The 144,179-nt window shown below is 30.8% G+C and overlaps 4 protein-coding genes and 1 long non-coding RNA gene across 10 annotated transcripts; 2 read left to right on the top strand and 3 right to left on the bottom strand.

Annotated features, from left to right (window-relative positions):
* Positions 1-11,296: 11,296 nt before the first annotated feature.
* LOC116772340 (protein cueball) lies at positions 11,297-27,692 on the top strand. Of its 2 annotated transcripts, XM_032664493.2 has the most exons (7): positions 11,298-11,530; positions 21,788-22,184; positions 22,255-22,905; positions 23,056-23,250; positions 23,656-23,820; positions 24,534-24,642; positions 25,735-27,692. In XM_032664493.2, the coding sequence occupies exons 1-7, from the start codon at positions 11,467-11,469 to the stop codon at positions 25,843-25,845; spliced, it is 1,692 nt and encodes a 563-aa protein (XP_032520384.1). In that variant the 5' UTR covers positions 11,298-11,466; the 3' UTR covers positions 25,846-27,692. The 2 variants fall into 2 exon arrangements, with proteins under 2 accessions (XP_032520385.1, XP_032520384.1); XM_032664494.2 differs by lacking the exon at positions 24,534-24,642 and having other exon boundaries at positions 11,297-11,530.
* LOC133319140 (uncharacterized) lies at positions 22,641-24,537 on the bottom strand. The gene is made up of 2 exons (XR_009752831.1): positions 24,138-24,537; positions 22,641-23,931 (listed from the first exon to the last, which is right to left on the bottom strand). It is a non-coding gene; the product is annotated as an uncharacterized LOC133319140 (long non-coding RNA).
* Positions 27,693-27,716: 24 nt separating the features above from the next.
* LOC116772359 (85/88 kDa calcium-independent phospholipase A2) lies at positions 27,717-35,771 on the bottom strand. 2 transcript variants are annotated; one of them, XM_061522429.1, is made up of 16 exons: positions 35,613-35,771; positions 35,336-35,546; positions 35,158-35,248; positions 34,758-34,925; positions 33,865-33,996; positions 33,538-33,712; positions 32,634-32,669; positions 31,503-31,944; positions 31,046-31,219; positions 30,433-30,701; positions 30,220-30,363; positions 30,013-30,145; positions 29,661-29,806; positions 29,278-29,393; positions 28,606-28,822; positions 27,717-28,334 (listed from the first exon to the last, which is right to left on the bottom strand). In XM_061522429.1, exons 1-16 carry the CDS (start codon positions 35,623-35,625, stop codon positions 28,315-28,317), a joined length of 2,487 nt encoding a protein of 828 aa, XP_061378413.1. In that variant the 5' UTR covers positions 35,626-35,771; the 3' UTR covers positions 27,717-28,314. The 2 variants fall into 2 exon arrangements, with proteins under 2 accessions (XP_061378413.1, XP_061378414.1); XM_061522430.1 differs by lacking the exon at positions 32,634-32,669.
* Positions 35,772-36,931: 1,160 nt separating this feature from the next.
* On the bottom strand, positions 36,932-39,745 carry LOC116772568 (islet cell autoantigen 1). The gene is made up of 4 exons (XM_032664798.2): positions 39,093-39,745; positions 38,754-38,984; positions 38,414-38,638; positions 36,932-38,046 (listed from the first exon to the last, which is right to left on the bottom strand). The coding sequence occupies exons 1-4, from the start codon at positions 39,660-39,662 to the stop codon at positions 37,837-37,839; spliced, it is 1,236 nt and encodes a 411-aa protein (XP_032520689.2). The 5' UTR covers positions 39,663-39,745; the 3' UTR covers positions 36,932-37,836.
* Positions 39,746-39,951: 206 nt separating this feature from the next.
* On the top strand, positions 39,952-91,472 carry LOC116772252 (cyclin-dependent kinase 14). Of its 4 annotated transcripts, none has more exons than XM_032664351.2 (11): positions 39,952-40,169; positions 62,525-62,611; positions 76,680-76,838; positions 82,085-82,287; positions 83,937-84,028; positions 85,484-85,658; positions 85,904-86,028; positions 86,377-86,513; positions 87,772-87,911; positions 88,608-88,869; positions 89,024-91,472. In XM_032664351.2, exons 1-11 carry the CDS (start codon positions 40,100-40,102, stop codon positions 89,071-89,073), a joined length of 1,500 nt encoding a protein of 499 aa, XP_032520242.1. In that variant the 5' UTR covers positions 39,952-40,099; the 3' UTR covers positions 89,074-91,472. The 4 variants fall into 4 exon arrangements, with proteins under 4 accessions (XP_032520242.1, XP_032520245.1, XP_032520244.1 ...); XM_032664353.2 differs by lacking the exon at positions 39,952-40,169 and adding an exon at positions 45,176-45,386; XM_032664352.2 differs by lacking the exon at positions 39,952-40,169 and adding an exon at positions 49,938-50,336.
* Positions 91,473-144,179: the final 52,707 nt, after the last annotated feature.

Here is a 144,179-nt window from a genome sequence, read left to right on the forward strand (position 1 = left end):
ATTATTGCTGCACTTTGTATATGCTAACAATATTTAACAGAAATTTGTTGAATTTCTATTAGTTTAATTGGATTTGGTTAATAGAATAACACATTATTTTCGGCGCTGCAAGTGAAAACTAAAACTGTATTCGTTATTTTTATCACACAAGTATTGTTAGCGCCTGTCGAGAAAAGAAAGCAAGGGAGGTTTCACGAGAATAAACGAACGCAAAAGTCGTATCGGCGTAAATATTTTAAGTTTTCCGCGTCGATGCGCGTTTCGGGACTCTAATACTCAGAATATTTGAAAACCCACTCACCTGGATGCAAATAAAAACTGAATAAAGTCCCTTCCTTAATGCCGATCTGCTAGGAAGATGTTTTTTATTTATTCAGTACTCTGAATGTGCTGTTAAGGATATCTTCTTGTATATTTAAACAGCGTAGATGACGGTCACCACTCCAATATTGAGGTTCTTTGAGGTAAAATATATTAGGATATAAATTAGGTTACAGCTATGAAAGGCCGCAGACAGACATACACACAGATAAACACAATTACTTCGGAATTAATATTGTTATTATATATATTTTTATTCACTGTCAGCGCCTCTTTCTACCTTTGTAAAAAACATCACATATAATTTCAGATCAAAGCAATTTCATTTCTTCGATCATTACGAAAGAAAACAGAACTGAAACAAGTGCTTGTGTCATATGTAGAATAAAATGTGTGTTCTTTTTGTACACATGCGGAAATTGAATCAGCAAGACCAAATATTGCTCGTTTAAATTCAACAGGCGCAGTTCACCGTTCACCGTATTGTATGGGACATACGTTACGATATCTAGTGGTGTCTTGCGTACAATGTTAATGTCACGGTTAAAATTAAATTATATCAAACAAGAACTATAAATAGCGATCGCTCGATAATATACTTTCTTAAAAAGATCACGAAATTTAAATATGCCTGTATTTTTACAGTAACTTTACACATACACCTGGCTAATTAGCTGAACTATGTAAATATTAAAAACAAAATCATTTTAATATTAAAGTACAAAGTACAATGTACATCTTTCTTATCAGCCATAATTTGTACGTATTAAGAGATTCTGGATCTAAAGACGTCTAAAACATCGTTACTTTTGGAAACTCAAAGAAGAAAGCGCATATCAATACAATGTAGTTTATTTCATGTTAGGTGTACCGAAGGACATTTCTAGAATACACATTTCAATTTTATGAACAATTTTTTTCGCTTAGATGTTAAAAATGCGAAGTAACGACACACATACAATAGCATCATATTCTTCTCTAAATAAGATTTTATATTTTTGTAATGAGCCTGCGGCTTTGTCAGCGTCACCGGGAGAAAGGCTAAGTATGATGATACCTTCCTTGTTACGTATTCTACTATGAGCTTACTAGGATTCCAGCGTCATCTAAAGCAAAATAAAAACAAAACCTTGCGTTTAACTTACTAACTCAGTTTCCATCGGAAAGTTCAGTCGTTGCGAACAACTTTCGACATAAAATCTGACGGTTTTGCTGAACAGGGACTTAACTTATTTCATATTCATGACGCTCCGGTAACTGCTTTTTAAATGTACACAATATGTATTATCATTAAATACATTAATTGCAATCAGAAAGTCTATTTAACTCGATTTTCTGTAATTCAAAATAAAAAAAATATTTAGACTAGTTCCAATGTATATTCAGTGAAGGGTTAAATAAATATAATATATAACTAACGCCTCCAAAGTTATTTTGTATTAATACATACAAAAATATTTAAAAAAAAATATCTGAATATTTTTATCAACAATAGTTCTAACATTGAAATATAAAAGACAACAGTCATACTTTCTTAATATCATTTAAATTTATTATATTATTGAATTGTAACTAACGACTTCTATATGGCAACACACAAATACACACAATGGGAACTGCAACTGTCGTCAAAGCGTTTGTTTTCAAACGGCTTTCAGAATAACCCCTATTTTGATCCAATAACAAACAAGTGCAACTAAAGCAACAATATAGAAAATAGTAATCCATTTACCGCGCCCTCGCAGATTATGAATACTCGCTCTGATGCTTTTAGAGATCAACCCTATATAGTCAGTTGGTTCACACGAGACATCACTATTGTCTCAATACCATTTTATACAGAAGATAAGTATGACTTATTCAATGATTCGCTATTAAAATAAAATAAAAAAAATTAATAGGGTTATTACTGTGTATATTAATCCAGGTTTGAGTTTACATCTCCATGTTTTTCATTGATAAATCTTCACACATTTTAGTATTACTGTAGATTATTGAGAAAGGAAAAAGACAATTAGTGAACTCTGAAAAACATAATAGAAAAATTTGTACGAACCACACAGTAGATAGTCACAGTTATTATACTGGCTCGATTTTGTAGGTATATAGTGAACATTATAAAATATTAAAAATGATAATAATATAAATATAATATTACATTTATTAGTTATATATAATTTGTAATTAAGTTACCCTTTTTTAACGATGTACGTATTTGTAAAGGGTAATCATAAGGGGCAAAAGATATAAATATAATGGATTTTTTTATTGCGTGCTTTCATTATATTTGATTGTGAACTTCTAACATTTTTTCTTTACATGGAATTTAATAGTTTTTCTAATTACCAAAACGCATTTGACAAAAAACAGGATTTTATTAAAAGCCCAGGCTCTGTGTTTTAATTTTCATGATAATTCTTTAGACCATTTTTTTTAAATCCCAAATTAAAAAGGGCTGAACATACACCGTAAAATATATACTTTAAAACTTATAACATGTTAAAAGTTTTTTGCTTTACTACAAATAAAGCCTAAAAATCTAATCTTTTTTTACCTTGCCTTACCTTATTAATTACAATAGAATTTAACATTTATTAAACCTTATACTTACATGTTACCTTTTGTAGTGGCTAGACTACAACCTGTGAGATGAGCATTTCATATAAAATATTTACATTTGTCTTTTTGCATGTAACATTTTTTATTCAGATATAAATACCACACCAGGTTTATAGAAAATATATTAGAAGAAAAGGGCAAGTAGCGCACTCTATAACATGTGACCCAATATTTAATAACGAAGTTGTACATAGTCGACCATAGATGTCAGTGTCTTAAGTTACTTACCCAAAGTAAATAATTCATAATATGTACATATTTTATGAAATAGTATAAATGCGCCACTTTAATATAAAAGTAATTATTAATACAAGACTACCAATTATACATGTTGTGCTTCTCCAATCTTGTCTCCTTAAAATGCCCATAGGTGGCGTTTTTAATAATTTTTAATCTGTAAATTTTTGTTTTCATATGGGTGTTCTATAGTTGTATAACATCCATAGTATTTTTAATATTTATTAAAACAAAACCATAGAAAACACAATTAATTGAATACATTTTAATGTATGTAAATTATTTATCGCTTAAATTTTATACAATATTTATTCGCTCCGATTGTTATTTGCTCATACATATCATATATTTTTTTATTTTAAATATATGATATGTAATTTTTTAAATTATTGATTTAATAGTAATATTACAAATTAATACCAAAATGTCCAACCCCTCTTGAGTTTTACTGTCAATAACAAACTTTCACTAAATAAACTTGTCCACGGACATTGCCATTTAATGAAAAAAACTTGATGTAAGTACATACCGTATGTAGGAAGAATAATATAAAGGAGAACATCTCTTTAAATTGTAATCTTAAGAAATTAAATAAATTCCAAGCATAGGTGTGTGTGAACAAACGATATGACTCTTAATATACGTACGTATATTATTATTTTTCTGACTTATTTTCACATTTATACTACTTTATATTATACAGAATATAGATGAATTCTTTGATTGTTCGTATTGAAAACTAAGAAGGCTCATAAACTAGGTACTTACAAACTTTAGTTCAGGTTTGTTCCTTAATTTTAGCTTTGATTTATAAATTTACGTAATCAATACAATAACACACATATCAATATTACAACCAAAGTAGCGTTTCGTTTTAAATGATTCCAAAATATTAAAATTCAAATTCGCAGGTAGAAACAAAAAACAGAAACGAAATCCGTCTGGTGATGTTTTAAATTAACTTTTTTGCAACCAGCCTGGTTCCAAATAGCAAGCCTGGTAATATCACAGGTATCCGTAAATAAAAACAAGACAACAAGGTATCCGTAAAAAAACAAAGCGTAGAAAAAAAAATACAATAACTGGAGGATAAGAAGCGCACGCACGCATGAACGTTTTCTGAAGAGCAAGGAATTTAAAAATGGCGACATTGAGAAGGAAATTTTAAACATTGCCATCTATCGTTTATATTGGACAACATAATGATAAATTAACGGACCATCAATTATAGATGGTGCCACTATTGAGGTTTTTCTTATGTAAAAGAGTTTCGTAGCTCTGACATCTACACAAGTACGCAATTTTTTAATTTCTCGTTCCTCGGAAAATGATCAGTCACGCCACGCGCTTCTCTTAAATTTAAAAATTGTTTATTAGTACTTGGCTAGTTAACGGATGTCTTTATCTTGTGTTCTGTTTTATTTAATTCAAACATGGTACTTGGAACATAGGCTGATGACAAAACTGATAATTAAACACATCTCCACACGGACTCCGGTTTATACGTACTTGTGAGCCTGGCTCTTAAAAAAGCAAGAATCATCTAAAATTAAATAAATTAATTTAATTTTAGATGATTCTGTGAAATATATATAATATAGTTTTATCCGAAAACCTTAGTTTCATTTAAATAATATATATTGACAGATACATCGTTTACACACCCATTGGTATTTATTTAATGTGTCAAGATAGGTTATATTTTGTTATTTTCTTATAACAAATTTATTTATTTTTTGCAGGATCTGTGCACATCTCAGATTTGTAATATCTTCATTTAGTTTTGAGGTGGTAGAGTCCGAAGAGTGAGAGAGCTGGTTGCCCTTTCCCTGCTCCCACCCTTTCCTGCTATCTCCTTATTCCCTTATTGCCACCCTTCCCTTTTCCTCAATAACCAAGGTTGGCAACGCATCCGCAACATAAGGTATGTTGCGGATGTCCATGGGCGACGCGACGGTGACTACTGCCCATCAAGTAGGCCGTCGGCTAGTTTGCCACCTTTCTCGTTAAAAAAAAATTTAGAAACGTTTAATCAGTGGGAATCTGTACTCGACGCTTAAATTCTTAGGTGGTTGTAGGATTCGATTGATTTTATTTGTAATCTTTCTATTGAACTACGTACAATTGTACACAGTTTCTATTGCTTTTTGTGGTATGAACTTTAGAAGGTAAAATTAATCTTTATTATAAAAATTACCAATAAAAAATCGAAAGAGTATAGCTTTTTTTTTGTATCTACTCTATAAAAAGTTTTTTTACTACTAATTAATTATGACATAGTAATTAATATTACAGAAATATTAATCATTTATATATGTATATAAAAAAATACTAAGGATACAACAGTATTGGCATTAAACAAACAAAAAGCACCATCTTTTAGTTTTTTAAGATAATCGCATAAGATAATAAATTTTAATCTTAGAGTGTCGCTTCTATACAAGTAGTTTATGATGTACCTATCTAATTGTGACAAAATAATACAACATCATTAAGATATTATAAGAAGAATGGATTTAATTAATACATATTACTTGATTGATGTCTATTTAAGGTCATAGATGTCGCTTTTCATAATATAAAATTATTTCAAAAATACTTGTCCTTATATTGTAATGTTTAGAACAGTAATAGATATTATTTGTCTAATATTATGAAGCAATTCTCAAAACTTTTTTATCAAGTGACAGAAAAAATGTATAATGTTGCTATATTTAATTAAATTCTTTAATGTAAATATAATTTGTATTTATTTTATGTAACAAAAATTTAAGTACAATCATTTTGAATGTGGTCCAAATCATCAATTAAATACAAAGCAAAATAGCGAACTTTGAAGCCTTAGAATCTCTTTTTTGTATAGTCAGTTGTAATTGTAGCACTTCTCAGAGAGAGGTTTGCTACAATTACAGTAAGAGAGAGTTAAAAATGTACGAAATATTTATTTTAGTAGAACGTACATTTAAAATTTACAAATAAATCGTGCGACACTACAATAATATAAAGTTAGTACCGGGACATAAATCTCCCTAAATTTATTCTAACGTAATTGATATTATTTATATATTGAATACACTAAACAGAGACTGATTTAGTTTATCTCATGAAAGAGCGCTTTGAGCTATGTCAATGGTTATCAAAAATTGCAAGTTTTTGTAATTCTACCTCAAACCGACTTTTATATTTTTCGTTTTTAATAATTCACGTCGAAACTATTCGTGTTCAGTTCACGGACACCGTGATTACAGTTTTTCATTCATAATTCTCCTTACATTATATAATATAGTATTAACGTAGATTATTGAATGGGAAACGGGAAGCGCTTCGTAAATCGTATGTAGTGACGACACAAATTTGTGTTAAGCATAATGTTCGACAGAAAAAAGTTAAACCAATGTTACTGCTATTAAAGAAACAATTCCTTTAACTATTTATTTATTTTATATGAACATACACAAATGTAACAAACGGCAAGGTTGACGTTATTCATTTTATACTTGTTAACTTTTAAGAATGTAGAATAAGAAAGATATGGAGCTAAAAAAAGCTAAAGGAATACAAAATAAATAGAAACACAAAGAATATTTGATAAAATTAATATAAATAATTATGAAATATATATAACAAGATACAATTTAAGATTATATCAGTAGTATCAATGATCTTTCACTTAATTTGCGATCTGAAATAAACATAACTCATTTGTTATGTGATAGACAATTACGAAATACGACTTATTTACGAAAATAATCAATAATTGTGCCATATCTACACCGGTTAATATTGATTAACCTTATGTTTCAAACACATCACGCGGGACGAGATCGCGAAAAATATATATCGGCGCAAGCAGGTTCAATGACGGATGCAACATGAAAATAACTGGCATCAATTATTATAACACCTTATTGGTCGTCGTTACTATTGTTAAAAGTAAAACGAAATCAAAGAGAATAGAACTATGTTTGAATTCTGGTTTAAATATGACGTCTGGACGCACGACAGCGGACTGCAGAGTTCAGCGAGTGCGGATCATAAAGAGTGTGATTATGAAGAATCTTCGAGAAATACAAGAACATTTAGAAGAATTGAAGTTTCATTTTAAAATATCTGGAACGTACTGAAACAAGTGACATTAGTGACGTCAGCGAGGCTGGCGTCCTCTCTTTAAAACAATGAATTTGTAATAAAATCCGACATATACATTTTAAACAGATTTATGTTTGTACTTGGAAGTATTAAATGGTAAATTAATGTTATGTAGCATTAAAAAGATGTAACAAGTATAAAAAATCACGGTAAAATTGTTAATCATATTTACATATAAATTTAATTCACATAAACTGTATGTTATATATTTTACACTAATTTATGGCCTCCATGTCGCAGTGAACTCATTCGCAAGTAATTGCCAGTTGTATCGCGATAAAAAATATATAAAATTTTAAATTTTATATATATTTCTTAATATCATGAATGTTGTTAAATTTTAATAAAATTGACATAATTTTTTTTTTATCTCATTTGAGCATTATTGATATAAATAGGTTTCTAATTAAATGAATTTTCAATGATTTTGTGAAGACAATTTACTGTACGGGATCATATAGAGTTCCTTAATTACAGAAGCCTTATATTCACACAGCGACGAGTTAGGCTTTTTTTATTTTCAGGGGTTAAATGAGGACATTTTTCGAAAACGTGGATGTAAAAAATTATTGAAAAATGAAATATTGTTAAGAGAATAAATTCTGGCTCTAGACATTGTGCCAACATAAAAAAACCTAGTGTAAAGCATATTGAGATCAAAGATAACATAATTTCTAATATTAAGGTTAAAAATCATACTTTAATTAGTCGTAAATCTTAAGGGACTGCTATAAAAAATATGCTTTAAATATCAATGTTAACTTTTATTAAATAGTAATAACGATTTAAATCTAAATTAATATTTGTGGATTTTCCAACCGCAATCAAAAAGCTGTCAATCTAATATCCGTAATCTGATTAGTTGTGTCTGTAATTCTATTTCACCTACAAAACAACGAAAGAAGCTGAACCAAAACACAACTGCGTGTTTAGAAACAGATAATAATTAATATAAATCTAAAATCACTGTTTTTTATGTTCATGACACCACTGCATAGTAAAAGGATACGATGCGAATAAAAGTTCGCATACGGACGTAATCACTTTTGAAGAGCTAAATACCAATAAACGAATAAGTGAATAAATTAATCATATTTTATAGTCTTGATAGAAATAAACATTCGGAATGTCTACAGAGATTTGTTTTTAAACATATTTATCAATACATGTATTGTTAGCCAATTTGACACAGGTGACATGTGACTGAAATACACACGGCCACGTTTGTTATTGTATTCAGTTAGACTGCTTTAAAGATATACTCAAGTATGTGTATGAAAAAAAAAACATTTTACATGAAACTTTACTATTACAAATAAGAAGCATATAGAACGCAAATTATGTTTACGTCACAAAATATTTGATTTGTCAACAGTTCATTCTTGAACGAATTGTCTTTTAAATTGTCTCTAGAATGCGACACCAATTCGTATTAATTTGGGAACTTCCGTACATTATTTCTTAGCACTTAAACTCTAATTTAAGTACCAATATACATATATAATGGAAACCTTCAGCATTTTTATGTGTATTCATATTTACTATAGCGGTTTATTGTAGAAAAAATATAAAAGAGCATTTCACTTGATTTTGTTAAAACGAGCGAACTTGTGAGGGAAGAGCTCGGAAGTAGCTATTTTCTACCATAGTCACGAGTACAATGACTTCATTCACCTCAATTTAGTATGCTTTACACGAAAATAAATCATTTTTTTGACCATTTCACGTAGATACGACAGATTTTTTCAATATTATAAAGGGAAATATCATGAAACGATCGAGAACATACATAAACCGATGGAACTGTTTTTCCTAGAAAATATAATACCTACCTTAAACCTATCTTAATTATAATCTCTTTAAAAAGTTCCTAATTTGATGTATCGGACATTCCTATTTCTTTAACATTGTACTTGATTTTAATTAAAATAAAATAAAAATATCATAATCTTATAAATAAAAATAACGGAATTATTTGGTTACCTAACTATATGTGTCTTAATTGTGTACTCTATTTTCAAATATAAGGAAATATAAAAAAAAGGACATTAATTACTTTATCAGTACAATATTGCAAATAAAATAATTATTGTGACAAACTTTTATTAATATTTTCAAACGAACCTACATATGTATTTTAACAATAAAAATGTAGATTTTATAAATTTCTTTATGGGTTTTCTGTAACCAAAATTATATTTACCTCTAAATATTACGCAGAAATAATTTTAATTTACTAGCTTACCAATTTAATACTATTTTGAATGGTAATCATATCCTAAAAATATGCCTGATAAATCCAATCTTAGCCAAAAAAAAAAATACGTAGAGAAGAATAATTTTAATCTTTTTTTTATATTCTAGATCCTTAAAAAAATATCCGGTGAAATAAGGAAAGCGAAGTCACGAGATACATTCGGTTTTACAAACCCTATGATATATTAAATATATTTTTTATTCTAATTACAATCTAAATATATTTAACCAAAAGCATGTTTCGCGGTTCTTTAGGACCTTCAAGAAACTGCTTTCGTTTGCGGATATCCGCCTCTAATTACAACTAACAAGGAACGTATTTTACGACATAGACATGACAAATGAACTTTGTAAGCCTGTATCCTGTTACGTTTATTATAAAACTTTTTATTAATCAGTGTTTCTTTATATATAATCAACTTAAGCAAATATTTTTAAACCACTATTAATGTACCTTATTTTTATTATTTGATAAACTGTTATAAATTATCAATCTTAATTAAAACGTAGAATTTTTTTCGAGAACTACAAAATTTTTAAGCATTGCATGCTTGCTTGAACTTCATCATAAAATATGGACGGTAGTTTTAATATAGCTATGTTTTAATTACACGAAATGAGGTTCACCGGATATTATAATGTAATAATATTTAAGCAAAACCTCTTTTCTGACATTGGTCCACTTTAATTTCCTACATACAGGCAACAAGCCTAAAATTAGCTTAATAAAATTAACTAAAAATAAATTATTTCTTATACGAAATTAACAGCTACATTTTAAAATAACTTAAAATGAGTTTATAAATTCATTAAGATTTTTTTTTATATTTATAAATGATATTTTATTACGAATAAAATTAAAAAAAATATGACACAAATTTACTTAAACTTTTAATTTTTACATTGTTCAACCATAATAGATCTTGTGTGTTTAGAGAACAAAATTGTTTACTAAAGTTTCTTGACTGGAATTTAATTTTATTATGGAAATATAAGGCTTTTTCTTGTTGTGAACGGTGTACAACTTACCCTGTGGAAAAAGTCTTATAAATTCTGATACAAAACAGCTAACTGGGTATCAGAATTTATCAGTTAAAAAATATTTATAAGATTGAAAAAAATTTTCTGATACAGATTTCTATAAGAATCTATCAGTTATTAGAATTAATGAGACCGTTTCCACAGGGTAGTGTCACGGCCAAACTAGACGATGGTATTATAAAAAAGGTCCTCAGAAGAATTCCCTAAATTTAACTTCGAAGCAATTTCTTTTACAGCCAAAATGTGGTTATGTGGTCCATAGTTGAAGGATTCGACCAATAAAATAATGTTTTCGAATCATTGAAATTATTTTTACTATTTATTGAATAGACGTCAACGAGCGACTACCGTTTATACTTTAAACTTTAATCTAATGGATAGTTTATACTGTCGTTGAATAAAATGCGTGAACTAATAAATAATAAAATTATTTTATTTGGATGCCACAATCATATCTCATTGAATAAGCAAATAGTACCTTTAAAGATTTAATATGTTCAGTTTATAAAAAGTAAATAATTCATCGAATCACCTTTTTAATTACGTAACAATTAATTACCTGCTGATCGCGAGATAATAATATCTCAAGGCTGTGCAATTTCCGAATTTTACAATTAGTGATAAGATATCGTCTGCGTAGTATAAGCTCGTTGCCTCTGTGCATTTAGAATTCAACTTCGCGTCAAAACGGCCGGCCTATTTGGTATAGAAGTGAAACGCAGAACGCTACGTTCATATTTAGTTTCGGTTCACCACGCGTCCGACGCGGTCGTATTTATCCGCCGGCTGAAACTCGCTCATAACCGTCAATAAATGTACAATATTCAATATTTCTGAGACAAAATGTGCAAAATTAAGTGTTTGATCGCATTCCTCATGCTATCTATCAAGTTAGTTTATTCATGGGGTAAGTATCTGATCAGCTGACACACTACTATATACCACGTGCGATTTTTTTTAGTGTTACGCAACTTCAATTGTCGAGTTCGCGTAATTGAGGAAAGACACGGGATATGTTTATAGAATTTTACTTATTAAGTGATGTTACACAAAATGTCAATAAGGCGGTTAATCGTTTGGCGCCACGGCTCCATTGCGAGGGGGCCACGAGTCACGTAGGCCACTTCGAGCGGTTCGTATAAGGCGACCGAATTTAGAATGCCTATAAATTTTCCAACGCATTAACAAAATATGTTCTTTACAATGCGATCGTATTATATTCCTGAAGAATGAAAATATGAAAAGCGCTTTGCGGTTTTTTGTATCTAATGTTTGTTGTTTCATTTAAATAATTCTGTTTTATAACAAATATTGATAGCACAGAACCATTGTATTCATAATCGTCGGAATTTTATAACCTACGTAGGTATTTTTATTAGCGTTGTTAATGCCGTAATTACTTGTTAAAAAAACTTACTTTAGTCTTTATTACATAAAAATATATTAATTCAATTGCAATTTTATTATACAAAATTTTATATTATTATTTACATTAATAGCATCTTTAATTTATTTCGGTTATAATAATTTAATTGATGATTTCTAGAATGTGTGTCAGTGGAAATTTAATGCTAGACCGTTGTTGACGAAAATGCACGTTAACGTAGGTATATTTGAAGATATCTATATATAAAAAAAAAATTAGTAAATAAATTGTTTAAATAATAAGTAATTATTTGCTTTGCATTCCAAAGATAATCTTATATCAATAATAAGACAATCTTTAGGTGATAAAAAACCATTTCGGATATTATGAAGATTATAAACTAAAGTTGTTTTTTATTCTTACAAGGCACAATTACTCAGGTCTATAATCTATATATGTTTATCATAAAAAAACATAGATTAAGTCAAAAAAAAATTACACGCAGGCAAATCTGCGGGCGGTGCCTAGTCATATATTGGTATATACTCAATTTATAACAATATTCTTATTATAAGTTCCTATTTAATATATGTATATTTTAATAAACAATTTTTTTATTGAAAATAACTAACAATTCTACTATACAAGCATTTAATATACTAAGTAAATATAAAGTATATTTATTCTAATTACATGCAAAACACTTTAAACTAAATAGTAAAATAATAAAATTTACTCTAATGAGAAAAGGTCGTATAACTTCTAAAATAAATGATAACGAATACCTCCAAAGAAATGTTTATCTTGTTCTTGAAATTAAGATTATAACGCGTCTTTATATATATAATTAATCTTTTACTATTTCAGAGGGACAGGTTTCAGCTCTGTACCCACTTATACATGTTAATTATAGCTCTCAATACTCGAGAACTCTTGTAATTAGCACATATTACTGAAGTGGTCATAAACAGGGAAACAAGTACTTTAACGTAGTGCGTCTACGATTAACGCTCGGTCTAGATTACACGATAAGTCTGAGGCAAAGATTGTGTGCAGCCCTAAGTCTGGACTCGCTTCTGGACTCATCATCTATTATATTGGTTACTTTTAATGTTGTTTTTCAGTAGATTTGTTTATCTTTTATTTGGCAACGATTACAAATATATAGTAAAAGTGCCAGACTTTTTATTTTGCATTATCTGTTCTAACTGATGTCATGTTACAATTTGTTTAAAGTCGAATTCCAGCAAGCACAGACTAAAAAAGATATAATTAATAACAATAATTTAAGCTTACATGACATAAAGCCGCAAAGAAATATGCTCAGTACTTGCAAATTGACAAAATGAAGAATATATATGTTTTTCTATTAAAAAAAAAATTATAACTTATTTAAGTTTATTTAATGAACACGATATATTCTTACATGTATATATTTTCTGTAGGCTACCCTCATAATGAGTTTTGCATGTTCAAGCTAAAGGTTAAATTTCTTCATTAAGGTATATGAATGATGTAACTGGAAACTGGCCGTGTTGAGTTTAACTCACTAACTCGTGAATTACCACTGATAAAAATCTTCGTTATATATCCTGCAAATATTATATATGCGAAACTTTGTAAGAATGTATGGATTGTATGTTTGTCACTATGTCATGCAAAAACTACTTTACGTATTTTGAATAAACGTTACAGTACTATAGCTTATACATCGGATTAAGACAGACTATAATTTAAACAGAGTTCCTATGTAGTTCTCGATGGACCATTGCATAACAGTTGTATATACATGACAATAGATGTCGCTGCCGGTTGCCAACCATATCTATCGTTTTAACCGGCTCTAACCACTACTGAATATGATGCGCACGGAGTCCCGGGAGAACACTAGTTTTATATCAATCAAATAAGCATCAATAATAAATATAATACTTTGTTGTTATTTGATTTACGCTCATCGCTATCGGAGTTCAGAGTTTAAATAATCAAGTGAAGAAAGTCCCTGTTGTATATTATAACATATAAATATAAATTTAAACATTATCTTATACATAGTTTTCCTGCGTATATATTATCACGGCAAGTTTTAATCCTATTATACTTAATTTTGTGTAAGTTCCATTATTTAAAATGAATTCCTGCAATTCTAGTACGAAAATAAAAATATATTTTTCTTTGAAGATATTTTTTTTTTAAATAACTACACCCTGGTTAATTGAAGGAAAAAAATATGAATAATTATTGCTATTGAAAGTCAGTAATTCTCTGGATGTAACCTTGTGTTGGTTGTCAAGGAAATGTGCTCAATACTTGATTACATCCTATAGTCGGCCTGGTTTAAATTAACTTCACTGTAATAGTTTTCTTGAAATCACACTTAAGAAAAAAAAACGATTGTTCCCCCAGCTGTATTTAATGTGAAGATGATAATTTGAATTTGGAATAATTATTATTTTAATGTCACAGATATTTTGTTTTATGAAAAAAAAAAATTAATTTCTTTTTTTTATTTTAATTAATTAAAAGTTGTAACTCTCATCTCGTCTGCCTGTGATCACGGTTTCTCCAAAGGAACCGAAACGTCGGAATTATGTATAAAATAAAAAACCCATAATAATATCTGAAAATGTTAGTTTTATGTAAAATGTAAATGAATACACGCGAAAATCTTCGACAAAGTAATTTTAATTAATTCAGTAAACTCAAGAATTGATAAAAAAAAACTATATTCTAATAAATTAAGATCGATGAAACTATACACATTATTAATTAAAAAAACGGTTCTTCTTGCGGCTAATGTAATTTAATTTGAAATAAAATTAAAATCATTGAAACATAAACATCTATACCAGAAACTAGGTTATTTGCGTTACACTGGAAAATTCTATACAATTAAATTATAGAGAAATCCGAAGACAATCACAGTTGCTCAATACCGATGTCTTATTGTTGTCAACTACGTACGCGACCGGCTAAATCTAGTACACGGTCAGACATTTTGGGTTTGCCAAGTTTTTTTTTATTATATAAATAATACTTAACATTTTAATGATTTTATATCTTTAAAATTGGAATTAATTTGTTCTGTTTGCGTTTAACCATTGCATATAATCATTACGTATAGTTTTGTTTTTAAATAAAAAAACCAAAAAGGTTTTAATTCTGTTGACGCGAATATTGCACGCCTTTATAGGATGTATATCTTGGATTTTGTTTATGAATTCCTTTTTTGACTTGGACTTTATTTTTTTAAACACAAGCCTTAAAATTCTTTCATTAATAAACATTGTGTAATATATTTCTAGGAATACGAGTTTTTTTGTCCAACATTGGTATCATAATGTTATCAAAACACATGTTCATTTATATTTTAATCTGATACATAAGCAGTAGCAGCAGCAGTAGCATACATGTATATAGATAGATAAATGTATAATTTATATATTATATGTATAATATAAATTATAATCTCTGGTGATGGTGATATTACTTATATAATCTATTTCATTAAAAATTTACACAATGGAAATTTGTAAATAAATATCTGTATTATATTTCTAGGAGCAAATTTTTTAATTATAAATATCTAAATTCGTGAAAAAATATGATGTATCCGACAAAAACAACATTACCTACAAACTTTAATTTGACCTACATGAAGTTCTTATCGTTAATTATACTCAATTTTTGAGATAAATATCTTTAAAGGTAACATATTATTATATATAATGTTACCATTGAAATAGGTTTTGTTATAATGTTTGTTTAGTTCTTTTTTCTTGACTGACAACAAAGTCGGTGTCTCTGTTTAAAGAAATTAAAAAATAATAATAATATTTTGCAATGAGCAAAATACCGGCTATTCCATTGGGAATGAAGCTATAGCATAAAAAATAACGTCTGAATTAAATAAAAATTAATGCAATAATAATAATATTCTTATTAAAATATTCAAAGTTAAATTATACTTAAAACGTAATAGCTACTATTATCTTGAAAAAAAATCCGGTTTCGAAATGTTAATTCTTTAAAATATAATTAAGTCTGTTTTTGTGTAATGGTGTTCAAAAGTGTAATCTCGTTAATCTTGTTAACTGTTTTATTATTTTTTGTTACTTGATAAACCAAGTCGTCTCACGGGTCACGGTAGTTACTAAGACACATAATAAACTAAAATTTCACAATCGAATATAAAATTAAAATGTTATTTGATGAAATAAACCTAAACTGTAAAGTGAAGTCACGATAACAGAATGCTTAACACAAGTTTTCATAGTAACATAATACTAAGCGTTTCCCGGTCTACTTTCAATAACTACGTCAATACTACATGCGGAGTTTTGTGAATGAAAAACTGTGAATGTTCCGTATGTAATGTGATTATACAGACTTATGTTAAGCATGAATTGGATTTATTTATTAATTATTATTTTTTTTATCTTAAACTAATCTGTTTAACAAGTAATCCGTCAAAGTCATGTTACATAAAATCAGTGGAAATTTTCCCATACATAGATAGCTGTCCATAGGATTTTTACGAGCTCTTAGAATGACTTTCAATGACTACTTTCAAATGACTTTTCCGTCCTTTCTAATGAGTTATCAAGATAAGTCTAGAAACACAATATTGTTATAAGCGAAAGTTTGTAAGAATGTTTGTATGTATATAATAAATCCTAGGAAATCCAACACCATATATATTTACAGGCAAAGCTGGGATATGAGTCCTCCTATTTTTTTTAATATGAAAGTTTTTAGTTATGTATGTATGTAATTGTATAGATTTTTTGCTTTTGTGCAGTCAAAATTACTGTACAGATTTTGATAAAACTTTGAAATGAAACAAATAACATATCGTTAATACATAGCTATATGAATTTTTGAGATCATCAATCAAAAATATTATAATTAACGAGGCAGCAGAAGCCGAAGGAAAGTATTATAGAGTTAGATAAAGCTGAATGCTATGAACACGATCTTAATAAAGGTCAAACCGAGAAACAATGAAATCAAAGGCAATAAAACAATGACTTTATTAAAGGTATTCTATTTACGTTTAATTCCGTCTAAATTAATTTAGGACCAGGAAAAAGGTTATTTATAACAAAATAAATAGGTAAAAGAATAAGGAAATGGAAGAAAAAAAAATTATAATACCTACAAAAAAATAATATCTGGGGTTTTCATTAGTGCAGGAAATAATTAATGCATTTAATCGATATATATAAATAAGTATATACAATATATGTCTCTCTTGGACGTATTCAAAGTTGAGGTCAATAAATAAAACAGAGTCACGTTACAAACATCATTGATTTGTGTTCCAAGTGGCTTTTACTAATGTCTAATTACGTAACATATCTCGTAATAATCTTAACATATATTGAATTAAAGTACTAATGATGTGAAAATACGATTATTTATTCGTAAATCTGTCTTTAATTAGTATTATTAACAAACAAATTAATTACATATATATGTATATATATTTCATTAATGAGGAAAATATCTTCGTTAAAGTTTTGATTAGATTATCAAACACTATTCATATATATAATCCGGAAAGGAAACAACATTATACATATTATGTTTCCTTGTTTTTTGCTACAATTTACAGCCCTCATAATAATTTGCGTTTGTAACGGGCCGGTCTCAGTATTGGCCCGCTCTTCCGGTGACGCTGTAAAAGCCGCGGGGCTAACAGCTCACAGCAATACACATTACAAGAGAGAAAAAATAATTTTAGATTTTTAAATCAAAGAATTTCTTCGTGATATAATCAAAATGGTTTTTTCTAATTGTCATAAATTAGCCTTCAATAGATAAGATAGATCAACAAAATGTTTCTCATTCAGTAATATAATGTTTTTAAATCTTTAATATATGGAAAATGATAGTGTTTATAATGTGTAGTTCAATGATCTTAACGGTCCTGTCTCCGTGATATTTGTGAATCGACCCACTTACATACTATATTGTCACAGGGATCGGCTGATAAGAAATATCTCTGATTCGGTTTCTGCAAAAATTTTACTTCAAATTATAAAATATCTTGATTATTTTACATACAATTGAAGCACTTTGAGAATATTTATTATCTAAGGTATTTTTTCTGAATTAGTTTGTGTAATGGTGTAAAACTCTCCATTTTTTTTTATTGATTAAATACTTTTAATGAAAATAATTTTAACATACATAAGGACATATACATATAAGGGTATGTACTAATGGATAGTGTTACTACTTATCGTGAATAAGCCTGTGAAATTTGATCTCTAAAGTATTTGCTTATTCTACCTTCTCGACCACGTACGCCACTCGCTGGCCAAATACTAAACTAACAGCTCCTTTATGGTTTTGTTACACGCCTGGCTTTATTTGCTCACAAATCAAAATTACTTGCAATCTATGAATTATATTTAAAATAAGCGCAAACTAAAACGATCGGATCAATGCAATTTATACAATTATAATAATATGATTTATTAACGAATATTCAAGAAATAATGTATTCTTATTCACAAATATTTGGTAATGTTCTGCGAAGAATAATATATTTTTTCGTCCAGAAACTTAGAAACACTAAACCTTGTGCCGCGCATTAATGCTTCAAAATCGTGACTGTTATACATGATTGGAATAATTAAGCACAAACTGAACTAAATGTATTAAAAATTTCACAATTTTGCGAAAACCTTCCGCCGCTAGCCTTGGTCTTGATAGCCGTTGTAAGTAACCTCGCGAATGTCAGTGTTATATTTTTGGCACTATTTATTTTATAAACATAATAACAACTTTACTGTAAACTAATTGGACGCTGAGTTTACTTGGAACAAGAACAATAAATAGGAAAAGTACATTCATAAAACTGATTACATTGTATTTTTTAATATAAAGCAGTATTGTATTGTTTATGACTATTTATAAAAAAAAATTGTATTACAAGGAGATAAGATATTGATAGTAAATTAAGATCGACATTGGTTTTTGTTCAAATAATTTAAGTACGTGCTAAATTATCAATAGCACGGATTTATTTTATATATTTATATATTAATATATAAAATAATATAAATGCTTTTTCTGTACGTTTCTAAAATATGAAGAATTATAACTAATTGTTTTATATACTAATACTATTTAGATATTGATGGGCATAATCCTGAAAAATACATATATTTTTTTTAAGTTAAATCTCATCTCTAAATTAGTAATACTTATTTGTTAACTTGAAGTACGCGATTAAATCTATTAGTATATATATATATATATATATATATATATGCTTCAGTGAATTACTTTGACGTCTAAGAATTTCATAGCAATATTATTATTAATAATGCTTTTGCAATTAATGCTTATGCAGGTGTTTGAAATTGTTAAACCTTACTGTAAATCTTACGGGGCATAGTTATTACTGATTAAAGTAAATTTTTATTTATTATAAGATAACCGCTGCCTCATATCTTTACACATTTATATACTTTTACGAAAGGTTTTATCGTGATACTAAATACAGCCAGTTTCCAGTCATTGACATCGTTTGACGAATGTTTGAAATGATGACGTCATTATCCAAATTAAAATTCTTTAATATTATTTTCACCAAGACTTCCGCACCTTATATATTATTGGTTATGTTATTAGGTTAATAAATTAATCACTTGGGTAACCTTACTATAAGTAAACTTTGGCTCCAATTATATCCGCATACCAATCACATATGACAATAATATATATTTATATCAGTGGATATAAACAATATCTTATGTATAGATAAAAGATATAGATTTGATGATTGAACATAATGTATGTATGTATGTATTTTATTGATATAGTAAAGCCTTCTCATGTAATACATATTTTACGTTTTATAATAATTACTATCGTGTGTATTTTATCAATATGTATGAACCGGTTCCGTCTTTAAACTAATACGTATATACATGAGAAAATACACTTTTAAAGGAGATATATATTTCAGTTTCTATCATATTTTATAGTAAAAATGTCATTCTCTGTTAGCTTACGTTACGGTTACAGACAAATGATATTCTCATATATATATATATATATATATATATATATATATATATATTAATGTGTGTGCGCGCGTGTGTGTGTGTTTAATATATAGTTTTTTTGTAATATTAATTTTATTTTTGTATTATTTTTTTTTATACACCAAAAAGTCCATCCAATTCTACCCTATTTCAATTCGAACTTCATTAAAACACAATTCCTAAAGATTAAACAATGTTGCTATTCAAGAAAACAATAAAATAAATATAACCCAAGCTGATAAGGGATTATTATTATTATTATTATTATTATTTCCTCCACTTGTAATTTATGTCCGTTATTAATATATAATCATTAATATTTTTATCAAAGCCAATTAGCAGAGTCCCAATAAAACTTGAATGTTCATAAATGTAACATTGCAGCAAACATAACAGATTTATAATTTTCATTACAATAAACATCAATACATTACAAAAAAATTAATTTAAATATTTAATGTATGAATTGATTGTGTAAATCGTTTGGACATTAAATGTACGGATCATTAAACAATTGGGTCAAAGGAATGACACAATTCAATCGTAATTATAAGAAATCAAAACTATATATATATTTAAATTAAATATATATGTATAGGATATGTACATGTTTCAACAAGAGATCAGCTATCATATCTTTTATAATACTGTATGTGCTTAATGTTGTAGGGTACATAAAAAATTTATGCATTTCTCCTATAAATCGAATTTTAATGTTATCTGCGGGACAGATCCTAACACAATGTAATCATTTAAGTTATATTTATTCTACATATAAATTGTTGGTTTTATACAATGGAAATTTATATTCTTATGTCACACTCAAACTGTAAGAAAATATTCAAATGTGCAGACGACCCACGCGTCTGTGACGTCACTAAAACGTAAATAACGTTTTCAAAGACCACGTAGTAATATAACGCATACCAGTTATTTTATATAATCATGGTTTTGTATACCGGGATTTAAAATACGTCAAGATTGTTTATATTTTTTATTTGACACATAAAAACAAATAGATAATTATTTATAATCTATACTTATACATTAATATAATATATTAATGTAGGCAAAATTATATGTACAAAAAAAAATCTTGTTAACCACGAAGGATACATTGTTTTGTATTTATTTTGATATAAACCTTCTTCTTAGAACGTAAATTGATAAATTCTTATTCCTCCACCTAAAGTTGTTTTAGTTTTGTTAAATTTTTGTAACGAATATAAAAAATAAAGTTGAATTTACAGTGAATCGGTACGTTACATTACAAATTAGTCGCTCGTACCTACAACGTATAGCAAATAAATTAAAATACTTGACCCCAGTTAGGATGCCTTTTGATTAACGATCACCATGCCACTGTTCTGTACTGTTGCTATACAAGCATGAAGCAACCTCATTCCTCACAGACGCTAATAAATCATCTTAACAATTTCTTATATCTATTCGTCTTACATTCGTACTACGTCAAATATTTACTCAATTATTTTGACGTCTGTAAAGCGTAATAGGTTGTATACAAGTATGTTTTAAGATAAAATATTTAACGCAAAACGTTGCGTAAGTGACTAAGAGATCACGGGACCTCTCTATGCATCTGCCAAACTATGTACAAATTATGTGTAATGCTATTACTGTTATATAACACTTAAAAATAGTATATAAATAGTTGGTTGGTGTTTATTGAGATTTTGTTCCCAACTCGAGTCTGACCTTGGAACTATTGTTGTAGATATCGCCATAACAACAGGGGACCAACTAGAATTTTACACTAATCAAACTAAAACTAACAATGAAGGCATAAGATTCAGAGATCTGACGGCATTGGCCTATGACGCCGTACATAATATGCTGTTGTTCGTCGACAAACAGAATGACAACGCTTCGATATTTAGTTACAATCTAATCACGAAGAAATATCTGCCGTTAGTCGGCAGAAGATCCTACGAGAACATACAAGGCCTAACATTTGACCCCGTCAGCGGAAAAATGTTCTGGACCGACACCAACGAGAGAAGCATTTACTGGGTTTCTCTGTGGCCGAGGTCAAAGGACAGTATCTATGGAAATCTTTTAATGAAGATGAACGACGAAATCCCAAGAGACATTGCTGTTGATAGTTGTAGAGGGTGAGTTTTGTAGTTACCGTATAAATAAAATATAGAGGGAATTAGTAATTAAAAAATATTGTTTTTACAGCTATATCTATTGGACGAACACCAATATTACTAAAGCAACAATAGAAAGAGCTCGCTTGGATGGCAGTGAGAGGCGTGTTATTGTTTCCACTGATATCCATATGCCGGTAAGCATTGCAGTCGACCAGCGAACCAAGAGACTTTACTGGGCTGATGATAAAGAAGGAATCCATTACTCCATAGAATCGTCTGACTTAGATGGCAAGGACAGGAGTACAATATACGCCGGAACTTACCACCAGCCGAACACGCTAACTGTCTCAAAGAATGATGTTTACTGGGTGGATTGGGGATACAAATCAGTATGGAGGATATCGAAAAATGCAACTAATACGGAACCCGAGGAACTGATAAAGTTCTCCACCGAAGTCCCTTTTGGGATTGTAGCTAACTATCAAGTAGCTGATCAAACAGAAGGAGTATCGGGATGCGAAGTTTTGGTTAAATTGCAGAAAAATCACAGCTCAGTGAACGATTCCATCAACATTCCTAGAGATGCCGGTCTATTTTGTCTTCATGGAGTCAAGACCGGGATATTTGATTGTAAATGTTCCCCGGGATACATCGGAGACAGGTGTGAAATATCTGTTTGTCAGAACTTCTGTTTGAACGGCGACTGCACCAGCAACAGTGAAGGAAAACCTCAATGCAAGTGAGTAACTTAAAATCTTAGTTAATTTCAGCAGGATCTATATAATGAAACATATACTATGACTGATCGAAACATCTTTCAAAGAGAATTATATATTGAATAAAACATTACACAAATATTATTATAATAATTTTCTTCATAACATAACAGGTGTCAAGCCGGTTTCACTGGACAAAGGTGTGAACTAAATGTATGCTATGGATATTGTTTGAATGACGGCGAGTGCTCGCTCATACAAAACAAGCCAAGCTGTAAATGTGCTAATAACTTCGAGGGCGTCCGCTGTGAAACTCTCAAACCTGAGCCAATTAAAACAACGGACACACCCTTTGTAGAACCCTGCAAGTATGTAATTACAAAGTTATTAGCGATTTCTAAGAAAATAGGCCAAATACAAGAAATATAAATAAAATTGACATACACAAAAAGAGGTCCTTTTAAATATGTATCTCGGCTAATTTGGTACGAGAAATTCACAAGTAAGATTAATATCAAGTCTGAACAAAATACTACTTAAAGGATTTTCCAATCACATTTTCCAACATTTATCATCTCTATGGATAGAGAAAATATGTGTCATATAAAGAATTAATACTAATAGTTGAAAGAGTTTTCAAAGACTTTAATACTGTAAGCTTAAATTGTTTGTATTTCTCTTTAAAATAAAACCAAAACTTTCCCTACCGATGATGGTAAATATTTTTGCAGTTGTACCCAATACCAATAAAGACAAAATTATTCCATTTGCAGCTGTACCCAAGTGAACTCTTCATCGTTACTGATGTTAGGGTGCGTGTCTGGGTGGGATACTGTACGTGATCCAGTGCTGTTAGCGCTGGGAGTGCTGGCTGGACTGCTGGCACTCACCAGCGCCGTACTGGCAGCTAATGTACTGTACCTTCGACGGAGGCCCAGGTGAGATCTACTATGTATACATATTATTTAATGTAACAGTGTATGTGTGTGTGTGTGTAATACATGCCACAATACATATGTACATTTTTTCATTCATCTGAAGGTCTCAACCTGAAACAATATTAACATACATTATCATTAATTTAATTTGTTTGTATTTATATTAGCTTATAAACAAGTAACATTGAAATGTGGATATAATCAAAATAAATCAAGTTATGGTCATTAATAATATAAACACTATCAAACCAAAATATTACTTGATATGTAATGATACTACTAGTAATGAAACTACTTGTAATGATACTACTACAAACCCGTCGCTATTTACTGACTTTAGTAAAAACTGCAATTACATATTAATTGTTGTACAGAATGTCTGCCTTTTTTAGTTATCAAACAATTCGGCGTTCCGCTTAGTTAGGACTGTTAACGAGTTGAAAATATTGAGACGTTTGCGAACATAATGTGCTTTTTTTTATAGAAACGCAGAAGAAAACAGTTAATCTTATACGACGAAAGAAAAACGATTAAAAAATCAACGAAATAAAGTGTCACTGTTGTCGACTGATATTTTGAATTGATCGTAAATGTCAAATAGTCTACTTGTTTACGGCACTTGTTTTTTTATATTCATTTCTATACACAAAAAATAAACGGATTTACTTAAAGATTTTGTCTTTGAAATAAGCAATGAAACATCGTTATTTCAGAATAAAGAAGCGTATAATAGTTAACAAGAGCGGCACTCCGCTGACGGCCCGACCAGACGCTTGTGAGATAACCATCGAGGACTGCTGCAATATGAACATTTGTGAAACGGTGAGATTAACTCAATTATATCGATATTATTACAAATTACAATAATATATACATTTATAAAAGTATTATGACGTATCACTGGTTACTGTCATTGTCAACTGTAGATTTTCGTTACATAGATAAACGTAATAGAATAAAAAATATTAGTAGGCCCCATTTAAAACAACCAACCGACCATAACGAATTACTATACCAGACGACATTTTGCACTGCAGTATTTTTTTTCTCGCGATAGTAAGAAATAAGTAGTTAGTGAAATAAATGTTCGTCGACACAGAATACTATTTTGAAATTTAAATGTACGTTCTATGGTTGTTTTTAAACTTTCAGAATGTCGTTTTGTTTTGACCTTATAATTAAAAATACCGCTCGATAAATAACAATACATATATAACTGAAATATTAACGATTTGTATGTTTTTATGGATTTTAAGATGTTGTTAATCAAATACTAATATAATTATTAACCTGTAATAGGGATTAAAAAAAGTGTTTAGTAAAAACAAACGGTATTTTGTTTGTAATATTTATTCAGACATCGTTGTAAAGCTAATGTCATTATTACAGATAACCTTGCCACAGATTAAATCAGCAGTGAATACACTAAGACCTCCTTCACTTCTTATCTCCTATCAATACGTTTATTATTCTCGTAAATCAGACGGTGTTTACAAGAAAAATATTAACAAATAATGTATAATTCATAGTGACGTATAATTTAAAGGTCAAGTCCAATCCAATCGAAATTATCTACATATTTACTTTTAAAAACTTATGTAATTTCGTTAATTTAGGTACACAATCAGTTAGCGAATTTGTTGTCATCGAGAAAAATGTGTTTTAAACCAAGCGTAACAATTGATTAAAACCAATTAAAATTTACCGTTTCACTGTCATAAAATATGTCATATAAATTACCATTAAACGATAAGAAAGAAATTATACGAGAATTTATTAACTTATAATGAGAATATTTATTTCAATCGAAAATATTATTTCGAAGGTCTTTTCTCAAGGCTAATATAAAGTCCTCTACTATGTAGCTTGATAATAAAATAATAATGATTGCTGAAATATTATTTTTTTCGACAGCCATGTTTCGAGCCTCGTAACTCCATTCGGCCGACGCTAGTCGACGCTAAACCCGGCAAGGAAGAGAAAAGGAATTTGATATCGAACATGGAGCAGGAAGATATATACTGAGACGTACTTATGTACTGTTTGGTGATGAGTCCAAAGGTTAATTGTGATATTCGATTTAGGGGCGCGGCAGCTATTTTAACTTTTGTTATAATTTGTCGTAGGGTTGTTGCTCGTTGGTTATTCGCGGTGTTGCCATTGGAAATATCGGTAGTGTATACACAGCCTTAGAACAATCCTAATATAGTAGACTGTTATTTGTTAATATTACATTCAAAGACTAAAGTTCCCATAGTTTTTTTTTTACTAATAATAAAAGTGTACACGAGTCCAAAACATTAGATTTAAGATCTTTGTAAGTTTTCAATAACTGCCTTTTCACTGAGACATATGATTGAGTTACTTTTTCCTCGTTTCCATTACATTTTATTTAAAGACAATAATAGCAATTGAATTGATAATTTTTTATTTATTTTGTGAACAGTTTATTTCTATAATAAGCTCAAAATTATTTTATTTCGTACTTAGTACATTGATTAAAATTAAATTTATTATTAATATTTTATCTAATTTATATACTTTTAATTTTTTTCGTGCCAAATATAATTTAATTGGCTCTGAAATCATGACTACGGTTGTACTAAATGATTCTTAATTTTTTTAGAAGCATTTATATATTATAAGAATAAACTAGAAAAAAAAATCATGTATAAAACGTAATTAAATATAAGAATTTGAAAATTGAAGAATTATTTTCACATATTGTATTTTTTTATCTTAGACAACGGCTTTAAAATTTTAATACAGAGGAACTATAGATAAAAAATATGAAAGTATGAAATATGTTTTCCTAACTACATAATTTACCAACTAATTTTACTTACTAGAATCATTTAAAAATCTTATTTATACAGCCCACAATTTAATACGTAAATTCATTAGTTTTCTGAACATGAACTACCGAATACTTCGGACACCTAATAATATTAAAGCGGATGATTAATATGTTTTTGGGGTCTTCTATTGGTTATCTCCGTCACACATCAAATAACAAATAAAAATCATTTCTAATACTTTTCGAAATCATTATAATTGTCTTTCCAACAGTTCCTGAACTTCGACAATAAAACAGCACCAGTAATATTGTTTTTAAAATGAGGTAAATAGCTCAAAAATACTACTTTCAGTTTGTTTAACAAGCTATTTATGTTTTAATTCTTCATGAAAGTCTTTAAAACTTCTTGATAATCTGATTTCTAATAACGCCAATAGAAGACCTATTATATTTTATCTTTTATTACAAATACTACTTTAATAACTTAAGTTACCGTTCCTATAATTATTTTTTAGAGTAATTTAAGTTTCTTTCAATTCATGTCGTTTAAGCGATTGTTTCCAAACGACACCTGTCACTAGTTTTGACACTTGACAGTAACCAACTATTGGGTGGAAGCGTGTAAGTCGTAATTTGTCATTTATTGATATGAAGAGGATTACGACGTGAACAACCTCGTCCGCGAAAACTGTCTGAAATTTATTTACTGCCCGCATACATATTTAGTTAAGTACTTTGTGTATTTTAAAATTAAAATGTTCGGGGTCTGTCCGTCGAGTACCATCATTAATAATAAGAATCTCGTTGTACTTATATTATTTCTATGTATTTATATATATATATTCTCTATAACATAACATTTTCAAAAATATAATATTCCATGTTTTTATTGTTAATGATGATTATTTCGGGTTCAGTACATGTGGTACTTAGTTAGGCAATATTAGAATAGACTATTTAGTACTAGATTAGGTCGTGGATTGATAATATCCACATGAGAAATGTGATATTATTGAGTCTTTGTATGAGCCTCTTAGTGAGAAACTTTTATAAAAATAAAGTGCTTTGTGAATAATGACATCTTTAAATTAAACTTCCATTCCTTTACACATTTATTAAGAATTACAATCAGTCAATACACATTTGCTTCTGCAATTCTAAGCACTCCGTTGATATAAACCTTGCGATAAAGCTTGTAATTTACTTATTCTTCTAAACATTTTAGTTTAATGTGCATTATTAATTATCCTAACATCCCGCTACTAAAACATCAAAACAAAATAAAGTATCAGAAGCAATTGTGCCAAAATTAATAATAAATCACAGAATCATGCCTAACTAATCAACAAATAAAATAGAGAGAAAATTAAATTAAAATTATTACTACTCTTAATGGAATTTTCGTAAGTAAAATACATATGACACAACATAAAAAGATAAAAAATAAAAACAATTCCATGGGAAGCTATTTCATCACATTGTTCTATAGAAAATATAACAATATTGACTAAGTAAATATTTAAATAATCTTTTTATTTAACAACAATATAAATAAATTATTTGAATACCAATTTTATTATGACAGTTTCACTAAAACAATCTTATTGTATCCCTTATATAGTTATAAAGTTACAGATGCTACGGATGACGCCTCTGAATACTTTACGGATCCTACTTGTAGCCTGCAACAGTTTCTATTAACCGGACATCGGTATATCTGAAATTCAGAAAACACATTAAACAAAGTATTTTGACAAATTATATATGTATAGGTGTGTATATAATAAAGTTCATACTATACTATGTGTAGGTACACATTCAACATGGACGATTTTAAATATATAATGTCAGTGTTGGTATAAGTAATAAGTATGTGTCGCTGATGAATATGTTATACATATGTATAAATAAAATTTTTCCAGCACTTATGTATGTATGTGTGAGTAAGACTATAATAATTTTATATTATGTATATATAAGATAATTACCATGGGATCTCAGTAGCGTGGCGAGTTCGACGAGTCTATCTCGTTGACTGCGCATGTACGCGTGGGCTTCCCACAGCATTGTGACGAGCCGCTCGTCGAGTCGTTCGTCCATTGCCACGTCCCACGACATCTGAGGAGCGAACCGATAGTAGGGGGCTCCGAGCGACCAGCACCAGGAACGAGCGCGCTCCACTACGCGGCCGTCCGACTGTGTCGCCTGAAAGATACGGGAGATTAGATATAATGACTAGATTTTATTGAACAACCTGTATATACTGTAAGTATATGGAGATCGTGCGACAGAAAATGCAATAAAACCATGAGTTTTTCGGTTTTTATTGTAAGAATGCAAAATCGTCTCATATTTATAAAAATGTTCTGGTTCGACGAAGGTTGGGTGTAAAAAATTATTAATATATCTGTGAAGATAAATTTTTACATCTGTTATTTGTATCACAATTTATTATGCGTAGACAAACAGACAGAAATTTATTTTCAAATTCAGAACGATCAAATCCACATCATGCTTAAAATTCAAAACATTCCTGTTCCGATGTGTGTATTATTGTAACAACTGTATATAAAGGCTGCTGCGATATTAACTGTATACAAACTATACAGGGTGCTGGGAAAAGCAACAGAAGTTATGTAAGTGTTGTCATATCTTAATACCTGATCCACCAACAACCCCCCAATGTTAGACAGTCCCCAGGCCACTCTAGCGGTGTCCCATAAACTTTCTGGCTTGAAAACATCTATGTCTTTCAATTTAGAAACGGGAATGAGACCTGAAATTAAATATATAAGAAATTGTACTTATTTATTAAAAAATTTAAATATATAAATTACATTCCAAATAGACTCAAACATCAGAAGTTAGAGCATGAAGCATCATGAATCAACCACCTTCGATGACAACGCTTCAGAAAAACAAGTTAAATCTTATTGAAGAATTTTTTTTTCCGTGCTATATATTGGTGTAACAAACTCGTCAGAAAACTTCTCACGGGTCACAATAACTCTGAGTCTCACAATGAGTGTTCTTCATCACTCACCAGTTCCACAGGAAACTACGACCTTGAGGTAAGTGTTTTTGGCTTTCTCGTGCTGGCCGGTGCCTTCCAGCGCTAGTCGTAGTTCCGCCAGCTCGGTCAACGCGTCTAGAGTTGGATTGTTACCCATCAGACCACCATCCAGAAACCTGGAAAAAAAACAAAATATTATATAACATAATTCTCAATAATTAAATTGAACATGGGACAAATCTATACATATAGACAAATCAATGTGCTTTTTCACTTACACTTTTGTCAGATATCCATAGTTAATTATTCTGAGGGCTTCAATTCACTTATATAAATATATATATACATGTATATCAAGTATACTTAAATAATTTGTTCTAACCTGCCCGAAGCCCTAAAGTAGGAAGGTGCAGCGCCGGTGGCTCGAGCCGCCTCCCATACCAGCTGTTGCGAAGGAGGCGGTGGCGGCGGGAGAGACACCACAGTAGATTGGTCTCCAGCTTCCGCATGAGGACCTGGAAACGACAGCTCAAGTAAGTGAAGACAGGTATTATTAAAAAATTAATTATGGTATAGATATGACACTTACTAGTAGTTCCGTTGTACTCGTTTAATATTTCTTGCGCGGACTGGTAGTTCCTGAATATATGCAGATCAACTGGTTTGCGATCTGCCAGAACGGCCAGTATCATTAAATTCGGTTTCTTTATATCTGCCATGACAGTTTGCGTTCCTATAAAATATAAATTTAGATTATCACATCGTACTTAGAGATACAATAGAAATGAAACTAAGGAAATACCTAAATTTTCTTTCAAAATTGTCTCCAAAGCCTCCGAAGGATACGGTCTCGATCCCACGAAGGCGTATTCCTTCATTCTGAAGTACAGCCTTTGGCAATCCCTCAAACTCTTCCCGGTGGCCAATGCTAAAGCTAGAATTCCCCCAGTACTGGTGCCAGCGACCCAGTCGAAGCACTCTATGATAGGTCTACCCACCGCAGCCTCGAGGTTTAGCAGCAGTTGGACCAACACTAAGCCACGGATCCCCCCTCCGTCTAAGCAAAGTAGTCTGCAAATACATACATGCATTTAAAATAACTATTTTTAATGCTTGAAGCAATTAAATCATTGGTCATATACTGACTACGTACTGTTATTTTGTAGGTTTACTATTTTACTTTGGGATTATAATTAATAATCCTACCTTTATGCCACCAAAAATCTATTTGTTTCATTGAAAGAGAGACAGAGATAGACAAAACTAATTGATCACCGAAAGAAAAACCTCCTTTGCTTTGAGACCTGATGAGAACTGATGATTAAAATATCCTCTCATCGAATAATCTACCGTTAACTCCTCATTATAATCGGAGTTTATTTCAAGAGCCGCCGAATCACTAATATCCAACGCACCGTCCAACCTTCTCGTCGGCGTTCATGGCCGCGGCGCGGGCCATGGTTGCAGCTGTGAGCATATCACTGACCATCTCCCTGGTGGCGGCGCGCGCGACTGCCTGAGGTGGTACCCCATTGTACTCACCGCGGGCAGCGCAGCCAGGACCGCAACCGGAAGTGCTGGACGAACATCTATCAAGTGCATTAAGGACAAAGATATTTAGAATGGTATAATTGTTTGAAACCATGTTCATACGTGTACTAAATAATAAATATGGCGATTAAGATTTCAAATAGTTGCATACGACAGTACCACTTTGGAGAATCTCTCCATTGAGTTAAACATTTTTAATGCGACTGTACCTTTATAAAATATTTGCTCTGTGCTTTTAATTTTCATGTCGTGGTCGGTGACTTTAAAGGGAAAACAGAATTTGTAATTGAACAAAAAGCTGTCACAATAATCGCAACTAACCGTTCGGCTCCAACAGAGTGCAGTATATAAAGGATCTTATCGTAGTTGTTGTTCGACATTTCTTTAGGGACGATGTGTCTCGCTGTGAACCCAGCTTTATTTTTCGCTTCCAGTTCCGCTCCAAAAACTACAAGCGCTTGGACAATGGCTATATTAGTCTGTTTCGCTGCTAGATGTAATGGTGTGTTCCCTTCGTTATCCCCTATGGAATGTTCAACGGCCCTCGACAGTAACGCAATAGCGCATTCCAATCTGCCCCTTAAAACCATAATATGAAGGGCGGTTCTCCCATCAAAGTTGACAGCGTTGATGTCACAGTTTTTGTTCGCAAGCGCCTCCACGACCTCTCTCGATATAGCCCAGTGTAAAGGAGTGCCGCCTCGTTTCATGTCCTGCTGATAAAGTTTCGGCTGGTTGTCTTGAAGCACATCACCCACGATACCTGCAATGTGAACACACTGTAATCTATTCATATTAAGTTCGCTACAACCGTTGCATACATTTTAATGAGCCCAAAACATCTTCCAAAAAACGTTCCTCCATTTTGACACTCCAAGATACACAGCCTCGATCAAATGAACTCAGAGACAACAATACCTTATAATAGATTTACATATTAATATCCCTCTAACGACTCTACTTATTAGTTGTTAATTGTAATATTATGCTTTATTAGCTATTGTTCAGAGTTATTAAGTTGTTGTCGTTCAGTGTTTGTGCTACGTTGTGGTAGAAAACCATTTCTAGAATTCAATCCGAGAATCATTTTTGAGTATTGGGAATTTCCAGTGACGTCATAAAGTGAATAAACAATTACACAACCTTCTGTACACAATATTGCAATACATTTCCAATTATAAAAATACACAAACTAGATCAGTAATCACTTAGGAGAGTCGTTCGTAACTTGGGTATTTTTATCAAATGAATGTCTTTATGATATTAATAAAAATTATATTTAGCAAAATATCTAATTAATGTTACCAAATTTTTTGCAACCAAAGTAAAACCATCTTTTAATAATCTTGTTACATAGACAAACCTCTGCATATTTTGTTATTGTACCAAAACACTAAAATTTTGTGTATGCATTTCAAGTTCATTCATGTGTTTATAGCGTTGCTTCATTACCTGGCAACACTGAACTCGTGGAACCTGTTGAAGTTGCTGGAACGACATCAACATCGGATAGAATCATCTTTATCTATTCACTTAAATAATTTAACATACAAATAAGATCATACTTATTCATAATGTTTTTTAGAGTTTCGTAGCCAAATGGCAAAATACGGAACCCTTATAGATTCGTCATGTCTGTCGGTCCGTCCGTGTGTCACAGCCATTTATTTCCGTTACTTATAATTGTTGAGCCTACATAGTTGAAACTTTGTAGGTTGATGTATTCTGGTAACCGCTATTTGATTTTTTAGTAAAAATTAATAAATTTAAAAATTAAAGGGGGGCAAACCAAACATGGAACTAATTAAAAAATATATTTTTTTTTTAGCTAACCTATACGTGATGGGTGTTTATGGATACGGCTTTAAAAAAGTTGTTTGAAAGATAGACAGACGCTTCCAATGTGGAAAAATGAGCGTGTCCCCCCCCTCTTTAACTTTTAAAATAAGAGAGTGAGAAAACTAAAAAAAATATATGTAATAGATTTCAATGGAAACTTTCAACGAAAATTGGTTTGAAAGAGATATCATTATTAGTTTTTAAGAAATAATACATTTTCAAAATACGCATATACAACTTTGTCGTTCATACAAACACTATGTAAAACCAAGTTATTTTTTTTAATAAAACATCGATCACAGTTAGAACGCACTACAATAACTTTTATATTATGTCATCTAGTTGCTGCTACGGAACCCTGCAAGTCCGACTCGTTTATCTTTTATTCAACACCTACATATATAAGAAATTTTTCGATAATAATTTATATAATTTGAAATAGAACGCATGTTATCAATATAGTATTTACATTATACATAGATAATATGTATTTTATGTTTTCTATCATATAACATACCGGGTATTGTACTAGTATTATAACTTCTGGGCGTTGCCGACAGATTAACATCCGCCCCCGCCAGTATAAGGGCGCGTACACAATCAGGTGCATCCGCGAGGCAGGCCATGTGCAACGGCGTATAGCCTTGCTTATTATACTTGTTCAGGAAAGATATTGTCTTTGCCGTCAAGGCCTATAAATTAAAATTATATAGACATATTAAAAAAATAACTCAATATTAGGAATGAAAAAAGAGCTTGATTTTAATCAGATATGTGTTAAATTATCAAAACGTTGATTACTTAGTATGGCTCACATCAAACGGATAAACAAAGTAAAACTCACATTAACAATTTCCTTGTTACTGGCCGCTGCATAGTGGAACACTGTGTTGCCCTCTGTATCAATTACATCCAATCTACAATTTAACGATAGTAGACTCTGCACCATTCTGATGTTGTTATTTTTAATTGCAACCTGAAATTAATATCATTATATAGAATATTTTAATTATATATAGTTTTAGCAAAACCATGTCACTTTGATAACATATTCGTCTGTATGTAATAACAATATTTTTTCTTACAAATGGTATATATTTGTGAATGTAGTAATTTTAATTTTGAACATTCATTTTGGTATTGCAAATTCTTAAAAAGCTCAAGTTTAATTTTTCAACAAAACTATTATCACTGAAATTTACTACAATATAGTAAGTGCAGTTATTTCTTTACTTTAAAATATATATATACAAAGTAGTGATTTTCACAACCTTTAAATTCCAATAAATATGTAGTACATTGTTTCATAGAAATATTAATTTGATATTTAATATCTCATTTTTGTAATCTGTGGTTGCATATTCAAACAAATTTTATTAATCTACGTCCACACCTTAGATTGATTTTCACAGGGTTAGCAGTATCTCATTCCGTTTGTACAATATCATATTAACATTATATAACCTAATTTTATATAGTTACCATTTGTTTTGTAATAATTTTTTTAAGTGTTGCCTTATCATAAAAAATATCATTCTACTGATAATATAGATTAATTTTGTTTGATTGATTAAAACTATTTACATTACTTTAGTTACATAATAAAACTTGTAACAAATTAAATTTGTTTTTCTCATTACTAGTACGCCATTTCAATAACACTTACTATGTGCAAAATTGGAGTATTTATATCCCACTTAAATACAGAAATGGTTTCTTAATTAAAAAAAAAATTACCATTAATGGCGTTATCCCCATGGTGGGATCGATATCATCAATTTGTTTCTGTATATCCGGATCATTGAATAGTTCACAAAGTCCATAGTGTGCAACCAAGTGAGCCAACGTCCAAGATCTATGTTCTGAGAGTGTGTCACATATCTTTTGAAGACTTGCCACATTACACTATAGAGAAATAAAATACAATTTTATGCTTAAAAATATACATCTGATTGATGTATTTAAATATTTTTTGTGTATAAATTAATAATACTGAAATCATGTAATACACAGTCATAGATCACTAAAATGATATCATCTATGATGACCTATTTTAGTCCAAAGTCGAACACTAAAGATAATGGGGTCTTTCAAAGTAATTAAGTTTAAAATATAATCGTTTTTATATTCTACTTACTTCCTTGGTTATTTTGACATAAAGTGGAATTCTTTCTTTAAATACAATAAATCTTTCTTCACATTCCTCGCGACTTTCAGATCTAAATAAGCTGTTGACACAAAGACAAATAGTTATACGAATATACGTTATGAGCCAGACCAGTGGTGAATCACATCTTAACTAATAAATTACATACCTATACATCTGATGTAAGCTCTCGGTAAAAGGTTTATGCAGCACGATTTCATAATATTTATCTTTAGAATTTCTTCCATCATTGGGTATTTTTGGTAAGTAAAGCAACATAGAATCTTCTCTACAATGAATTGGTCTTGAAATGTAATTGTCCGAACGAACTTCTATTACTTTATTTAGAGGTTCTTCAAAGTTAAGCAAACCCCGAAATACTAAAAAAAATATTTAAATATAAAACATATTCCTATGAATGTTACGCCTAATATTGTTAAACTTACTTGAATTCAACATTCTGAGTAGTGTATGTAAAGATCTTAAATGGCAAAGTTATAATATTCAAACAAATTTCATTTCAAAGTAATATTGATTCGATTAAGTAATTCAAAAGATGTAAAATCCAATCAAACCTTTAAAACCCTATGACAAACTAATGATTTGACATAAGATTTTTTTATTTTAACTGACGGATGACAGTAGTCGATCGTTGCCAAAACACAATAGGATATAGGTATAAATTATGTTTAAAAAAATAGATATAAGTAATTTAAAACCTCTAATAAAAATTAACCAATCTAAATTTATTGAATATTCTTATAACTGTTATTCTAATATCCTCTAAATAAATCACTTCATTTTGATATTATATTTATGAATAAATTTATTAAATTCAAACATTGGTATGAAAAACAATGCAACATTGACCTATCAGGAAATCTTGCTCGAGAGTACAAGGACTACTTGGTATCTAGACTCACGACATTTTCAGAATCTTAACTGATCGCTTTTATGTCTACTTATATCGAGATTTTTAAATAAAAATACTGTCCTCCAGGAAAAAACAGTGTTTTGATTTTGAACTTGATTATTAGGTACTTTTTAGAATCACTCATTGGAGTTGCCTTAATAACAATACACCTACAATGTGGAATTAACGATATATGAAGAAAATAAATTACTACGGGCCTTGACACTAAAATACAACTTTAATTTTTGTGTAACTTAGGATTGTTACTTTATTGTCGTAAATAAATCACAGAATTTCATAGTTCATAATATAGTCTTAGATATATATTTACTTAGAAATAACCCATACCAATATAATATAATATATATATATATGGCGCCTAAAATGAAATGACTAATATATCTAAATACTATATGACATACCAAAACAACTGTTATCAGGTTGAATGCCTTTTTATTTAAAAAAGAAAAGATTGTATTAGGCTTCACCCCTTTTTAGATCCCTTTTACTTACTAACCCTGTTATATTACTTATACATAATCTAGTGGCTAGATACCACTTCTCCAATAAAGCGAAGGAGTGTCTTGCTTGTTCACGGGTTAAACTAGCAATACAAATATTTTATTATGATATCATAGGGATTTTTTTTATTGATTTAATCCTTAAAACATCTTTTGCGTACAGGATGGCATTAAATTTAATTTTCGCAACAGTGACCATGGTCATTAATTTTATTTTATTTTGTGCAAAAAAAAAAAATTGCTTGTCACATAAAAAAAATATTAAAATGTGGTGTATAACCTGCACGTCAGATAGTAAATTATATAATACATAATATGTAGAAAAAAATAATACCATTTTAACATCAATTTTATTAAGGATATAATTTTAAAATATAAGGTTACAATAACATATTATGGAATGTAAATAAAACATTTTTACAATCTAAAGGCTTACATATAAAACTCTTTGGTGTCCAATACAAAACAACAGATCAAAGTGACTAGGTTTGATTAAATCATACATTATAAAGAATTAAAAGCTCAAAACTCTGGCATGAATATAAACTGTACAAATAATAAGTGTAAGACATTGTATGAATTTAGCCGATACTCTTATTGATGATGTCGGAAACAAAATATAATGAATGTGGTTATTTATTGTAGTTGTACTATATAAATCTAAAGGTATATATTAAAGTTGTACCACACAATATAACTATTATACAAACTCTAGATATTAATTTCATATTAACATTATATCTTGACACTAGTTGTTACATTATTATCAACCCTGTTTCAATATAAAATTAAATAATATTTGTTCATGATTATACATGTAAAACTCAATACAACAAAGACAAAGGTGTAAACAATAGTCAATATAATAATAGCAATAAAAAAAAAATCAATTAATTTTTGTACTTACAGCAAATAAAACAAGTTTGCTGAGCAATCTCTTCAATGATATATAAAAATCTAAGCATTACTTTATCTGTGTAATTCATAGATTTACATATTATTTTAAAAAGTATGATTGTCCATAATAAATATCAAAATCCTTATTTGTTTAGGGAAAAATATTCAAAATGTTGTTTTTCCAAATTATTCCAATGCATCTATATATGTGATCCAAGCTAGCAGTTGTGGACTGGCTTTTATTCATACTATAGAGTATAGACCATAGTTAGCACTGTCTTTTATTTGTACCATAGACAATGGTTTGAACTGAGTTTTATTTTTATCATACACCATAGTTTAAGCTGCATGACTCTGGTTTGGATTTGAGCCGGGAATATTGTCTGGATTGGCCAAGGGATCAAGTTCAGCAAACAGCTTAAACCAGGCCATTTTACTTTCCTTTGCTGAAAGGGGTTTCGCTGGGGGTTGTGCTTGCTCGGATGGTTTTATTTGATTGTTAATATGAACTGGCGCCAATGAACCTTCATGTAGATTCATATTTAAACTCTGTAATAATTAAACTTTCATCTTTATAACAATATTCAAACTTAAGTTATATCTATAATTAATCGAAACTTTGAGATTTTTTTTATTAAAGAACATATTTTTTAAGAGTTAAGGTAATTTAATAAAAATTCAATGACAACAATGAAATGAAAATGTAGAATGACAAATCTATGAACACGTGATGCAAGCTTCAAACCTCTAGAATATTGCACATCCATTTGCTTTGGGGATTTAAAATAACATGACTTGATTAGCTACATATTATTTAACTATCTATGGGTACAAAGGTGCTATATATTAGGTTTGCTTACAAAATTTCCAAACAATTTCTAAGTTTGTTGTATATTAAAAATAAGTTGTAAATTACCTGTAATAGTTGCGAGGGCATAAACGATCCAAAGTTAGCCGGTTGATCTCCACAGTTAAGGTTTAATCCAGCAAGATCTTCATTAATGTCATTATGTTCAATTTCAGTATTAATTAAATTGCCTGATGTCGATGGTTCGTCTTTTGTGTTGTTGGATGGTTGGTTATTATCAGTAATATTAGATTCAGGCTTAGAATTTTCTTGAGCATCATCTTTGAAATCATCCTGTAATCATGTTATGTTATAATAAATTATCTATGTTAAAAATATACACATTATATATATATATTATTAATATGACATTATTGTATGTATAAAAATATTTTTTTTAAGTATCAACCTGGAAGAATAACATTTGATCTTTATCAGGAACTCCATTTTCTTCCTGGTTGGAATCCACTTGTCCTAGACTTTTCAAAATACAGAACTCATATTGTGGGGCTTCACTCATAGTGTCGATGGTGGCTTGGAGTGTTTGGGCAACTTTGGTGGAGAAAGCCAAGAATGAACTTTGGTAGTTGGACAATACATGTGAAAACATGTTACATCTAGCTGCTGCTAACAAATCAATCTGTAACGACAATTAATCAACATTAAGCAGTTTTTTCGAAAGAGATATTTCTTAATATAAGAAAAACATAAAGTTCCACAAGTTTTTAGCATGGTCAAAATAACGTACCTTTTGTAAAACATCAAGAGTCAGCTTATCAAACATTTTCTTACTTTCGCGGACCTGGCCCTGGGCTTTACGAAAATTGTCAAGACCGCGACCAGTATCCGGATCTAATTGGGTACTTGCAGACTTCATCCAGCTAAGAGCAGCCCGATATTCAATACGCGCTTTTTCCATCGCTGATACAGTTGCACGCATATCTTTAACAGCACGACATCTAAACGTTTCCACTTCGTGATAAAGCCTTAATAATGGCGGTCTCACTGATACGCGTTGCTGCCCCGAATATGATATCGCTTTACCAGCAGATACCATATGTTTACCCGAAGCGTCTGTGTTTTTACCAGCATCTCGTAGAAATTTTCCCAAAGAATTTTCCTCTTGGGCTAAAATACACAGTCGTTCTTGATACTGGTCCAAATAACGTTGTAACTGCAAACAACTTTCAGATATTGATTGAAACAATTCCAACTTTGCGTCGAGCTCGGCATCAGAAGAAACAATACATTCGTCTTCTTTTGAACCAAATTTTTTTTGAACAGTCTTTTTCGTAACCCAATACTGATGCTGCATCATATTTGCATAATTTATTTAATATAATTACGTACGCAGGACACGGGGACAACTTTATTCCTGAATTACTGAAAATGTTGACATTTTTACTTCGGACTTAATGTCAAAACACTAAAGAAAGGAAAAAAATAACTATCCAAAGAATATTAAAATAAAGTAAATTGTAATTATAAAAAATACAAATCAATTAGTAATTTTATCAAATTATTTTTTTCGGTTAAAACTTCTAAAATTTATTGATATGGTACGTAAGTATATAGATAGCCTAATTTATATGTTGTCTATGACACCGTATTTACAATCGGAATGTGGAATGGCCGACGCGTTTCGCATTATGTGCGAATGTATTGTGTTATCATACTGATTGTAAGATAATAATATGTTGCTTTGTGCTAAATAAAGTAGATATAATTAAAATAATTTTTGTGGACGCTTTTAAAATGTACTGTGCGAGTGATAAAACAATACCCGGAGTGTCATCCTCGCAGTCTTCGAAGAATGTCAAAGAAGGTAAGTTTGTAGTTGTCAATGTGAAATTAATTTATAAACATTTTTGGTTATGTACACAAACCTTCAATGATCAAAACATAAACATTTCTTAGCTACGTTTGGTATTGGGTGTAGTTATCATATTTACAACATATATTATTTACTTAAGATAAACTTTTTGAACTTCTCTAACTTTTTGTATGTAAGAGATATTGTTTCGGCATTATTATTGTTGACGTTTTCCTTTTATGATTTTCATTATAATTGAAGTTTGTATTTGCGATTAAATGGGGAAGTTCAACTACGTAAACTACTAATAACACAAAATATATAAAATCAGAATAACAATTTCATTTCATAATGTTGAATTGATGCTTATAAAATATTTCTTTCTTATAATGTCTAAAATATTCTTATAATGTCTAAATGTCTAAAAACACTTTATGTCCAAATAATTTCACAATATCATTAGAAAAAATTTCACTTGCTTCAGAAATGTATAAGTAGGTACCAATTTAAAAAGAAATACCCTTTATTTTATTTGGTATATCTAATCTATAATCCTTTCAAATATTCTGATTATATGGTCAACATTTTTATCTGTTAAGAATTTGTGTCATTCTTATAATGACTTATTACAATAAAATAATATAGGATAAAAAATTCTTTTTAAATTCAACATTAACTTCTTTTTAAACAATTCTAGATAAAAAAAATATTGACAGTTTTTGTGTCAGCATTTTTTTTACTTTCAAATTTACCGAAACCAGTATTTGATTCAGTAAAGAAATACATTAATTATTAAATGAATTAATTATAGAAGTAAATTCATTGGAAAGAAGAGAAGCATAAATTGCTTGCAAATAAATTAAAGCTAATAAATATAGTTAACATAATAACATAATGTGGATAAACATGCAACAGTAATTAATAACAGTATAACAGTGAAAAACTTTTCTAAAATAATATTCTACTTATAACCAAATAACTTCACAATATAGGTATGCCTCAAGTAACAATTAATTTCTTTTAAACACATTATAATAGCTTCATTATTTAAGGGTTGTGAATAAACATATTCAATTAATTTTGCTTTTAATTCAATATTTAATATTTTTAATTATAATTTGATGCATGATATGATAAAATTTACTCTGAGTCAAGTCCGAATAGTGCATGTGATGAATGTATGTCTTTTGTTTGTTATATATTATAAAGAAATTGATTATTATAAAAGAAATCTAATAAGCATGATGTTTGATATGTGAATTATTTTATATGTGTATATATATATTTGTTGGTAAATGTGATGTTTATTTTTTTATTTCGAAGGCAAACTCCTTTGAAAAAATGGACCCATAAATCTTCCATATGAGTACTCAAATATTTATACCTAAAAGTGTTCTATTATATAAATAAATAGAATTACTGTAAATAGTGCTGCAGATACAATAGCAATTCAATAGTTGGTGTTAACTGGTACATGGTGTTTATCGATCCAAATTTTATAAGTATGGAGAATAAAAATTAAAAATTTTCTATACAAAATATATGAGTTGACATAGTATTTCTTAATATAGTATTGGTTAAAAAAATAAATAGTTTTTTAAGTATTAATTTAAGTGGTCAAGATAGCCCTTTTGTCAATCGTTATAATGGAAAATGTATTTTAATATTTTTGTAACTATCCATGCAAAATTTTTTTTTTCGTTCATAATTTTACAACGAAAAAAATCTCTTTACTGTGTTATATATTCAAAAGTACAGAATAACCTATACAAATAAATTTACTCGTCTTTGTTATTGACAAATATCAATGAATAGTTTGAATCAACTTTCTGTTCAGACGAAAGCTGTTTCAGGTATAGTGTGGAACATCGTGTTATCACGCGGAATTGTATCGCTCATCGAAAGTTTTAAAGGTCAAGGTCGCTTGGTATTGCAATCGCGCCTATTTTGAATCCAAATCAATATTCTATGCTCAAACCATCCAACGAAAGCATTCTAAAATTGGTATTATCAAACTATTTTTGTTGGTCTGTAACCGTTAGTTGAATTTTGTATTGAATGTTATTCGAAATAATATTTTGTTTTTGCATTTTATTTTCATACGTTAAAATATATTATGATAAAAAATTTTGATCGCCTTGGATGTAGTATTTTTGTTCATTTAATATATATATTACGTAATTTACGAACGAATGCAATCTAAGCAATATTATGTTAGATTTTTGTAACGAATGATGCAATAATAGCTACGTTATGTTGTACGTATTATCAATTCTGACGGTTAAATGTGTGTCGAATTATATATTTTAAACGAATCATACATTTCAAATGACTTAATATTTTTTCATCTTTATTAACAATCTAGTTGTAGTCTTTTGCTTTGTCTGTGTATAAAAACATCTTTGTTATACGCGCTATTATTGTTATGAGGTTTCGTGGGATTTTCTCGAAGATGTCTAAATCAGGGCATGAATTACTGACGATTATACTAAGCAACTCAGGCATTGTTCTTTCGATATATTTTTTTTTGTATATTGGCCTTTAATTGAATGAGTAATAAATAGCTTAACAAACATTTAATCGAATTGAGAACTTACTCATTTTTGAAGAAGAATAAAATAAAAATCGGTCGAGTTCATACATAACAAACAAACGGACAGATATAAAATACTTAAAACATTCAGGAAAAGTACACATACACAACATACTCGTATACAGAAACAATTTCCGTATAATGAGATCTAAGACTTTCGCGAGTTTACATTAAAATAAAACTAATATTTTTCGGATTTACTACGAGAATTCTATTGTTCTAACTTCATAATCCCGACGTTTCCGTTACTTTTCAGCTAACGTGATCACAAGCAGACGAGATCTCGTCTGCCCGTATAATCGTTATATATTATTAAATACTTTGTTATTCCTATAAGTAAATTTCGCATGAGAAACCTACCGGCGTCACATACGTGTATTACTATTGAAATAAAACATACATTGTTATGATATGTATCTAATTGTAATTACAATAAACATATGTCATATGAAATTAATTTGTAACATACTTGTAGATTGTCACCTCGAGCACTGAATGTTGTGCGAGTCGTTTGACACGTTCGTAATACAACTGACATTCCCAGATGGTTTCTAAAGTATCAATTTTAGAGAAGCACATAGCTTTATAAATCTAGCATAAGTTGTTTGTTGGAATTAAAATTTTACCGATTTAGAATTTACGATATTGCTAAATGTTTTCATTGTGTGTAGTTTATTTCATGTCTTACAAATAATACCGGTACTGTTGTTATTGTATTTCATCTATTTATTATTAAAATTATATTTATCGGTATAGTTAATAATTGTAGTAGGCTTCGGTTGTGTCGTTAGTTTTGTCTGTACTGGATAATTTTTTGAACGTGATAATGGATGACGTAATAAGAACAAATTCCCAAATTAATATAAATGTTTATAATGTAATCTCTCAAGCATATTATCTTTATAACGGTAGTATATATGTCTTCTATATATCTTATAAAAGGTACGCATGCTTGGCGAGTTGGTTAGTTCTAGTTTGAAATAGTCTCCAGGTTAGTGGCCTATAATGCTCTCTGAATGTCACAGGTCGATGCTACGGGTTGCGTATTGAAGATTTTCTATGTGATTTTTATATATTTTAAGATCTGTTCTTTCTATTGGGATTATTTAGTTGCTTGATTAATTATATACAACATGGTAACAACTCTTAATATATACTCGTAGTTATAGAAGTTGTGGTCGGTATTTTTTTTTATAATTTGTTTGTCATTTTTGTAATGGTAAAATGTGTCCTACATTTTTTTTATGGAATAAAACAAAAAAAAAAAAATACAATTCAGTGCAACTATTCAAAGAAATATTTTTGTAATGGAATATAAGGTCTACTGCAAAGTAATTAGTATAAAGGTCATTATTCTTTTAGCGCTCTTTCCTGTACAGCCGCATTAAGTCAATTAAACAGAACCAAATGAGGCGTTATACCCTTGGGTTCAAAGTTAAAAACCCATAAGATTCGTGTTATCGTTTTTCGTGAAGCAATAATGTTTTTTATTGACCAATTCCGATTCGTTGGAAGCTGGCTACTTGGTCGTTTCCCTTGTGATATTGGTTGCCATACGAGAAATATTTTTTCAAGTAGGAAATAATTATTATAGCCAGTCGAATACTTATTTCCTCGATTTAATTTAACAAACTCTTGACAATGCATGCTGATATCAAAATGCTTTGTATGAATAAGTGCTTCGCCGATACCATTGTACGGTTTAATTATTCAACTGACGTCCTATCGCGAATTTAATTGAGGTGATTCAATCCACGTAAGTATGATGAGAATGGAAGGAGGTTTATTTATGTATTAGGAGTTAGAATGTGGATTTGTTATTGTTATATGTTGTATTTTTTTTTATTAGTGTAAAGTTATATATGATCTTTAATTTTCTGCTTATAAACTATTAGTAGTAAAAAGTACGTATGTGTTTGTATAATTTTGACTAGTTCATCCAAAGAATAAACGAGGTTTTATATTTGAATACTTCATTGAGGTAAGGCATACAATAGTTACGTTTCGCGAAAATATATACTAAGCAGCAATTAAGACAGGACGTGATCACGGTAACGAATGTATTGATGCGTTAAGCTTAGAGCGAGGTGTATTCATGAAAGGCTGGGGTGCTCCGAGTGCCGTCTGACACAATTCCGGGCGCCGGCGCGGCGAGAGGAGACTGCAGCCCAGCCAGACGACACGCGGTCACACTCACGAGCGCTCCCGCTCAACTGAACGCTCTCGGATTCCGTGCGGTTTTTATCATCACGAACTCGTCAAATTCAAAATTCGAATACCGAATTTTTGTTTGTTAACGCAACCCGTTCGGAAACCATTGTTCTGTGACACAATGCTACGTGCGTAATACCGCTTCCTGCGTTCGTGGATTGATTAACTTCGATCGTGCTGACGAAGTTTCCCTGACGTTATTCACTGTTAAGTTTATGAACTTGTTTATTTGATATATTGACGGTGATAACGGGAAGTTTGTTTTGCGTTCTTTGAAAGGCTGATAAGATTATATATTAACTTTCTCAGTGCAAAAGAAAAGGAAACCGTCACACTGTATTCCTTCGATAGTTTCAAGGTTTACGAGTATGACGAGGATGCATCGTACAACGGCCATGAAGATACATTCGGAGCCCTCAAGAAAAGTAAGTTCTGTTTATTACATTTACGTAGACAGTTTAGTCACGTAGTTAAATGTAATGAATTTAATGTTATCGCAATACGTTTTATTTATTTTTTCCCTTAACAACCGCTGACCGCTGACCTGGTGACATAGAGCGCTGTCAGCGCTAAAGCGGTCAGGGGCTTATAATATAATCATAATCGTGACACGGTTAGTATCATTATGCTGTATGAATTTATTCGATACAAAATATACATTTTTTAAATTTGCTTCTGTGACAGTCTGCAAAAGAAAAAAGGTAAAATCAAGCGCAGGTTGTTAATGAAGTTCCCAGTTGTTTAAATAGAGTCAGGACGTTTGTGTCTGTGGTGAACGAAGGGTGCGACTTTAAATTAATTCGCGCGTACATACAAACTGTTTACGTTTTTAAATTCGTTCTAAATTTAAAATTGTGAACTTTACAAATTATTTGATGTAGTTATTCTTAGATAGGATGATTCGAAATTGAAAATTTGAAATTACGTAACAGTTTGTCTTAGTTTTTTTTTTATGAGTAAAGCCTTATGAGTTGTGTTTAATCGTATTCTTTTATGTGACATATATGTAAATTATGATGACATTTATGTAATATTCTTCGGTAAATTTTCTGTTTACCGTTAAATCGCTGCCATACATTTGTTAAGGAAGGAAATATATCGCATAGATTGTATTATTTACGTTGTAAAGCATTAAACTCTAATATTATTATTCCGGTTTATAATTTCCGGTTATATAATATATAAGCGTTTAATCGAAATTGTCTTAAGAACAAAAATTTTTGGAGAAAATTTAAGAAATATGTTTATGTTACCAACTTTGTTGTTTTAAATCGATTAAGTTAATGTCTTTCCATAAAGTATAAAGTCGAAATTGTCCAATTAAAGGTAAGTATATACTGACCTAGTTATATGTGTGGACAGTCACTTGATTTTTTAAATAAGTTTTTAAAGAAAAGAGAAATGTTATTCCATATAATTTTTTAATCCATGCTTATTAAAATAAAATCTCTGTTGGTGAATTTTCATAGAATTATTAATTCATTTCTATGTATTTAAAACTTTCCCATTTTTATTTTATTTTATCATCGGTACAGAAAATAAAATTTAGTAAATACTGGTATTCCCACTGAAGCTATAAAATAATAAAATCATATTAAGTTGTCAGATCTAAGAAAATTAGAAGGTTTTATGTTTAGATGGAGAACATAATTTTAGAATTATTGGTTGGTTCCTAATGAATTTTTCTTCTGAATAAAAATCAGAACATGATTTCAAGTTAGGCTTAGCTGGCCTGTACTTCATGAGTCAGAAGACAAATTATAATCCCGACCCTTACTGTACACTGTTAACGCTTTATATGAGATTGAAGTAAGCTAGGGTTTTTAATGAAATGAATGAGTCTAGCACACGGACTCGCTGATGCGGACATTGAGTGGAGGAGTCTAAGTCTACTTTAACCCTATTATATAAACCCCTTTTTAGTCAAAAAACAATTTGGCATTCGGTTATAACCCTTTGATTATATAATGTTTTTTTTTATTAAAAAAAGTGTATATGTGTACATGTTAGTGTCATTTTTATTTGATTATGAAAAAGGATTGTTTATGTATTTTTTGTCCTAAATTTGGTTTAGTTATACTTTTATCGCTTTGAAAGTGTACAAAATTATTAATTATTTTTTACGTTTCATTGAAAAAAATGTACCTATTCAACATTGTCATTGTACACTCATATCCAAGACTTTCGCGAGTATTCGTTTAAAATTGAAATAAAATTAATATTTTCGGATTTACTACGTGTCTTTTTTTATTATTTTAAATTACATAATCCCGACGTTTTGATTACTTTGCAGCAACCGTGATCACGGGCAGACGAAATGAAAAAAAATAGTTTTATTCCCATTATATATTTGTTGGTATATTTTATATGACATAATTTTATTTTGATAGTACGCTACAATATTATGTCCTTTTTCTAAATCTATCTGTCGGTCATTTACAGTTAATGTTGACCTTTGTACGTGATAAATACATTTTAGATGTAAACAGCGAAGTGCTATGCTGTTAGTTATGTTAATTGTCCGACTAATTTTATATTCAGGCGTTTTAACCGAACGTTCAAATAAAACTATAAATTTTGAAAATATTTTTCTGCTCACTTACCTTGCAGATTACTTTTAAAGTTTATCAACAACTATAATATTATTTTATAGCTTCATTATCGAAATTAAAAGATTACAGGTATTAATAATGAAACATTTGGTAATCATAAACAATTATTATACCATAATTAATTAATTTAAAAAATAATTCCTTCATTAATTTCATTAATCTTCATTGATGTAACCACAGTTGATTATAACTATAATATTGTCATTAATGAAATGGACATCATTATGTATAACGGTTAGCCTAAAATTAAATTTAAATCATTATATTAAGATTAATCTTATATTTTAACTTTGAGCACATTTTATTTAATTTAGTATTTCTATTACTATTATTCAAAATGATTTGATATTTATAGTTAAAAAAAAAATTAATGTCTTCAATTTTTGGAATTTTAAAAATATATTAAGAAACTATTTTATATTTAGAAACTATGTTTAAAAAGCATGAAAAGTGCTTAACAAAACCTCTGAGATGTGGTATTAAAAATGTGGTATTTTCGTCGGTTTAATTTTTTTTTCTAAATAAGGTTTCTTAATCGGTGTAGGTGGAAGTTATAGGGTCACTTTGATGTCGATCTATCCGTCTTTTCCGTAGAAATTCGCTGAGGTTTTCCAAAGGCAAAGCAAATTTTTCCTCAATACTAAAGTTTACTACAATAATATCTTTGTATAGTAAATAATTACATGAACCGATTTGAGTAAGAAATGAATGTAAATGATATGTAAAATTGATCTTAAATAAATGAAGATATCCATATAATCTACACTTTAGAAACCATATCATATCCATTTGGAAACCATATGGAGGAAAAAAACGTTTTTTCATTTTTTTTTTCTTATATTAACATCCCAAATCGACTATCAGAGACTATTTACACGAAGGGTTGCTGTATCCCTTTGTTGATATTGGCTCCAGACCAACACTTCACAGCCGTTCTCATCTCATTTTGTATATGTTCGATTGACAAACATTGTCACAATCACTATCTCCTATACAGTCCTGTGTGTTCACAATCATTTGTTATTTATGATGATTCAAACGGTACGGTAAAGAGGTGTATGTACAATATTAATGAGTCACATTATATTTCCATTAAAACTGATAGACGATGACTAAATTTATTCCTAGATGTCGAAATCAATTTATTGTAGATTTTATTGGCACTTTTCTTTCAGCCTTGGATTTTCTTTTTAAGAGATTAGTCTTGGCGCGTAAAACGTGAAAGAAAATCATTTTATGGGCCATCGTCTTTGATCGAAAGCTCTTTGAAGTGCCATTTGTGTTTTTTTTTCCTTTTTTATTGTGTTGTAGGAAATATTTTTTTGTATACGTAAAAATTACGTTTAATCAATTAATTTTTTTAATTGTATATCTATTTCAAATTTTTAAATGATATTTTTTTTCACAATCGAAACTTACTGCGGATGTGTTTCTTAATTTTATCAGCTAGTAAATGTTCCGACAAAAAAAAATGGCTTGAAAAATCTTTAAGTGACATTGTAATTATAAATATATACGGATGAAATGGGAATTTGAATTTCACTGTGTCATTAAGAACACTTTTTTCGTTATATCATAAACTGGGTATCTTTTTTTTTACTATTTGCCATAGGAGTGGCTTATTCTTTTCATTAAGCTAAATTTAAAGAAAACAAAATTCGTACGCCAATGGCAAAAATGTTGTTGATAAATAAAAATAGTAATAATAATGTTATCTTATCGAAACAAACATTCAATGGATTATAATTTTAGTTCTTGATAACAGAAAATGTTTTTTTAAACAGCAGATTATTTATTTTTTTATTTTGGTAACAAGTAATAACGACTATGTATGTTTTTTTTAATTCAGTTTAAAAAACATTGTGAAGTCTTCGTTTTAATTTTTTTTATCCAATTTAATATTTTTTTTTAAATATTTAATGGAATTCAGCTGTCGCGAAAATTTCCGTTTTGTCTCGTAATATAGTATTGACATTTTTTATCACACTCCATACTAACCTTTGAACTCAACTTATCTAAATATGTAGTATGTATGTATATTTAGATATACAACAATTCCGAATATAGAGTAGTGTATTATCTTACAATTAGGTTCAATTACAAAACAACAGATCGACATAATTTTTGTACTCAAAAACGTTGACATGCACAACATTGCAATACTATTAAAAATAATCCTTTTCCTGTGTAAACCTTAATTTTTTTTCCAATACTTTATTCTTATTATTTGCGAAGGTTTAACTTTAAATATAACTATTCGATGCAGTCTGTAAGGAACCAGTTGAGTAAGTTTAAGTAACCAGGCGAATGCGCTGAGGCCAAAGATAAGAGTAGGTAAACTAGTGAACGGGCGTTCGACTCGTTTCTCCAGTAGGCCCCTGCGCTTCGTTGCGAGAGGACGGCGCTTGCGCATCTCACAACAAATATACATATCTAGGTCGCACTCATGTGATAGTTCCCATTTCTCTTTTCCTTTTTTTTTTATGAGAAACAGTGCTCAGTGATCGTACGATTTTTAATATAACGGTTCCACGTCTTAAGTTATCCGATTATGCATATGTGATTCATAAATCAGTTTGTGCTAAAAAAAATAATTTAATCCCATGTGAGATGTGATATTGGAGTGTTGTATTAAGGCTTTTTTAATATCGTATACAGTCCGCTGGCGTTTCTAAGAAGCGTTGAATTGATTTTTGTGAATGAGTCAGCTAACAGGCGTCGGTATTGTTAACTTCGTCAACGTGCTGCCCACGATATCTGAAGGTAATACTGGTGGGACATGTCTCGTGAATTTCTTTGTCTTCATATTAGTAAATTGTATAACATATACATGTTAATATTAAATAGTATAGTGTTACTTTGATATTATAACGGTGATTGTTTTAGTTTAATACAATAATATTTACCCTTCACTATAGAATCAGCACTTAAGGTGTTTCTTACAACCGCTGGCGTTCAATCTTGTTAGGGTTACTAACTTGATATCCCACGATACTAGCCGCGTATAAGATCATGTAACGTATTATTTAAAATTGTTTTATGTATTCACAGGTTGTTAGTTAATATTAGCTCATTGTAATCAATACTATTAGAAGGAATTGTTGTCAATGAACAAAAATGCGAGTGTTCATAAAATTTTATTATTGTTTTTATTTAGTTTTAAAAAGTATTTGTTTGATTTTATTGAATTTAGCCATTAGTTAATATAAATTTGTGTTACTTTTCAAATAGCGTGTAAAGTGACAAAGGACGTTATGTACGTTAGTATTAAAACAGTACGAACAGAACTCGTGTTGTAAAGGTCGCCCGCTTTTTTTTTTTGGTATTATTTCTGCCAGTTCCTGTGAACCTATGTTTTGATGTTAAACTTTCTCGTTATTCGAGGCATAGATAATAAACCAACACGGACTTTATTCTTGATTTGCTCTGTTTTTTTTTATCTATGAGATGTGTAACTATTGTTATTATTCATGTACGCATTCAGAGTGATTTTTTTCAGTCTTTTTGAACCTTCCAATTATGAAATATCCCTTAGTGAAACTATAACATTTTTACGTAATAGGAAAATGCCGCAGTTTTTGTTTATAGGCGGATTTTATTTTTAAAAGAGTATTGATCAGGATTAAAGCAAATTGTTTTTGACGTCAGTTCTACTGAGTTTGGAATTTACGTTATAAATGGTCTAAACAAATATTTATATTGTTTTATCTCTTCATTACCCGAGCCGTCAGGTGTGAGTGATCGGAAATCTCGACAGTGGTCTATACAAACTTGACAGTTGACGGTTCTTGTAACATCCGGTCGTCAGAAGCTTGTAGGTGGCGCAGGTGCCCGGGTAAAGATTGCAGGCAGACGGATGTGAACCATTAAGAGATGAGATTTAATTCACCGTCTCCCCATTAACATCTATCTTCTTGACTCGTTTAAATACTGATTGTATCAAATTAATTATTTATTTTGTATTTGAATACAGTAGTGATTCTTATTTTTATGTTTTAAACATTAAAGCGATGTTGAGATCATGCTTTAATTATAATTCAAATATAACGTAGAATGAAAAATGCTATGACACGATAGTTTGTTTGGTAAAGAACTGGAACGTGTTGTATCGGAGGTTGCCGGTTCGAATCCTACTCGTATCTATGAAATTTTTTATAATATATCATCTATGTAAATTCGTGATTATTGTATATAGATAATTCTGGTAAGATTCAATTGGTTGAATACTTCAATCCTTACATATTTACAGTATAAGATTTGGAAAATTATTTTAGGTCTCCTTATAATTACTTTGTGTTACTTTTAAAAAGCCTGGGTTGACTTTATTTTACGGGCAGTTTAATTTCAAGAAAAAAGAAAGAATTTTATCAAATCGAATGTGGTATTTCGAAAAGGAGAATAAGTACTTGTAAAATATATTTATTTCTATTTTCTGCATATATTTACTTTGAAGTCAAGCTTGCAAGTAATAAAGATATCTTGGAAACGATTAAAAACATTGTTTTTTAGTGGCATCTGTGGTTCTGATTCCTATGAAATTATTCAATACCTTCATTCTAAGCGGCAATTTTAAATCCTCTATATTGTCTAACTATTATAGTTCTTATTGCAGTAGCTTTAAGATTTATTTCATTTTCCATACGTCATGCGGGTTATTAGCAAACTGGGTGTATTTGTAGTGCATCGCTCCTATTTTTATATTCCGCTGCATATTACATTTCAGATGTCGTTTTAAGTTACTTTTTACTCAATAAATTTTCTTATATTTTTTTTTTATTACAAATAAAATAAGACTAAGTATTTTTATATTATTGGCAATCATAAGATAATTCGTTGTAATTGATTCTTACAGGGTTTAATGTATGGGCCGAGTTTTAAAATTTTAACGTCCGTATAAAATGAATTACTGTACCGTCATACTTTATAACGTCGTAAAAACTGTCTTTCACTTTTTTTGATGGATCTTAATGGAACCGAGATGAATGCGGGACGCAAACATTGAACTTGCTCTTTTATTGCCCTCGTTTTATACCAATATGTAGAGAAAATTATTAGAAACTCTCCTCCTGGTAAGTTTTAATGTATTTTTTTACGATTTTGGTTGTCATCCTTCTAATTTTCTCTTAAATAGTAATTAAAGTATAAATTTGAATAATGATTTATTTTTTGAGTTCAATTGTTCGATTTCGCACCATACAAATATTATAATCTCGCATAGATTATTACAATATTTTTTTATATAAAACGTTTATGCAAAATTGCAATAGTTTATGCGTGAGGGTGTAACAAACATGTATACATTAATCGACGTGTATTTTATTAATTTATTATACGTTTTTCAATATTAGTGGAATAATAGAAAATAGGATTATAAGATTTTGGTATAGTTTTATTAACTTTCAACTAAAACGCTCAAAATTTAAAGAATTTTTATCTACTCCCCACTACAGACAAGCAACATTTATCACATTATCATTATTTCAATGGCTCAATAGATATGTAAATGTAATATACCTATTTAATCAAGTCTAAAGCGTTATCTGTTAATACAGTCACGAGAAGATTCAGTATTTATGTCAATATAAATACATGTAACGAATCTCGTGATCGACGAATGTTTACGTATCGGTTTAGCGTTTAAGTATATCTAATGTGTATAGTAATATTGATAATGTCGTGACGCTAACTTAACAGCATCCTTTGATTTATTCCATAATTTTCACAAAATGCGCTAAATTATTTACAATGCAGATTTACATTTCTGTAATATATATATAATAAATTTGTATGAATTTGTAAAATATATTATGGGAGTGTACGTGTTTTTTTGCCTTAGCGTCACAAAGTAATGCATAGAACAATTCGTATTAGCATCACAATAGTTCTGTTTGCAGGGTCGCAGGTTCGAGGTCGTGATATGCATTCGTTATTTTGTAATTGCTCCGAGCGGAGATTTTGTTTTTTTTTTTTATTAGAGACGAAAAAGTAATTTATATTATTCTAAAAACAAATTAAACATATCTGACTCGTCCACAGAAATAGTCTGCGTGCATGGTTAATAGGAAAATGCACGTTCCAAACTGTTATGTAAATTTATATTGTTGCATACAATAAAATATGAATGCATTCCTTATTGTAATTGCATCTACGTGTCGAATTGTGTTATATGAATTGACATCGGAATGAAGATATTGTTTTTGGATGGCTAGTTTGCAATCACAACTATAACCTAAACCTTGAAAATACCAACCAAATTAATTAATAACAATTTCAGTACATTTTAATAAATGTTCAAATTAAGCTTCTCCTATAAAAACCACATACATGCAAATTTATTTACCCTCTGTTTTATTTGCGTAAAATTCTAATATTCCTAAAACACCATTGAAACAAGATGTTACTATCTCAACCAATTAACTTGATGTTATACCTGAGATCGTAATAAAAACTTCTGGAACCACATTATAACCGCTCGTCAGTCGTATAAAAAAACAATTTAATATTCTATGCGAGCGCCTCCAAGACGTAAGGATCTTATTTCGGGTTCGCTTCAATAGTTTCAAGTCGGCCACATTGTGTACTATTCTCTATTCTCCACTTGTGTAGGATCTAAATATGCTCGCCAGTTACTTTAGCGACCATTTTGCTATTACAATTCATCAATTCTAATCTTTTGAAAGTGGGTTTCAAAGCATGAAATGGAATTACGGTTGTCGTTGCTCTTAATGGTCTCAGTTTAAATGGACAAATCCTCTGTTGTTATGGTTTATGCATCCTCTTAAAGTGTAGTTTAATTATATGAATTTGTCTATCTGTGTTGTCTATGTTTGTTAACTGATTTATAGAAAACTTTCGTTGTTTTAATCAAGCAAAATCTTAAATAAATGTAAGTAATTATTTCGTATAGAATATAAATATAATTTGTACGAGTTCTTGAATCTATATTCTTAAAAGATACTTCAATAGAATTAATGGAATGATTTTCTATATGAAGATGTACTCTTTACTAAGTAGCCTTGATTTGATAGTATATTTAAAGTCTCCCGAGTCTTAAGTAGTCAGATAAATACATAACGTGTCTGCTTCTGGTACTAATCTACATAAAACATTTAAAGCTAACATCTGAGAGAACAGTAAATAAATTGTTAGATTGTGATGAAATTTTTGAGCACGACCGCTGGAATTTTACGTATGTTTGTAATCTTTTTGCTGTTCTGAGTTTTATTACAAAATTTTCTGTCTTTCTCCTCGGTCTAGACTGATTTTTTTGATATCTTATACTTTTGTTATGATTCAAGACAATAATAAAAAATATTTATATTAATAAGCCAAAGACGCAAGTTAAACGGAACGGCTGTTAAGAAATGAATGTAAAGTTAACTTGAAAATCAAAAAAAAAAAAATATGACCATTAAATATTGTATGACGTCAACCGTTCGCCTTCAGAATTAATGTGCTGAAGAGATAAATACTAATAAGGAAAAAATGCACAGACCACAAATATAAGACATTTTTCTTCTCCAAAACCGTTAGTAGTATAGATAATAAATTACTGCAAATAAAGTTATATACCTCATTGTAAATTACAAGAAATTATACGCTATCATAAATGTTGTTTAATGATTCATACAAATATAACACATACCATCTATCTGACGCACCGTTGGCTTCGGTGGTTCCTGAATTGCTATCGATGAGTAAAGAAAAAATAAATAGTTTGTATAATTATCACGTTTGTAACCTAAAAACAGTAATTGTTATAAATTGTAAATGTTCAAACTACTAGCTTCTAATCGGACCTACCATACCCACGTTAGTTAATGGATGCTTACAATACACTGCACTGACTCATCTAAAACTGGCAGCGACTGGATTCGTTTATTTATCATAATGGATACACTAGTTTCTGACCCAGTCTCCGCTCGAATTAAGTTAGTTCAGCTGCACGGTTACTTATTTCAGTACCTTTTTATTATTATTTTTTTCATAAATACCAATTCTTTCAATTTAATTTTTTTCTTCAGTTATTACTGTTGTTAAGAGATATTAACTCATAACGACTCCAGTTTTTGTTTGTCTGTTTGTCTGGGATGAATGAATCGGTTTTTAATGGAGTTTCCTTAGATGATATTTGGTACACATTGCATAATATTACACCTCTATATTCGTCGAGTTAACAGATATAACAAAAGAGTGACGAACATTTAGATAATAGTTTTTATATATAAAATAATTAGTTTCTCTTTGGTTCCCCTACGAAGTTTACTCTTTATCTTTTTGTTTTTCATCTTTGTACGGCAAACAGTACATATTATATAAAGGATTAACTGTGCATGGCTGTATTTATATTTATAGTTATAGATGAATAAATATATACAAGGGCATATATTATTTAGTCTACGTATATATATATATATCTCACGGAAGAAAATGCGGATATTTACGAACATTTGACAGATACAGATTTTGCGGTGTTTATTTTGAACGTATTATTTTTGTTGGCACGAATCCAAGACTTACGCTGAGCGATGATATTCTAAGTGGCGCCTTTGTAGTAATCCATCAGTTGTTAATGTTTACCAAAACTTGTAAAGTAATCAAAGGTAATATAGTCATTCGAAAGCGTCATTCGAAAGGATTTTTTTAATAGCACGTAACAAAAGCCTTAAAGTCGCTCGATCTATTTAACGACTTAGCATTTGCGTTGACGGCAAATTTCAAGACTGTTGAATAAGCATTTATTGCTTTGGACTTTAAAACAAACATTAATTTTACTGCATCTAAAACTTTCATGGACTGCAGATTTCGCTTGCGAATATGCTTCGGTAATAAAACATTCGAAATTCGAAACGTATTTTTTTGGCTTCTTATTATATATTGATTCTTCTTTCTTCATTAGAGAATTAATTAAAATTAATGTTTCAATTTATCTTTTAAAGGTTTTTTTCTTAATAAGGCTATAAAAGTATTGCAGGTAGTTTAATATTTTTATGTCTCTTATGCTATGGCACAATGCATTCGGTCGTTTGTTTAGGTGCAGTGGGTGGAATGGAACGCGGGCTGGCCGTCGCAAGGTCGACGAACGACTTTCGCACGCACACCGTACGAGCTAGATGCTTAGATTAGATTTTTTTTAATATACGTATATCCAAATCAAACAGTTTTAAATTTTTGTCGTAGGTTTTTAAAATTTCTTAATAAAATTCACTCGTGATGAGATAAAATTAGCAAAAAGTTAGTATTAATATGTAAATTTATAAAAAATGTTTATCAATGTACAAGGACCTTTAAGATATTATTTTCAATATTAGAATGCTTATTTATGCAGTTGAAAATTATCAACATTATTATTATGATATATAAACCTTTTTTTTACTATTATCAGTTTATGTGACATTATTTTCTATACAATATAATATATATGTATATGATATACAATGTGAAAACATTAATGGAGTCATTAAAAACAGAAAGCACTCAATTCGATTGTTATTTAAATTCACATATAACGTCTTATTTATTCATATGTGAAAAAACTAGAGAAGCCTTTCTCCTTAATATAAGAGTTTAAATTTTTACCAAACAAAATAGATTCGCTTAAAGTTTAATCAGTCTATACGTTTTGGTATGATCTATATAAGTATCTCGTACTGCACGTGTTGCTAAACTAAAATTCACCTTTCGAAGAACTTACGACTCAGGTCATTTTACGACTTCTGTTGAAGTGAACGTATATGAAATAGAACTATTAAAGTAAGCAGTCAAGTTTTATATACAGCAGTAACATGCGACATTAGTTTACAAATATAATTAAACATATCTTTCGAGTTTATGTTAATATTTAAATGAGATAAATCAATATTTACATTGTAAGTGGGATGGCGGTGGCATTGTTTTTTTGTTGCTTATTACTGTGAAAGTGTTATTATTACCGGCTGGGTGTTGACTTGTATACAATGGTGAGATCGATGCAATAAGTAATACTTTTTATATAAAAGTACTTTCCACAGCTTCTGTTTGACAAAATATATAAAGTCCCTATAATATTAGATAATATAGCTACATAGTCTTATTTGAATCTGTGATCGAAGTAGAGATTTTATTTTTATATTATATTCGATTCTTCGTTTATTAGGGATTAATGTCAAGTGGTTCTCTCACTGGTGGGAGAGTTTCGTAACGGGTTCAACGGACAGTTCCGGTATGCGGAATATATATCATCGTTATTATTGTACTCTAGCATTTAGTCACAAACAGTTTATAAGTTAAATGTTGGTTTAAATAAAAGCTGTTTGTGTAACTCCTTAAGAATTTGATATATATATATATATATATATATATATAAGAAACTATAGTTTTTACGATGCAGAATTAAATAGTTATAAAATTATAGTTTTGCCTCTTTTTAAAAAAAATGAGTGTGGCGTTATTATTTAAAATAAAAAAAGAGATTGATACAGATAACAAAATTCTGTTAATTATTTTACAACTGCTCAGAAATATGTGTAAATAGGTATTTTTTTATTTTAGTTTTATTTTGCTTGGTTGTAAAAGTTTTGGTAGAAATTACAAACGAAGCGATAAAAATATGATATTTTTTGAATAAAATGAGCTCGTTTATCTAACGTTCATTCCTAACACACTTTCTAAACCATGCATTTTTAAAGTTCTGAATCTGTTATTTTTTTTATCGAAATACATCTTGAACAAAATTAACAATCGAACCCACATATAATACATAAATTTTATTACATCGGCCTACATAACGCAAGGGTTCAGAGGCAATTAATTGGCTTATTTCATGTTTAATTTATAATGAATAATGTTCTTAAATTGGCAATTTAGGCTTATGCCCCGAGCGGGCGCAAGATGTAAGTTTACGAGTACATTTACAACCGAAGCAGAATAAAAACATGCGGAAGATAATTTGCGTGACATGTCTGAAGTTGTTCCGAAATAAACGGTTGTGTTGTTTACGTTTAGAATTTTATCGCTATAATAGTTGCTTTATGAAGATTATATTACTAAAGCCTTTTTTTGAGCATTTAGTTTTGGAAGTAATTTGGATCTTATCTTACCGCTGTATAAGGTTAAGTTTTGGTAATATGTGACTTATACGTCGGATTATAATTTTATATAATAAAGTTAATTCATAGGTCCTTGGGATTATGCGGTATACATGAAGGTTTCAAAAACGTACTGCGTCACTGTTGTTCTGATTTCAAATCTTGCTATCATAATTTAGTAGGGTCGTTGTGCCAGATTTTCATCAGTTGATAAAAAAAAAAATAAGAGCAAAAAGGTTCACTATTACTATTAAAAAGTAAATATTATTTACTAAAATTATAAATCCATAAAATCTTATCGGATGATATTAAGGAAGTTCTATAAAGGACTTAAGATCTTTCGAATGTCATGGTATGAATGTTAAATTAAAATTTCTGCCATAACAAAGTTAAAACGATACGTCACACGGAAGGAAATGATTGAATTAGATAAGTCACAGTTTGCGGAAACTTGGTTCACGTTCACATACAATGTAACGTAATTGTTTCAATGATGCTGTTATTACAGATAAGGTATCTCGATAACAATGACTGTCATTGATTGTGTTATCATTGATTACAGCGCTGTTTCTTTTTAGATCACTTATGAAGATTATATTGCAAACTTATTTAAATTTTTATTAATCTGAATAACTAGTTGAAAATTAATCCTTATTTTAATATCAATGGTTTGATAGTTACCATTTTAATAGATCTTCCTTGACTAGGTTTTGTATGATATGTTTATGTAAAATACGGCTATATTATATAAGTATGTAAATGTTAAGAATATATTCCTGTTGCTAGTCAGATTAGATAGTGGTGACAGCTTGAATGTTTGTCAATGGTTCTGTTTACCTTATCCCTAGAATGTTTACCTACCTTGTGTTAAACCAACACGCACGTAACTTTTATACTATATACTATTTTGTTTAATTGAATTATATTATACATTTTGTAGTATTAAAATTATAGTCTGATATGTCCGCAATGAGTCAACATTGTTGGTTTCGAATGAGATTGAAATGAGTTGTCCGTTGGATGTTTCGTAATGAACATTTGTATTTCAGTGAATGTCCGAGCTGGGAATGGCTAGAATTTTGTCCGCCAGTCGTCTGATGCCTCCGATACAATATTTACGAAGCTCACGTTTAATATTCGACACCAAATGTACGTTTTATAATCCAATTCGGATCTGATGAAATTTTTATTCGCCTGTTTTTATTAATATTTATTTTCTTACCGTATTTCTTTTTACAAATAATTTTAATGATATTTTTAAATTGCTATTTTTTTTTAAGGAATTGTTTTAATGATAAATAGGAATTTGGATCTAAGCAATTCATAGATTTGTTATAGAGATGAGATAGGTTAGTCTAAACGGGTGATTTGATATCTAGGTCAAAGTATTCGTATCGAATGCAGTTTTTGATGAAGTTTAACTGGCGAGTTCAGGTTTCAGCCTCGCTCTAATATAAATCGATTCGTATGAAATGGATTTTATCGTGTAATTGGCATACTCCTCGAGTGTTTGTGGCCGTATTGTGATTCTCGTAAATTTGTGAGCATATCTGGGTCGAGTTATTTCGAAGAAAAGTTTTCTTTTATAACGGATTACGAAGAAATTAATACTGTTATTCTTGATAGTCCATAAAAGTTAATTGAGTTAATTGTTTACATTATTTTAATTGAATGGATCGTTATCGTTCATAATATCTTTTTTTTAAGTACTTACATAAATTTAGGGTGCAACGTTCTATAGGCGTCATGTTGTCGCCTTTGGGAGTTTCTTGGCACCTCGCAGTCAGCTACCGTTTCGATAACTTTGTGAACAGAATTGCCCTATTTGTACCGGAGTACATAGAATTGAAACATTTCCTATATAGATTTATTCTTCAAATATTTTATGATACAGAATATAATTAAAAAAAAAAAATACAGTAACGAAATATTCTACGATACGTTGTACATATAATTTGGTATCCACTTTGTGCGAGATTCACTAGAAACCTCTCGGTTGTAATTTGCTTTATCAAGCAAATGGATGTACCGACTAAACGAGTTATTGAGACCTTGTTTTGTGAATTTCGGTAGCGGAGCGACTTAAACAGGTCACGGTCTATTCTCTCTGATAAGAATATTGTCTGACGAAGTTTCATATGACAAATTTGTTTGAGTATATTATAAGCTGTTTTAATATACGTATAGCAGTCGTTAGTTTGTTTCTCTGTAACTTTTTGTCTTCATATCGTAAAGGTACACTCAATCATGTGTTAACGTTCTTATGAGTACGGAGAATTGTCACGCTGTCTTCGTCTAACCTCTTAATTACACTTTCTGTTTAAGTTTTATAATGTTATTGGTATTTTTTTTTTATCAGTACATATATTTTCAAGTCCGAGGTAGCGCCAGCCAAATTGGCGTTTTATATAACAATTAATTTAATTATAGCTTGATATATTGGTTGTAGTTCCAAATCTGTAGTATGTCTTATAATTTTTATTCATCACAGTGCAGTATGTTTAATGCTATGATAAAATATGTGGGCATTTAAATTTTGTTATTAATATTGTTATATCGAAAGTTCTTTAAGAACTTCATATAGTATTGTGTCTGATGGAATACAGTTGTTTTGTAGTTTATGACTGTCGTGATGGCGTGATGTGGTTTCATACCAAGGGAAGAGTCAACGAACATACCGTGATGAATTAATGTTTCATTAAATTATTAGTTATCTGATATGTTAAGATTTCTAGACATTAAATATTAGCTCTAGTTTGAGATGTAAGATTTATTGAATAACGCAATTTGTCTCTCTTTTAATTAAAAACACAGTTACTTACTTCCTTTTTTACTCGCTTATCTTGAATTTCTTCATTTGTCTCAGACAGAGTTATCATTGTCAAATTGAAATTATAATAATCAAAGCTTGTTCAGAGATAGTCAGCTTATGAATAAAAAATATTAATCTATTAGTCTTTCGCAGACAGAAGAAAGTTCTGCATTTAAATGAAACTTAGTTTATTGGATACTACGCGTTTTTTTTACACTGACATACTTTCATCTCGTACTCCCGTGATCAAGATTGCTGGAAAGGCAAAGAAACGTCGGGATCATGTAGTTATAAAATAAAAACAAACGCGTAGTAGTAGTATCCAAAAACATAGTTTCATTTAAATCTTTCCTCATTTTTGATTTTCAAATAGTACAAACTATTTTACATATACGTACTTATCTTGAGGTGAATTCATTTACTTCTGTTGTGACTAGAAAGGTGGTCTCGTCTGATTAATGAGATCAACTGAAAAAAACCTTAGAAATGGTTTAAAAATAATATAAGTGAAATAAATTTTTAACATCAGATGTATAATAATGCCTGAATAACTACAAAATTTACTACAGAAAAAAGGCACGAAGGTCTCCAATTCATTTATCAACTCGACACCCGATTAGACGCCCGCCATTTGTAATTTTATGAACGCTTAATACAATTCAAGAGTTATGACCAAAAAATAATAATAATAAAATCTTTATTTTTTATTAATGGTCAAGTACGTAGTGGTCACTAGTTGACCATGTGTTGGTCATGGTATGGCCATGCGTTGGTCATGAGTCTACCATCAATGCGTGTCGTTTGTAAGATGAAAACGAATGTTGGGTCAAAGTTTTAATATACATCATTGATAGCATAAATAAATATAGAATTCTACGACGTGTTGTTGGTACAATGAAACAACAAATCATTCTCCTATCTATTGATAGTCTCTGACATAATGGGTTCGTAAATAGTATTTATATTTTACACACGTAGAATATAATTATAGTTAGCAACAATCACTTATGATTAGACTTAGTTTTGTTTAATATATTTTTAAGATGTTTAATATATATATTGTTCCTTTACAGGCGTGACAATGAGAGAAAAACGCGGAGGTGCCATGAGCAAAATGCAGAAGCTCAGAAAAAGATTGTCCCTGAGCTTTGGTAGATTGTGTGAGTAAAAAAATATTATAAAACATTAAAACTTCATTCATATATTATAATATGTATTCGTAATTTTTATTTAAAGTAACTATAAATAAATATAATGACATCATAGTGAATAAATAAATTGTTATTAGTTACGTTACTTTAATTATATATGAAGGTGGGGACGTCAATTTGTCAAGTGTATTATTATTAAAAGCAATAAATATGTATGTTTATATACTAATAAATTTCCATTTAGAAAATATGTTGACGTTAATTTCATTATTGTATCCAATATACTTACCAAAAGTTTGCAACGTCGCACTTCATACGGAGTGTGTTCAGTTTTTCTGTCCCAAACATTCTCACATTCTGTAATGTGTATTAATATATATAGTATAAACATAGGTTATTGTACGAGAAACGGGAAACTTTCACCATGTAGTGTTACCATTCAAACTTGTGGTAAGATTATAATCTTTGACACGATTTAACATAACAAAAACCATTATTTCTAATCCAAAAATGTTTGAAATGCTATAATAAATGATGTTACATCAAATTAATTGACATTGTTTGTTTCGACTATGAAATAATCACACAACGGAGCGGCGTATCAAACCAAGGGAAGACGTTTGAGATACCATCCAATCTCTTGTTTTCGCCAATCAATTATCACATAACCTAGTTATTTTGTTTAAAATGAATCACATGAAATATTGGTTATTTACGTGGTATTAAAATAACCCCAATAAATATCAACGATTGAGATTGTTTGGCGTATTGTCTGTGACGTCATGTCTTTATCAATTGCGTCATAACCAGCAGTGATCGAATTATGCGGATTTTGAGTAAAACGATAATAATATCACATTACTGCATAGAATATTTTTTACGTCAGCTTAATGTGCATAATAATATCGTGTATCAGTATCAGTAATATCGTAAGGGAATATACTTTATATTCAGGTTTACAGAACATTTTGTGCTCACCGTTACGAATAAATAACACTATTTACGAGATATATGTGAGGGCGTACAGTAAATTCTCTTCATAATACACGTGCTGGGTATATTTAGAACTACGGGGGCTCTTTATAAAGTATCAGTATTTTCCTTTCTCCGTAGTATTCAAAGCAGTGAAGTTTAAAACACACACACACACACACTATATATATATATATATATATATATGCATTAGTTAAATTGTAATCGTATGTTGTAAGTTGTAATTTATTATTTACGTCATATTGAAGCGTATATAAATTTCTAATCATATACCATTGCGTTTTTTTTAACATCGATAGGATATATACAATTAATAGAGTTGGTTTCAATTGGTGCGATGTAAGTAGCGATTATAATTTGTATAATTAGCTCCTGCTCGATAAATGGCATACGTTTTTAATTAAACCGTTCTCTAAACTGCATTTTCTATTTTCCTCTAGTGTTTAAAGTTGGAGTAGTTATCATTATGTTTATTTTGTAGTTCCGCCATTATCCTTTAACGCTCTCCGACCGATGAGTTTCCCCCAGCGGTTTCTGTGATTCATTTCTGTTGTTTCGATCATATTTTATTTCTTATAGCAACTGAATTATTTTCTTTTACTTGTTTATAATTGTGTTGGTATAATATTAAGTGTTACGCTTTGGGATAGTTTGATTCCTGAGAATATATAACCGTATAACATTCTGTTTTCCGTTATCGAAATTAACAGTACATAAGAATACGTCATGCCATGTTTTTGCGTTATAGAAAGCTAAATTTTCTAGTTTATAAACTTTAATTGTGTCTTCAATATGAAGAAAGTTAGCTATATATATATAAGAATCTAAATTTTAATATACATATTGTGAGTCAATGGTTGAAACGCTCTGGATTCATACTATACAAGTTGAACTAGACTTGAACTTATTTAATCCAACGGATTTCATTGGATGGAAACTTTCACGGATGCCGGGTCGACTCATGACAATTGGCCGCTTTGAAAAGTCATATAGCTGTTAAGATAAAACTTTGGTATCTACTTTGAGACGTGGAACTCAACAGTATCATTATAGCTCTCTATTATAAAAAAAATATAATGATCATATTGAAAAATTAAAACTAAACTATATTTTGAATTTCGAATACCAAATGTTGTATAAATCCTGGTAATATATGACAAATTTGTGGCTAGATACAACATAAGATGTAGCACAATTAGACATAATTAGATGTGACTTATTTTACACGTAAAAACAATTGAACTATTTTCTCTTATTACACTCTAGACCTCTAAGTTTTCATACACCCACAATATATTATATATAACATAGTTTTAAATGTAAACTCATTTATTTACGTTCATATTAACATGAAAAAAAAATAATAAGAGCTATTAACTATATAATACTGTTATTATAAATCAGGTATAATAAATCTGTTTATACTTCGTTTTTATAGTTTATTTGGATATTTTATTTAGAACAGCTTTATTGATGTTATCAGCATTAGATTACATTTTTCTGTTTAATTTTGAACACTATCAACACTAGGCAAAGTATGTGGATAGTGTCTCGAACGATATTATGGATTGGAAATATGTTAAAAATATATAATTTTTGTCATCATAAAATTTCTTTACCTTGAATTTAGTCACATTTTGTTTTAAAAGATCTTATGTTAGTTTAAAATCCACCTGACCAATTTCAATAGAAATTTAAATGAATAAGACAATGTGGTCCTAAGAAATTATAGAGATTAAATATTTGATGGACTGCACCATATTTATTTGTTAATTTTTGATTGTAAAGAAATGGCAAAATTTTAACCTCTGATGTGAAATTAATGTATGATTAGTGTATACTTTATGTTAATTTTAAAATGTATATTGACCAGAAACAATGCAATCCGTTAAGGAATTTTGATTAAAATAACTTTCACCCGTATAAAATACACGTTAATATACTTTTAGCCGATTCTTACCTTCTATATATTATTTTTCTAATATTCATTGTATTAATTCAATACTCGATTATAACATTCGGATGTCAGTTTCACGTGGAAAGAAAATACAGTGTCACCTACGATGTTATCAATTTGAATTAATATTTTAAACATATATAAAATTCTTTTATATATTAATTGAAATTCAAATGTAGAATGATGTAAAAGTATTATTTTAATCACAGTACATCGTTATGTTAACGGGGGGGCTAAATGCCGAAGTTTGCTTTGGAGTTATGATCGTTGTGAAATGTTGGCTCCATTTGGACGTTATCTCTAGTGTAATCTGTCTGGGGTTATCCCAATTTTACATGATTTAATGTCCTATTTTGTGAATTTCGATGGTCTGTTCTGAACAACTTTAACGGTTTACTACTGGAAGTGATAGCAAACGTGCAAATATCTGTGCTGAAATTATGGTAGTGTGGGTTTTTATTTGAAGTATATATAATAATTTAATTCTCCGTACAGAATTTGATCGTGTTAAATTTTACTATGGTAATTTTTGCAAAATTTCTTTAAAGAGCAATACGATTTTTCGAGTCACATATTAATATCATATATGAAAACTTTTTCTTAGATTCGGTTGAATTTTATGTGTTATCATGTTTAATGTAGGTAATGTTTGCCCTGTCTCGATAGGAAATGATTCATCGATAGCGACTGCTGTACACTTGATTGATCCTTATCAGTCACTCACATTACTACCGCATCATAAATAGAACTGTTAAGGAATATTTTCTACTCATAGAATTCTTTGTTAAAATTTAAATTATTTGACCCACTTGCAGTTGATATGAAAATATATGAAATTATCTTTGCGATGAAAAATATATAAATAGATATTGTTTTCTTTGTGGAAGTTTCCTTTTTGGTAAAGTATGATATTATTATTTGGATTTTAATGTTATCTATTTACATGATAATACTTTCTGCGAAACGAATTATGTACCTATGTATTGATATATATAATTACATATTAATTATTGTTTTCGAAGTTATTTATTAGGATATAATGAAAATTGAAATAATGATATTTAAGATTTCCCGTATATTCATTTAAATGAAAGTAACATTTTATTTATACTTATTTATAGTTGTAATGTTTCTGATAGAGATGTATTTAATATTTTATTTATCTACAGATCAGTATGTCGGGTTAAAATTATATAATAATATGATATTCTTAAGACGATTTTTTTTAAATAAATAATCTTAAATTATATAAACAGTGAAACACAAACTGTTGGGTTAGGAATTGATACAATAGTAAAGTTTATTTGGTAAACGAGAAGGTAAACTGTATACGGGATTTGTTTAAACATCAGTGTACTGAACCTTAACATTTCGTGTTGCTTATCAAAATATTGTGATGTTTTAACAACATCCATACATTACTCTTATTCTCTTATATATTTATATACTTGTTACAATATTGCATCCTGTGTAAACACTTAATTTTTAAAGAAAAAAATAATATAAATGACAATTGAAAAGAAAAACAGATATTATGTTGTGTTCTTTATTACCTGATAGATTTTTTTTTTATTGCTGGAATAATATTTATTAACTTCATTTATAATTCTTTTAAAGAATTGTCTTTAAATAATGTAATTATGCTATATTTTTTATACTAGTACATTTCTATTATATTCTTAGTTATTACGTATTAAACTAACGTATTATAATTTAAATTTATTTCAATAATTATTTTCGTTTAATATTTTAACGATTTTTTCACTATAGGTGAAAAGTATAATCCAGGTTATATAGGGACTAAAGATTGTAAGTAACGAATCAATGTATAAAAAATAATATAAATTAATTCAATGAATATCTTTACAAATCTGCCATGTAGTCCACAATGTGTATAAACGGGTGATATATGGTTACATATAAACACTTCGTACAAACCACACAATTACATAAAAACAGAGTGCATTTTAATATCATTGCTATTTGTATTTCAAAGTATTGTGTCAGAGTACAATACATGTTTACTACAACTTCAACGATTACGTATTTTGTTTACAGTTTACATGAAGTTGTTCCGCTTGTTTACTGACCGCGATGTGACTGTCGGTATTTGATTTCGGCTTCCAATTTATAAGCATTCGTTACAGTAGTTATACGTGATTTTTAAATGGATAAGATTATGTTTTTGTGCCTGTTTGAAACAAATTAAACGTCAAAATCTAATGAATTTATACTGAAGTTTAAATTGAAAACAACGTGTGACAATTTAACGAAAATTTTCACGTTCTCTTCAAGGCGATGAACAAATGAAACCAAGATTAGAATATGCAATTAGAATTATTGAGAATGATTTGAAATAATGTAAGAAGCATTTTATGCATAATAATTGTATACACAATAAAACATTTACAATTTAAATTATATGTAAGTAATGATGATAATTTAAAATACAGTATATCTTTGCTGTTCGTATATATATGTATACGTGTGTATTTCTATTTATATACTTAATAATGTTTGTCATATGTCTAGACATTCTTCATAAAAGGTAGATAAGTTCAAATGCTAAGTGATTCCTATTGCATATTCAATGTAATTACAGATCCTTAATTGACAGGTCGTAGGTGTAACCTTGGAAGCATGAATCAGTTTCTCTGTGACTAATATATAAGGAAGAATAGTGTGTCAAATCCTATAATATATAAATCCTTTGTATATATTTATATAGAAAATTTCGTAGTTGAATATTTAATAGCGAACTAGGGAAAGGATAAGTTAGTTTCTGAAAGACCCGTAAGTTCCAGATAAAATCTTATTTAGATTGAAGATTGGATAAAATTGATTGCAGTTGTCCGTAGATGTTGTTAATGTAAGAATGAGATAAGTTATCCAGCACGTAGATAATGATTTAATATGCTACAATTATATCACGTTCTTAAAGATTTGTATTATTTTAATTGTTAGAAGTATATTCAGTTTGATTGTGTTCGTGATAAGCCTTTATGCTCTAACCATTCAACTGTTATGAGTTTTAAAATATATCTCGTTCAGATGTAGACGTATATTTCCATCATAATTTACAATGAGATAGGATATATTATAGAGGCATATACAAAAAACAGCTCGCAAGTCAAGCCGCGGTAAAAATTTAGTAATTTTATAAATAGTATTTCAATGATTGCGTCGTAACGACTATAAAATCCTTGACACGATAGCCGAAACGTCGTCTTCCGGCTACAGGGGTTCAACATCACCATTATCTGTTTGTTGATTGATAGCAGACTTCCGTGGGATGATTATAGCATGGCCTCATATACCCTGCGGCCATGTGACCCAAATTTGATACATTTCATTAATGCACTCTGAGAAACAGGTGTGGGGTATCCTATTCCCTAATCCTCATACAGTAGAAATTAATCTTATACTCAGCTAGGGAATGAAACAAATGTATTGGTAAAAATTATGAATATATAATAAATTTACTTATATTGTAATCGTGAAACTGAAAAGTAAGATTATAAAATCATTGCAAAGTTTCTCTTATTTATCAAACATCCCAAGCAGGCGTGTTGAGTCATTCGACCGAGTACGAACGATGTATTGTTTCTTTTCACAGTCGCCATGAAGCCTGGCCGGCCTTTTGTCGTCACTTCATTGTTTAACCTATACAAACACCGCTGACTGCCTTTTTTACCACTAAACGTATTCTTAACATTCCTCACTCGTCTGATTTACAAGTTCGGATCGATGTTTAAAATTATTGCTCATAAAAAAGTTATTTGTTCATGAAATGTTGTTTACGTATATTTATTACGTACTCTTATAAAGAAAAAAGTAGTCGCAAACTTCTAAATCCCTGCCGGTAATACATCATCTTTTCCCATTAAGCCGTAATACCCATGAGTATTTTCCCTTAATGTTACTTTAATAGATTCTTTCTCTTGTTTTGCCTCCATTACTTCAATCGTTACTTGACTCTTATGCAACTCGAGACGATATCCAGATTTTAAAGTTCACTGCACTTGCACCGGTTTGTTGATTCAATTACGTTCTAATAAATTTATATTTTGTTTCGTAACATTCGTTATTAGAGCAATATACGAATATATTGCGTAACATTTAAATAAGAAATAAGAAAATTGCACTTGGTGAAATAGTTATAAAACTCTGTATATAGTCATTATAAATACGATTTTCCGAATAGAATATGATCATGAAATTTCTGTGAGTAAATTGATTTTATTATTAATTGTCTATAATAATAATATTTCTTGTATTTTATTATCACCGGAGGCAATTCAGCATTATCATTTATTGCCAGCGACTTGAAATCAGTGTTTGGCGTTCTAAAATGAATTATTTATCCCGTTCTATTAATACTGGTTTAGACAAGAATGATAAAAAGTTCAACGAACTCTTGTATGTGTTGTACACATTACGTTTTGGCAAATCATCAACCGCCAAGTATTTTAAAATCAATCTAGTGCTATACAATTATAATCGGAGTTATTTAGGTCGGACGTTATTAAATATTCGTGAAGCAGATTTCAATTTATTAATCGTAATAATTCATATAAATTAACATTGCAATTGAAATTAGAAGACAATTAAAACATACAAACATTGTTATACGACAATCCGAATTGTAACAATTGAATATAACAAGTAGTTACGTAATAGGTTATAGCACTTAAAACTTGAGTTCAAAATTGGTATGAGGAGCATTGACATCATATAATGAGTCATTCATTTTCGGGACTATTAACTCTGTACTGGAAATTTGGTAAGCCATTGTAAGACACGCAAATACAGAGTATCAAAGGTTTATAACAGAAGTACTTACACACGTCTATATACATTCATACGTAATGTTTGTAATGAGAACGCATCTGCCGCAGACGTAAGTTTTGTTTGAGTACCCCACACGACTGTCTGACCTGAATTGTTTAGAGGGTTAACGACTGGCCCTGACTTGTCAGCGCTAAGTCCCGGAAAAAACGTCAGCACTCGCAACCAAGTTTCATAATGTATCTTATAATAAATCGTCATTGAAATTAAGTTGTCTTTATACTAATTCATGCGTGTTTTGTTTGTTTATTTTGTTGACGTGTTAGGTATTTTCCTAAACGTTTTAAAACAAATTTGACATAAGATACTTCCAGAGTCTATGACGAATGTTTGAAATCTAAAATATGTATATTGAATTTTAATTTCGACAACATTGTCTAGATGCGTTCAAGAGAATTTCTATTTTGATTGATTTGACGTTGTGCAATATAATTTATACACGAATCAAATCACAGAACAGACTTGGTAGTGATTATACTTCACCCCGAGTGAGACGATATAGGTTTCCAAATCACTGGAGCGGGAACGTAATGGCCGACCGATACAAAGGTTACCTCAATGTACCTGCCGTCATAACTTGACCTCTATGGAATCAATACTATTCATAGAATTTGACGGTTAAACTCTGTGGTTGCACCCATTCTATACGACTACTATTATACGTATAGAGTTGTATTGATGAATAAGATATGAAATAACTTCTAAACTTACATAGCTATGTATATACTTTTCATTAAACAGGTATTCATTTTGTTTCGTATCTAAAGCTTTCCCTAAATATATTGAGTTCCAGGAACTATTTTAATAATTAAATTCAGATAATGATCTGCTAAATATAGTCGTGACAACATAATAGTCGGGTGCGAAATAATATTTTAGAAAGACATATCTAACAAAGAAAGGTGTTGCCAGGAAATAGATTTATGCGACTATTCCTACATTTGGTGTTCTCCCTAGGGGGAAAATATTAATGAGAAACGAATGGAAGTTATATCACATACGTACATTATTTTCGTTTTAGATAACACAATGTGTGGTGATATTAAGCTATAAATGCGGCCCCATAATCTGTATGCAACCATATTTTATTGTACTGTAAATAATTCCTGGAAATTCCGTTTCATTAACGCTAATTGCCAACGATTTATAAGGCTTTGAGTGTACAAATGTCATTAGTAACAAAATGTTTCATATTACAGTGACCTGTATTAGTCGGGCGAGAGTGAGTTTTTCAACGAACCTTAATTTCATTATGTCGTACGTGCCCTTTATTTGGTTTGTAATAAAACACTTACGTTGTTGTAATATATTTTTCAGATTTTGTAATCATATCGAAGCGATCGAAATGTTTTATTTTGTTGTATGAAATCTATTTTCGTAATCTCTTCATATACGATGTATAATTTTTAAATTAATACATTTTATTTTTGTATGTGTTAATGGAATAGGTAAAGTGCCTCAACATTATTTATAAATTTCACATGTAACAAGGAGTTTGTTTTGTCAATTAACATGCCTAACATTAGAATCATATTCTATATTCCGTCATTCTTTGAATGGTTCTTGTTGCAAGTGGTCATGTTAATGTCAAGGATTAAATAGTGTAAGATAAAAGCTTACTTTGTCCGGGGATTGTTGAAAGCCTTGTTGGCCGCCAACTATCTGGACCCAGCTCAACTTTGACGCCGCCGTCAGAGAACTTTGAGGTTACCCTCTTCCCTTTGAACTTCGGATCAGTAATTATGGTGAATGTGTATTAAGTAGTGATTTGAACCCTTGTAAGTAGTCTGTTACTTAATTCTGCCTGTTGTAATTATTTCAACAGCTTCTCCATGTTTTATTTGATATATATATATATATATATATATATTTATTTCAAATTAGTTTTAATTATTTTGGAAATAAAGAATACGATTACCTGCTTAAGATTTACTAAAATCTAAAGATTTTCACGAGTACACATTTATATAAAACTATGCTTTTCGTATATACTATGCTGTTTACTAAATTATATTTTGCTCGACGTTTCGGTTATTTTACAGCAACCTTGATCAAGGGCAGATGAGCTGGAAGTATCAGACGTTTTTGGTGCGAAAAACTTAAGTTTCATGGAACGTTTTTATTGAAATACTCCGGGTTATATTTTTTGTTACCTGTTTTAATTCGTACGCCCACATTTTCAGTCCAATTCAATTAATAAACTACCCCTGACCGCACCTATCTTTTGTTTGGAACCAGGTCAACAAAAATTAACAAATGTGTCATATTATCATTAATTATAAATAATGACATATCTGAAATTTCCTCATTTAATAATGGTAGCGTGTATCGTAAGTAAAATATTAAAATTATATAATTGGTAGTATCTATATTAATTAAATTATATTTCTTCAATTTTATTATTTAACTTGAAACAAAGAAAATAAATAGAGTGTAATAGGAAAATTTTAAGCTATTTAAATGACATTCTAATCACGTATTCACGCACTCGTAGGTAACAAATTACAAACATAAATTATCTGACTTGTGTGTACAAATAAATATATACAAATTTATTATATATTTACTTTTAGGCGTCTCCACAACAAAAATTAGTATCGCAAGCTTTCTGACTATTATTATTGAAGTATGTCTAGTGCAAGTCACTTTAAAATATAATTATAGAATTCGTTACATCTATGTTCATATACAAAAAGTCATGGAATTATAATTGTAGTTACTATAATTACTATATTTTTCTATTTATCTCGTAACTATTTACACACACGCCAGTTTTCCTTCTGTTACACGGAAAGCGATTTTATGAAATGCAATTTCTTTATGCCTCCGTGACCCCGCAAGAGGAAAAGTGTTATATCTCTGTGAATATGATGAGTGCGGTACAGATTTTCCCTTCCCTTTTTATGCTATCTTTCACTCATTTATGTTTCCCGTGGCTTGCACTTTTTATTTAACGCGACGCTAATGAGCTGCGGAATTTTCACTCTTTTCCGAGACCTATTAATGACTGGAAATTTCTTTGATGGTTGTAATTGGTTTTAATGTTAAAAAAAAAAAACGGTTCTTTCAGCTGCGGTTGAGAGGAATTGAGCTGTTTATTTGTTGATAAGTAAAAATAGTTTTTAACTTGTAAGTATAAATATTAAGGCTTGGAAGCTCACAATCTAAGTGTTGTTTTGATGTGTGAGTAACGTCTATGAATCTCCTGCCTTGTTATTAGTGTTATATATTTATCCTCATTAGGCAGACAGATTATAAATAACTAGTTAATTTATATTCTTGTAAACCTATTACTTACCATTAGACCATACATTTAATCTTTATTTGTAGGTATATATATTTATTGCTCTAAGCTGCTAGGATGACAAATTAGATGTATATGACAAAGGACACAAAATTGTAGTCACATAGTCTTTAATACTAGTTTTTATTTATATTAATACTATATTTGATTAAAATTTGTGCATTTAAAGGTATTTTACTTTACAGTACTCTGCTTCTAAAAAAGAAAAAAACAAAGCTTTGTTGGATATTTTTAAAACGGTTTGAAATATCAAAGCCAAGCCAGGGAACGTGAACTGGCAACTTTGAAGAAAGTAATGCGTCTTGCGAGGTCTAAGTGCAGTCTTACCTATGTATTACCCTGTCGTTATGTAAGCCGTTTTCGTGTTTTCGTAACAGCCAGCCGTGTAAGTTGCAACTTTTTAGATTTGAAAAACTATGTAAATTAATTTAAATAAAACTGTTATGCAGACACATTTAATTTAAATAATAAACATGAAAAAATTGGGCAGGAAGTGCAAAATAAACTATGCATGAGATTGTGTGTGTTGTGTACATGTACACATAAATGTGTTTACTTAGATTTATACCGAAGAGCAATTCATATCGGCACAATGCTATTACGAACGTAATGTAAGTACGTGTATATCAACATAGGATTATCTTATACGTAACGTAAACCGTATTGTGTAATGGATGATAAGATATCGTAAATCTTAACGGTTATACCATATAGTTACGTAAGTATTGTTATATAGCAACACTAAATATATATTCCGTATAGATCAGGAGTGCGATCTCAGTAAGTAGTGACCCTAAGACACGTCCAACATTAAATAAACGAACGTTTTAAAATGAACGCTTTGTTTAAATTTGTGCAGTTGATTATTATGTTAGGATTTAAGTTCCTGGAGTCTTTTTTGGACGTCATTCATTCATTGTAAGAAGAATTTTACGTGATCTGAATGTAATATACGACTCGGATGAATGATTATTCACAATCGATTACAGATTCGATTATTATATCTTTGTTTCCTTATTATTGTTTCTTAAAAACAATGTGTATGTTCATTCTAATATTATATCCTGCCTTTATAAATTTGTTTTAATGCACATTAAAACTTATTTTCCTTCAATTGTATTATATTTAAAGATTTTTCGTTCTATATAATACATGTAATCACTAATGGCTGCTGTGTCTGTGTATGAAATACTTTATTATCTAATAAGTGTATGTAATCGTGATATAAACCGCAATCATGTTTGAAATTAATCTCACATATTGTATTTTGATACGTTCATTGTAACCGCAAAGCATCAAGGTCGGCGGACTTGTAATACATTTCCGCAATCAGACACTCCCCCCGTGCAAATATTTCTTGTGAAATTATTACTTGTTTTTCATTTACAAAATCATCATGATTTTTAAGCATTATTTCAGGACTCGGTCAAGATTAGACTGTTTATTTATCTATTAGGTTGTTGATTGAATGCTTTATGTATCAATCTAAAAGATATTTATTTAAATACGCAAATCAGCTGGTACTCTTTGTACTGGGTTTATGTTACGTTTATGCTAATTTTAACTTTGAGAGGAAGTCTAGACCACGGATGTGAACAAGTTTCGATAGAACCTTAGAACTAAAAGTTTATCTAAAGCTCTAACAAACAATATGTTCCATGATAAAGTTTTAATTTAATGTATTTATGTTTTCTTTGTTGACATACAGTCTATTAATTTATATATAAGACGTACATATATGCTAAAATATTCACATAAGTATGTCGCATATCACTGATAACACTTAAATTAAGATTCCCCTCACGTAAACACAATTTGCTCTGACAAACGGCTCGCGTTTGTTAAATAAATGTGCCGAAATCGATCAATGGATTACAATATACAAAGGAAATTTAGCGATGAAACCATTCAATAAAATTTTGTTAGTAAAGCATAACGCAAAAGCGCTGTACAGGAAACAATTAAGGTGACAGTTTTCTGAACTTAAGTCTGAAAACCCTTATATAAAATAAGTATTCCGAATATACATGTCTGGTGAAAGAAAAAAAACAAAAATTAAACCATTTACTTTTTTAAAAAACTCAACAAAGAGAAAGAGAAAAAAAACCTTTTTGTTATTTTTATAATAATATTTGCCAAAGATAGTTTGCTTCTGTTATCACATGTTTGAACACGGTGATATTTTAATAACGCAATGAGATTAGCGCCTATGGTGGGATTATATGTTAACAGTTTTGTGTGAGAATTGTATCAGGTGAATGTCTGAGAGAGTGCTGTGCTCAAATTGAAGTCTTAAACACGGGCTGGCGTCTTCATAATATCCGTTGTGCTTCACAAAATCGGTTAGTCGGAGCTGGGGGTGTCGGGACAAAGGATTGTTGCGCAATTTGTCGTGGATTCTGTTTTGTGCTCCCCAGACGGGCTCAATTTAGTTTGAATTTCAACTGAACTGCATTTTTTTTTAATCTTCTCACAAAGGATTTTATGTAATAAATTGCTTAAGTATATTTTATACGCTCTGTTATTTGTATTAAATAGTATAAACGAAGCTGTTTGAATAGTTAATGTTGTGAATATTAATTATGTATTCTCATTAGGCAGCAAATTTCACGTCGAATTGCTTGTGTAGAGAGGTTCTGTTATTGTATCTTAATAACGCTTATTGGAGTTTCTCGTTGCGATGCAAATAACGAAGTTGTGCTTGGCAAATAATTAATTGTATCCAAAGGCTAGGTTGGAAGAATGCTTGCGATAACTATAAGGAGACATCTTTAATTGTTTAATACAAATTTATGACTTACATTATTGGTTCTTTTCTTGTTATTTAATCCTTGAAAAGATTTGTTATATTTATTTATGTAAACACGTAATTAAAAAATACGATGCTTTTGAAATTTTTTTTGCGAATCGCTATGTCTGCTCTGTAAGTTTTGTCTACTAATTATATTTTAATAACAGTAATATATTTGTTACAGCAACGAAAGACGAATCAGAAGTTGACATCGAGTGCCGTGGAAGGCAGAACGGCGGCGGTGGCGCTCGCGGTAAACTGCCGTACAACGGTTACTCAGAAGAGTGTCTAGATAGACTCGAACCCAATGGAAATATACCAAACGATAAGGACTCCCATTATGGTAAGTGTGTGCTCCACGATAGTTTCTTATTATACATTGTTTACCGTTAAAATGGTTCTACTGTTTGAATATTTGATGGTCTAGTGATTTAAATACTGGCTGGCGGTTGATGTTTAATGATATTATTAAGTGTAAAGTGGTTAAAGGTTTAGTAGGTGTCAGATTATTTTATAGACATAGATTTATCAAATGAAACCGAACACGATTGTGAAAAAATGTCAATAATTAAAATGAATATTACAATAAATCGCTTTATAAAGCCATGGTATGAGTCATATGACAAAATTTTCATTATATTGTGTAAAACATATAAACATTATGTTTATTTATGTATAACTGAAGTCATCTGAACGTTTACCTGTGTTTTATCTTAATCTGTGTCGTTTTATAACTAACAGTTTTACCGATATTAACAAGTAAATTTCTATAGAATGAATGAATGTTATTTAAAATTATATAAAATTTAAAACAAATATTTCCATTTTCCTCCAAACAAACATAAATCTCGCAAACACTGAATTATAAATCTCAGGCGATATAATATCTCAGACCTTCGGATTACAGAATAGCTCTCCTTATATGATAAATAGCCGTCTAGCGCTTCGTGCCCATATCGTAATTTGAAGTTGGGTTTTCTCGGAACAACTCGCAGGTATTCCTGACGGCATCCATTAAACAAAAGTTACTGAGCTTGGATGTTACGTGATTACAGGAAATCCCTCGCATTCTCTTGACTTTATAACACTGTATTATAAAATCAGCGTCGGAATTTAAGTACATTATCTGAAACTGTCTTTTTAAGTTATTTACTAATATAACAATTTTCTTCAAAACCATTAAAAAAATAAAATTGATATGAATATACTGTTTCAATTAATAGGTCGTTTGCGTAGATTTTCAACAGTTCATCGGTCGAGATCTACATAAAAAAGTTAATGTTGTCTAACCTTGTAATATATGCTAGACCCGAGTTTCGTTGCAGTTCTAGTTTTTGAATGAATTCAAATTATAATCTGTTACAAAATATATAAACGGCGCTCATGATGCACCGCTTGATACATACAACGTCAATTAGTCGACAGTTGGAGTAAGGGGCGAATCTGAGTCAGAGTCGGGTTCCATTACAGTTCACGAAAAGAGAACTCTTCGGATTAAGACTCATATATTAAAGCGCCCAGATTCTGTTAATTCTGCCTGTTTTACATATTTATATTCCACGAATACTAAGTAGAAATTTTCTAATCATATACTTATCGTAAGCAGTACCATGGGTTGCACTAACAAAGTTCTGGAAACCTGGTGCTGTGTTCAATGTAAACAATATGTTTATAGGTTACAGATTTTGTGTAATATCAATAAGCACAAGTAAATATGAACATTTTTAGATTTAGTAGTATTATGAAACTAGAAATTTGTATTGGTCGATTATAATTAATTACGTCCAACAACAATTCTGTAACAGTTCCTATTTCACAAGATTGTTATTCCACGGTGAGTCAGTTACTCAACATTCATAACACATGTTTGTCTACTGGGATATCGATTTGCATATCGGCTATAATATTGCGTATTAGCGAATTATGAAACACTAGTTTTTTATCGCAGCTTCGTCCGCAAGGAAAGTTGTAGTGGCTTAAATAAAGATATGGTAGCCGATCTGCAGCGACATCCATAGCCTGCGTCACGCGTCTTCATAAACAATACAGCTGTTACCTGTTACCTTGATCCCACAGGAATACCACGGAATTACGGGATAAATCTATGACTTGTTCTGATTGATCAGCTGCATTACATCATCTTCATCCAAATCTGTTCAGTAGTTTTTGTGTCAAAGAGTAACAAGCATACATTCCTCCTCACAAACCTTCGCTGTTATAATATTAGCAGGATCTATTTGATATTGATATTCTCGTTATTTGAGTTCATAAATTCTAGTATCTAGAACATTCATTTGCAATTCCATCTGTCCATTACAAATTACGAAGACAGTATATCAACAGGAATATATCTCATGATAATATCAGAGAATATATAAAACTATGCGAATAGTTCCATTCACAATTAATACATAAGAAATCTGTATGGAATCCAGTATTTAAATTATTTGGGGGGTATTTATTTTCAATGTGCCGGTCTATACGGATCCTATAGAAACCACTTTGACATCTGACAGAGGTTCGGTTTTGACACGTGTAAATACAGCCTGTGTAAATATTTATAGGCGATCCCAGAGCGTGCGGTGAATTTTAAAACAAACTTAAGGATTTTAAACGGCTGCTTTTAGGTTTGCGGTAACGACTCGAGTTTTGTAATTCCTTTTTTTAGTCGTAAGAACTTTGAGCAGAGCTTTTCTCTAGTATTCCTTCTTTCATAGAAATTTATTAAAGTGCTTTTTTTTATATACATAAAACGTAAAGACTGTATACGTATTAAAGTTTCATTTTATACGTATTAATTTTTAGTTTATCGTTCGTTAAAAAATATCATGTTGTCTTTAAAATTTCGATTAGATTGATTTGTTATTTGTATGTTTCATATAAACGAATGTTATTTGTTCTTATGATTCATCCGTTGGATTATTGTTTAATATTTATTTATAACTAAATCCATCGGACTATACGGACAGTGTTAGAATAAACCGGTCAATATATAGAAAACGTATAAAAAATTACACGCACCTTGCACTTATGTAAATCACAAGGTTAACATTGCATTAGTCTTCTTGAAAAACTTGTTACTTTTAAACAAGAATAGAATACATATGTTATTTTGTATTTATAATTATTTTATTTATTAGATAATTTAATTCGTACGTCCTTAACGAAATCATACGCTTCAATCAATTCATTATGTCGAAATCATTTCCTAGACATTGTAATTTAATATATGTGGGTATTGTCAATTCTCCTTTCACTAGAGCTGCGGTTCCCTGTTAATTATGTTACATATTTTAAACTATCTACTCTGTTCGTAAATGCCTGAATAACTATATTAATTGCCAATTATTATGTACTAGGCTAATTGGAGCGTACCTGTGACGGCGTTGTGTACATTGTACCGGTAATATTTGTATTTTAAAATCTCTTGTGTAGCTGATTGCGTAAACAAAAAGGGGGTAATGTTTTTGATGTATATATTAATGTTTGCTTAAACGGTAGACCTTAATTGAAAAACGGATTAATTGCATTCCATATATTTAATAAGGTTCCATTCTTTTTGATTGCTCATTTTTCGTTGTGAATAATATATTGTGAAAAATCCTAATTTCGAATTGACAACTCAAGCACTCTTTAATATTGAACGGGATGTCAAAAAAACACTTATTTTAAAGATTTTACTGATAAATAATTATATAAGAAAACATTAAAAAGTAAAAATATATATTATAAAATCGTTAAAAATCTGAGTCAAATAACTTACTCATAAAGTGAAAATGAATTATAAAAATGCGTATGCAAAGGGTCAAAACATTACGCCTTGAACTCAAAGTTATTTAAGTTAAAAATAACTGCTTCAAACTTGATACCACGTTATTTTGTTGTTGAGTAAACTTAAAAAATATAAACATTAACTGTTTTAGGAAAAACGAATTGATTTAAAAACTGTAGATAAATTGTTCCAATGCCATTACATTATTAGAAGCATTACATGCGAACGAATACAGCAAATATTCGTAAAAGTTCATATTCGAATCGAGTTTAGGGTCCAATAAACATTTTTATTTCCGCCTGAGTTATTTGGTGGAGTCCTACGAGTGTGATACTCATATCAGACCATAAAAATAAAACCTTTTGGCCTCGCACGCGATATAAGGTCTTTAGAAGGTAAGATCATAAATCATAATATTACAGGATTTTGTTATTTGTATAACCTTGATTGGTAGAATGTCTTGGATAACTTGGACCTATTGGCAGCTGTGAGATAAGTAAAATATTGCTAACGACGATGTATGCCCACCTCTCAGTTACACGTCTGTGCTGTGTAACTGTAAATAATAATTAAACCCCGTCCGGCATCTCGCGTGTTAACCGTTATGTGCATTCAAGTAATGCTGGCGTATATTAATGTTGTCTGCGGTTCGACCAGGAAAAAGATAAGATTTTTTGTTTTGTTTAGATGTATGAACATGTTTCAAAGGAATGATGAAGTAGTAGTGTGCAGGGTTAATAGTGTATATTATCGTCTTTATCGATTTGTGTACATCAAGAGTAACGAAGCCTCCGAAAGGACTTTCAATGATTTTTACATTAAAAAAAAAACTACTCAGTTAAAAATATTTATTTCATACATCCTTGATTTGCGTTTCCGACGCGATAGTTATGTGAATGAAGATAGTATCATAATTTATGGTAACAACAAAAATGGAAGCTTGAAGAATGAAAATTACTTTCGTTAAGGGTTTGGGAAGCACCGGTACTCTAGTTTATTGAGAGCCGTCAGTCACACCCGCTCGCTGTCACCGTAATGAAATCTATGTAGTGTTTTACTATATAGCAACAACGAGAGATTTTTCGTAGAAAATCAGAATAATTCAATGTTGTACCCTTCCGAGACGTTCATAAATAATATGCAATGAAAAAATCTTTTCAAAACAAACTCGAAGCGGCTATAAATTAAAAGCGACTGTGGAATTTATTTAACATTTTTCACTTTTAAAAGATTAAACTTTTGGGTCGTGTATTTTTTCAATAAATCAAAGCAGCTACTTCATCCCTACTTTATCCATGATCGATGGTCTCCCTGATCGATTTATGTGATACAAACGATTTGCTGTTCATGATTTATAAGCTCCATGTTAAAGCAGATCTCGCTTTTGTATCAAAATATTCTCTGAAAAACACTGCCTCTTACAATCGGACCTCTCAAATATCTTTTGTCTCTTGTCTATTGTCAATGCGATGAAGAGATTATTTGATGAAAATATTGTTATTTTCCCGATGACCTGCTTTGAAAACTCAATATTTTTTATTTCAAAAACAAACAAAATTTATACATTGGCCTAATTCTTCTATATTCATTGTATTGTATAAGGTATTATAAAAATATTAAGACTTTCATAAATATTGCTTGTGTGCAATATGACTATTGTAAAAACTAATAAAAAGTTAATATAATTTTAGTAAATGTCTACAATAACGTTTCTGATCACTCTTACACATTTGTTTTTCTCTAATTTTATTTATAAAATGTATGATTAACTTTTTTTGTGAGTATTTTAGTTATTTAAATGTCTGTTGTTTTTAAAGATTGGAGCGGCGGTGGTAACGGTGAGTATCGTGTTCGGAGACAGCTCTCTGTGTCATCTGACTCCAAGCTGTTAGACGAGGGAGCCCGGGAGGACGCGAGGGTAGTCATGAGGCCTAAGCGACCGCCGAGGCCTAAGTCCGAGGCTTTCTTAGGACCACAAGAGAATTCCAATCGACGTACCAAGCGGTTTAGTGCCTTCGGGGTGAGTATGTGAATAAAAAGTTTTATGTTATTTAAATCTAACATTGTATAGAGATAAAATGTTTGAGAGTGTCTCGTCATCGTATAGACATATGTGCGATCATAGAAAGTTGTTCGCGGATCATTTGACGGACGATATTCAGTCAATCGTGATGTTGCATGAGGGTAGACATAAAGAAGGCAGTGTTCTAGAGATAAAATTGAAACATTCTTTGATGGACGTGAGATAGTGGTTCAGATTTAATATTTCATACGAACCATCTTACTTTATTTATGTTTTTTCTCGGATGAGCTATAACGTATAAAATAATATAAATCAAAGAAGAAATATGTAGACTTTCTTGATCAGGCGTAAAGGAATTGTAAACTGAATAGCCATTTTTTCGTAAATGCGATTCCTATTGAAAAAATCGCTAAGGGTTTAATGTTGTGCATATAAAGAATAGAGACTTGTGTAGTATCTTTATTTGGAATCTCGTTTAAATGGCCATGATATTAACAATGGAACCGCTACATATAAAACGTACGTATCTCGAACTAATGCGCCATTATTGTGTTCTAGATACAAAAACATGTTGAAGGTGAAGTAAGAAAAATATATTGACATTTAAATTGTTATAAATTTCAAATAAAACTGATGTATAATGAAGTAACGTACTGTGTATGATTCAAAGATAATATTTAATATGAAAACGGAGCATATCATATCTCATTATACAGCAATAATATTTAGACAGGCGCTTGCCTGAAACCCTTCATTTTAATTAATTAAAAAAACCTATACAAAATTTATTAAAATATTCAATTAATCGTCTCCTGTTTATATGACGCTAAAAACGTTATATGATCATAAACAAATAAACGGTCAATTAGTGAGAACATTTTTACTTTTACTATTTTCGTGTACATTATTGAAATACATAGTGTGTTCCCGTCAAAAGATCCTCGTAACAGCAAATGAAGAGTTCTCAAAGAGTTCTCAATGCTCTCTTGTATTAATCAGCAACCGCGGATATAGCCAAGAAGTGACTTCACACAGTCATTTCACGTCTGTGCTTTTCATTTCATACATTACAAACACGAAAACTATTCTTTCAGAATGGATATTAAATTTTGATCAACTGACTTTTGATTTAATAACAAAATTGGTCTGTGTATTGAAGTGTGAGTAATTTTTAAGTTGGATATCCTTTGCTAATTTTGCAATGATTTGTGACGTAATAGCGCCTATTTTTTTATTTAACTTTTCGATCGATAGTATTACGTTTTCTTATCAGTATATAACAATATTATTGAAATTTAAAACAATCGATCTGGTTAGCTCGGCTTCAACTCAAATACTGTTTGTACTGTTTTTATCCTCATTGTATATAGAGAAAGCGGTAAAAATTGATTAATGAAATGCAAAATTACAATTATTATTTTGCTATGTGTTATATTTTTATTGTCTAATTACATCTTTTACATCATATTTAAATGTAAGAAAGAATTTAAATCTAGATTCTTGTTTTACAAAGTACCTACCTACGCCAATATTATGGAATTGCGAAAATTTAATTAAAAATACGAACAAACTTCACATATAAAATATATTTGGTCGTAAATAAAGTGAGATTATTCTGAACATTGATGGATGGTCATTGGTTGCAGGGTGACTCTCCTTTTGGGAAGTCTGAGGCGTATATAAAATTGGAGCAACTCGGTGAGGGATCTTATGCTACAGTCTATAAAGGATATAGCAAGTGAGTCAATTCATATTGTTTTTATAACATTACAGATATTATTTTTCCAATTTCCATGTCATTTTAATTTCTCATACACAGGAGTCGTAGAATAAATATTCTGATATAACAAATAGGAAAGCGATTTTGTTTTTTTTATTTTTTTAACGAAATTTCCTAAAAATGATGGCATTTGATATAATTAATAAATATTATCAAACATAAAGTACAGTATTATAAAATAATTTTAGTAGGCTTGTTTTAATAAAAGGTTGTGTTATGTGGACATTACATGTTTATGTTTGTAGGACCATAATTTACTCCTTTTTAAATAAAATATTTTTAATGTTAATATATAAACAAGCTATTAGCGTTTATATCATATTATCTATATATATATAAACAAAAGAACTGTTTGGAAGATTTGATAAAATTACAATCTACCAAGCAATATTTTATGGTAGTTATATATTTCGACAAATATACTTCCTCAACGATATTATCGAGAACTGCTGTATTTTTTTATAAAACCGTTTTTCGCATGTCATGGTCGTGTTATGAAAAATGTCTATCGTAATTTTCACAGCGTTTGAGAATTTTGTCATGAACAAAAAAAAAAACAGGGCGGGCAATAAAAATATTTGATTCCATTCTATCTATAGCTGAATGCTTTCAGAGCTATTTTAATATTATAAAATGGTTTGTAATAACAATATTATCGTATAATAGGTTTGTGAATTTCACCCGAAAAACCGTATGCAGTCTAAGAATAGTTCGGACAATTTAACGGGGGATTTTTTTTAGAAATAAGATTTCTCTAAAAATAAAATGATTGAGTTTGTTAATAACGATGATAGTTTAATAATAAAGTGAGATAATTTTCCACATTTTAACTGGTAATATTTCGCGGAAAAGCTGAGTCTTTTTGAACATTAATTAGTTGGTGTAAGACGAGTTTGGTTAATGGGAGTTTGGCTAAAATTAGAAACATGCTAAAAGTTCTGCTATGTGACGTGAGTTTGAAAAACGCTTAATGAAGATGAAGTTACTCGGTTTATTTTTAATATGAATTTCCAATGAATTTTCCTCTTATTTTCTTCTTATTTTTCACAATAAAATTATAAATTTATATCGCCTTATAATTTTGTTACAAACTTCTAATGAATACTGTTTCTTTGATGTCATGATCGAGTGGATTGGAATGATTTGAACATTTTAAAGCTCATTGCAAGGAAGTCCATGTTACCAGACTTCTCTACAACGAACAAGTACTTGAGAGTTTATAATTAACATCGTATATTGAATTATATTTTCTAAGGAACGTATTATTTTATCAACTTCTGTCTCATACTGCGTGTGACATTTGAGAAAGGCAATTATAATCCGTTTGTTTGTACTCTGTGCTATGTTTCGAACAATGGTTTTATTTTAAACGTATCCGTTGTCATATTTTGTAATATAAAATTTCTTGAACAGTTTAACACAACAAGTTGTGGCCTTGAAAGAGATCAGGCTTCAGGAAGAGGAAGGCGCTCCTTTCACAGCGATAAGAGAAGCTTCCTTACTCAAAGAGTTGAAACACGCTAACATAGTCACGTTACACGACATTGTGCACACCAGGGAGACATTAACGTTTGTGTTCGAATTTGTGGTGAGTTTATTGATTTATATCAATGTGTACGTAACAAGAAATTATTATACGTCATTTGAATATATAAAAATACACTTAAAAGGGTTTAAAATAATATCGGCCAGTCAAAAGTGTAGGTGTTTTAAACTAATAATCTAGTGTAATGGTAATGAACTGAAGTCTTGCTATAGTGCTATGAATCTAAGTTTATGTATATTTCTATACTAGTATGAAGCAATAAATTGACTTATATAATATTTGGACAGGACACAGATCTATCTCAGTACATGGAGCGACATCCCGGTGGACTTAACAGGCACAATGTGAGATTATTTATGTATCAATTGTTGAGAGGACTCGCGTACTGCCATCGAAGGAGAGTACTGCACAGGTAATAAACATATCACAAAAAACTAATTTAAAAATGTCCTAATTTCTAATTTTTTTCCATCAGTTCCATACACAAAAAAAAAAACATTTTTTTGGTGCAAAAAAAGTGCAATTTCTTGTTATTTTTTTTTCATCACTTTCTGGGGGTGATAAAAAAACAACTTTTAGTGGTCATGTCAGTTATTATTTAACTTCAATTATCATAAATACGGGTTATATTCTAATGGCAAAAAAATAACATTTTTTTTATACCCTTAAAATGAAACTGAATCCATTTGGTAGTCTCGTATTAAAATTTGTCTCATCAAGATATATCCATCCATTCTGAAGTGTATGTATTTATCATCAGAGATGTGAAGCCACAGAATCTCCTGATCAGTTCGAGTGGTGAACTCAAGTTGGCTGACTTCGGTTTGGCTCGAGCCAAGTCCGTACCGAGTCACACGTACTCACACGAAGTAGTCACCCTCTGGTACAGGCCGCCAGGTGAGCAGATATAATGATTTGAGACTCGCGAGTATTTTCATCTCGTCTGCCCGTGATTATGGTAACAAAGTAAAAGTCACAAATCGTAGGGGGTGTGTAAATTAAAAATAATAAAATAACTCGTAGTAAACCGAAAATATTAGTTTCAATTAATAGATTAAATTTCATTATTACTCAGCTGGGAGTATAGTGAGTAAGAATGGAGAAAAATTGCGAGAACTGGTTTGAAAGAGTAAATTAATAGGCTTAATGTGTCCAAAAAATACTAAGAGGTTTCATGGTAAAAAAACTATTACTGATGTAAAAAAAAACAATTTTTTTGTAAATTTCTGATTTAAATATTTTTTTTAAATTAATTGTGATATATTCTAGTATTAATATTAAAAATACTCCAACTGTAAGATGTTTCACAGTAAATTAAAAATTCTATGAAATAAAAAACATCTAAATTGATACTGCAGTATCTCAAAATATCTAATACAATGCAAAAATATTTTTTTTATATAAAAATATACCAAAAAGTAAAGCGAAAATTAGATTGAAGACTAAATTAATATTTAATAAATTTTCTAGTATAAATGCAAGATGTTTCCTTATTGAGAGACCGACTAAGTTTCTAAGTATCCTACTAAAATGTCACTTCATTAACTCAAACTAGTTTTAATCGCGTGGACTTAAAATCTTTCAAAGGAACTTTCTTGAGATTAAATTATAAGTAAAACTGCCAACGATACTTATCTCATGGGGATTAATTAAGAGATCTTTTAAAATACATATCAATTTTAAAATATTTAATGAAAATAGTGAATAATATGGAATATTTTTTATATTGGTAATATTACTGTATATTGAGCACAATCGTCTGAAAAATATTACTAAACAATCATAGTCAAAAAAACATTGTCATTAACAAATAACTCTGACCGTTCATGAGAAAAAGAAAAGAAAATTACAATTGCATTGAATGCATGATTCTCAAAAAATGACACTTAAAAATAATAACAACCCCCCCCCCCCCCCCTTCAAAAATTGCTTTATACCCTACACCGGAAGAGCAAGTCCCAGGTTTGAATCCTGTTCCATTTATAATATATTTCAATGTTTTGTTTTTTCATTCAAATACCTATATATTCGCATATTGTATCCTACAAACACCGAACCTTCACACCGAAAATTATTTCATCTTGAAGACGTAACTGTGACATAAACCTATTTATATAACTAATATATATAAGATGAAATTGTTTCGTTCGTCCAGACGTGTTGCTCGGTAGTACTGAGTACTCCACCTCGCTGGACATGTGGGGTGTGGGATGTATCTTCGTCGAGATGCTCTGCGGCGTGCCAACCTTCCCTGGAGTAAGAGACACTAACGACCAGCTTGACAAAATATTCAAGGTACACTAGGAATTTAACTATATATTTAAAACCTAGCTATTTCATATAAGATGGTTTCAAGTAAAAAATTTTACCAATTAAATTTGCAAGTAGTCATTAAAATTGTTCCCATCAGTGTAATTTAATTATTTTTTTATTTTTGCTAACCAAAAATTTGCTCTGAATTTAATTCTCAACTTTTGACCTTTGACCTCCAGTCTTATAATAAACGGACCAATTTCACGTTCCGTGGTTAGGTTTATTTTAGTGTAAATGTCTGCGTAGGTTTTAACTGCTGAATTTATTTCAGATGTGGGAATGGAATTGAGGATGTCATAAAATTAATAGAAGTAGTTTAATTGGAGTTATTCATTTTATCTTTATTTTATGACATAAATAATAACGTAATAAATTTTTGTTTAGCGTAAGATATTATAGTGACTTTGTATTTGCTGATTAATAGGACGTACTTTAGGGTCATGATTGGTCAGTTCCTATACCTCGGAACCAAAAATTCCATGTAATGTACAAAACTTGATACTCCCATAAAGTTGAAACCCAATACCCTACCTCCAAACAAGTTCATTGTTTTGGTATTCAAACTCAGTAATTTCCACCCAACAAGTCCATCCGCTTTGTGTTTATACTCATTATCTTCCATCCAACCAGCTCAGCATCTATTTGTTATGAAAACATTCCGTTCACCAATCTATCCAGGTCATCGGCACTCCAACGGAAGAATCATGGTCAGGCGTGACTCGTCTGCCTGGGCTGTCTACACACGTGTCCAGGTGGGGCGCTGTGCCTTCTCGACCGCTGGCTGCTTCATTTCCGCGTCTGCGGGACGCCGGTCGCGACGCTCAGCGGCTGGCAGCGGCCTTACTCCAGCCAGATCCAGCCCGTAGACTGCCAGCACACCGCGCTCTCGCTCATGATTACTTCAATTGTCTGCCAGCACGACTCGCCAGTCTGCCGGACGGTAACTATTCCATATACTGGACCACCAAAGTAATGTTATACAGACATCGAATGCAGTGAAATGTTTTGATCTCCTCAATTATCTATAACATGCAAGTTGAATGACATAATATATTACACATACATATATAATGATTATATGATGGTTGTTACAGAGGTGTCTATCTTCACAGTGGAGGGAGTCTGCCTTCATCCTGAGGACTAGGGCCATTAAACTTAGTTAGTACCTCTCAATTCCTATAGCTGTAAGTCGGAATGAATCCACGTGACCCTTATTACTCCCCCCCACCAAACTATTCCCCCCTCCTAGTTTAATTCGAGCTAATCGAGATCCTCCATCCGTCGGTTTCGACCCCTAGCGCTTGTTAAGCTTTTAATATCCATCCATATTTCAATTATTCTATGGTGACAAGGTATACTGATAGATGGGAGCCGTATAGCTGTGTGCCATGTGTCCGTGAAATGGACGTTATAAAAAAAAAATTGTCTATGCTATACGCCGATAATTTTTGGTGAAATGTTTTTTAAAGAATTATTTATATTTAATACGGTATAGTCTAAACTCTAACAGCCTGTATTATAAAATCCGTTTGACGTAATGTTAAGTTAAAAACTTGCCGAACAAATTGATTTCAACGAAGACGATATTTTGCTATAGCTTTTATTTCCTAGCCGTAGACGATATAATTCATACGTGTAACGATCGATTATTTTTTAATACATGCCTTTATATTAACGGATTGGCGTTTGTTTTATCGGACAGCGGTGTGAATTGATTACGACAGATCTCAAGTTTATTAAGTGTGGGACCGTCCTTATGTAAATTATAATAATAGGTTCAAAATAAAATATATAATAATTAATTGGAATTAGTATAAAGCTAGTTGTCTAGCGTCGATGTACCAGTTAGAGAAAACGTTAGTGGTCCCTCACGTAACTTAGCATGGTGTAGACGCCGGCGCATTGGCAACTCGGTTTTATAAAAAAAATACTTAATAACATTACGAACTACTACATAGAAAATGTTGGGTTCAATTCCAAGCGCATTAAATACCCACTAACAATAAGATCGTGTATTCTGTACTACGTAGTCATATGCTTTCAATTCGCTGGGAATATAATATCATTGATGACGAAGTAATTAGTTTCGAGATTTTACCGATTCGCCAGATCTAAGCATCACATTCAATGTTAAACCTAAGTTATATAGTGTGATTGTTGTACAAAGATCGGATGCTTTTCACTGCCATTTTAAAAGACACAGGTCGAGGCAGCGAGTTGTCAGTGTGCGGCTCATAGCGTATTATAATAGTTTAGAGTAGTGAATACAGAGCTTTAGAAACATTTACAATCAACTCAGAACGTCACTCGTTACTTCAATAGTATGTCGCTATTGTCGCGTTACGCGCGTCACGTGACGAGGTCGAGTTACGTTTTGAGTATTTTAGTATTAGTTTAATCTAATTCGGCTCCAAACACCAAATTAGTTAATATATTGTATAGAGAAACGCAATACTTTCAGTGTACATGGTTTGTTGAGTTTTATCTGTGTGTAGTTATGTGGAATCACCCGTTGAGTGAGGCACGCCGTGCTATGTTACTTGTATATCCTAGTACGAGTTTCATGTTTAACCGCAACCATGAAAGTTTTCATGTTAGTCGTTAGATTTTTAATACTCACGTAACGTGAGACGTATGGCCCTAAATGCTAAACGATGACTGTTATAGTCATAGTTAAATATTAAACTCGTAATAAGGATTCAGCATTTAAACGAAGGTTTCTTTACACTTGCTTTACAAATCAATATGTGAAAGTAATTATTCTCAATCAATAAAATTTACACGATTCATTATACGTTACAAGTCATTATTTTCGTTATATGTCCGTGTAGAGTGAGTGTTAGGAAGGCGATATCATCGCTGGTGTGATTGCATTTTTTAAATGAAGTACTGATTTTATGACATTTGGTTATCGTTTGTACGGAGGCTGTATGTAGTTGCTATTGTTTCTTTATATATTATTTTCTTCAATATTTCAACACTTCTCATATTAACCTACATCCGGCTCAAAGGCAAGCATTTACGGAAATATGCAATGTTTGTTTTGTCTAAACCAATATAAATTTGTCACAATTTTGCATAATTTTGTTGAATGTTGTCAGTCTTTAAGATTGCGAAACATTGTATAAGACATACATACAGATAAAGTTATATATGAGTTGCGAATTTTAACTTTGATATATGAAATAACGTAGACAAGCGAACACGTGAGTTTGAGTTATATTTTAGTGATGTATTAGAATATTTATAGTTTTTATCGTTTTTATTATGTTTCCTATCGACTTTCTTATGCTTACTCCAAGATTGCATCGTGACTATATACGAAGCGTTTTCCGTTTTTCACTAAATAAAATACGTTAATACTGTATTGTGCGAAGATTTATATATGATAAACTGTTAACGCTCCGTATGTAGTTAACATGCGAACTTAGAGTAAGCATAGTGTTGTCGGTTTATTAATATTGTAAACGTGCTTCTAATCATTTGAAAGAATGTAAATATGATATTTGAACTGATAATAATAAAATTTTTATTTCTTAATGATGTCTATGTTTTATTTATATTCTCTTATAGATAAGTTTGAATGACTATATATCACATCGGTACAGCCTTTCTCAAACATGTATGATGTTGCCAAATAGATTAAAACCAGCAGTATGTGACACAAAATATAAAACTCTTACCAGTTTCATAGTATTTAATATTTAAAAAAAATTCATGTCGTCGTAAGATGAGAATTAAAAATCAGAATTCAATTTATTGATCTCTCTGCATCCTACTCAAAGACTTGGGCCTGTCCAGAATTAACATCATTTAATTCTTGAAACGAAAGCATTCCTAATAGGTTCGTTTCAAATTTGGTTAGGTAGAGAGAGGAGCTTGGAAGGTGGAGGTGAGCGTATAACGCACGTTAGATAGGGGCTCCTTAAACCTACACCTTGGTCGTAAGTACCATGCACTGTTGAAGCTCCTCTCCCTGCAACGCGATGGACCCGGCACCCGCACGGTGAATCCATAGAGTGCTGGGAAGTTTCGTCTCATTTATTTGATCTCTTATAGATTATGTCATGGAGAATAATGAATGTTTATATTTCTCCATTTTAAATATAGAACCTATGAGAATGTGAAAGGTACGAAGGTTTTTCTTAAGAATATTTTTATTTCGGCTTTACTTTTAGTCTAGTTCTTTAGCTGAGAACAAATAGAAAAACTAATTTAAACGCTCCGTCAAACTGGCCATATGTGCTTTGATCTCGAAACAGTTTTATAAGTTCAATGAAGAATTTACTACAGCCTTTGTATTAATTTTCTAAATATCTTTTCCGTAGATAATCTCGAGACCTTACAAGTAGGTATAATAATACTATAGCCACTATGCTATAAAATTAAGTATGAGTCAATTTTACTAATTCTATTATATTCGTGAATATTCATTGAAAATGCCAAATAATACTTCATATTTAAAAAAGAACATATTATATAAGCCCGTAAAAAGAAACCTTGAAATATCACCGAAGAATCACTTGGCTGAGGTCCAAAATTAAAATAAGACGAGCTGGCTATTCTATATATATGTTGAATAATATTTACAGTTACATTCATGTATTATATAAAAAATAGAGAAAAAACCTTTTAAAAAGCACAAAAACATTGCTTAAAAATCTTTGTCAACTTCATAGATTATAATGCAAATACTCGTGTACTGGAAATCCATCGATAAGAAATTCTTAAATAATCCGTTTGAAACACAATAGATTGATTCCTAAGTAACAACTCGTACAATTACCAGTATGTAGTAATAGTTAGTTAATACAAACAAAAGTTTAAATCGATTGAATCGTAAATAGTGTATGTGCCATCTATTTTGCAAACTACCTTCACCATAATATGATTAGGACACAAATGTGACACATTAAAAATAATTAAAACCGAGCAGAGGAAATTCTTAAAAGCACAAAGCCTTTAAAAAAGTTGTTCCGCAAACATTATTAATTAGCCGGCTCCCTTTGTTTCATGCAGGGGCTTGAAAGGAACGCTGACACAAGATACATTTATTAGAGCGAAGGAAGCAAATTTACGTCTGTCGCAGGTAGTAGCGCAATTGACAAGCGCTTAATTATACACTTCCGTAAAACAAAAGAGCATCCGATAGAAAATTTCTGTATAACTCATGAGAACTTACATTACTACATTGATTTGAAAAAATCCTCAACATAAATGATTCTTTATAAGAATTAAAAAGAAATCTGTTAACAGGAAAAAAATATTAACCTCTATATTTAGAAAGCTTTTAATTGATCCGGTCGAGACTACATAAATTAAATCTTGTTGGAATCTGAACCTGGCTCTCGTTGGAGTTGTGAATTACTTAAACAATACCTCTGTAACTCGAATCGTACTTACTTAGAAAAGTAAAGTTACTGTAAGTTAATACTTCTAATGCTATATACATGTTCTTATGAAACGGTTGTTCTTTAAATTGAAGACATAATAACTTTGTTCATTACTATTGTGATTTGAAGTACCTGAGGAGAAACTACGTACTTTTTGTATAAACTATCTATATTCCAGGAAATACATAAAACATATTGATATAAAAAAAATACATATTATAACCCTAGAATGAATAGCATCAAGTCTTAAGTACCTAGAAAAAAAAATATTTTGTGAATTTTTTATTTATAAAAGTTTATTCTGCTCACTGTTTATGGATTCCTTGTAAATTGGATGAGAATTGCCTGAAGCAAGTTTTAATTTCTCTACTGGATTTACACAATATAACCATCATCGACTTCCATAAAATCTTTTAAAAAGTACTCATAAACATTATATTGTTTCCGAGAAAAATGACAATTTAATATTTATTATAATCAAAGTTACATTTAAGTTTTTAACTGCAATAATAAAAAACAAATTATTTCAACTTCAACAGAACTCCATAATTACAATAAAATTGCTAACAAATTGCAAACAACTTCATTGTTGAAAAGTTGTAGTTACTTATTGTTGTAGTAAGTAGTTGTAGTTACTGTGCTGTTATTACCTATGCTTTATTCATATTTAGATACTTTCGTTGTTAAATTAATATGAAGGTACAAATATTGATTGGCATTACGTTAAAAAAAACGAACAGTAGTCATAACGTTACAGTGTAAAAGCAAAAGAAGGTTTCTTAAACACGTTAAACTAAATATACGTTTATAGTCAACTATAGATATATATATTTTCTTCTTAATCTCTTTACATTAACTAAGCAGTATTATTCGGTATCGCTTATTAAATGTGGTATTAAAAATGTCTCACTCTGATTTTTTGACTTCGCAGCAGTCGAGTGAAAAGATTACCCTCATAGATAAAGAGACAAGTGTATAATATCTCCCGGCAGACTTAGCGTGACCCAAATTTAGGGTCAGTCGGTGACTTGCTTTGTGGAACGTTTTACCCTCGACCTTAACAATGTCCTTTGTATTCACGTGATGTATTTACCGCATTACCCTTAATCGTTGAATTAAAGTTGTTTCAGTACGCGTCTAGTTTAAATTTTTGGTGTTGTAATGGTTATAAATGAGAAGTGAGGTTTAGATTTGTTAGAGACGAAACCTCTTAGCATTCAATGGATTCACCGTGCGGGTGCCGGGTCCATCGCGTTGCAGGGAGAGGAGCATCAACAGCGCCTAAGACTTGTGACCTAGGTGTAGGTTTGAGAGGCCCCTATCTAAAGCGCGTTAAACGCCCACCCTCACCGTCCATGCTCCTCTCTCTACCTAACCAAATTTGAAACGAACCTACTAGGGCTGCCTTGGAAGTTCGTTCCAAGAATGAATTGATGTTAGTTCTGGATAGGCCAAAGTCTTTTAGTATTTGTTATACCTCTCGCTCCCACTTCTACCGCGAACAAATTAACGACAAATCTATGCTTAGTGAGATCGTAATGCTTATTGATCTTGATGGTATGGTCTTTAGGGATGTTGGTTTCCCAAAGAATCATAAGCTCTATTATCACAACGCGCTTTAAAATTCATGAATACATCAATAGGTCTGGTCTGGAGGACGACGCACAAATATCCTCTGGGATTTTGTATTGTTTCTCGTGCATATCCATCATTATAGTGCAATCCGCAGACGCTTAGATAGAGTAAGGTTTGACGTTTCATTTTATAGCCCTAGTGCCTTTTCTCACAAAACCTACTGATTGCTCGTTTGTGGTTATTTCCCTTTTCGCTCTGGCTATCGAGAGAAAATTTTCGTTTTCAAACCGTACTTCTAAATTATATAGAGTTAAATTTGAGAAGCGATCTCAATTTGTATTTCAGTTTTCTTATAAAGCGGTCGATTAATCGACAAAAAATACAGAATTTTTAATGTTATATAAATCTATCGGATATAAAATTATGTGGGACTATAATTTTCATCTAAAAACCAATTCTAAGATACATAAAGAGATAAGTGTTTCTAGGGACATTTGTTAGATTATAGAATCATATGTCTTTGTCTGATATTTATTAAGTATGAAATTAATAACCACGTAATAAAGAAGAAAATAAATACCAACTTTTACCGTCAATTTTCTTATAGTTTTCGCTTTATTCTGTAAAATAATAATAATTTATTATTGAGATTTCATGTGACAAATATTTATTTGTAAATGAAAATAAAGTTGACATACACTAAATAAACAAGCCAATTAAAGGCCTACTTAGATTTTGGATAATATGAACATAAAAAAGTTACAAAATATCTTCAGAATTTAATTGAGTTATAAGCAAATTCGTTGTGAAGCTCACTTATTTTGGTTTCAAACGCTGTCCCTTTATTGCATTCCTTAGACTTTCTTTGGGTCAGCACGGGATAAATTATAAAAGGAATTTTATAAATATTTCAATCCAGCGGATGAAAATAAACAAACATATATTGCAGTATAACCGATCCTTTAATTTTACAACAACGAAGTACGCTCTAAGAATAAATTTATGTTAGTTCTGGACAGGCCCAAGTCTTTTAGCAGGCTGTAGAGAGATTGCCGATATACCTCTGGCTCCCACTTCTACGGAATACACGATTTATCTTTCTTAGTGAGTTCATTAGTAAGCTCGTAATACTTATTGAATTGTTTTTTTATTTCATAATTTATTACGAATAAATGACATTTCATAGCGGACCATACACTATAAGTATTTCATATTGATTAACTATTTTATTGTTAGACATAACGCAAATGTATTGAAAAAGTTAATATATTGAACAATATGTTGTTATATATATATATTTTAAATTTAAACAAAGCTAAGATCGAATCTTTTAAACTTGTCATTATTGTTGTAGTAGAACAAGTCATTACGTCAGAGCTTCATATTCATTCAAAAGTCGCATTCAACATTATTGTTGCTTACACTACTTGCATCGTTTTATAACAACGTTTTTTTGACTATTAATAAATTGCAAAATTACAAAAAGCGAGCACAACTACTAATCAAATTGTTAAAGGCTGTTTGGACAGCCCCAATGAAACACATTTCCATCCGCTAGGAACTGGGCAGAATTCCAAAAAAAAAACATTGGTAATCTGTTGCGGTAAAGTCCAAAGCATGTGGCTGGTATCGAAAACATTCCGGTAACTCTTGTAATTGAGTTACCTGACTTTATTGCATACGTTTTACACAAGCATTGGACCACCGAACAATTTTCAGCAGCTTTTATGTTGTCTATTTTCGCTGAAGCCAAAACTCCGGTGACCTTTGATTCAAGTACTGCAATATGTCAATAACGTCACAGATGGTCTAATATAATCAGTTTTTAAACAGATCTAGGAAAATTTCAGTTATTGTAATGTAATTATTCAATTAAGCCGTAAATTCCTGTTTATTTTCGTTAAGTCAAATAATAATATCGTTTTGAGCTTTTCAGCTATTTCGTATTATTTAAGTTGATCACATTGTTTTACTGTGATGACCTTAAAGTAAAGATATCAATTTAATTAAGCTTCAATTGATATTTTTTTTTAAAACACTCCTACTACTTCTTTTGGGTCGGTTTGATATTCATTATCGTCATTATTTTTCATTGTCAACTTGAATCTAATGCCTTATAGCTTGCACTACTAGTAGCTTTTATACACATTATTAAGCTTTCAGGCTGCTTGTACAAATTTGTATTCCGAACAGAACTACTTACTTTAAAATACACCACTTAATCAAATGGATAATAAGGAATAAATAAACAGCAGGTGAACAGTTGAATTCATGAATTTAAACCACAAATTTACAAGCCCTTATTTGAAATATGTATTTATATTTAAATCTCTGGGAAAATTTATGAAAATATTGTAAGTCAACTTTGCTACTCCGATAAAATATTAATTAATGTTAGGCTCCTTACAGTACGACATTGCAGCAATTCGACTAAAAATATATCTACATAGCAATGCTTGTATATTGATCCAAAGTTCACAGTGTTTTTACATAGATATATAGATCACTCGGAGATCCGAAATCTAATACGGAATTGGGCGTCAAGTATTCGTTGAGCTATACTTAAAAACATAGTTTTACTTAAAATTTTTCTTAAAGAGTGAGAATTAAGTACATAATTATAGATCAAAGTGAAGTAACATAAGCCACTTGATTTTAGTTTTGAAAATTGTATTGCCTCTATGGCCGTTAAAGATTAAGGTCGTCCTGTAAAATTGCTTTCGAGAGAAGGTAAATTTTTTCTTTTTACAAATTATATTATGTCGTCGAGCCGTAATCTCTGACCGTATTTAAATTAAGGCCTTAATAAATAATCAAGAAACCTAAAAGAAGGATAATTTCAGGGTCCTTTTATATATATATTTAAAAGGTCTAAAAGTAACATAACTTAATAATGAAAAAGTCGACTGCCTGACAAAAGGTAGAAAAAATATTTTTTCAGAATTAAAAATTACACCCAATTCTATAAATGGAGCAAAATTTTATAATTTTTTTTTTAAATTATGTTGTTAGCAATCTCATTACAGAATATTTTTTTTTTATTTTTTAAGTTAGAAATTCTATTTTTAAAGATTTAATTGAATACAATCTTCTGACTTATAACTTCCATCATAATTGTAAAGATGTTGGTAGGTAAATACTTGTATTTATAATCAGTCTCTTACTAACTCAGCAACTATATATTTTTTGTCTTTTTTTTCAGTTATCACACAGACATTATAAAGCTACAATCTTTGATAGCAACGAATAATAAATATATCGCAGTACCTGTACTCAATAAACCTTTTTATTTCTATTCTTTAATGGAGATATAAAAGTTGCGACTTTCATAACTATACTGACAATTTTCATATATAATATACTAAAGTAGGGAAATTTGATTTAGTATCAGTGCTGATAAAAAAATCTTCATTAATTAATTGACTCATCTAACAATTCAACATTCAAATGAATTCTCAAACGTTATTAACTTGTTCTTTCTAATATTATACAATGAGAATTGAAAGGAAGAGCTGACAAAAGATAAATCCGTCAGAGTAAAGGAAGCAAATTGTCATCCGTCAAAAGTCGGGGCTTGAATTAATATCCGGCCTAATTTTCTCACCACAATAAAACAAAGGGTCACCGATCAAAGATTTGTGCATTATTCATGTCAAGTATGAGTCTGCTTGAGTGTCTAAATTATTCGTAAATAAGAAAAGAAAAAACGTTTTTTATTATGCTTGATGTTTGAAATAGAATAAAATATATATCACAAATAATATTTCTGTATCTCACATAAAAATAAACACAAAATAAAGAATTTGAGTCACAGTCACAGATTAAATGTTCTTGATAATCAGTTAAGGTACCCTTAAATAACCCGTTAGAAGTGATTTTCAAATTAAATCCTGTTAGGGATTGGAAGTCCTAGCTCTTAATTCTATTTGCGAATTTCTCAAATACTAATTCCCTACTTCAATCGGACGGACTAGATTGAATTAAAGTCGCTAGTTAATCCTGGCGGTGATAGATGAAGAATTTGTTACATTAAAGTGTTCCTTATAACTTTATATTAAATAGTAATTGTAAATATAAACATTAGAGATTTTAAAGATGGATTGATTAATCGATGCATGTAGTTTTGTAACTTCATGACAAGGAATAAAGATGTGTGTATGAACATTTTTATGTGTAAGAAACATTCTTCTAAAAGGACGGGGGCGGGGAGTGGAATTCAAGAAAAGGTAATAGATTAAGGGTTATAGTTATAGATTTTATATCACACTTCTGTTCTAAGAAAACTTAGAACAGGTCTCAAAGCAATTTAACTTAGTTGTTTCACGGAACATATTTTTCCAAACTTAAAGCTTTCTTGTAAATAGTAATACCATGTTATGAGATTGTTTTTATATAAAACATATTGTTATATAAATGTCGTAATGTTTACGATATGAAAGGACAATGAACGTGAAAATAAAAATAGATATGAGTCGTCGGTATAACATTTTATTAAGTCTCAACGAAGTTCAGCATAATATTTGGACCGAAGTTCTTGCCAAGGAATTGTCACGAGCTACTTAGACACTGTATTATATCGCTGTCGTTGATATGGGAATTAGGACTGATTTATTTCATTCAAATCATTTCCTGTTCGTAATGTGATGTGAGACGTCAATCACATTATGAAGAATGGAATATTTGTACCATTGGCGTAAAAAGAGTATAAGAATAATTAAAAATTGTATGTAACTGCTATATTTACTTTACTGTTACGGAGAAAACTACGTCTCATTTGTTTTGTGATGTGTGAATTTTATTAATATTTATTAAATTATATAGTTTACTAAAATCTCCACGTAAACAGTAAATGTTTTTTGGATTTTCATAAGGGGTTTATGTTATAGATTTAATTGAAATCAAAAACGTATTATACTTCCCATACTCTACAAAAAAAATATTATTTCCTGGGGTGGTGAGAAAAGTATTCAAATGGGATTTCCACCGGATGGACCCGAAATCGACCTTTTTGAATCTTGTGATCTTCAAAACTGTCGGCTTTATCATCTTGAAATCAATGTCCTTTGAATAGAGAAGTTGAAATAATTTTATTTAATATATAAAACATATTTCATATGTCTTATTTTTAAGCGCATTATTTGTATAACAATAGTTACCTACACAGTACCTCAGGTTAAGGTTTGGGAATATTTTTAGGACATCCTTTAATTATATTTTTTTAATTCAGGCATCATCATTAAATGACCTAAATTTTAGAATAGAAAAGAAGTAACTAGGTATGAAGTAATATATACGTTTAATAATACTTTTTACAAAGGAATAAACCATCTACGATCATGAACTTTGCAAAACCTGATAAGGGAACGGAAACATGTAAAGATTTTTATCGCAAAGTTTTTTAAGAAATAAAATAACATAAGTTGTTAAAAGTAAAGTAGAATCAAAAAAAGGAAAATAAAATAGCAAAAGTAAGGAAAGACTTTATTAAGTATTTAAGAGGAACTCGAGTCGTGTCACAAACAAATTTTGACTTCATTTACTATACATATTTACTTTACCTCAAATGATATTTTTTTGACCTTAAAAATAACTATGAAATTTTACGTATTAGACAACTAAACTACTTCATGTACGTAAGAAATTGTACATATATAATTTACTTTATATATTATATTCCAATAGATTTTGCTTTTGTAATTGAATTTTTTCCAACAAGTATGAAACTCCACGATGTAAAAGCTTGATGAAATTGCTTAATTCATTTTTAAATTGAATTTATTATTACATTCATATAATTTAAATTAATGCCTTAAAGATAAAAGTATCAAAAATTATTTATATGTTTGTGTAACTTTTCTTTTTTCTGTTTTATATATATATGTATGTACTGTTATATATATATATATGTACCCCAGCACAACACAACAGTTTTAAATGATATTAGTTATGGTATAATTATTTTTGCCGCAATGCAAAGGGTGTATTAAGTGTGTCTAACCTCTCCCGACAGACTTTGCGTGACCTAATTTTAGGGTCACTCGGTGACTTGCTTTGTGGAACGTTTTACCCCCGACCTTATAATGTCCTCTGTTCTCGTGATAAATTGCGACATTGGTATTCATTAATTTTAAATTTAATTTCTTTTGTACACGAAGAATTATTTTATCGTTACAATATTTTAGGTAACGAAATGAAATAAAAAGGAAACAAATATATTTAAGCCATAAAAAGAATTTAATTTTTGTTAAGGTACGTAATTTAAAAGGAATTTTACATTATGACGACTTCTTGGACATATTTTTAATTATTTGATTCATTTTATAAATTCTTTCATTTTATATTCTTTCAGCTCTTATTCTTCAGCTTCTTATAAAGTCTTGAAAAATCTTACTCTTCTTTGTTTTATTTAATTCGAGAGTCTTCAATGGAATTGACAAAATAATATGTATTCAATCGAAATTCTCAGAAAGGTGGAAAAGTTTAAATTTACTGCATTTTTTTAATTTCATAAGCGCCAAATGAGCAGACGGCCTACTTCATAGAAAGTAGTCTTCGTCGCTCATGGACATCTGCAACATAAGGAAGTGGCAGTTGCGTTGCCGACCTAGCATGTGGAAAAGGGGGAGGATAGGGTGTGAAAAGGGAAAGAGTGGGTAAAGGTAACGTCAACCGGCTCTCTTACTCATCAGACGAAACGCAACCATTTGAGACTACATTCCGATGATTTTCTGTGAGAGGGTGGTACTTTACCCATTTTCGAGGTGTAGTAACTTGACCACAGCTAGGCTTTGAAACCTTTAAACTGTATGAACTTTATCACACATGAAAAACGCTTCGATCACTCCTTACATTATTGAATAAACAATCACAATTATGTAGATTTTTTTGAAAAATCGAAAAATATGAGTAATGACAAAGTCCTATGAATTTAACGACAAATGAAAAATGGTTGAATCTTAAAAACAGTCCAAATTCTGTCTCAAAACAAAGACAGCTTAGACCAAAGTCCTGTTAAATGTTTGGGGCAGTACCAACCTTCTGTCTTTTGTTATGATTGATCTTGTCATGATTGTGAAAAATTAACAACCTTAATTGAAAAGTTGGCTAACTCTTCTACTAAGACTGGTCAATGGCTTTAGTTTGCTAAATTACAGGAATAGCTATTAAACGTTTTTGACATCCCCCAAATTTCCTGGACCTTTTTCAATAGATTGACAGCGGTTTCTGATTTAAACAATTTCTGATACGGAATATAATTCGATTCAAATTAAATTTTCCAAAGCGCTGTCAAAGATTTCATTTATTTTGACATCATATAATTTTCAATTGATTGAATCAATGAACTGCGCTAAATAATGAAAGTACAAAAATAACAGGATTTGTATATAGATCGATGAAAAATATTATATCATTACATAATTTTTCGTATACTTTTTGAGATAATTTCATTAGCTTTGAATAAAAATAAACATAATACAAATGAAACGGCTTATTTCATAAAAGCACTTAAGATGTTTTCTGCAAAAGATAAAGGCTTAATTCGTCGATTTTAATTAAAGACCAACTTTACAATGCTGAGAATTTCAGATTTTACGTAATGATTTAAAAGATTAGTAGCTTTTGTGTTGAAACCATATTATATTTTTTTTATTTCATATCAAAATGAAATTATGTGTTTGTTTATTATTATATAGAAAAATTTAAAGGGTGCTTGTAATATAAGATAGATAACAGTGCCTGTTCTTTTTACTTTGAAATAATCGACTAATTAATTATTGGTGAGGTAGGAAGGAAAAACTCTGTTATTAAAAAAACAGTCTTAATATACATTAAATCTTTTCATATTTCCCTCATTACAATATAATCTTTCAATTTATTGGATTTTTAACAACTTTGTATTAATATCAGATTACGTTTCCAGATTTAAGCACTTATTTGAACTCATTAGACATCGATGAGGTAGCAAACAACCCAATGTGATCCTAATAAAATATTTGTAGAGGAAACGGTGATTTTACCCGCATATCGCACGAGCATTAGTTAAGTCAAATACATAGAAATGCTCGGGACTTGCGAAACCTGCCTTCCATGATTCATTGAGTTTAAATAAATACTTTATTTACATCGACATAAGCTTTAAAGTGAAATGTTTTTCTATTATATTCTTTATATAACCGTACACATTTATAAAACACAGTTATTCTTCAGGATTGTTAAAAGCAAATTTGAACATTAATTTATTTATTTCAATGAAAACAAATTACGACCACAATGGTCGTATGCAATTAAAAAAATATATATTTTTGTATATTAATTCAAATGTCCATTGAATGCTTTACACATTAATTATGAGGGCAATGAAAATATTGTCTCGAAACTTGAGCGTTTATAAATATGATGCTTAAAAAATTGCTAATTTAAATAAAATATAAAATTCGGAGAGGCTATAAATATTAATATGAGATTAAAATATTTTTTAAAGTTCGGTGCGCTTACCTTAATTAAAAATTCAATAATAAATGTGGAAAGGCAACTTATTTTTAGAAATTATATAAACAAACATTAGTTTTACTTGTATATATATTATATAACGTTGCGATAATCTTTTTATTATAAACGTGAAAAACCACTGAATAGATTTCAAGTAAAAAATGATGATATATTCAAATATTCCCTAGGATTCCTTCAGAATAATTATTTTTTTATGAAATCACGTAACATAGACGATACGTCTATTATCGTCGTCACCATGTCTATTTCTTACGAATTTTTTTCAGGTTCACAAAATAATTAGCAGACAAAAGCTAATTGATACTGCAAATTACGATTAACGTAATCCAAGCTCCTATAATGGAATAAAAATTACCAAAATAACATTTTTATAAAAATATTTGTTCTTTTTGATAAGGAGTAGTGGCCATTCTAAGCATAGATTCCCAATGATTTTGATATTTCTAACCATAAAGTCATCTGTTTCTCTACCACAGTTTTTAATTGTCACACTACATACAAAACGTTCCCAGTTTCCAATTCATAAATATTCGCACATGTAATATTTAACCAAGTTAATGGGAGACGGGAGACGTGTAAGCATTGTGACTAAGTAAACTTGTTGGAATCATACTGAACTATTTGTTAGATTGATAAGAAAACTTATAAAGAATCCATTGCCTGGAATAACTTCCTTCGACTGCCGACTTTCAAGGAGTACCCTTTATAAGTGAAAACTGTCACTGATTGATTCTAAAACTAATCGTACTCTTTTGAAATGTAATACTAGTTTCTAGGTGTCTTTTTTGTTTTTGTAGTTACAACATCAGTTAGCAGATTCGGTGGTGACGGTGAAGGTCAGCGATTTTGTAATTTTTTTTAATATATCAATAATCATACCGATCAAATATTTAGGTTCTTATGAGGTTTTTACAATTATGATGACTGTACTGGCAAGCCGTGAAGAATTAATGGCTTTTGTATTTTTTATGATAATGCTTTTATATCAAAAGTCTTTGCAGTATACAACTCTTATGCAACACCTGAAAAAACTCGTACATGCTACATAATGATGTCACACAATATATCACAAACGAGGAAGAAACTGCTATTTGTTCAAGTCCGTAACAAGTTAATTTATTTTACTACGATATAAGAACTATAAATTAAACAACTTTGTGAAGGAGATCTTAGGAACTTGCTTACAATTTTCAATATAATAGGGTACAATATAAAGTGCGCAATTGAAATACACAAGAACTAAGATCTGCTAAGTCGAAAAGGTTCCCTTTTTTAGTTTTAATAGGTGTTAATAAAGTGGACCAGCAAAATTAAGTTTTATTCAAGTCCTGAGTGCGAATGAGTTTTCAAGAGTAAAATCACTACAACAGAGAGATTAAACCACCGCTGTGACGTTCACTCATTGACTGTACTTTTTCCCAATGATATTATAACAATGCACCGTTTTTTTTTTATCGTTTTTCATCGTCAACAAACAAAGAGTGAACTATTAAAAGAATGCAAAACAGTTTGAACAACTAAAGATGTTTTAAAATTTAATAGTAGGTACAAATTCTCAAACATGAAAACCTACATTACTTATATCATCAATTTTTAAACATTAAAAATTGGTTTCCCCACCTTGTTATTTTTTTAAGGAGTTTTGGTGATGTAAAAAGAAAAAGAGAGAAAGAGCTGTGGACTTGTGACAAGTTCACTAATGAACGAAACACAACTCTTACTTCATACAAATCCCGTCTTAAATCTAATATTATTTTGTATAATAAATTCTTTATTATTTATTTTGATAATTTGATGGTTGTGATTGACTTTAGAACTAGACATTATTTACATAAATTAAATTAAATTAAATTAAGATAATTAAATCAATTATTTTGTTATAAAGCCTCAGTTTTTTGGATTATTGCAGCATAAATATACATAAAAATTCTCTCAAAGCACTGTTATTATACATTTATATAGTCTTGAATGTTTTTATTAGGTCACAAAATTTGACATGTCCGAGTCTTGCCGAAAAACAGACTATATATTGGAGCAAAAGATTTTTTTTACAAGTCGTTGGCAAAAAGCAGACGGTCTGTCTGATGTTAAACGATTATATTGTTAACGCATCCGTAAAAAGCTATAAAAAAGATTACATCACTAATTTATAATACTCATTTTTAATATATTCAAGTGACGCAAATAATATATTCAGAAGATTTTTTTTGTATACTTTAGAATACATTTTTTATTTACGATTATATTGTCTATCATTATTTTATAAAATTGAGGTGAAGTTTTTTCAATACTCATAAGAAAATTTATCCAAATATCTTTAGACGTAAAGCTTTAATATACAGATGAATTAAAAACCTAATACTTAATTCATTCTAAACATTGTGTGTGATTTTTGATGACAATTTACCTTCAAGTTACCATAAAAGAGAAACAATAAGGTATGTAAATGACAGAGAAAGACTGATAAATCAAAATGTATGGAAAATAAATTTTTAAATCAACGCTCGATACAAAACCATTTTAATATTAAAATTACAGAATGATACGAGTAACATGTTTTCTTAACCCACCTCCGATGATAACAATTAAGTTAATTATATAATAAATGCAAGTTATGAGTCCTTAAACGTAATTGCTTTCTCACACGCGAGACACATATTTACTCGTTTTCCCTTCCGTAGTAATGGTGCAAAACAGTATTACTGACACGATATTATCTATTAGAACTTTATTTTTCTTGTAAGAATAAGAACATATTAATATATTAATCTATACTTCTGTAATAGGTACTTGTACATTTAATTCTTAGTTATCTTTCATGATAAGTCAATTCTATATTTAAGTGTATTTATGTTACAACTTTTATTTCATCAATAGTCGTTGATTCCGAAATTAATTTTATTATTAAAATTAAAATTTTATAACTCTACCTTACATTCTGGTACTTAAAAATAAATTTCTCTTTGGTAGACTTTGTTAAAAATTACATTATAAATGTAGTAAAATTATTTAAATGAAACTAATTTTATTCGGATATACAACGCTTGCTTTATTTTTGTAAAAAACTACATACTCAATTTACAAAAATTACAAGATTAATTTGGTGCCGATGTTAGTATATATATTAGTATTGTATAGATAACATTAATAAAGGTAAATGCTTGAGGTTTAATGTCTTTAGATAATGTGAAACTAAATGACGCATTGTATTTGGCGAACAATAGCCATACAACCTTTAAGATCGGTTGGAAGTTTGCCAAAATAGGCAAATTTTCTTCATAAGTTGTCAAGTAATTTTTTAATATGGACTATTATGTAACATCTAAGCGAAATTAAAATTTTGAATTTTATTTAAATATGAGACATAAATCATAAATTAATACGGTACATTTTATATTTGAGCGACATTAGTCCTTTCATATTTAATAAACGTTGCTAGACACGAATGCCTTTTAACATTGCATATGCGAGTTTGTAAGCGTATTAAAACCTTGTTACGTAGCATAATATTTTTAAAAATTCTATTCGCATTAGGGATTATAAAAATATAAAGGGAATTGAGCCACCCAATTTTTTTAGTGTATATGTAAAAATTTTATTTATTCGTTTATTTTGTATAGAATATGTAAAATTTTGAGAACAAGTTATTAATATAAATGTTACATTTTCATTTCTAAATTTTTTAAAAACAGAAAAGATTTATTTTTTATTTTTTATTCTAATACGAATTAAATTTGTGATGTTCGTATCACGTGTTAAACAATTTATGAAACAACAACTTGTAAATTACTTCATTTGCAGTGATGTATGTTTCAATGAAACAAGCTGTTGTTATATTGTATATGAAGTAAATACTTGGCCTTAAGTAAAAAGAAAAATATTTTATAAACTTAATCAGTGTACCTAAAGTTATTATAAAATCTATTTAGTAGATGGGTTCAATATTAATATTGTTCATAGTAATGGGGCAACGGTTACCATGAAGATCTCATACTGCGGTTGAAATGATTTCTACAAATGCAAGCCATTTGAAAAAAATATCCTTAACTGGTCCAAAATCTGTAAGCCTTTTTTTTTTTTTTGATGACGCAGGGAAACTCTTTTTACGAGCCGTCTCACCGGCCTTGGTGGGGCCGGAGAGGATGTGTGAGACTCGACCTGGGCAGGTCCCTACTCACTAAAACCACTGCGAAAGCCATCGGCCGCTATGTTGGTGCACCCCGGATCTGTCAGCGACAGGGCACACCTGCGACTGGCCGGTCCTGGCAAAGACCGGACTTACTCCCTCGGAGAAAGGGGGCGATCCCGGCAAAATCTGTAAGCCTGCGCGAAAACCTTTAACCCGTGGAAGACTCATATCCCAATAATCTTAACAATTTATAGTAAAAAGAAAGCTTAACATGCCTATTTTTACACAGTCAATAAAAACAATTTAGGATCTCAATACCACAGAACTAAATGTAAATTAAATCTGTCTTCGTGTATGCTACTCCTATATATAATAAGACCAATTAAACATAAAGGCAGAATAAAAGAAAAAACAATCTGAAGATTGATAAATTATCGAGCGGTATTAATTCTCAGGTAATATTACGGATGTTATAGGTGTTGTGAGACATTAAAAAGTTGCAGATCATTTAAATAAGCATCGCTTGTTGACAAGATATGTCATCGTTCCGAATGTAAACCATGGCCTACTTTAAAGGTCTGGCCTTGACAGATGGTTTTATTTTTGTACACGGCGAAATATGACCTAAATAAATATTTACTTTCTCAGACTTGAGAACTATATAAAGTGAAACGAAAATTATTTTTAGTAACACTTCTCATCACTTACCTACGTTAGGCATGACGGACAACAGCATATCACTTCAGCAATAAAAATTGTGAACAAAAAATCCTGATAAAGGAAACTCATTGCTATAATTAAATACAATTTGAAATATAACAAAGCTATCTTCCAGTATTTCTGTCATAATCAACATCTCCGTTGAGAAAGAACTAAGTGACAAGTCTCAAAACTCGTTTTTAGAGAATAAGAAGGGATCACAAGAAGCATTGGTGACTGAGAGCTGCCCACGATGAACAAAAACTAAATATGTATTACAAAAATAATAGGACCATACTCACCGAACAAATTTCCACCGAGCTCGAGCTGCAAGTGATTGGGAGGAATTTCTGAAAAAAGTGATTCTGTAAATGAGTTTTAAGCCGAATTGATTAACTTTGCAGGTTGTAATTATACAAAAAAAAATACAATTCAGTGGAGTACGATTACAATAGCAGAAGAAAATAGTAGAGATGTAAACTGTGTAGAATACAAAATAAATGGTGATGGTAGCTAAACCATAATAGATTTACCTTAAAAGTTATTTGGATTCTATAGAGTTAAAAATGTTCATCAGAACAAGTTATATATAGGGATAATATATTATTATTCGTATATATCTGAGTGAATACCTTTTATTTACGAAACCTCAGATTTGAGATAGATATTTCTCACTAAATGGAATGATAGGTATCAAGTTGAACATACCGCGTCGATAACAAAGATCCTACTCTCCGATTCTAGAAATACTCTAATCGCTACAAATATAGAGAGTATTTGTGTGTGTACGCAACTCTAATGTAAGGCTAAGAGTAAGAAACTAAGTAATTTAGTATATAATTCAATAGTAAACATAACGAGTAACTAAAAAATACGATAAAGATGTTACAAAAGGTGCCTGAAGAATAATTATGTTAGTGGAAACCAACAACTCCTGTGAGTGGTATAAAAGGATCTACATATATATGTCCTTTATTATTAGTGTGTGTATATTTAAATAAGAGCGGAAAATCACAGGTTTAATATATAACGATGAACAATTACTTTTACAAAAGATTTTTCCTAATTTAGATATTATTTTTTACCGTCTTCAACATGTCAGTGATTCATGCATAATTTTGTTTTATTTTACAGCTCATTTAAACTTCGCCATTTAGATGTGCAATTTTTCAACCGCTTTTGACAGATTTTTTAAACTAAATTATATATCTGCGTCTATAAGAAGTTATGCTATTTTACAAGATAATTGAAAATAACGTTTTTATCACTTCAAGTGTCAGTAATAAAAATTATGTTTAAAATCATCTCTTAATTCCCTTTTCTCGTTGTTTTAATTTTCAGGATGATTTATTTCATCCCGAATTCGGAAAATTAATTTCTTAATGCGCTAGGTGACTGTTAAACGAAGTTTTGGTTCTGCCTCCGGAGATGACTTTCGGCGTTGAAAATTAAATGTTGATTTCCACTGTTTTGGTATTGAATAAACCTATAAAAAATTAATATTCACATGAACTTATTTACACGTGTTTTAATCTTCTGATTCGCAACGAGTATTTGTAGATTTTTTTTGGTTTCAGTACGGTTTTAAAACCGCCTTTATTACATTTCACGTTTTGTAATAAAATATTCGTACTACCAATTTTTTGTTCATCCTGTCATCCATTTTGTCGTTTCGCTGCAAAATAAAGCTGCTATAAACTCGCTTAACAACCAATGACGTTTTACTAAATGTGACACATTGTACTGGACGGTCAACACGCCTGAAATGCGATTTTATAAATTAATATTGAAATACGCTTTTAAAGGTTTCATTGATAAAAAACAGCTTTGATGGGAGACCTCTTTCAAAGATGTTAATTTATTTTGCCACTTTGGTACTGAAATAGACTTTTTATAAAAGTTTTCATTATATAATATTAAATTTATAATTCTGAGTATTTTAAACGTTATTTTTTTTTTTCAATTTTGACCGTGTTATACTACCGACTGTATAATTATATTTTAAATACTATATTATAACATTAAAATATAGAGGATTTTTCCAAATTTTTGTTTTGCATGTTATTTAATATTTCAGAAGTTTTTCAACTGGCTGTCTGTCCATTCCGGTTACTATGTAAAAAAACTAGAATTTTAATAAATTGGACAAATTTTCCACGAAATCGTTATTTAGTTTTTCAGTAAAATTCATTATTTGATATATATTTGTTCATAGACATATATTTATTTGATTTGAAATAATGACTAATTCTCTAGAATAACCAAACGCCGTCTAATTTCAAAGTAAGCTGGGCTTATATAAGTATTCGACAACTGACTGACTGACAAAAGTCATGTATAATAAATTGTATAAAAACAACAAATTTTTTTCTTAAATATCTTCTGGGAATCGAACACACGAGTATCGGTATGGATTACTTATATAAAAACTATCACGACTATACATGCGTCACAACAAAATAGTTGCAAGCGTTTCATAGATTAAAAAAAACAAACAGTAATTAACTATTTCGAAATGTTGAGTCTCATTTCATGTTTAAATTACAAATTGACATTACTTATTAAAATATATTTATTTAAATTACCATAAGTCATCGTTGAAATACGTTAAAACCATTATTAACAGAATAACTCTGTATTGTTTGTAGTGCTAGAACTTATAAAAAATCAATACCCACCTAGCACACACTTTCGCTTGAATAATTCTACAATTGTTTTGTTGCCAGGGGTTATTAACTCAAACAGACACAGGGCGCAGGCGGTTACTTTTTTTTAAACTCTGAATTAACAATAAGTATCGTCTAATAGTGAACGCTGTTTGATCGGTTAATACCTGCATAAATTATGTTGTCCACATTTGTCATCACCAGCATTTGGGGGAAAATTTTGGGTGTTCAAGTTGAGGGAGACACTGATAGTAAATGTCTTTTCGGATATACAAACATAGCTCGGCTCGCTTAAGAATGTTGTATTCTACCGAGTGTAACTTTTTTGAAGTATATGTATGGTGTGCCTCGTTTTCACTGAATCTACGTCTTCGGCAAAATAAGGAAATGTGGCTTAGTGGCTAGTTTAGGCTGATGGCTAGACTCAAGGTGGTGGTGAACTGGCAAGAGATTACACGGCAGACCTCTGATGGAATTAAATGAGGCCTTGAAATTGTACTTTAAAAAATGTAATATTGCTTTATCCTGACCATATTAACAGGAACTTCATTTTACCACCAAAACAACTTACAGACAGAATTAAAATTGTATTATGTCATAAAGCAGCATTCCAGTTCAGATACAGCAAACATTTCCAAGTGATAATTTACTATATTCGTACTACTACAGCTAGTACTAAATTCTCTCAAATCCTCAGTTCCCAGATCGTACATACACTCGAGACATTATATTTCGCTGGCGGCTCTCTATATAATACGAACGAATATTGCTCACTGTACAAATGATTTGAAATCGAAGCTGAGACTGGAATATAGAATTATTAAATGCCATTTGAAATTTCTAGTGGTTTCTTATTCCAAAAGGAGAAGCTTTTATTTAAGAATCGTTCTCTTTGTTGCCGCTTTTGACCTATTTTTCTCAAAGGCGTTTAAAAACAAACTGTTGTATCGGAAAGAAATCCTTTACGCTATAGAATACTTAAATCTTAATGTGTATTTTCATTTTAAATGAAATTTGAAACAGAAATAATCACTAGTTACCAAATAATTTTCAAATATTTTACTTTCAAATAAAAATATCAGCTTCTCGTTTAAATTGATTATTTCATCACAAATAAATATCATATAATTTTAAAGTAAAATTCTTCTTAATAATAATAAATTTTATTAAGTGTTAGTCCTCCAGAATATCGTGTTTTATTTCAAGATTACCAAGTGACACAAAAAAGCATACATTTTTTTTTTGCAAAAGTAAGCTGTAGAATAAATTAGTTGTATTGTATATTTCTATATTTTACGACGATCAGAATTTTTTGGTATCGTTTTCAGCGGTATATTCAATGTGTCCGAGTGAGATGTAATTATAACAAAAGGATCTGGAGACGAACTTCTAAACTAACTAGGAAAGCAGTTCCCGAAAGGACAGGACTTTTAAGAATCTAATCAGGTAAGACATTCGTCTCTCAGCTTAACCCTACATATTTAAACCATCAGGTCAAACACATTGCATTTAAAACACTTTTTCCCTTTGATCTATCTAGCCACATTGAACTACTTTGATCTTAGGAACCAAAGTTTAAACAGCAATTTTTCGCTTCACCTGGAAGTCCAGCTTTCTTCCTGATGGAATTTTTAGTCTTATCCATCTTTACCGATGCATTATACTTCGATCCATTTCTGAATGACCAGTTTTATGCTTCGCCATTTCCTGTTTAATTTAAATTATTATAAATAATCATTACTAACACTCGGCTTTTCCTGATTTACTAACTTACGACCTCGTAATGGTATTGTAAAGCATCTCACCACATTAAAATATTCATTTCCAGGTCTGTAAAACTCTAGAATCCAAAATTTAGATCTAATTACTGTAAAGAACAGCTTATTTAAATAAATATTTTACTGCATGTATGAGACAATCTTCGCTTCATAATGTAATATACACTTCTTTCGATCACGCTCAGGAGCCGTATTTGGGAGTTTATTATTTTAATAACGCTTTTACTAGCACTTGGTAGGCTATAACCTGATGAGTCGATTACAAGAAAACACCTTGATACTTTAAAATGGTTTTATACTTTCAAGCACAACCGTCTCGATCGGTATCCAACAGCGAGTGACCGATCGAGTTCCGTTTTAAAAAAACATACCATATTAAAAAAACATAAATAAAATAATACCCTACGTAAAATAAACTATCACTTTACAAAAATAAATCGGTAAAACATTTCCTTTGAATCGATATAAGTTAAGTAGTCATAATTTAATACTATTAGAAGTTATTATAAATATTAACGTCATTTAACAAACAAAATGTGATATTCCATATCAAGGATTAATATGTCGGTAACAACTCGGCCATCCTCCAGTTTACGAGTCCCTCGTATATTACAGAAGAGAAAGAGATAATATGTATGTATATTTTTAGTTAAATAAATTATGTTACTTTATGATTTATATAAAATTAAACATATTCTCAGAAACATTTAATTTACCATTTATAAACGATATTTAGAGAATTGGGAAGACCTAATTGTTATGACAATAAGTTTGATCTGATTAAAATTATCAAAATATACAACAGTTAATTAGTCTAAACAATGATATTATGTGACGTCCATGTAGTATGACTGATCCATGACTTACATCGGTTACTTGAATTTAAACTGATGCATGACAATGATCAGTAACATAAATCTAAACAGATGCATGACAATGAACAGTAACTTTAATCTACACCGATCCATGACAATGACCAGTAACTTTAATCTACAGCGATCCATGACAATGACCAGTAACTTTAATCTACACCGATCCATGATAATGATCAGTTACTCAAATCTTAACTGATCCATGACGATGATCAGTTACTTAAATTTAAACTGATCCACGATAATGATCAGTTAGTTAAATCTAAACCGATCCATGACAATGATCAGTTACTTTAATTTACACTGATCCATGACAATGATCAGTTACTTAAATTTAAACTGATCCACGATAATGATCAGTTAGTTAAATCTAAACCGATTCATGACAATGATCAGTTACTTTAATTTACACCGATCCATGACAATGATCAGTTACTTAGATTTAAACTGATCCACGATAATGATCAGTTAGTTAAATCTAAACCGATCCATGACAATGATCAGTTACTTTAATTTACACCGATCCATGACAATGATCAGTTACTTAAATGTAAACTGATCCATGACAACGATCAGTTATTTAAATCTAAACTGATCCATGACGACGATCAGTTATCTTATCTAAACTGATCCATGACGACGATCAGTTATCTTATCTAAACTGATCCATGACGTTGACCAGTTACTTAAATCTAAACTGATCCATGACGACGACCAGTTACTTAAATCTAAACTGATCCATGACGTTGACCAGTTACTTAAATCTAAACTGATCCATGACGACGACCAGTTACTTAAATCTAAACTGATCCATGACGTTGACCAGTTATCTAATCTAAACTGATCCATGACCTTGACCAGTTATCTAATCTAAACTGATCCATGACCTTGACCAGTTATCTAATCTAAACTGATCCATGACCTTGACCAGTTATCTAATCTTAACTGATCCATGACCTTGACCAGTTATCTAATCTAAACTGATCCATGACCTTGACCAGTTATCTAATCTAAACTGATCCATGACCTTGACCAGTTATCTAATCTAAACTGATCCATGACCTTGACCAGTTATTTAATCTAAACTGATCCATGACGACGACCAGTTATCTTATCTAAACTGATCCATGACGACGACCAGTTATCTAAACTGATCCATGACAAGCTCCCTAATTGCCCTCTACTCATCTCCTGATACACTTGCAGATTCCGCACTAGAAGTCGCTTCGTCCTCTGACATGGGTGGTGCAAACGTAAGCCATAGAAATATCTTGTCTATCGCTACAACAGATTCGTAATGCCTACCTTTTCTAGTAATAGGAGTATCTTCTATTACGAACCTGTCATTGGGAAGCACCTTTTTAATACGGTAGGGACCTTGACATTTTGGCTCAAGCTTTTTAGACTGTCCCTCTATTCCCGTTGCCGCTCTTATAACCCTAATCAAGTCTCCTGTCTTGAAAACTACATTAGTTTTCAGATGTTTATCGAAATTTTCTTTGGACTTTAGTTGTTGAACCTGAATGAGCTCGTTAGTGTCTGATCTTAACTTAACTAAGTCATCTGTGGTAACCTCTGGCATCGCGTCTGATATAACTTCATTTAATATGCCTTGGGATGGGTTCGTGCAACTGCATATAACTATAACCAAATAGTAATTCAACCGGTGTCTTTTTAGTGGTAGCAGTGTGTATTGTGACCGTGGTATTAATACCTAACTGTATATCCGGTAAATGTTCGTCCCAGTTACCGTTTGGTTTGTCATGGTTCATGGCGCCAAGTGCAGCCAAAATTGTACGATTGTACCGCTCTACCTGCCCGTTGGCACGAGGAGTTATATATGTGCTTAATACCAGTAGATTTAATAAAAGTTTTAAACACTTTACTTGTAAAACTAGTACCTTGATCAGTGATAAGGCGCGTTGGTGTACCGAAATAGCTGAAATGCTCTTTAAAAATTCTAATACTTGTCGAAGATTTTGTGTTACGTACGGCTGAGAGGTTTATGAATTTCGTAAAACTGTCAATTGTAACAAGAATATATGTGCTACCTCGCTTTGACCGTATGAATGGTCCTAAATGGTCTGCATGCACTGTGTGAAACGGCCTATCGACTTTTGGAATAGGATGCAATTCCCCCGCTTTAGGTCCACTTGGAACTTTATGGTGTGCACACTCAAGACAAGCTGCAACATATTTTTTTTTTTTTTTTACAAATCGTCTCATCTTGGGAAACCAGTATGACGCTTGTATACGAGTTAAAGTCTTATCTAGACCGAAGTGGCCGATATCATCATGATTACTCTTCAAAATTTGCCACCTGACACCTCTCGGTACTACCCAACGTTCATTGTTGTCGGTTCGGTGTTGTTAGTGTTCGGATCATTTAATATATCGGAAATATTCTTTATTTCGTCATCTGCTTGTTGTACAGTCGTAAGCCAGTCGTCCGTGTTAACAGCGAGAACATCAATGACGTGCTGATCGCTGATACTGCTATCTACGGGACTCCTACTTAATGCATCAACTTGAGCCATCTTTTCGCCAGGTCTATACTCGATTTCACAATCAAACTCCAAGAATTGCACCCACCAACGAGCAATTCTCGGAATCAGATCTCGCTTGGTAAGGGTGCTTCTTAGGGCGTTACAATCAGTTATTATTTTAAATTTAAGGCCTAACAACTAGACTCTAAATTTTGCAAGCGAAGCTATAACGGCGAGAGTCTCTAACTCAAATGAATGCAATTTCTGCTCATCAATACTTGTTTGTCTACCGTAATAAGCAATTACTTTTAATAAACCAGTATCATCCTTTTGGAAAAGTATTCCCGCTACCCCAATTTTACAGGCATCTGTATGTAATTGAGTTTCAGCTTCCGGATTGTAAATAGCTAAAATAGGTCGCTCTGTAAGTCTATTTTTTTAAGAATCGAATTCTTTAATTTCATCATCGCTACATTTCCACGGAGAATCTTTCTTTAATAAAGCTGTGAGGGGCCTAGCCAACAGAGCAAAATCTTTTACAAACCTCCTAGAATAACTCGCCAATCCCAAAAATCTCCTAACCTCGTGGACAATTCGCGGGGCGATAAATTGTGATACAGCTTCTGTCTTGTTCGTACCGGGTCTAATACCTTCGGAACTTACTTCATAACCTAGATAGTCAATCTTGTCATAGAAAAATTTACTATATACATATAAAGAACTACCAGATAACAGATCTAACTGAACTTCTATTCTCGGAAGAGGAAAGTGTTCCCGCATAGTCTTTTTATTTAGAGCCCGATAACCTACGCATAGGCATTTTTCTCCCAATTTCTTGTTGACTAAGACAATGGGACTTGCAAATGGAGAGTTAGATTCACGTATTATTCCGCTGTCTAACATTTCTTGTACCATGTCACGTACACACTGTCGTTCAGAAAACGAAAGCCTATATGGACGATAAACCACCGGCTCCGAATCTTCCAGATGAATCACCATTTCAGTTTCAGTCGTGAAACCAAGATCTTTCAAATTACTTGAAAAACAGTCCTTATAATTCTCTAAGAGAGGTGTGAGTTTATCTTTATCTACGTCACTAATACCATCACCAATATTTAACGTTGATTCATTTGAAAACGATTCAGTTGTTGTTTGCAATCGGTTTACTTGAAGGCATCTATCCATCTTAAAGCCGCGAGTGATAAGCTCCCCTGGTAATAAATAATGTTCCTTATTTTCACGTCCCCTGACAGTTCCGTTAATATAAACTTCACCAGAATAGCGTCCAGCATTAATAATGGGAACTGCCTTTATTTTTCCACTAACATTGGAGACGTCTGTAGCACAGTGCAGCACGCATTTCTCTTAATTATATTGTTTTACTTTTGAAAAAATAACATCAGAGCCCGTTTTAATTATTTTAATATTAGGCCTTTCAGTAAAAGTGTGTCCTAACATAACTGGAGTGTTAATGTGAGCGTCATCAACTACTAATATTTCAATGTTCCTTTCTGTAACTCCTTGAATTTCAATATCCGCGATAGTAGAGCCTATAGGTCGAAAGTGTGTGTTGCCAAATCCAGAAAGTATTGGCCCTGCAGTTGGTTTCCATTCGAGTCCTAGACCTTGTGCATCACTCAGACGTATAAGGGTACCTTCACAGCCTAGATCGACTAAGCAATGAGCAATTTTGTCATTAATTTTTAATGGCATCTTATACTTCAGGCTAGAATTACACTCATTTTCGATTCGTAACACCTTTTTACTTTCGTTTAAAGTATTTTGTCCCTTTTTGGGACATTCGGTTGCTACATGGCCTCTTAAATTACAGTTAGTACATTGTATTCTCGGTTTTATGCATCGGAAAAATGGATGTCCCGTTTCGTTACAGTTAAAACATACCATCTGACTATAGTTCGTTTTTTTTTTGTGGTTGGCTACTTTTGTTATTAGAAGCTTGAGAATTAAGAACGACTTGTTGTATACGCCTATCTCTATCTTTCCCTTTATTCTCAACAAAAGTATTTCTATCATGTCCTACTTTTACGGTCTTGAAGAATTTAAGGACCTGTTCTGGCTCGTTGAATTCTGCAGCCTGTGCACCTAGCCGAATACCCCTATCTTCAATACTAAAAATTAGACAATCTACAGCGCGCTTACCTACTATCTCGCAACGGTTTATAAGATTCATTTTAGTGTAATAATAGAGCTCAAGTGATTCGTTATATCGCGCCTCCTACCCTAACATCTCGGTAAGTATTTCCGCATAATTATCTCGAGAGGGAAAAGACTCTTTGAGCTTAAGTTTCCACTCTTTCCACGAGTAAAGTAAAGGTGGCAACCCCTGATACCACGTCTTCGCTACTCCGGAAAGCTTAGGTAAAGCGTAGTGAACAATTTGTTTTTCGTCCCAATTATATATTTGTGCACATTCTTCAATTTTATGTATCCAAGAATCAATAGTTTGTTCTTTACAGAACGGGTCAAACTCAGGAATAACATTATTGAGAATAGGGAACTTGTCACGCTCAGTAGTATTCTTATCCTTAATAACCCGCATTACGGTAATAAACTCCGCAAAAACTGTTGTTGTACGTCCGCATACCTTGATTCATTGGCACAGTCATTACCAATTCTATCTTCGCTCGTTGGTTGCGCTGATGGTCGCCTGGCGTGACAGCACAGCAGTCCGGATCGCAGGCGAAGTGCGCTGCCTCGCAGTTCTGCATAGCCGCGATCTAGTAGACTGCCCGCGGCCGTCGCGCTCACGAGCCACACGCGTCTCGCCTTGCCTTCGGCTGCCACGCGTCTCGCCTTGCCTTCGGTTGCCACGCGTTTCGCCTTGCCTTCGGCTGCCACGCGTGCTCTGCGAACACCTCTTGCTACGCGGCGACTGGCGCCCCGTGAAGAATCGCTAGCAGGCGATCCGACTCTTTCCTTTCGTTTGAGCATCGTCCTCGAACAGAGTAACGACATTAAGAGGATAAGATTTACATAAAACGTATTAGTTTATAGGTTAAAATATTAACGTAAACGGCACTTAAATCATTTCCTAATGTAATGTTCAGTAGGTAACAATTCCCCACCTTGCAATTGTATACAATATAGGTATATAACCCCAGCACATTTCAAATTCGGTATTACTATATATTTAGCTATTCTTTTCTTTACAGACGCGGCATATTTAGTTTAATATATAACTAATAAAAAAAAAAATAAAAACAAAAATACCCTCGTATTTCAAAACTTCATTCCATACCGCAATATTGTTAAGCACAGTATAGTACATTCCAAGTAATTTAATACAGAACATTAAAGAAAAATACTTACGTTTCTCTTGGGCGGGTAGGATCACACCAAGATTTAAAATAAAAACTCGATGCTATCCCACTTCTGAGATGTAATATACACTTCTTTCGATCACGCTCAGGAGCCGTATTTGGGAGTTTATTATTTTAATAACGCTTTTACTAGCACTTGGTAGGCTATAACCTGATGAGTCGATTACAAGAAAACACCTTGATACTTTAAAATGGTTTTATACTTTCAAGCACAACCGTCTCGATCGGTATCCAACAGCGAGTGACCGATCGAGTTCCGTTTTAAAAAAACATACCATATTAAAAAAACATAAATAAAATAATACCCTACGTAAAATAAACTATCACTTTACAAAAATAAATCGGTAAAACATTTCCTTTGAATCGATATAAGTTAAGTAGTCATAATTTAATACTATTAGAAGTTATTATAAATATTAACGTCATTTAACAAACAAAATGTGATATTCCATATCAAGGATTAATATGTCGGTAACAATAATATTAATGATCAACTTTACATAACATTTATCATCAAATTAATTTAACGATCGGCCATATTGACCGCATATTACGTCACTGTAATAGAATTATACCGTAACAACAGGAGTACATAATTCACAATAAATAATAATTTATCTACTTCTGTTCTATGCACCGGACAGTGGACACAGCATGATACTTTTCAAACTAAATCAATGGACAAACTAATTTGATCTTATTTCCATGGGACACAGCTACGTGGACTATTTTTTTAACACCGGACACACTAGGATATTTTCAAACTAAATCAATGGATAAACCTATTTGATCTTATTTCCATGGCGCATCCCTGCATGGATTCTTTTTTTTCTTATCATCGGACATCAGGATGCTTATCGATGAATAAACCAGTTCTATTTCGGTTTAAGCTTTAATGATTTAAATAAAATAAATGACCCAACCATTTTTTTTTTGGGTCTACATCAATTATTATGTTGCAATTTCTAATTATTATATATATATTACTGTCATTTACAAGATATTCGATTCCATAAATATATCAATGGCTGTTTACATAATAAGAGTACTTTTTTCTAACTGACATTTGTAGGTAGTTTGTCCTTTTGTTTTGTATCGATGATAAGTTGTCATTTTTAAATTCATTTTGTGCGTTGTTTTACGTGAAAACGTTAAGCTGACGGCGGTTTTACTCAGGTAAGTGTAAGTTATTATACATATTTATTTTATTCATAATTTCACCCGTTTGTATATAAATTTCACTGATAATATTACCTAAATTAATCTAGAAAAATGTTTTTTCATAAAATAATTTCGGGAAGGGACTATATTTAACGATTAAAATATTTTTTCACGTTTACCTTCATCTGTCATTAAAATTTTATTTATAAATTTCTCTTTTTTGTCCGTTTTATCAACACTGCTATAATACTATATTGGAATTATTAGGAATTGATTGATTTTTTTTTAAACTAACACTCTTTCTTTACATTACCTATTTTATCACAATAATCACAGTGTAAATCTGCAATTTTCCGTTCTATGTCCGTTTTTATTGCATCTACTACATCGGACATTAGTTTGCATTAAGAAAATCTATTACCTTTGCGTCCACATTAAAACAAAACGTTCGAGCTTTTTATCTTTATCAAAAGTTTAATTATTATAAAATCGTTAAGGTTCGACTACAGGATTTGTTAAATAATTATGTAAATAACATGTGTCTCTAGAACCTGTACCTCAAGCTCCAGCTTTCGAAAGCTTTCATAGTAAGAATGATGAGGTCGCAGATTAAATGATGACTTAGTTCACACAGCTTTCCTAGAGCTGACTTTTTAAAATAGTCCTTCTATTACTTGTTCATCCTGACATTTGCTAGTTGTCACCAGGTCGTGTAGTTTTGTGAAGTTCTAGTTTCCATTACAGAGACGAAACCTCTTTGCATTCAATGGATTCACCGTGCGGGTGCCGGGTCCATTGCGTTGCAGGGAGTGGAGCTTCAACAGTGCCTGGGACTTGCGACCCAGGTGAAGGTTTAATGGGCCCCTAACTAACGCGCGTTAAACGCTCACCTCCACTGTCCAAGCTCCTCTCCCTACCTAACCATATTTGAAAAGAACCTACTAGGGCTGCCTTCGAAGTACGTTCCAAGAACGAATTGATGTGAGTTCTGGACAGGCCCAAGTCTTTTAGTAGGTTGTAGAGAGATTTAGCCGTTATACCTCTCGCTCCCACTTCTACCGAGTATAAATCCACGACGAACCTATTTCGAGTGAGTTCGTTTGTGGGCTCGTAATATTTGTTGACCTTGATGGTATGGTCTTTGGGGATGTTGGTTTCCAAAGGAACCGTAAGCTCTATCATCACAACTCGCTTTAAGATTCGCGAATACATAAATATGTTTTTTCTGGAGGCCGACGCACAAATATCCTCGGGGATTTTATATTGTTTTTCATACGTATCCATCATTATATTCCAATCGGTAGCCGCTTTAAGGATGGAGTAAGGCTTGACATTTGTTTTTATAGCCCTAGTGCCCTCTCTCACAAAACCTACTGATCGCTCGTTTGTGGTTATTTCCTTTTGCGCTCTGGCTACCGAAAGACTAACCGCTTCACGTATGATTTCCAGAACCCTATCGTGACGACGCGAGTATTGACCGCTATCGAGGAGTACCTTACATCCCACTAACACGTGCCTAGCAGTTCCAACTGCCTTCCCACAGATATAGCAAGTCTTTTCGGTACCTTTACCCCATCTTACTAAATTACTTTGATCTGGGAGAGTCATCTGGAACGCATTGAGATAGAATTTTAGCAATGCTGGCGACCAATCATGGATTAAGGTGCGCCATTTTAGTGCTAATGGGATGCAAAAATCTCCTATGTCTAACCACTCGTTCTGCATTTCTAAACTTATTGCATGGATCTTATATTTATCATTCTCGTCTTGCCGAATAAAAGACTTCAATATATCCGTATCTTGGACCTTCCTACTTGATCCTAACCCTACTCTGTTACTTTGCGCTCCTATCATAAACTGCTTGTGGAATTGAAGCCTTGACTCTAGCTCTTGGGCATCTTTGTCTTTTGGGAGCGATGTAACGACGTCATCCTGGGATTTCCCCACGATGTATCTCTTGGAAACTCTCAGGTGTTTGTAGAGCTCCGATGGCCTTTTTAGACTCATCCCAAAACTATTGCGATCCCTAAATAAAGCCGATGAATCAGCCGTTAGCGCGAGCCCGAGCCACAACTTCAACATCTTTATGACGCCTGCATCTAACTTTGACAAAAGGGTTTTATTAAAATCATAAACGAGGAAAGGCCAATTTAAACGTGAAGTCAGATAAATATCGTAGATCCAAGCTTTTTTAACGTTACTGATCTGTTGGCTATCTACCTTGTTGAGATCGTTTAAAAAGCTATCTACTATACCTTCTAAAGATGGAGTACGACCTATATTATCAATCTTCCGACCGAGAAATTTAAATGGTGCATTTTCTGTAACCGTAGAAATGCATTGACCGCCTAACGATAATCCCGGATCGTATGAGGTGTATCTTGTACTCCGCCTACCGAGACACAGACAGTGACATTTACTTGGTTTTGTCCTCAATCCATCGGTCCACTCACAGAATCTATCCACTTCATCTAATAGTACTTGACAGTGTTTGGGGTTACGTGACAGTATTGCGAGATCGTCAGCGAAAGCTAAAATGGATTCCATGTATTTATTATTAAACTTAAACCGATACCCCCCTTTTTTCTCGTTGCTGGTTAATTTATCTACTAAGATGTTAATTACAATATTAAATACAATTGGAGACAAACAGCAACCTTGAAATAGTCCTACATTGTAACTAAAAGTTTTTGAATGGCCTTCTTTAGTTGTTATAGAAAACTTTAATTTTGAGTAATACGACGCGATCATATCAGTAACTAGGGGCGGAAAGTTGTACCATCTCAGCGCGAATAGCATCAATTCGTGTTGTATCGACCCGAACGCGTTCTCTAAGTCTATCCAACAAACTGTAATTTGCCTCTCGCTTTTCCTAGCATCTTTTAAACTCTCCGACAGCAAAGTGTTGTGTTCTAGGCATCCAGAAATTCCGGGTAAAAACCCTTTCTGGTGATTTGGCCTAAAATACCTGTTGCTGAGCATGAATCGCGTCATTCTCGTTTGTAGAACTGAGAAAAAGATTTTGGATATAGTATTTGTTAAGGCTATCGGTCTAGTATCTTTCGGATCTGTGACTCGATCTTTTTTGGGAATGAGGACAAAAATTGCTTTCCCGAAGCACTCCGGGATTTGCTTCCTTGACCAGATTTTATCGTATATATATGTGAGATGTAGAAAACACTAAACATTACGTAAAACATGATAAGGCTCTAATTATAATTATAAAATCAATTGTTAAGTATTTGGACATTTAAATTACTGTACAAAAACAGTATTACCATTAATTTACTTTGTGCCGCCGAATTGCGCAGCCAAGTCCTAAGGCGTCAAAAACCACACCATCTTCCTTTACTGCATCATCATTTTCTCCAAGTTCTTTTTCATTATTGTCAGCAATACACTCACATTCAAATAGCAGTACCTCTCACAGTTTCGTCCACAATTCTGGTGACAACCTCAAGTTGACAGGTCGTAAACTTAAATCGTAATCGTAATCGTAAAACTAATCGAAATCGTAGTCGTAACCTAATCGTAATCGTAAACGTAAATCTTTGCATTTACGGACACATCCCAACAGTAGCCGTAAATGTCGTATCCCATAGGATATTTAGACTAGCACAGTAGAAATAACGATATTTCATTAATTAGCAATTGATATATATTACAAGAAGCTTCATTGCTGTGGGCCCTTTTGATGTAGAATATAACATTTTTAGATGTACAATGATTCAGTCGAGTAAATATTGGCAAGAGTCCAGCATTTTCAATTGACCTGATTGGCAACACAATAGTTACAAGTTAGCATTTATTTTTTTACAATAAACACGTAAATCAATATTTATCATTTAATGATACCTATATATATTCTTTGTGAGTGGGTGTTTTATTAAAAGTTATTATAATATTTTCTGAAACGGATGAACTTTTTTGATAGATTGAAATAAATTATAGCCTTTGGAAAGTTTTACTTTGAGGCGAATAAGAATTTTTGTTTTTTGTAAAATGCTTACTTATGAAAAGAAAGCGAATGACAATAAAATATAACAGTAAATGTTAAATCGTAGTTTTATATGTATTGGCCAAATGAGGCATAAACTATTATAACTCAAAATTATGTTTTTTATGAAATTTCCAATAATTAAACATATTTGCTTGGATACATATTTGATAATGTTATATGTATATTTTTTATGGATAATTAAGGTATTACAATGTGATAAATGTGAGAAAGGACGAAGTCAATGAACACCACATAGGATGTTATATTAACCAAATTCTTAAAGTGCTGAACAAAAAGCAATTTAGATTACCTTACTTGGAGTTTAATTAAAGACTTAATATAGATTTGGTACTTTAAAAAATAAGGTTGCGGTTATTACACGTGAACTTGAATATTCATATCAATTAATTGATAAAGTATCAAATGTGTGTATGTTTATTGTATACGGTCCTCATACTAATATATCTGAAATAATTTTGTATGTTTTTCTTACTATTTTTTATGATTAAATATAAAAATTAGGAACTCATATCACTTGAATTGTGATGTAATAAAATATAGTTCAATAATAATCTATTTTATTCGTCGGCGACTATAATAATTACAGTTCCTTTTGAAATGCACCCTTTCAAACGGAGCTTTTTAAGAACCCATGAAATACTGCCAATTAGCTAAAAACGGCTACTATTGAATGCTAAATGTAATCAAGTTAAGTGCTCTCATAAATGACGTATATTTGATAATGTTCACTGATAGTAAATACATTGGACGAAGCAATAGGTTTGCTTCATATAATCAGAAATGCTTACTTTTTAGAAAACCTTTTAAATACCAAATTTAAAATTAAAGATAAATTACATAAGAAATTTTAGTTTGTTTTCATTTTTATAAAGGTATTAGGAAATTGAGGTATGTAATTTAAGACGTTTATATGTCTTTGTACTGAACATACTCCTTTTTTCACTTACTTTTGACTAAGATTAGAGATGTTATTCATTTATAGGTAAAGTTATTTTCATTTATTGGAAAAGGATTAAAATGAATGTAAATATTTCAAACTAAATTACTAACGTAGCCGATTGGCAAATAAGAAATTTTGGTAGCAATCTTTTCATACTTCAATTTAATATTTAAATATTATTGTATTACTAACATCAGAATGAAGATAATAAATTAAAATGCAGCTTACTACAAGTCTTAAGCCAGTTTGGCGATTAATGCTCTAACCTTCTCCATGTGAGAAGAGAGAGGCCTTTGCACAGCAGTGGGCTTCGCTAGGCTGATGATGATGATGATACTACAAGTGATGACAAGAAGCTTATTTTAGAAAGTAAATAAATTTTATTTTAATTAATTATTAAATTAGTAAAATAACAAAAGCTTACGTCACAAACCAATGTTGCAAGATTCCTAAATAACTACCTAGTTCCTAGAAAACTGACCTTTTCTTACTCCAGCATATTTCTTTTATTTTCACTCTTATATTCTTAACACTACATATTTAAATTGTTCAGTGCATATTTGAATTGGTAGCAAGTCCAATTTTTTATGAAGAAACATTCTGTACACTAGATTCCAATAGAGGCGATTTTCCTAATTGCATCTTACGATAAAACGACTATGAAGTAAAAACATTTATTCTTTAACGAAAAAGACATCGTTAATCAAAATATAAATCGGAAAACAAATTAACTTTAACCTTTAAATAATCAGCAGCTATTATAAATTACTATAACACTAATATGGGTCGTTAAATTGTATATCTCTCTATAATCGTCTAATCTTCTTTTAAATTATTATCATATACACCTTCTTGACGTTAAAACTACGAAGTCCTAGCATGTTTGCAATAATGCCTCTCATGAAAATTTATTTTTCTTTCTCCTCGATCTGAACTTTATTGCCTCTCGTGGGCTGTTTACGTTTCGGTTACAGCGTAAATTGTTACTCTTTGCAACATCAATAAGTGAACTTTAGTTTCCTAACTCTGCTATAGTATTGTTAAAAACTTTTATTTCTAATGAATTTTTATTATGATATTTAACAATTTTTTATATTTAAATATATTATAAATGTTTATAATTTAAAAGATGATGTTTTTTGTCATAATATAATAGTATTGATAATTATTATTGAATCTTGATTAATGCATCTGTTTATTAAAAAAAATCAAAGTATCACAAGTTATATTTAAATGGATATATATCCATTATTAATAATTAAATAAAAAAATATGGAAAGATATAACTAAACATTCTTATTTAATATTTATTGCACCATTGTATTAAATACTTCATTATTTTGCAAATTTTTGTTTCTGACCCACAAAAAACTATAGTTATTTCTTAAAAGTTACTTTAATGAAAAAGAAGATAATAAAATATTACTTTCAAACAGCGTTTTGTCCGTGACGACATTCCCTGAAATATCTGCTTCATTAAATATTGATAGTCTCTCCCAAATGTTAAAGCATTAAAAAAATACCTAGTTGTAATTAAAGTTTGTGACTATCAATCATAGGTAAACTTGCTTCATGAAAAATAAGTAAATCTTGGAAATATAACCTTATATCAGTGCTTAACGAAATATCCACTTGGGGTTAGTACATACATTTTTTTTGTACCACATTAATGTTGCTGCGTATTAAACCTATGTCATATATTGACTTAAATTTATAATAGTTTAAAGATAATTATGAATAAAATAATTTAAGTTTTCATTACATTTACTGAAGTGAATTACATTTAGTGAAGTGAACTGAAGTATATATGAAAATAGAATGATACAAATGAAGAAGATTTATGTCAGTTAAAAGCGGAGTCGATAGAAGAAATTGAAAGGAGAATAGTGATTTCATTATATCATAGAATGGTACCAAAGGAGAATGAAGCGAGCAATGGAATAAGAACAAGGGAAATATTTTTTCGTCACCACATCCCTCAGACTCTCAACCTATAAAACAACATAACATCAGATCTTATAAAACTAATAGACCCAATGCATTCGATGTTAATAGATAAGATAGAATTCACTCATCAATACCCAGCAGCAACAACAGCAACTCATAATATAAATCAGCAACAGCAGTAACTGAAACTTCTTAAATTGAAAATGCTACAATAAAATACCTCCTTCCCAAACCAACTATCCCAAGACGACAAACACCCTCCAACGTTATGAAAGAGAAGTAATAATCGTGATACACGCATAGCATCATTTATTATGAAATTACTTAGGCTTACAAAATTTAAAATAGCATTTAGCGAAATGAAGAAAACACTTCAGCCAGCATATTTTACATTATAATGGTTAAAAAAACTGAAATTATACCAAGCGATTGGACAAACATTGATAGTTTTTACTCAAAAAGAGGTTAGCAGAATAGAAAAAGAAAAAATCCAATAAAAAAAATACAGACTAATACCCAAGAGGAAGCACAAGAAGTATTGGAAGACAGATAAATTGATAGGAAGTTTATGTTAAGAATTTTGTCAGACAAGGTGTTCTATAGTATCATAGTAAAAGGTAGAGACGAATTGATAGTCTAGAGAGGGCCATTATGGAAAAATAAGTTGGAGAGAAGGGAAAAAAGGAGCCTAGAGCACAAATTATAGCTCAATTGTTTATTGTATTTATAAACATCTTAAAATCTATGAATGTAATAAAAAAATTGATTTTGTATACATTATTTATGCCTAATAAATATTATTTGATACAAATCATACTTTAAATAATTAAGCGTATATAATATGACTATTAAATAACATGTGATAATTAGGAGCATCGATTTGATTTCCAATCAAATTATTCCGTACTTGTAATGTGTGGATTGCAATGTAAATGTAAGCTTGGAGTTCTACCAATACTGGTTTATTTGAATTGACTATTACTGTCTTGTTGAAGTTATTTTTATTCACATAAACATATATTGTGTATGAATAATTTAGTAAATATTAAAAAAAAAAATCTTTGAAATTTAGATTTTTTTAATGCGTGTTTGATTCTCAATTATTTTTTAAAACTGCCACACCGATCCATGGGTGCAAAACTGTATTTACGCGAACGCATTTTATAAATAAATCTTCATATCAAAGATTTTTTTATATAAAAGTGTGTTTTTAATTACAATTAGTATATGTCACAGCTACATGCATTGTTTATTAGTTACCGAATATTCAACTAAAACCAAATGTACGAAATGAGATATTGGTGTAATACAAAGCACGCATATTTTGTAAGTAAGAAGGCATTCAATCTGAAAGCTATACACTTAAAAAATCTTCGTATATGAAATGGTTTTTAGTACTAGATATATTTTTGAAAGCAATTATACAAACAATTTGTCAACAAACTTAGACAGCAGCGAAATATAATGCTTATCTATAATTCCATGGTTCATAGAATATTCCATCGCATTTGAAATGTACAGTGCCGGAGGCGGAACGGAAGAGGCGGTTCGACTAGATAGCAGATAAGATACACTGAAATTAAATGAGAAAAACTACTTCCAAACAAAAAAACAAAACGTCTTATATAAGTTTTTACACTATTATTGTTATCATACGTATATATAAGGAAATTCGAATATGTATTAAAAAGTCGCTAGCAGAATTATAAAGTCCCTGTCGTTTTAAATATATAAATTGGTTTGGAAAATTAACACAACATGCACTATTTATGTATTAACCCTACATTTTAATGGTTTCTCCTGTTTGACAAGTATATAAAAATCTTTTGTAAGTTAGTTTCGTAGCCTTAAATTAAAATAAACGTAAATACAACCTACTATTTGACCGTCACAATCACAAAAAAAAAACAAGAGGATTAACTTTTATATAAAATTATATGGTTTAAAAGATCATATACTTACTATTTAAATTGATACCTGTCATTAAGTATTGTCAAATTAAACAAGAAACTCAATCATCTGCGTAATCTACACCGTAACGTCTTTGTTTAAACTACAACCTTTGATGGATGTAAATAATATTTCAAAATGATATTACCTTTGTTTAAGTTTTCAAGATACATTCTGATGACATAAATTTAAATCGTCTTTCATTTATAATAATAATAGTTGTTCCACCTACATGTACGTGTGGGTAAAGGAATTTGTCTATCATGTGTTAATGGAATGCATATAGAATTAAACATAAGGAGAATCTATACTATACGACGACGTGAACATAGGAATTTGTAATTGTGTTAGCTTGTGCCAATTAGTGAGATGAGGATTGATTAGGGGTCAAATTTAATAACTCTAATGATGGATCCGACATAAAGATTTGTAATTAATACTAATTCAAGTTTATTGTTATAAATATGACATGTTTTTTTATGAATAATTCCAAAAGAATACAGAAATGACTACCCGTTTTTTTTTTTGGGAGGAAGAGTGAAGGGTCGATACGATTGGAAAATTGATTGCCATGATTGGTGACGCGACTGTGACGAAATAAATTCGTCTAGACAGTCTGTAACGTCGTATTAATTTTGGTTCATATAATAATATTTTTTTATGAACATACCTATGTCATGTGACATTGGAAGATAATGTAAAATATTTAAACAATAATTTTGCTTGTTATTACTCAGAATCTTTTTATTTTAAAGCAGTTGTTATGCTACTGATTTCTTATGAAAATAATTAAGAAATAATTCATAGTAACATTTTGTAAGTATCCGACGTTCCTGTTACGCTTCTGTAGTTATGTTCTTTGTATGCTATTTGATTCATATTGTAAAAGGTAAAACAACAAGTCAGAACTTTAGATATCATTGTAGATTAAGTGTATCTTATTATTTGTTAATTATATTTATAAAGCTCCTATTGGAAACCAAAATGTATGAAATATAAATGAATCGATTAAAACACGTTAAAATATAGTATCGGTGAAAATTTGCTGTCTATTTCATTTATACGCCATTTTCTTTGGTGTATCTTAAATTTTGTGAATAAATATAGGTTATTACATATAAAATACTTTTAACATTACAATTCTGTGCTATTCGAACCGCCATTTGTTATAAAACACTCAAATATCTCCTACATTCAAATAAGTTACTTTATAAATGAATATGGTAATAAAACTGAGTGCTCTTGAGTCCGAGATGTGTATGATGATGTATTCAGAGGAGTGTAATGCGGACCTAAAGAGGTCTTAGTTATTTTTTAATATAATATAATAATTTTGAGTAAGATGAATTATAAAATAGTGGAATTCAAATACTTTATAATACTTTTAATTTATCGAAAGTATCTGTTGTGTTAATTAATTTGAATTAATTCATTTTAACTCACTTTTTATAAAATATTCTTAGTCGACCTCGTTATCACAGACAGATAAAAGTTTACACAACTTTCTCATGTCCTATTATGATTATAAACGCAAAAGCTGGTTTGTATGTATGGACGCATTCATGCGGTTGTACGGAGGTTTGTGGTGCGTACAAGCAAAAAGTACGAAATTTTACAGAAATGTAGAATGGACATAGGTAGAAAGTTATATGGAGTAACTAGTTTTGTCATACATTTTGATTCAAACTAGTTCCTAACAATGAAAAAGAAACCAATTTAACAAAAGCAGAGGATAATAACGTTCTCTTTATTTAATATTTTATTGTACAACAACGGTATCAAAAATTCTTTAAAAGCTAAATATAAGAATTAAAATGTTAAACTAAAATACTCTCTTAATACTATTCGAGTTTTCGCGAAGGTAAGCCGTCCAAGGGCACCACTACCATTTCGTACTTGTTCTAAAATTTTGTTAATTTTTTTAACTTTGTCGTAAAGAATGAGACAAGAAACAGAAAATAAGAAATATCAACAGAAATGAAACTAATATAATCAAAAATATATGACATCTAAGCGCTCGTAAATTTCTATTGCGGTCGGAATACTTTCATATATTAGAGTCATGTCATCTTTCAAGATTATTTTTATTATTTAAATGAAACTTATATTTTTCGCATTATTTCGCGTATTTTACTTTTTTTAAACTACATAATCCCGACGTTTCGGTTACTTTGCAGCAAACGTGATCACGGGCAAACGAGATGTGAATGTTTGCCAGTCGGTCTTGTTATTTATCATCTACCGCTAACGATTTCTTAATTTCCTGGCGTACCTCTCTGGATTCCAGCAGAATGCGCTTACGTGACACCGTAACCGAAAAAAAAGAGCTGCAAAGTAACCGAAACGTCTGGAGTATGAAGGTTTTAAAATAATATATACCGCGTAGTAATCCGAATATTATTTGTTTCATTTAAACGAATACTCGCGAAAGTCTTAGGACTCATTATTTTTATCCCATACCCTTTTGTTTTAAAACACTTAAAATTGTCGTTCCTTTTCATTACATTTTATTTATACATTTCATTTTACATCACATCACAATACAATCATAAATAAAGCAGGAATAAAAAAATGATTATTACTTTTAAAAAAAAATCAAATTAATTAAGTTCAACCATGTAAAATCAAAGGTTATGTACACATACCAATCTGTAACTTTTGGTTAAATAAATCAACATGGCGGTTGTAATGTCAATGAAAATTATACCGACCAACTGTGACGTCCGTTAAAATGAAGCTATCAAATATGTATATGTAAATGAAAGCTGAAATAATAAATAACTAAAATAGTATCATGACACCGCCAAACATGTTTATTTTCATTATTAATAATAATTGCATTATAATACAATTGTCATAAAAAAATATTGTAATTGTCATAAAGAAAGAAATGTTCTCGATAAATTTTGATTTAACATAAATCGTAATTTTGTAATGTTAGTCAAAAGGAAAATGTTCCACTTAAAATAGTACTGTTACAAACGTCGCAAATAACAAAACTTAAATTGATACGAGCTTGATATAAATGAAAACAAAGTAAAATTCCCTGTGATTATATTTTATCATCGAATTAGTGCTTAAAAGTTTTTTTTTAAGTCGCATCATTTAAAAAAAAGTTATGCACCTTTCCGATCATCAAAATCCAACGTATTGACTATTAGTAAAAGTACTACAGGCATCTAACAATTGTAATGTGTTGTTCAAACATGAATGAAGGTAAGAAAATTTAATTATATCTCATTATCTTAAAACACTACAGTCCGGCCGCTCAATATTTGTCATTCTCACAGGCCGTCATCGAACGTCCGATGTAACTTGAACTGGGGTACTAGTTTTGTATTATATAAAATTATATTATAGTTATTCATTTATTTATTTATCTTAATTGCACACACACAAATTTTGTACAAAATTAAAAGCCAGAAAACGAGAAAGTATAAAGAAAAATATGCAGTATGAAGTAAAAAATTCCAATACAACTTTAAACTGAAACGCAAATCCGAGCGCTCGGACTATAACTCAATTCAGTTACCCCATACAAGATACTGATATAACAATAATTACATTTAATACGGTATCAATTCGTTATTATTAGAAATGTTATAATTAAATATAGGTACAAACATTTATATCAATTCTAGAAGCAAACACATAATTAACAAGTAAGTTTATATATTGCTATAACTCGAAGTAAATATAACAATACAGGAAACCAGATTGTTGCCGTTTCAATATTCATTTGAAAGTTCTTATACAAATTCAACAACATAGAAAAAATAGACATATGTCATAGCCATATTGAACCACCCGTCACGACACTGAAATCAATTTTCCAATCATACTGAAATCTCATCATTTCACTTTTTCTGACTTTAAAAAAACATTTCCGCTGTGTCTGTTGACTCACAAATCGATTTTGATGAAAACTACGCGTGTCATTCCTGTATTTACTATGCTGGAGTGAGGACTGGTATTTTTTAACAGTTAGTATTATATGTTCGAATTAAAATCAATGTATAAAATAAGTATTCAAATACTATGTATGCATTTTAGATTTTATAATGTCTCGTAATTCGCTCTCTTTGTGTCGCATGAGTTCACAAAAAATTATATGTACGACAGGCAAAATCAGATTTGTCAGTGCGAAGCTGATATTGTCAAAATTATTGTATTCAATAAAGCAACAATCAGTTACAGATAATATTTACGACCCGACATAAAATATTTATTTATGAAAGCTTTCTGCATATATCACGAATCGATAAGTTATGGAGATTATTTTTTCAATAAAATCGAATGCTTAATCTTGTAACGACACGGTTACGGGTCAATTGAAAATGTTGGACTATAGCCAATATTTAGCGGACTGAATCTTTGTACATCGATGAATTTCTCCTTGGAATATAACCATGTTTTAAGATGTACTTGATAAAACTTAACAATTTATATTTCTTATATATATATATACATAACAATTTTTGACAATTAACTAAAGTTGTATTAATACTTTCATGTTAAATACAAACTGCGATTGTATAATTTTTTTATGTCCATTAAGTATAGATTAACAAAACATAAAAACAAATGAATTGTCCTCAGTAATAAAAAATATGCCCTAAATTATATAATTATTGACAGAAGACAGGTTGATTTTAAATTAACAACTTTTGAAAGAATCTGTCCGTTTTTTTATGTCTTCTTAATCTGCGAACAATGAAGCTATTGTTCATGGTTCTTTCTAAGACAGACTTGCAAAGACAGATATAGGCAATTTTATATATAAGAAATAATCAAACGAGCTCACCAGAGCTGACATTTCATATATTTTATGTAAACTATTAGTAGGTTTCTTAAACGAGAATTATAATAGACAGGTGATATTTTTATAAGTTGTTTATTATTAATTCAACTATGGAAGAATAGCTGTGAAAATAAAGAAGCTGACATTTTATAATGCGAATAACGGTATAATTATCTAGTTTAGTGCTTACAACTTAGGCATATAGACATCTAAGGTTATTTGCGTATATATATATAAAATAAACGTAAATACATTTCAAATACAGAAGTATATTAATGTCTTAAGTGACTCAAGTCTATGTACATTGAAAGTTAAATATGCTAGTGAAGTTAAATGGGCTTGGAGTGGAAATATATCTGACGATGTTCTGAGATGTGGCGTTCGGGGGAAATCATAGTATCGCTGAAGTATACACTATATTTGTATGTAATATAATTGGTTATTTTAATATATATTTATTGTAACTTTTCTACTTTTGTAAGTTAGAACACAGAAAGTTAGTTGGTTATTAACTAACTCAAATATTCTAAGAAACCCGTTTTTGTAAAAACCTCTTTTTGTAAATAAAAAACATATATACAGACACATTCTATGTAGGTTTGTGGGGGTATGAACCCCACTACAATTCACGTGACAGCATAAATGTTTCGTAGGTATTGTAAAGACGAAATTTTGTAAATCAAACTTGACGTGTACTGTTGACAAGTCAATTGTCATTGTTATTGGGCACACACCTTAAATATTAATTAATTATTATTATTAAAAACTGAAAGCAATACATTTTAACCTAATAATAAATTTATTCACAGTGAAAAGTTGTGTATGTTGAACCCATACCATATTTGCACGTCATCGTAGCTAAGAATTTTTAAAATATGTTTATAAATTATTTGTTTGGAACATACATACAGAAGTTTTACTACCACAGATGTTAAAAAGTTGACCCAAACAAGTAAGAAAAGTGTGTAGTAAAAAGAAAATGTATGTATATTATATATATAGTACAAGCACTATTGCGGAAGAAAATAAAAACTCTCATTACACAGACGTTATATTATACATTTTGGGTGCGTCCTAGACACAGCTTGCAGAGACGGGTGGAATGTCTCTCCTATATGATTCTGTAGCGTACTAGTAAGCGGTTGAGATTTTTAACAAACCGATTTAAATTCAGACTAGTTTGTTGCGACTATTTCTATATGGTAATATGAGTGAGATTAAAATTTTGAGATTCAAGAATGTCAGAAGGTTTGTTATATTAAAACGTTTATAGAATTATTCTGACTTGAGTTTTTTTTTTCATTTGAATAATATGTATGGGAGTGCAGGATGAGAGCGTGTTTCAATAAATTACTTGTTTCTTACAGCTAACAGCTTCTTTAATTTCTTGTTTATTGCCGGCATCTTAACATATTATTAAATATTATGATAATATTAATTATATAATATTAGAAAACGATATTAAGATTACCAAAAATATTTTCAAATAATTCAAGCTTTCTCGTAAATTTACGAAAATGTGTAAATAAAAACGTTTATTTACATCAAATAAGGAATTATTTGCTGACTAGAGAGGTTAGCGGCCTGAAGGTGGTTTAACGGATGCCAAGGTCTTGTCTGGAACCACAACTGTTTTATATACATTTCATGTAATTACCTAATTTGATATTCACTTATTTATGTAGGTTTAAGAGCTAGGAAGAAAAATTTATATTAAAAAAGCTAGTCCGCCTTAAAGGCAATGTCACATTTTTTAATTATTGCTTATGTTTACAGGTCAATAACACAGGTACTGAGATACTAACTGAACAATGTAACTCATCCAAAATATTATCTTAAGTTTCTATTATTTTTTACTGCAAAGGTAATTAAATACTTCATTTATAACTTTGCTGTCATAGAATTTTAATGCTTTAGTATTATTCAAGTAGTTAGTTATTATTTAAGTTAGAAATAGGTAGCATTCAGGTTTATTGAAGAATGATTCGGGAGCCGTTCTTCAGCGACCACATTCAACTATACAAACAACTGCCATCGATTACCGGTTTTAATGATGAACACAATTTAGGTTGAGATTAGTTAAATTTTACAAGTCATTAAAACTTTCGGTTTAAACTAAATTTACTATTAAGTATTGTACCATAATAATTAATGTGCTATAAACGCTAGTTATACAAAAAAAATATCAGTGAAAGTTTATACTTAGAACCTTATTTTTTGACATTTCTAACGCATAGTTATTTTAAATGCTTTTTTCTTTGTAAATATTTTAATTTAAAGAGTTACTGCGATTCGGAAAAGCAATTTCGTAATGCTCCACATAGGTAAATGTTCTTAACGACATTTCGCTTCGGCCGCCAACGTCAAGAAATGTCTAGGTTGGAAAAAAATACAATACTTGGCATTTAGATTTTTATATCATATATTTTTTCTTTAAAGAATCAATATAATCAATTAAAATTATATCCACTGAACAAATCATCACTTCGGCTAAATTAAACCCCGCGGAAATGTTTAATTTTTTTTTTAAATAAAATATAGAAATTTTATTTGCTATTGCGGCTTAGCGCCCTGTCAGTTGTTAGGAGATGTCGTAACTAGTTTTACATTTGTTATGCTTATTTTTGTGTAAATCGCTTGACTTTATCGAGGATTTATTTTGTCAAATGAAATTTTACTGAAGCAGTCTAATGTAATATTAAATGGCTTGGAAGATATATCATGAACAATCTATACTATTATTATAAAGCTGAAGAGTTTGTTTGTTTGTTTGTTTGTTTGTTTGTTTGAACGCGCTAATCTCAGGAACTACTGGTTAGAATTGAATTTTTTTTTGTGTTGGATAGACCATTTATCGACGAAGGCTTTAGGCTATATAACATCACGCTGCCACTATTAGGAGCGAAGAAATAATGGAAAATGTGGAAAAAACGGGGTAAATTATTCATTCTTGAGGGCTTTCGTTGCATGCGTTGCGAAAACGATTCAAGATACCAAAAATATATGTATGAAAGAATTATTCCTCTTGAAATGATCTAAAAAAATGTCCACGACAGTATATATCTATCTTTTAAGATTAACACACTAGAACCGTTTTTATAGTAATAAAATTTGGTCGAAATTAATGCATTATTGTATCAACGTAATAATACAAATCTTTATCCAAATAAATGTGTTGTTGATTAAGATTATTTAACTGTGAACAAAATTGTCTTTGACATCACTTAATTTCAATGAATATCTTAGAAGATATTACAATTTTAAAATAACACCGATATAAAGTTCACCCGCGCGCCGCATGAAGTGCAAAACATAGGAGAGGCGTCGTTGCTTGCGAGCGACGCGGAGGGAGCGGGGGGGGTGTAGCTCTACGAGGTACCATGCCGCGCGGCCCAGACGCGCGGTCGGCTCCCTTCTGAACGGTTGTATGCAGCGTTATGTGTTTTTGCGGAATAATATCGTCGTGTAATAATACTTTTTAAATACTATTTCATTTTGTTTTAAGGATAATATTTTGCTTCTAATAATTTCACAATTATCAACATTTTTTTTAATTTTGATGTAGTTAGTAGGTGTCATAGTTTTCTTTATAGTAAATATTTTTTGTTATAAGGATAGTATTGTTTCTAATATTTTAGCAATATTATAACTTTTTTGTTTTGTTGTATATAATACTTGAAAATAGGTGTTATCCACATAAATATTCTTATTAGGTTAGGTTTTAGTTTAAGCATACATTTATCGTTTAACGGTTATTCTTTTGACATATATTTTATCCGATTTACGTAAGTACCAAATACAGGTAAAAATAATTAGGTTCCTAATTATTTACCATACGTTTATTTTTTTCTTGATTACGAGTTACGGTTTGTTTAATTTTTCATATCTTAGGTTCTTTTTTCGTCATTATAATGCCTAGAAAAAGATCTCAGCTTTCTCGGCAGACTGCTACTGCAAAGCGGCTGCGAGTTTTGCGCAGCAATGAAACAGAGGATGAAAATATGCATAGGTTGGCTACTCAACGAGAAATCAGTGAACAAAACCGTGCTAATGAATCGATTATTGAACGGTCGCAGCGTCTAGCCTCACAAAATTTCCGAACTTCGGCAAACCGACAGCGGGAATCAAGCGCTGAACGTTCTCAACGTTTAGCTTCACAGAGTTCTCGAACTTTGGCAAACCGACAACGGGAATCAAGCGCTGAACGTTCTCAACGTTTAGCCTCACAGAGTTCTCGAACTTTGGCAAACCGACAACGGGAATCAAGCGCTGAACGTTCTCAACGTTTAGCTTCACAGAGCTCTCGAACTTTGGCAAACCGACAACGGGAATCAAGCGCTGAACGTTCTCAACTTTTAGCCTCACAGAGTTCTCGAACTTTGGCAAACCGACAACGGGAATCAAGCGCTGAACGTTTTCAACGTTTAGCCTCACAGAATTCCCGCACTTTGGCTAACCGCGATCGGGAATCGAGCACTGAAAGATCCCATCGATTAGCACAGCAAAATGCACGATCAGCAAGAAATAGAACTCGCAGGCAACATAATTTATTAAATGCTGCGTTTGCTTATGATTGTACACTTGACTATACTGAGCTAAATGATATTGAAATTGGTAGAATGAATAAAATATGCAACTTATGCCAAGCAAAAAAATGGGCGACTGAAACTCCTGGACTGTGTTGTAGTGGTGGCAAAGTAAATATACCAATAATTCCGGAACCAACTACAGTTTTAAAAGAACTGATATCAGGCTCACATCCATCATCAAAGCATTTCTTAAATCACTCAAGGCAATATAATACACTATTTCAGATGACTTCATTTGGTGCCAAAGAGATTCGTGAGGGAAACTTTATGCCCACTTTTAAAGTCCAAGGGCAAGTTTATCACTTAATCGGTAACTTACTTCCAGCTGAAGGGGCACAGCCCGAATTTTTGCAAATATATTTTGTTTCACATGCAGATCAGGTATCCTTACGCTCAAATTTAAATCCAAGCTTGCAAATCGATCTTATCGACGCTCTCCAAACATATCTTCACGATCATAATACGTATATTCAAAGTTTCAAATACAATCTGGAAAATAGACCACCGAATGACTTCAAACTTATTATTCATGCTGATGTGAAACCTCCTAATGAGCATCGAGGTCGATATAATGCGCCAATAGTAGGTGAAGTAGCTGTTCTTTTGATAGATGAAGACAAAGGTCCCCGAGATATTGTGTTGACGGCGAGAGATGGTGGACTTCAACGAGTTTCTGAACTTCATAGATCTTATGACCCACTTCAGTATCCTTTACTGTTTCCCTTTGGTAATGACGGATACTGTATAAATATTCCACAGCAGAATACTGCTGCTAGATCTAAAACTGTATCATGTATGCAATTCTATGCATTTAGACTCATGTTGAGAATAAATGACTTTAACAGCATACATTATTTCAAGGGATTATTCAACCAGTATTGTGTTGATATGGCGGCTAAAATGATTTCTGAGAGGCTAGACTTCATAAAAAGTATAATAAAACAACGCTATTTAGTGCAGAACAGAACTAACGTTTTTATTTAAAGTAGTTTTTGACGTTAACTAAACCATCACAGATGGCAGCACAAGTTCACAGATAACATTTTAGATATTACTTTTCTACACCCCCACTATATCTAACAATGTTATATTGATAAAAATCAGTATAATGAACAATTATTAACTTTAACATATGTGCTGAACCCCCAACTTATCCAATAAATAATAATGCTTATTAGAGCACAAGCTCTTTGTAAGTAAGTCAGCTGGCATCTCAGCTGATGGTAAATATTTAACATTCACAATATTATTATTTACACATTCTCTAGAAAAATGATAACGTATGTCAATGTGTTTGCTTCTCTTATGAAAGATTGGATTTTGAGTTAACTTTAATGCACTCTGGTTATCATTATATAATTCAATAGTGTACTTCTTATTAGTTATTTCAAACTGTAAATTTCTTAAATAAAGAGATTCCTTACATGCTTCAGTTAAAGCCATGTACTCGGCTTCACTGCTTGATAAAGCCACGGTCTTCTGTTTCTTTGTCTCCCAAGAAATTACACAACCTGACAAAGTGAAACAGAAACCCGTGTAGGATCTTCTATCAATAGTGTTCCCACCCCAATCAGCATCTACAAATCCTTCAATGACAGAGTTCCCATCTGCAGAAAATTTTAAACCATAATGTTTGGTCAATTTTAAATATCGCAATATGCGTTTTACATATGAACAATGCTGTTTGGTATAGGAATTATTAAATTGACTTAAAAAGCTAACTGCAAATGCAATGTCTGGCCTTGTAAGAACCGCTAAATACATTAAAGAACCTATCATTTGTTGATAAGGAAACAATAACTTATCTACATTATTCTCATCTTTAGATGCATGTAACTTAGTCTCCATTGGAGTTTGAACAGTTTTACATTGACTCATTTTGAATTTAAGTAACAGCTGATCAATATAATCTTCCTGACTTATTGATATTGTTTTCTCACATTTATTTACTTTTACATTTACTCCAAGACATTTCTTGATTTCACCTAAATCTTTAATTTTAAAATTGTCAGATAAAACATCTTTTAAGTGCTTAGTAGCTATAATATCATTTGAAAAAATGAAGAAATCGTCGACATACAGAGTAACAATAGTTTTTAACTTATCCTGTGTTTTCAAAAACATACAAGGTTCTATCTTAGATTTAACAAAGCCAATTTTTAAAAGACATTCCTCTACTCTCTTGTACCATACTCTTGAAGACTGTTTTAAACCATACATAGATTTCTTTAATTTAAGAACTTGACCTTTCTCTACTTTCTCAGAAAAACCTTCAGGTATTTGTATATAAATGTCTTCTTCAAGAATTCCATACAAGAAAGCAGTTGTCACATCAAGATGTGTTATATCAAGATTAAGTTGAACAGACAGAGCAAATAAAAGCCGCAATGTGGTATGCCTCACTACAGGTGAGAAAGTGTCAGTATAGTCCACACCTTGAACTTGTGAAAAACCTTTCGCCACTAAACGCGCACGAAACCGAATGTTGTTATCACAATCATATTTTTTACGTAACACCCACTTGCACTTTACAACTCTAACATCTTGAGGAGGATTGCTAATCTCCCATGCATCATTCTCTTTGAAACTTTGTAACTCTTCAGCCATAGCTATTTTCCACTGTTCTTTTTCAGGTCCGGCTAAGGCATCCTGAAGAGACAATCCTGTCACATCATCATATGTGCTCTCACCAGCACAAAAATTTGAACATTTGAACCTGTCTGGTTGCTTCCTCTCTCGTGTAGGTCTTTGAGGTCTAATCTGCGGGATATCTTCAGCTTCAGAATCACTAGGTTTATATGTCTCATCAACCACATCCAGAAATGTGTCCTCTGAGCTATCTGTGTGGTCAGATTCCGAGTTTGGTTCATCTATATTAACTTCTTCTTCCCCCACTGAATCAAAACTCTGAGAGGAAACTTCCATCTGACATTCAGATTTTGATTCCTGCTCTATTATAACCACATCTCTACTAGTCAATATTTTCTTTGTTTCTGGGTTATACAGCCTGTATCCCTTTATGTTTTCTGGATATCCAAGGAGAATGCATTTTTCTGACTTCTTGTCCCATTTCTTGCGCTTCTCTTTAGCTACATGGACCATTGCAGTACTACCGAAGATTCTGATATGGCTTATGTCGGGCTGACAGCCAGTCCATATCTCATACGGTGTCTTATTACCCAATGCTGCAGCCACGCTTCGATTCTGTAGATATACTGCCGTGTTAGTAGCCTCACCCCAGAATTCTTTCCCTAGGTTGGCATCAAAGAGTAAGCATCTTGCCTTTTCAACAATAGTACGATTGAATCGCTCACATAATCCATTTTGCTGCGGTGTGTATAGATTACTTTTTTGGTGTATTATGCCAGCACCTTTTAAATGATTGTCAAACTCTTTATTACAGTATTCTAATCCATTATCACTCCTTAATACTTTGATTGTCTTCTTAGTTTGATTTTCCACCTGGGCTTTGAATTCTTTGAAACACCTCAAAGCCTCATTCTTGTGTTTTAGAAAATAAACAAACACCATTCGACTACAATCATCGACAAACAACAAGAAGTATTTGGATCCTCCTATGGATATATTTTCCATAGGCCCACAGATATCTGTATGGACTATATCTAATAGGTCACTGCTTCTCTGATTGATACTCTTGAAAGGTAACCGACACTGTTTGCCTTCGCAACATGTATCACATGAAGATTTACCAATATCCACCTTTTCATCAAAAGACATACCCTGTACTGCAGTCTTCATCTGATTCAGGTAGTCTTTATTAATGTGTCCTAATCTGCGATGCCATGTAACACCTGATACAACTGATGCAGCCAAATGTTCCTGGTTTTGTAAGTTTACTTTGTACACTCCATTTTCTAGTAATGCTGTTGCTACTAACTTATTATTTTTGTTATATACCGAGCAACTACTATCAGAAAAAGATACCTTGTTTCCTTTGCTTATGAGTTGGCTGACTGATAGCAAGTTAGTCGCCAGACTTGGAACACAATAAACGTCTTCAACCATAATTTCGTAATCAATATCACCAGTTGTAGTTATAATTTTCACATCGCCAGAACACAAAACTGACAACTTTTCACTGTTCGCAACGATAATTTCCTGTTTCTGATCATACGACGCATTCATAACCAAACTTTCATTTGCCGTAAGGTGTACACTGGCTCCAGAGTCAATATACCATGCATTTTTACTGAAATTCCCGCTCAGGAACACAGCACTAAACGCATTAGACTGCATTCGGGGTTTTTCCTTGAAGTTCGATGCGTTATTTTCGTTATTAGTACATTGATTTCTATAATGGCCTTTTTGTTTACATCTGTAACATGTCACGTTTGACTTTGACGTATCGGCAGTGCTACCAACATTGACATTTTTTCTTGACGCCATTTTATTTTTCTTGTACTTAGAATTCGAACGAGCTGCGAACGCGCCGCCAACTTCATCACGTTCCTCTATGGTTGACTCCATGTCTAACAATTTCGATTTGATAGAATCAGCCGTTATGCTAATGCCTGAATGCTCAATTGCCATGATCATCGGTGAAAATCGATCCGGCAATCCTGCTAATAACAATGAGCCTGTCCACTGGTCATTTATTTCAAAACCCGTGCCACTTAATTTTTGAGCCGTGTCAATAATTTGAGTCACGTAGGACGTCATTGAACTGCAGTTTTCCAATCTTATCGAAATTAGATTCCGTAACAGATTTATCCTTCTTGAAAAACCGTTGTCATCGAATAACTGTTGTAGTTTATCCCAGAGTTCTTTCGTTGTTCTTACACTTTTCACATGTACAAACAAAGACGGGTCGATTGTCATAATCAATTTTGCTCGAGTTTTCTCGTCGTCTGCAGCTCCTACTACAGCTCCTTCTGGCTTTACACAATGTTTCATGCCTTCAAGGATTAGGAAATTCTCTGCCGCGAAGCTCCACTCGCTGTAATTTTCCCGCCCGCGTAATTTGGGTACATTTACCAAGTAGTTTGCCGCCATCGTAATTCTGAATAAAATACTTTTATTTCACGAATGTCCAGCCAATCTACACAACACAGTGTAAACGCGTGTCGAAACAGTCTTTTTAACACTCGTACCGTGACGAAATACTTGTTAAAACACTACTTTTCATTAATTTTCTGGGCCCATAACCTATAATAAAACAACGCTATTTAGTGCAGAACAGAACTAACGTTTTTATTTAAAGTAGTTTTTGACGTTAACTAAACCATCACAGATGGCAGCACAAGTTCACAGATAACATTTTAGATATTACTTTTCTACAAAAAGAAATCAAAAAAAATTGAGAGCAGAAGAGTACATTCATTTAAGAGATGCCGTGGTTAATGATGCGAATATAGACGCTTCTAATGTTGG

Source organism: Danaus plexippus, chromosome 12, assembly GCF_018135715.1.
Source record: "Danaus plexippus chromosome 12, MEX_DaPlex, whole genome shotgun sequence".
NCBI lineage: Eukaryota > Metazoa > Arthropoda > Insecta > Lepidoptera > Nymphalidae > Danaus > Danaus plexippus.

Bases quoted from the DNA above. Each gene is read 5' to 3' on its own strand.
- LOC116772252 (XM_032664351.2), top strand. From the start codon at position 40,100: ATGTACTGTGCGAGTGATAAAACAATACCCGGAGTGTCATCCTCGCAG. The intron at 40,170-62,524 runs GTAAGTTTGTAG...GTTCCTTTACAG, and splicing joins TTCGAAGAATGTCAAAGAAG to GCGTGACAATGAGAGAAAAA. The intron at 86,029-86,376 runs GTAATAAACATA...ATTTATCATCAG, and splicing joins CGAAGGAGAGTACTGCACAG to AGATGTGAAGCCACAGAATC.
- LOC116772340 (XM_032664493.2), top strand. From the start codon at position 11,467: ATGTGCAAAATTAAGTGTTTGATCGCATTCCTCATGCTATCTATCAAG. The intron at 23,251-23,655 runs GTATGTAATTAC...TTCCATTTGCAG, and splicing joins CCCTTTGTAGAACCCTGCAA to CTGTACCCAAGTGAACTCTT. The intron at 23,821-24,533 runs GTGAGATCTACT...TCGTTATTTCAG, and splicing joins TACCTTCGACGGAGGCCCAG to AATAAAGAAGCGTATAATAG.
- LOC116772359 (XM_061522429.1), bottom strand. The intron at 30,702-31,045 runs GTGCGTTGGATA...ATGTATTTGCAG, and splicing joins GCCGACGAGAAGGTTGGACG to ACTACTTTGCTTAGACGGAG. The intron at 29,394-29,660 runs GTGAGTGATGAA...ATTTAATTTCAG, and splicing joins CGTAGTTTCCTGTGGAACTG to GTCTCATTCCCGTTTCTAAA.
- LOC116772568 (XM_032664798.2), bottom strand. From the start codon at position 39,662: ATGATGCAGCATCAGTATTGGGTTACGAAAAAGACTGTTCAAAAAAAA. The intron at 38,985-39,092 runs GTACGTTATTTT...TTGTCGTTACAG, and splicing joins CTCTTGATGTTTTACAAAAG to ATTGATTTGTTAGCAGCAGC. The intron at 38,047-38,413 runs GTAATTTACAAC...TAATTATTACAG, and splicing joins TGCCCTCGCAACTATTACAG to AGTTTAAATATGAATCTACA.